This window comes from Apteryx mantelli, chromosome 4 (assembly GCF_036417845.1).
Source record: "Apteryx mantelli isolate bAptMan1 chromosome 4, bAptMan1.hap1, whole genome shotgun sequence".
NCBI lineage: Eukaryota > Metazoa > Chordata > Aves > Apterygiformes > Apterygidae > Apteryx > Apteryx mantelli.
The window spans coordinates 83,903,926-84,048,104 of NC_089981.1; the positions used below are offsets into that span (position 1 = coordinate 83,903,926).

Sequence of the window (144,179 nt, forward strand, 5' to 3'; positions counted from 1 at the left end):
TTTATGCCTGAGAGAGAATGAGGAATTCCTGTCTTAAGTTTATGCATCCAAAAAAATACCTTGTTTAAAAAGCAATAAAGAATAAAATTGTATGTGAGCTGGCTAGTGAAGTGAATAGGCGACATCTGCACATCGCCGCCGTTGGTTGTGCTGTTCATCAGCAATAGCTATTCAGCTTTCTAGAGCCAGGAATAGAAACCAGGGTTCCTTATTCCCAGCAGCCCTTTGCCATCTAGGGCAGAGCAATCCGGCTGGATCCCTCTGGCCATCCCTTCTGCCTGACCCCAAACACCATTCGGCTTTCTGTAATTAGGGTAAAATTAGGGCAAGATCCATAGGGACAGAGGCTGCCAGAGCAGGGCTAGCACAGAGTGCAGAGCTCATCTGTATATTGAGCAGCGCCTCCTTTTCCAGCTGGAAATTGAGTCTGAAGGGAATTGGGGGATTGGATAAACACTTGCTGTCAGTGCACAGGGTGTCCAAAGCTTCCATAGACAGAGGCATAAAACCCAAGTAAATAGGAAAAAACAAAGAGGTGGTTTCTCTAGTGTCACCACCTGCGCAGTACAACTTTGGCTGCCCTAGTAATGGTAATAACAAGGCTACGATGCCGATTGAACACACTAAGACAGAGGAATAAAACATTTAGTTCAAACAGTAGGAGACCTCTAAACAGAGCAAGCTAGTGACCTGCAGTGGAGTCCACCTGGGACACTTCTTACTTTAAGTAAAATACCTGTACATTGCCCATGCGTAGGTAGTTAAGGACTTTGTGTCATGTGTCATTTGGGGTATGGAAGCATCCCGGCACAGTTTTCAGGGGATGAGTCAGGATTTATCTCCCATTAAGTCAGACCAACACCCTCCCCCCTTTTTTTTTCCCCTCTGAGATTGTATGCAATTGCAGTCCAAAGTGAGTTGTAGGACCAGATTAAACCTGTGAAGAGCTTTAATAGGATACATGGGTGGCATTTTCCTTCCTTTTGTCTTCAAAACATGCCTGACTGCCATGCTCAGAGCAGCCTTGTATCTCCTTTGCTAAATGTATTGTGCTCACATCTATTGGAATTAGTATTGTGTCCTCAGTACATCTTCCTGCAATGGGGCATCCAAATTCTGCCCTCAGCATATGGAGCAGGAACGGACCGTCACTCCTGTGGAGCAAAAGTGACACAGGCAAGCTCTGTACACTATAAACATCCGCAACTCCTCTCAAAGCTCAAGGTGAAAATTAAAAATAGCCTGACACTTTTGATGCATTTTTAGCATGTAGTTCTGCTGACATGAGCCATGTGAGTGAAGCCTGAATGAGTCACACATCATCAGCACTCTGCAGCTTCCCAGTGTATGTTTTGGGGGTCCTTGAGGACTTGTCACTGCTCTTTCACTGCCACGTCTGCTGTGAGCCAGGGACCAAATCAGGGACCCTGGAGCAGCAAGATGCAAAGGCGATGTCTGAAGGGATTCAGTTTACCTGTGACTCTTGGGCCAGCATTGAAGACATGAGCAGGAGCGATCTTCTGCAGAAGATCAGACTGCCTGGGCTGTGTCAATAAGTGGACAGTGAAATCCTAAATTTAGTAGTCTTAGCAGCTGCTGATGTTATGATAATGTAAAATAGTATTCCTTTTTAAGAACAAAGTGAATAGATTTGAATCCATCTATTATTGAAAAAGGCAATAAGCAATATACTGTGGCAGTTCTCCTGCAAAGACACCTAACTCATTCATGCATTGCTCCTTGGTCTGGGAGGTTACACAATTCCAACATTCAGCTACTTCCCTGTGGAGTTAAGGTAGCTGGTATGGCTGAAGAAACATGGGGAATTGCCACACGTGACCATGAGGTCTCAGAATACAGCAGAGATGAGGTGGAGGTGCAGAGACATGAGCCCTTGGCCTTCTCCACTTGGCCCAGCTGTTGGGTAGTAATGTAAAGAGAGAAAAAAAAGAAGAAGAAGAAGCTAAAGATCAGCTGTGTTTTATGGATGGACAATTATTGGAGGAAGGAAATGCTCCTTAAATCAGAAGAAAACAAATCATCTCGTTTAGTGTCCTGCAGAATTCATGCTTAAAGATTTCACCTCACTGTGCTCTAGCAAGGTCAAACCCACTCTGTGAGTAATTACCTTGGAAGTAAGTGAGTGTTCTGTGCGTGTCCATATTTGAGAGGGATGGGAAATAGAAGAAGCCTTTTCATTTCTTCCGGGCCTTTGATATATCTGAATTAATATCTCCCTCAATTTGGTATGGTTCTACATTTTCATACAGATCATAATTCATACTTGCTGCCCTTTCCCATAGCAGGTGTAGAAGTATTATGACCAATGAAGTAAGAAGAGGGAGAAGTTACGTGGGGTGCAGCTCATCTTTTTTGACAACTTCTGTGTTTAAAAATAAAGCAATTAGGATAGTGGGATAAAACAGCACTCATAAGTGTTTGCTCAAGCTCTATTCAAGTGTTTGGTTAGACTGCGTCCAAACACCAGTGCACCGATATGAGAGTGATGCTTCTCCTCGTTAGTACAGGGATATTCTTTGATAATAGGGATATTTATTATTCATAATCTGCTGCTGGTTGTTCTCATCATCAACTAAGGGAGACACCATCATGTGCGTTAATTGTTTAGTTCCACAGTGGCTAATGAGTAGTGTGTATATTCCAGACTAACAATTTGCCATAGCTCCATGGGTGAGAGAGTATAAAGCAGTCAGAGACAACATGAACATATTTATAGAAAGCAGAGCTGAGTGACAATAAAAAGGCCCAGACACCTGGATAATTTATTCTGAACTAACAACATGATAGTAAAGGAGGTCCATATTAAAAAGATATGAATATATATATTTTGTATATATATACATATATACATACATACATACATATATACATGTGTGTATATATATGTGTGTGTGTGTGTATATATATATATATATATATACACATACCATTTGGGAACTCAAATAAAGTTCCCAGATTTTTAAAAGTTCCCAGCCTTTAGCTGGTCCCATTGAACACAGTGGAAGGATGTCACTTGTGAAAGATGTGGCCGTTCAGTGTCTGCTTAAAAGCAACCCAGCTTTTTCTTCTGGCACTGGTGATGCACCCCCTTCAAAGAAAATTTCTTGCTAACATACTTTCAGCAAGGCTGTACTTGATTCTTTTGTCCAGCCCTCAGAAAACTGTGGATCTCAGGTGAGCGTTCTCATAGGATTTCTGGCTTATTATTACCACAGCCAGCTGATAACTTCAATAAGATTAAGGTACTATTGAGATTGCTACTCTATAAATGTGTAGTAAGAGAGATCCTCCCCCTGAGGGACACACAACTGAGACAGTAAATGGTCCCCACTGACAGAGCTTCTTCGTGTTTCCCATTTCTCCATCTGTGTCCACCTGTGTCTTCTTAGACTGCAACTGTTTGGGCCCAGACCATCTTGTTTGCACAGCATTCAGCATATAGGATCATAAGTCACTATTGGGACTTCTAGAGCTTAACACTATTCAAATAAGCAGTAATAATAGTACGAGTGCTACAATTAATGGACTGTGTGCTTGTGTGCAAGTGCAGGTGTTTCTATAGACTTAAGAACTGAACACCATACTGGCAGGTTAGTTTTTTAAGAGTGTTTCTCTTTAGAAGCTGTGGCTTGAAAGTCAGGCTTGTCCATTTGACAAAAAACATTTTGAACTTACTTTGAAAACTGCACTTACATAACCTGAGCGGTGTTATGCGGCGGCAGGGGAAGCTCTCCTTGTCTTCTTGTCTTCCCGGCACTCTGTGAGACATTAAACCCGCTGCAGTCCCCGGTGGCGGAGAACAAAGGGGAAGCGGTTGTGTGTCACCTGGATCAACAACGGCAGCTCCCACCCCTGTGCTCTGCCTCCCCCTTTACTGAGCACAGCGGAGTCTCTGAAGAGCCCTTGAAGTTCCCACCTTGCTTTTCAGGAGAATGGCAAGGCTTTCCAGGATGACTTTTCTTTGCAGTACCTCATCCTAATTGTCAGTTAAAGTCTAGATTAGTGGAGATGACTTTCACTGAACCCACAACACGATGATAAAGGACATTAGCCACGCTTGATGGAGAATGACAACCATTGACTGCAAGTAGAAGGATAAATGAATTAGTTGGTTGATTGGTTTCTTTCTTTTTTTTTAACACCCAAGCCAGAATCAATCCTTATAGTGACAAGGTTTAGTGTGCTAAATTTCTTTGGCATTACTAACTCACTTTTTCTTTCCATATCCTTAAAAAAAAAAAAAAGAAGCAGATATAGCTAATGCTGTGTCGCATCCCACGCACTCGAGTTGCTCCTGCAGTCTGTTGCTTTTTCAGATTCACACACATACATTTGCATTTGCAAGCGGCACTATTGCTTTGCAGTAAACACTGCTCTTGCCTCTCTCCTAAGAGGATCCAGATGTCTTTTTCTCAGGATGGTGCATTTATTTTTAGATTTCTCTGTTCATTGCTGTGTACATTGAATGTTCTTCGCTTTTGTGTGTAGACCTTGGTCCTCATCACGGACATTGCATTCTGGGGTGATGACAGTGATGGGGAGTGAAAGATATTTGTCTAATGAAAAACAAGTTTTATTTTTATTCTCCTGATTCCCATAGGTCCCCTCCAGGCAGGTCTATGTTGTGAACACTTTCCCCATACTGCTAACTCTGCCTGAATCAACCACTTGCTTCTTGGTTGCACATGGTATGTACGGGTATTTGCTGGCCTTTGGGAGCTGAATAAGAAAAGGATTTTATTTTTTTCAGTTGTTGAAAAAAAAAAAGAGTAGACCTTCAGCTGAGGTTTTTGTATTGAGGGAAGTAATAATGTAGTTGAAGGGCTCAAACTCCTCCTGTTGGGACAAAAGTGAAGAGCGAATCCCAATCATACAGAAGACAGTGGTGAAGTTCCCATCGCCTGCAATGACCACAATATCATCCTGTGCAGTTTCACAGCAAGGTCAGTGAGATCTGGAAAATGATGCGTTGTTTAGTAAATGCTTTTGCTCTTCCTTCCCCTTCAATCCTATGTTTATGTCGTTATTTTTCATCTGACACCTCATATGTATAAACTTGGCCATTGGAGCTGTTTGTGAGAGTCATAACAGTGATGCAAACATGCTGGCCTAAGGATATGTGTGGCAGAATTGGTAAGGAGAGATAACAAGGAGAGATAATATTTGAGGTAATAACTTTCTAATGGACCAGCTTATATTGGTATCAGTAGGGAAAACAGAAAGTTCTCAGGCAGAGGCTGTTCCTGGTGTTTCCTCCTGTTTGCCCAGGGCATGGCTCTGGCACCGCTGGCAGTCAGAAGGAAGGTCTGCAGCTTTGGGGCACAAACTGCCTGCTGGCTGGGAGAAAGGACCCATTCCTCAGACTCAGCTAAGGCAGAGAACGATCTTTGTAAATAAATAGTTCTGTCATATTCATGGGGAGAAACTTTTTTTTCTCATAGTTTCTCAAATCAGGAGCCTAGTTGGGTTCAGAATGGCTACTGGGAACAGGCTCACAAGCGCTTCCCTTTCCCCTGTTATGCTGTGGTAAAGGAAAGGAGAGGCTCTTTTATCATTCACCAGGTTCCTGGAGAGGCAGCGTTTTGGATACTAAATGTGAGCAAGGAGAGAAGCCCCCACTATGCTGCAAAGCACACGGGTACCTCAGGCCACCTGGGCTTGTCTTGCTCCACCAGCTTTGCCAGGTAGGTAGAAAGCTCAGTGCAGCAGGAGTTATCATATGCTAAAGTCTGGATGGCGCTTAGTGAAATCAGGCCCTAAACTTAAGCAAAGCTCCCAGCGCTGGTTGCAATACTAGTGATAACTGAACAGACCCTTGCCTGTTTTGATGGTCCCCACAGGACCAGATTCTCAGTTTTACGTTCTTCCCCTCCATGTGGCTGTTTCACAAGGAACATGCTTGCTGCAGAAAAGCGTTCCCGACTGTAGATAAAATTTCTCCTGGCTGCATGCAGAATCCAGCAACTGCTATTCTAACAAGAGCTGCCATCTCCAAAGGTGACAGGAAATGTTTGGACTATGTGCCTTTTCCACCACGTCCCCCAGCTGATAGACAGTAGCGGACACAGTATGTAAAGACTGCCTCTGTATTCAATGGAAAAGAGTTTCTTCTTGTTTTCTTGCAGCAGACACCTGAGGCCAAGTCATGGTATGGTATCTGCACTATTTAGGAGAAGTGCATTGATGAGCTGCTGCAGGTGTCTTTAGAAAACTTTGTCCCATCCTCCTAGTCCCTGATCACTGTTTACCTTGTGCTGCAGCTGCTGAGCTGGAGAATGATCTAGGCTGTTGCTGTAGACACAATGAATAAAATATAATTGTTCTTGTGACAGCTCTATGTACAGTGGTGAACAGGCCTCATGCACTTATGTTCCAGGTAGGAAAAAGCAAGTTGAACCTATCAGCTGAAAAGGACAGTGGTCATTTAGCATTTGGCTGAATGGAGCCATAAGTTGGACAGGGAAGGAGAGGTGGTAATTCCTGGTCCCATCACCCAGAGTGACCATTTCATCTCAGTCCTGCTAGGAGAGCTCTGTGGGAACCGTATCTTCTTTAGTCCCATTGGCGTGTGCCTTCATGGAGGTCTGGAGTTATCACAAAACAGTGGAAGGTCTAGCAAACAGTAAAAGAGATAGCATTACAAACGAGCCAGTTAAATGATGGCATTGTGCATAGTCTGATGGTATGCTTGAACAGGTGTATAAAATACATGTTCATGACTGTATCAGCATAATGCCATCTAAATGAGAGACATGGGCAAAGAGAAGTGTGCAGAGCAGGCCAAAAGATGATTGCACAGTGGAGGCTCCCAAGGACATTGATTTTACATGAGACAACCGTAGAAATGGAGAGAGACAGAAAAATATGTTCTCATCACTACATTGTTTAACAACCTACCATGTGAACGTAAATGTCACGCAAAGGCCCCAGCTACACCCCGTGTGCTCCTCGATCCCAGCAGTAACAGGGGGACACGTCCTGTCTCTGTTGTGCTGCTTCCCTTGGCCCTGTCCCCCACCTGGACTCGGTGCCTGTTGCATCGGCTGCCAGACGGTATGCGTGGTTTCTGTAAACCAACAACTTACTGCAACACGAGCTTGGAGCTGGGCAGAGCCTTAATGTCTGATTCCCCACCGGGTTGTTAGTTCACCAGACAGGGAGGTTACTGAGATAACGTGGGCTAGGGTGAAGGTTTATAATAGGATGATTGCCAAAACTACCAAAAATGGTGAGCTGATGTTTTCAGTGCATCGCTTGTGGATGGAGGTGCTGACAGGCAAATACTTTAGTGGATATACTAATCTTCTTCACTAAGTCTTGTCAGCAGTTACTGAGGCAAAGCAGAGAGAGTTAATGTGCTGTGAATGGTCTTCTCTTATGTACCGCACAGAGCACTTATTTGCATGTTTTATTGTAGGGCCAGAGGGTGCAGATGATGAGGACAGGGCTCTGGGGTGGTATAAGCCATGGCAAAGCCGTGCTGGCTTCTACACTTTCCAAGAGGAGCAGTCTGTTTGATGCCTGAAATAACTGACTACAAAACTTACTGTTTCCCCACAACAGTTGCAGAGCACTGAAGCTTCAGAGCTGAGATTTGGAAACCTAAAAACATCTTAGATCCTTTTTTTTTTCTTTAATGGTATTAAGGATTAGCACGCCTGGCTACAGAATAATTTCTCTCAGCTTGAGCTTTTTAGTAGTTAATTACAGTCAGGGATCTTTGGGAAAAGATATCTAAATTGTTGATATTTGCTTACTGGTCCACAAATGTGATCCAGTATGCTGTACCCCAGGGGGTATGAGAAGCTAGTGCACAGTCAGTGAGGAGAGCTCCCACAGCAGCTCAAACAGCTTCTGCAGAGGCTCTTCTTCCCAGCTGAAGGGATTCAGGTACTTCTGTTTCTGAACTGCTTTTCCTTGCTGTGTGTCTCAGGCAAAGCACCTCTGTAAGCCTCTGCATCGCTCCAAAATTGCTCCGACCTGAGGAGTATGAGAAATCTGCTCCATTCAGCACCTGAGTTCAAAACCATCAGGGCTGTTAACACCAGTCTGAGCAATATAACAACCTGCTCCGGCTGGGTCAGCTGGAGCCTTTTAAAGCTGCTGTTTGCTATGAGCTTTGTAAAATCTTTGAATGCTTCGAGATCTGCAGGTGAACTGTGTGATATAGAGGCTCCTTTATTTACTAGTGTCTCCCACCAAAACCATCTTCACAATCAGAGGGAAAATCACTTGCATTCCTTGGCTCAAAGCGGAAATTCAACTAACAGATGAAAACAGAGGATGTGCCCTGGCATTATAGATATCTATAGATACATCTGTCATGGGATAGCTGGGATTTTTCAGCCTGGTATGTACTCTGCTGAGGTGCTGCCTGTCCTTTGGAAGGTACCTTCACTTCTTCCTTCCCCCACCCTCTTGTCTGTGCGAAAAAAGCCCAAAGAGCATCTCTGTCCCTAATACAGACATCACTGAAGGAGCACTTCCAGCTTTATGGGCTTCCCTTCTTATTTTTGCCTTCAGACACCAGCTCAAAGCAGCATGATGAGTGGGTGCTAATTATGGAGAACTGCATCTCGACAACAGAGCCTTAGTGCTGGTGAATACAGAAAAATTGCTCATTAGAGCAGCATGGTATTTAGTCGAATTGGCTTCCCTAGATATTAACATTCTGATGTTAATGCAGACTGGCAGTATAATACTTGAATAAAACTGTCTCAAGATAATATACACAGAAGGGGCTGTACAGATGTGTCCAACCTGTGAAGTCCGCTAGTCATTTCTGCAGGGGCCCCCATGTGCTGTTTCTGCAAAAAGACCCATCCTTGGTTCTCAGTAATTCACATATATAATTTCTCAGTGTTTTTTTAACAAAACATACTTCACAGGACATGGCCTATCATGCATGCAATTTACTTCACTGGGATAAAATGTGCTGCATCTGATTCTTTTCCCAGACATCTGTCTTTGAACCGTGTTGTTTTGCATGGCTTTGCTGAGATGGTAACTGCCTGGTGGCATGGCTATCTGCTTGATGGCTCTTTTCATACAGCTGGGAGCATTAGACCTTGAAGCTCCCCTGGCAATTACATAGCTTGTACCTGTTACACAGGTAGCGCTCATGGTTTGGGTTCACACTGCTTTAAGGAGAAGGTGCCCTTGTCAGGACATGGCTGCCTGGGCTCCTGGGCAGCAGCAGGGGCATCCCATATGCAGACAAAGTATGGCTGGTTGGTGGACAGGAGAGCTTGTGTATCTGCCTAGGTGCCAAGATTTGTGGTCCTGCTGTCCTCTGGCTCTCCTTTGACTTGAACACCAGCTTTTGCTAATTAGCTCAGTTTTATCTGGTTAGCACCTGAATGGCAATGCTTCCTGCAGCTGCCTCTGAGCTTGTTAAGAGCCCAGAGCTGAGGATATACCTGGAGGAGCAGGGGTCTGTGTGTCCTTACCTGTCCTTGCATGGGGAAATGTGTAAGTGTTGTTGTTGCTCTGTTGGTTGATGCAGAAGCTGTATAGTACCTATGTGCTAAATCCTCTCTACTACTGCCTCATTTAATGTGTTTCCTTCCTGTCAGTTTACTACATTATTTTTCTTTTTTTTTTATTCTAGCTGCTTTTTTTTTGTTGTTTTTGCACATAGTTTGCCTTAGGAAATAGAGTGTGTCCTACATCCATGTTTATTTTAAGACTATGATCTGTTGCTTGCTCCCAGCTGGGGATATGGCCAGAAGGAGTAATGATTGCATGGGTTCTACTGTTATAACAGGAAATCCTGGATATTTCTAGGGAGCCTGTAGCCACAGATCTTGTGTGCAAAGGCATGTTTATGACCCAGATCATTGTGCTGTGAGGGATGGGGCTCATCTTGCCTGACTTCAGTGGTTTGAAAGCTGGAGCTCTTGTTTAAGTTAGTTGAATGAGATCCCTCTGCAGGCAGTGGTGAATGAAGCACACTCAGAAAGCAAATTAGTGTGTTTTCAGTATCTGTTTTAGATTGGGAAGAATGTCTTTTTCCTTTGTGTTAATTCTGCTCAGGCTTGCTTGGGTTTGTGGGGAGGCAGTAGATGCTTAAATGACCTTAACTAGACGAGAAATTCTGTCTACTTAATGAAGACCAGTGAAAAAGATCTGGGTTTTATTGCCTTAAATAATTTGGGTTTATTCTCCTCTTCTCCTGCAGAAGCCAAAAGAGCCTGATAGAGTAGTATTGTCCATATATTGCTGAGCACTTACGTTCAGGGCTAGCAAATACTCTTGCTTCAAGATGAAGTGCATCTGCGTGGCTTCCTCACTCCTGATGTTGTGTGGAGCAGGGAGCTGAAGTAAACTCCTCCTTCACAACAGCAGGCAAGGATGTACTTGCTGTACAATCACATTAACCTTTATTATATTATAAGGGTGAGGGGGTTATACTCTCAGCTGGGAATGCTCAAGTTCTCCTGGTCAGTGTAAACTGTTTAATGGTGGTGTTGCATATACATGCTTAAATGTGTATTCAGTAATGGCTGCTGTAAGAACGCAAACATAGCAAATTATTCCTGCTTTTAGTAAAGAAGTACTTGCAGGGCCCTGTTCTTAACTAAGGGAACTCTAACTTTTGTGATCTGTTCAGATTAAAGTAGTTGAGGGCTGGGTGCATTTTCCCTGAAACTAAAACAAACAAACAAAACTTCTGCCTGGCAGAAAATCATGGGGATGAATTTCTGCTGGGTGAAAGCAAAGATGTTTTGGGAGGAAGAACAGTTATAAATGGCTTTCTTGATGTTTTGCATCTTGTGTTTATACCTGTGAGGGACTCTTAGCTTACAGCTGTTGTTACAAGGCAGGGAGCAAGCTCAAATACAGGATCCTTATCCTGACTGATTGCTTCATTGTGTTCCCACATGTGTGGCTTTTTGGGGGGCAATTAGTATTGCCCTATTTTAAGGTGGAACATGGCCCAAAACTGGTTCCAGAAGGTTTGTTGCCCTCAGACACCCCTGAGTACTCTCCTGCCACCCCTTGGGGTATACAACTTCAGGTGATGTACTCTAAGCGCTGCTCTGCTCAATGGCATGGTACTTGTGTTGTCAGCTGTCCCACAGGAAAAGGTGGAAAAGAAGAAGGATCTCTGCCCCCAGATGGGCCAAGAGGAATCCTGGGGCAAGGACTGTGCAGGGGGACACAACTGACCTGCACTGCTTGGCCTCAAGGTCTCTGGCCTTGTTTTATTTAGTGTTATACCCTTGGCGACAGGAGGGACAAGAGGACCTAAATCTGGCTCTCCAGGCCCAACATGGGCAGCTGCTTGACAAGCCAGGCATAAGCTTAAGACATTCCTTAGCCTAAGGGGTGTGTGTGGTTCTTTTTTTTTTTTTTCTTCTTTTCTTCTCCTCCCCTGAAATGCTGCTGTTCTGGTTAAATAGTACTTTGCTTCATGAGAACAGGCTGATGGATTACACTGCCATTGCCGCGGGAGGAATTGCAGTGTGAAAGCACTGCTCGAGCGCAAGGTCTGACAGCCAAGAAATGTCTCCCCTTCCCCCACGCCCTGGTCTGGCTGAGCGGGATGGACAGGCTGAACTCAAGAGTGGAGGTAGCTGGGAGATGGCGCTTGGTGCATTACACTGAGCATCTTCAGCAAGGAAGATACTGAACACAGCAGTATGTAGATAAGAAGTTAATTTTTATGGTAGGGAGGGAATGGCTTCCAGGTTTCTTTGTGTGTGTGTGTGTGGTTGTTTTGTTTTTTCTCCTCTCTTCTTCATTAAAAGAGGATGAGAGCTGCTCAGCAAGTCTCAGCTGTTGGGTGGGAGATCATGCAAGCAGTAAGTGGCACTGCCTTCCCAGGGTATGCATGCACTGCATTACCCCTCAACATGTGCACTGGGCATCGAGTGTGGAGCCTGGTGCCTCGGGTGGTCCCTCTATCCATGCCGACAAGCAGGCCTGCCCTGATGGATTTAAGCCAATGCACTGGGAATAGTGGAGAAGGAATCACACTGGCTTTGGTGAGCTTGTCCTAGAAAGCGACTGCAGAGGACAGAGGTTGGGACAAGTGCTAAGAGTGTGTTTGGAGCAGTAGCAGAAGGAAAGTGATTGGGAGGGGAGGTGGCCAGTATCCATACAGGCACTGTCCTGGGCTGCAACAGGCCTGGCGAAGTAGTTAAGGACAGTAGCACCCTTGTATCCGTATGTCCCGCACGCACCCATTCCTATATTACTAGGCACCATGGCACTCAGTGCTCTGGACTGTCTTCCACAGTGTTCAGTGATTCTTCTTGAGAGGTCCCAGACCAAACACTTGCAAATCTAAACTTCAGCTTTGAGCTCAGAAAGGGAGAAACTTTCTCAGTGAAATAGAATTTTCCATCTGCTTTCATCTAATATTAAAGACCCAGCATAAGAGTTACAGTTTATGCAGTAGTACCAGGGAGTGAACTTTGTATTGATTTTAAAATTAGCCATTTTTAGCTTACTATTTTATTCATCAGAAAATGGCCTTTTGTGCAGAAGGAATGCTGTATATTACTCATTTGCAGTACCACGTTCATTAATTTATTCCTGGCATTGGACTAGTAAAAGCACTTAATTCATTGCCCTGTTTACTCTTTGCCTTCAAGTTGGATGAGTGAGATGTTTTAATCGATAAAAGTGTGGTGGGGGGAGCAAAGCCATTTCCCCAAAGCAGCTGCAGCCCTGCTCTTGTGTTCCTCAGACCTGTCCTCCTTTGGGGTCACCTGTGTCTCTGACCACCTCAGCACAAGCGTGGTTGACCTGGAGGTGCTCAGCTCCCAGGCTGGAAGCTACAGGTCCGAGTTAGGCACCGGGGCTACCAGTTTAGAGGCTGGGAGGATACTGGGAAACCCAGACTTTATTTATTTATTTTTCAGCACTGAAGGCAGCTGACTGGCTTGGCCTGGGGAGGACAGGGTGAGATGGGAATCTCACTCTGCCCCAAGATATCAGCACCATATTCTGGCCTTTAGCAGGGGTTGCATGCAGCCCCCAACCCTGCAGAATGAGTGTGCGAGCCCATGGGCTAGTGACCAGAGGTGAAAAGCACTGGTGCTTCAGGCAGACCTGAGGCAATTTCAGTCCCTGTTCAGATGCTGGTTTATTTGTGTGTTATTATTAAAGATGTATAAAGGTGGTTGGTTTTTTTTTTTGTCATTTTGTTTTGTTTTTTTTTTTTGAGCAGGCAGCAGAGCCCTGCCTCTCTGCTTCCCAGTGAATGGTCTAACTGGCTGGTTACACAATCCTGCTTGTTTTGCCTCAGTTTAAAACATAGAAATACTTGTGTCACATCCTCTGATGGTGGAAACTACAGTTGTACCGTTAACATCAGGACTGAATCTTTGTAGGACGTGTCCTAACTAAAGCGATGAGCACCAAAACATGTAGGGGTTTTTGTCCTACTTTTCCTTATCTGCAAGGAAACGCAGCCTGCTCACTCATCACTCTTTTGGTGCAGGGTGTTCTCCATGACACTTTCCACAAGAATTGCTAGTAGTTATGTTAACACTAACTGGAGGTGGTTCAGGCTCTTCTGTTGGTAAGCGGCAGACATTAATTCAAGGGCATTAGTGATACAAATTTTCTTTGCAAAAGAGCAGCCATTTCAGCAGTAGATGCATATTCCTCCTCTCTTAAAAATTATTATGCTGCTCACAGCCTGTCTGGTTATGGCATCCTGAAAATTAGTTTTCATTTCACTGGTTTGCACTTTAATTGCAGATGCAATTAAAAGGAAAATGTAAACGGAGGACCTGCTGCATCTGAAGAGTGTACTTGCTTTTCTCTGGCAGGAATATAAGCTACACAGATGTGTGGTATTCTAACAAGGCTACCTTTTATAAACATTTCGTGGGCATCATGATACTTCAGAGTTATTTGCTGAGGTCACAGTTATTGCATGGATGTTGAGGTGTGACATCCTAGTTGGACTGATGGTGTTCTTTAATCTCTTCCTTCTTGATGTCAGTTCGGGGAAAAGGCATGTGACAGATGGGATTATTTTAAAGGCTTGAAGAATGCACTACAAAAGGTACAGATGAACCCTGAACCTCCAACAGGCCTCTTGCAAAGAGGCCTGTTAAAGTCTTTTCAATCTGCTCTGGGATCCATTCTAGCTCCACTTATGGTTGGACATACGATGTCTAAAGAAGTGTTGTGAATGGGCCACTGGGAAGGGCCAACAACAGATCACTTAAAAATCTTGTATATGTGAGGGTGCCAAAGGCAAATAAAGTGTATAAGGTTTACTATCACATGGCTTTAATTTTTGCAAGACAACTGTAGTAAAAGTTGCAGTGATCCTCGGCATTCTACTCCAAAGCCCCTGAGAGTCTGTAATGGCTCCCCTGCCTTTTAATGGCCTTTGAATCAGGTTTGCAGTTGTAGGACAGGGCTGACCAAAACCTGGTGCTCCACAGCTATGTTTAAGAAAACACTCTTGCTGCTGTTTTCCCCTATTCCTGGCAGCTGTGAGTGCTGTGACACAACCAGCATGTAGAAGGCTTCCTTAGATCTACTGATGAGAAGGACCGCACAAGAGCTAGGTATTATTATTCTGCCATCACATGTCAGGTTAGTGGGTTATGAAGCCTTTGTTGTAGTGAGGAGCTTGCTGCCTTGGATGCCTGCATGAGCCCGTTCACCTCAACTTTTAAGCTATGACGATGGAGCTTTCCCTTTGGAAGCGATTCTGTTTTAAACCCTCCTGGACTTAGCTCAAGAAACCCCTCTCCGTTGCTGCTGCTTTGTTGCAATGCACTGCAAGAGCAATGCACTAAAATAGTGTTTTAACTTTAAAGCTTGCCTTTGAAGGTCCTCAGCCTGTTCTGGGCATGCTTTCCACCCAGCAAGGATGCTCTCGGCTTGCCCGTGCTGCCTGGTGGCACAGAGGCTGGGGACAAGGCTTGCTTGCAGGAAAGTGGGTTGGAGGCTGTCCCCACTCTGCCTTGCCTGGAGGGCTCTGTGGCTTAGGAAACGGGGATTCAAAGCACCAGGCAGGCCTTGTGCACTTCTGGAGAGACCAGCTGCAGCGCTGAGTTGCTGCTTTCCAAAAATGTGATTCCAATGTTTTTGTATTTTGGAGCATTTGAGCTGTTTGTGTCCAGCCCTATAAAATGCATCACTCTCTGTATTTCTTTAGCTGAAGTGCAGGCTGAGTCAGCTCTCTCTCTCCCTGCTCCCTTCTTTAACTGCCCTTCTCACTAACATTGCCAGTGATTTGGTGACACCTGGAAATGCATTTGCCAATTTAATGTTCTGACAAACCCTGTTACTGGCTGATCGGGGGAGCTCCCACCCTGCACTTAGCAGAGAGAGCAGCATTGATCCGGTGCAGATCTTCCTGAGGCTCAATTAAATGAGCAGTGTGGGGCTGCTTGCAAGTGGCAATTCCTCTCCTCTTGTTCAATAACCTCTGTTGGAAAATTCCCATATAATGAACACAGCCTTTCTGTCTGCCTGTATGCTTCCCAGGTCATCCCGGGGCTGATGTAGCTAGAACACTTCTTTGTACCATTTCTGGGATAACTTCTGTAGGGGAGGAATTAATAGGAGCAAACCATAATCCTATAGGGGATGGAGGTGAGCTGACCAAAAGTCTTAGCTAAACAGAAAAAATTCAGGCTGACTTCACCACATTATCAGTCAGGCCTCAAATAGGTGAATGCCTGGGAAACAGGGATCTCCTTTCTAAAAATCAGTCTAGGTGGAAAGATGCTGCAGAACAGACCTTGAGTCTCCCTGTTTGCTGTAATCATGCAGCTGGGAGTGCAGAGCAGTTTCAACATGCGGGAAATGGCCAGCTCAGACTCAGCGAGATCTAGTTATACTGAACAGGTCCAGTATCGGCTAAATACTATGCGATTTGCCAGCTGAGGGGCAGAGGCAGTGCTGAGCTGGGCTCAGCAGAGATGCCCACCACAGCAGCATCTGCCTCGTGTGTTGGAGACGTGCTGTTAGGTAGCACTGCACAAAACATATCCTCGGTCTGCACAGCAAGCAGAAACTGCAGGGCTTGCTTTGGAGAGTAGTAAAAATAAAAACAATACTCTGATTCTTTTCCTGCGGCTTCTCAAGATACAGCAGACACTGTAATCATAGCAGTTGGCTCTGTTAGAGAAAGAGAGGGCAACCTTGTCAATTGGTTCATCAGAAAGACAAGCAAGTATCTGTCAGGTCTGCTCTAGGGAGAGGAGATGATGCTTTTGAGAGAGAAGCAGGATGTGTTTGCATCTTGCTGTGATTATGGATGGAACAAGAAAATATTGCATTAAGGGAAGGTACTGAACAGTCACTAACTAAAGCTTGAATTCTTTCAGGCGAAAGGAAGAGGAACAGGACTGGCTCAGGAGACTTTTGGAAAAGAGGAATGCTGAATTTGAGCACACTGGAACACAGAAATGTAAATGTAAAGCAAACATGGTGGTATTTAAAGTTACAGCAAGGCAGTGAGTCTACAACCAAATGGAGAGAGTGCTCTGGCAACTCATGGAGGAGGTCACAGGAAAACAGTCTCTGAATTTTTGTAGACAATTCCTAGCTTAGTCTTGTCCTTAATCATACAGAGAAAGAACAGTTGTCTGAAGTTTTGAGCTAGTTCTCGTGTGTTCAGGTCTGAATGGCTATTTCACTGTGCATGGCCAGTTTGCACACCTGGTCATTTAGCAGGCCGGGGAATTTGTATTTGGCTGGCTGCTTCTTTGGGCTTTGTTTTGATGTCATACCTGCACCAAAGGTGCTGCTGGACCCAAAGATCCATGGATGCCTTAGAGCTGGAGGTTAGTAGAAAACACTGTCCCAATGGGCCTGGTGGTATCTGGAGCAAGAGGGTGGTGAAAATGGAAAAAGTGCTCTTATTGAGGCCTGCTTTGCAAAAAAAAATAGCCAGAGGGTTTGAGATAATGTGAGAGCAAGAGAGCTCTTCAGGAGGGCTGGGAATGGGAGGAGGAAAAGACTGGGTAGGTTTGGTAAGGAGTCTGAGAGGAGAGAAAGACCTAAGTTGGAGGTCTTAGCTCTCTTGGAGCTGGATATGGCCTGGTGATCTCGTGTCACAGAGGCTGGTGAAATATCATATCACTGCTCTTCCCATTTGCTCTGATTTAGCAAAACATGGGTGTCTGTCCTGGCTACTCCTGTTCTATCTTAAGCATGCAATTAAGAGCTTTGCAGAGCCCCCAGGACCTGACTCAGAGGCAAGCAAGTTGGTACCGATCAGGTTCACAGAGGAGGAGACTGTAGCCCAAAGACTTGAAGCAACAGTGAAGTAGCCTATGCTTAGGGCTGCAGCCCAGGCCCATCACATCTTCTGGCTAATGAAACACCGAAGGTTTTCTGGGGATCAGACTTAGGGATTCAACTGTCCCAAGTTAAACTATCTTGGTAGGGAAAATGGGCTGAAGTGTTAAAATCCAGGGGTTGTGGTAAAATAAGAATTTTTTTTCCTCTTCTAAGCTTGGAGCAGCATTGCACTGAAGTAATACGCTGTATCCAGGCTGCAGTCTTGCTGTGCTGTGCAGAACGATTCCCCCTGGATCCATGCAGGGCACATCATGCATCTCCAATGATCCCCCAGCCAGGGATTGTATATTGCCCTGCTGTTGAAACAATAAATAAATTTTTTTTTAAGTGCTCTTTGGGCAGTTCCAAGCCAATGTAAATTCCAGGCAAGTCTGGCTAGATTGGATTGGAGACAACCTGGAGGCAGAGGAGAGGATGTCAGGATGCCTTTTCTTGATCTTTCCCAATTTCAGTCCCCCAAACCCACCTGACATGGGCACTGAGCTGTGCTCTGCAGCACCAAGGTGAGGGGAGTGGGCCAGGTAGCATGGTGGTGAGCCCAGGGCTTAGCTGCTGAGCTGAGGCCTGCTTTCCAATCCTCCATGTCCTGGGTTTCTCCTGGATGATGGAGTTATGCTCTGGGAGGTGGGACAGGTAGACTCCTATGGCTGCTTTAGCATGTCCCAAAGTCTGGAACAGAGCAACACAATCTCCACAAGAAAGCTGGCAAGAAACTTGGCCTCCCGCTTGCTGGTTAAGGCAGCGCCCGGGATGGTGGGAGACCTCAGCCAGCTGAGGTCACTGCTGATCGCCTGGAGCTGGCTATGGAGTGGGGGTCTTGTATCGCTGTGATTGGTGAAAAACTGTCCAAGAAGATGATTTTCCCTGATGTGCATTTAACAAAAAATCTGACTGTAAAGGCTACACTGCTCCCCCTTGCCCTCTGGTGCAAAGGGAGGTGGAAACAAGCACTGGGGGTGTCCATAGGTCTTCCCCAGATCTGTGGTGGAGGTGATGCTGGGTGAGGTCCTCTCAGGGTGCCTGCCCCCCTCAAAGCCCAGCAGAGCTGCAGCAGTGCAGATGGTGCTTCTTGCCCAGCATCCAGGAAGGTGTCAATAGCGCTGTGTCTTCGGCAGGAGCAGGTGCTCGGCTGGGGAGGCAGAGCCAGGACACGCAGCCTGGGTGCTGCCTCCATGCCCAAGGAACCTGCTCCCTGGCAGCACCTCCTCTGTGCACCTGGGGAGGTGATGCTGGGGTCTCTGGACCCTTTCCCTGCAAATCAGGCTTGTGGCTTTGCCAGAAATGACATAATTTGTTAGGCAGATTTCTTCATTAAGAATCTTTCTAATCTCAGACATGAGCAATTTGGAAACCCTCCCTGCCCACCCTGAGCACTGAGGGAAGCCAGACTGTATCGCCCAGCTCTGCGGTGTGCTTTGCTTATTTATCATTCATGGCATCATATTTGTTTTATGACAAATGAATTTAATCATGATTTTAACAGTGGAATACCCAGGAAAATACTCAGGACAACCATAGCTGCAGGTACAGAAAACCAAATTTAATTTAGAAAGGATATACAGGAGCAGTCTAAGCAGCTGAAGAATTGAATTAATCTAACAAAAAAACTAAGCTATATATAATTTTTCATGCTGTCACAGTAGCCCCGTGAGACAGAATGGTGCTTAGATTTGGAGTTTAAACTTCTTTTAAGTGTAAAAGAACAAATAGATACTGAACCAAATCATTATCACTGTTGCTGGAAAATGTATTTTAGTATTCAGAATATATATATTTTTCCTCCTCCACTTTGGAGAATGGTGGGGATACAAATTGCAGATCACTTATTAATGCTCTGTTCTGTTGTGGTCTTAATCCCAAACAGATGGGCCATGGTGGTTTGGCTAAAATTCAGCGTGAGCATGCTGACTTGCTCCAAGCTTTCCATTTTAAGTACAGCAATGTGGGGCCTGGGCAAGGGCACCAAGTGTGCTGGTCATCTGGAAACCTGATTCCAGAAATCTTAGAGGCTGAAAGCTAATCACTGTGGCAACTCAGGAAAAGTGTGTGTGTAGGTGTGCATGCACACGCATGCATTTAGATGGGCTGCTCTGGCCAAACAAAATAAAGGTCTGAGTTGTCTACCCATCACTAAACTGTATTTCTCTGTGTGTAGAAATATTGTCAGAAAGTGGCTCAAAGAAGAATTTAGGACAGAAAATAGAGGAAACTTCCCAGAGTGTGGCATTGGGCATTTTAGGCTCTCCACAACATTTTTCAGGGGATGGAGAGCTTTTCTTTGGAGACCAGGGACAGTAATTTGGGCAGTCTAGCGAAATGAGAGCTGCAAGGGAATGATTGCTTCCTATAAATACTTTCAAGGGGCAAAGGCCAATGCTGATACAAGAACTAATGGATATAGGCTGGTGATGAACAAATTTAGGCTGGAGAATTAGAAGGAGGCTTCTAAGCACTAGAGCAGCCACGTCATGGGGCAGTTTTCTAATGAGTGTACGGAGTCAAAAAGCAAGGCAGTGCTTTTTAAGGCAGTGGCTGTTATCCTGCAAGGGGACCCAGGGTGCGCCACGGCGGGAGGGCATGGCTTTACGTAGGGACCCAAATGGGGCCAGCGCTTTCCCTGTTCCCGCTACCCCTCCGAACAGACTGACAGTCCCTTCCTGCGGCGTGGGCAGCTCTGGTCTCTCGCCGAACTTTCCTGAAGGTGAGAGGTTTATTTTTGAGGGCTCAGATACTGGCAAGCAGAAGGAGCCCTCGGCAATTTCGGAAGCTGGCAGAGGGCCTCGTCTGAGACGTCTCAGCCCCTTCTTTAGGTGCAGCAGGCTGGTTTGGAAAGCTGCTGCAGAGACCTCTCCAGCATTTCCAACCCCAAAAGGGTTTTCATCCTGTTGCATATGCCTGCATGGCTTTCTGTGGGATGGATGGCAGAGGGGAAACTGGGTGAGACCATTTCCTATCTAGGGGCATGTGCATATTCTCCACTTTCTGCATGTGCACAATCCATTGCACATGCTAACTTTATTAACAACATCACTGCTGTATTCATGACTTCCATGTTCTGCTGGGTCTCGTTCCAGAGGCCTCAGGGATTGACCAGAATTGGGAAACCTACCAATTTTTTTTAGCAAAAAAACCCTGTGGATTTCTTTCCTTTTTAAAGAACAGTGAAGGGATTTCACAGAACCACAGAAAGGTTGAGGTTGGAAGGGACCTCTGGAGATCATCTAGTCCAACCCCCCTGCTCAAGCAGGGTCACCTAGAGCACATTGCACAGGATTGCATCCAGGCGCGTTTTGAATATCTCCAGAGAAGGAGACTCCACAACCTCTCGGGGCAACCTGTTCCAGTGCTCTGTCACCCTCACAGTGAAAAAGTTTTTCCTCATGTTAAGATGGAAGTGTCTGTGTTTCAGTTTGTGTCCATTTCCTCGCGTCCTGTCGCTGGGCACCACTGAAAAGAGTCTGGTCCCATCCTCTCGACACCCTCCCTTCAGATACTTGTACACGTTGATAAGATCTCCTCTCAGCCTTCTCTTCTCCAAGCTAAACAGGCCCAGCTCTCTCAGCCTTTCCTCATAAGAGAGATGCTCCAGTCCCCTAATCATCTTTGTAGCCCTTTGCTGGACTTGCTCCAGTAGTGCCACATCCCTCTTGTACTGGGGAGCCCAGAACTGGACGCAGTACTCCAGATGGGGCCTCACCAGGGCTGAGTAGAGGGGGAGAATCACCTCCCTCGACCTGCTGGCAACACTCTTCCTGATGCACCCCAGGATACCATTGGCCTTCTTGGCCACAAGGGCACATTGCTGCCTCATGCTTAACTTGGTGTCCACCAGCACTCCCAGGTCCTTCTCAGCAGAGCTGCTCTCCAGCAGGTCAACCCCCAACCTGTACTGGTGCATGGGGTTATTCCTCCCCAGGTGCAGGACCCTGCACTTCCCTTTGTTGAACTTCATGAGGTTCCTCTCTGCCCACCTCTCCAGCCTGTCCAGGTCTCTCTGAATGGCAGCACAGCCCTCCGGTGTATCAGCCACTCCTTCCAGTTTTGTATCGTCAGCAAACTTGCTGAGGGTGCACTCTGTCCCTTCATCCAGGTCATTGATGAATAAGATTTGGGGGTTTTGCATCATTTTAATTGGTATAAACTGTGCAGGCAGTCAGGCTCCAGTGCATGTTACAGATGTTTTCGTGTAAGAATTTTCAGGAGAACACATCGTTATCGGCTCAGTTGCTATAAAACTCAGTCGAGTAAAGTCAGATGGCAGGTGGACAAAGCTTTTTTTTTTTTTTTTAAACTCTTATTTTGAAAGAGAAGCCTCCAGTGTCACCTTACAAAATGTATCAGTCCTACTTCATACATTTCCAGGTGAATACAGCTGCATAATTTAGGTCATCAGTAAAATATAGCAGCCAAAGGGGACGGAGGAAAGTGTGGGTGAATAGGTACTCAAATGGTGTTTGCGTGAGTGTTGCCAAACCTTGTTTCAGTTCTTACATCTCAGGTCGTGGCTCTCACCTGTTGCCTCCCAGAGAGGAGGGTGGTTGCTTCTCAGACCAGGCTAAACACCCTGGACGACAGGGTCAAGCCACATGTGACCCAGCAGGGATATAGGAGGGACAAGGGGCTTTGCATGTCTCCAGTGCTGCTACTGCACGGTCTTGCTGTGTGGAGTTAGAGCAGCCCCAAGGCAGGTTAGGTTATGCCAGACACAAGCAGTGCGGAGGGGAAGAAACTGGAGCTGAACTTGAGTAGTGTCAGTTGCTGCCTGCTGCGTGGCCCTACCCAGGAAGGGATTGGTGGCATATATGAACTTCGGGGTTCCTCCTCCTGTAACTGGGTAAATTGGCCTCAGGTGAGGCTTATGGTGAGGTGCAGAGCAGCTGTGGTTTGCAGGGCATCGGACACAACAGCTTGGCTGAACAACTTGAGCATGGATATGACACCGGCTAAGGTTCAGCCTTAAATCGCCACATTCCTCCCTTAAGCTCATGTCCTCCCTGCCCAGCATTTCACACTGTCATGTGAGCCAGCAAGATCCTAGCCCCACTGGTGAAGGTGGCAGCAGAAGAGCAGCAAGAAAAGGCTCATGTCTCCTGCTTGCCAGCAGGGAGCTTGGCTGGCAGATGTCTGCTCCATCCAAGGTCCTCGCACCTGATGTGGAGCAAAAATAGCATCAGATTGCTGGGTCTGTCACAGGGTATAGTTTAGCGACTGGTGCAAAAGGCACAGAGTGGTGGTGGTGGTACAAGAAGAGGCCCCTGTGGTCCAGGCAGCAGGACCCACCAAACAGCTCGGCCCATGGGCCAAACTGTTGTCCACCTTCATGTCCAAGGAGCTCCTCTGCTCTGGATTGGAAAAGAGCTGCCCTTGCAGGAAGGCAGGTAAAAATGTCCCCAGCAATGCAGTGCTCATGGCCACAGTCTTCATGTTCGCTCCTGAACATCCCCTTGCTCTGGGCTGTGTGCTCGTCTGAGAATAGCTCCTCGCCACAGCTTCCTCCGCAGGAACAGAGTTATTTATTCATAGACGCTGGGCTCACTCTGATAGTCTTACCGTATTTCTGCTAAAAAGGGACTTGCCTTGTGTCTGGGAAGTGCTTGGCCCTTCTTCCAAAATCGAAGCAAGAAAGCATAATAGTGCATTTTTGCTTAAAAATCATGCCTCAGAAATGCATGATAAACATGAATAATGGAAATGTAGATTGAATGTAGCAACCTTTAGACTATGTACAGAGACAAGTATGTGTTTATCCTAGCACTTATAAAACTTATTTTCTTTCCTTTGTTTTCTTCCTCATCTTGTATTATCTTCCTTTTCTTCCCCCTCTACCTTTCTTGTCCTTTGTTCCCCTCACTTTTTTTGCTTCCTCTGCATCACTCTTCTTGCACTTAATTCTCATTCTGCTGCCTCTTTCTCTCTCTTCATAGCAGTGTCCTCCCTTCTCCCCCCCCCCCACTTTCCACCCAGATGTTCTTTCCATCTCTCCCAACACATCTCCCATGTTTTTAGCACTGGGCTCTCTCTTCTGTTCTCCCTTTCTTCTCTCTGTCCCCTTCTGCTTTTTTCCCCTCAGCTGTTTCCTTCTTGTTGTCACAAGCCAAAATCTGTGCAGGGGGTTCTCCCCCAGTGCAACTCCGGGGCAGGGAGGTGCTAGGGAAGGTTTCCGGTGCTTCCTAGTTGCCTGGTATGGACAAGGCCAACAGCTTTGCATGAGGTTAAAAGCTGGCTCGAGAGCTAGCAGAAAGGTGCATGCACTGTTAATTCCCTTGTAGCACATGGGGAAGGTTTTGAGCCTGAGCTATGAACAGCTGAGACTGGGATATCCTCTGGCCAACTGAGCATGTTGCATCTAGGTTGCACATTGCATCAGCATCCCCTGCCTGTGCCCGCACAGGGTGTGAGGGTGCTCTCGGCAAGGAGGTACAGGAGGGGACTCATCGCCAGGAGGGGTGCTCTGCAGGGGCCGTGGTCAGGGTGGACATTGAGAAATTCAAAGACTTGAGTCAGCCAGGTTGCTAGACCAGCCTTTGGTTTTGAAATCAGTGTGGCCTCCTGGGGAGGTGTTTTGTTGAGTCCTGGGTGTGCAGACAGCAATAGCTCGCTGGAATGGCTATTTACACTTCTCTTCTTGGTCAAAATGGGCATAAAATCCTTAAGCCTGTCTGATGCATTTCAGGGGATGAAAACACTAAAATGGAAGAGTCTGTCCATATGTCGTAGGTGTCTTAAAGTGACAGACCTGAATGTTTATTCATGTGAAGGCCCTTTCACACTGTGGAACGGTGTTAAATGGCTTCAGGGTAGGTGAAAATGAAGCCAGTAGCAGTATAAATAACCCCTGTGAACTTCCCATCTCCTTCATGCAGCCTTTCATCCTCAACTTCCCTCATCTTCCCTGTTCCCAGTATTTAAAGGAGAAAACATCAGTTATCAGTCAACTCTGGACTACTCCAGATCAGGCTGGGAGCTGCAGTGCCCTCGGAGAAGCCCTTTTTGTGCCATATCTCTGTGGGCTGGGGTGTGGATGTCTCTGCCGGCCTCATTTGTCAAGGTGTGGGGTTGGAGGAGACACAGCACCCAAACCACGTGAGACTTGGATTAGAAGAGATCAAACACTTTAAAGCTTCCCGTCTGGGGCCAAGTGAAAGGTGGGGTTGGTAAGAACCTGAAAGCTGAAGAAATAGAGCTTAAAACCAAAATCAAAAAGTCGGTTCAGAAGTTTTGTCAGGCTGGGAGTGTCCAGTGCTCCCCTTTTCCCCATCAGTCACCCCAATATCCCTGATGCAATGTGATCTCCATCATGGCGAGAGGAGTGGTGGCATCAGGGGACTGTACACTGCGGCAGAAACCGGTGGAGAGGGGACCCAAGAGGATCAGTATGCAGTGCCCATGCAGACTGCTGCATCATATCTAGTATTTAATTCTGGGACTTGCCATTTTCTAGTGATTGTTTCTAATTTACTGTGGAAAGCCATCACCTAATAGCAGTGTTTAAATGCTGAAACCCAATTTTCCTCCTGGAAAAAGAGTTGTAGTGGAGGAATATGGTGTGACTTGTGTTGTAGAGCAAGGTGCAGTCTGGTTCTTTCCTCTGTCCAGTCCTCTCTGCTCAACCTCAGTCCCTGACTGCCTTAATTTAATTTTTCCTAAGGAATGTGCACTGTCCTAACGTTTAACTTCACATCTTTTGCGGAAAAGAGGATGACAGTTCTTGTTAATTTTACACTAAATGGGAAATGTTCAGAAAGGTCTACTGCAAAAATCATCTCTGCAGGGTCACGCTCTGGATTCTTGAACAGTGGAGGGGAAGGGGGCTCAGATTTTTGTTGCTCTTTGCTTGGTCTAATAAAAATACCCATTATCTGTGTTTAAATTAGGGTGTACTTTTGTTCATTCTCTCTGGTAAATGCGTGAACAAATTGCTGCAGAAGAGCAGCTTTGAGGAGCAGCTGCTTTGAACAAGTAGGGCTGTGAAAAGTGGGGTGCATGTTGCTTTTTGCAGGCCAGAGCTCAGTGTTGTGATCAGCAGTGCTGGGGAGAGATGCAGCCTGGTTAATTGTCCAGGATATGGCTGGGGCTGAGCGAAACAAAGCCCTGCAGGCAAAGATGGCTCTTACCCCCATTGCACGACTCCTTCCAATACATGGGATTTTGGGATAGTGATTTCTAATAATACTCAATATGATGTTACTATAGCAACTATACAATGTGGTGAATAATTTCATGGCTCAGCTCCAAAATACTGGGAGCTAAAATGGCTCCCAGCATGATTTAGGACTGCCTGCAAACTTTGGTCATGCCTGCGCTACGCCAACGCGGTTGGGCTCAGGCAGAGGCTGAAAGACTGCAAGTGTCCTGCCTTGCCTCTGCACGACCCTGCAAGCTGCCGTAAGGGCAGTTGGAGCTTTGCATGGGTGAATAACCTGGGGCTGGTCTTCCATGGGCTCTTCTGCTGATCTGCTTGTCTGGTGGCAGCTGTAAGCCGTCATGGTGGGGAGGATGGTGCAGGCAGGCTGTTGTCGGAGGACACAGGTGCTGGGCATGCTGCCAGACCCACCTCTTCCTCAGCTTGAGGTGAGGTCCATGGCATGGAAACATGTGCTGGAAGCTGGATGAGGGCTCCAATGCATGTGCAAATGATGGTGCCCAAACAGTTTATGGAGGGCAATAGGTAGTCGGAGCACCTGCCTGTGAGCCCATCCTCCAGAGTCGTTTCGGAGCCAGCGGGAAGGAACAGGAGCAATTCTGTCCTCCACAGGGCAAATCCTACTGTCAGGCATTGATGTCCTTCCACTGATGTTGCAGGGAGCTGCAGCCCATCAGGTGCAGTTGCCTGTGCTGGAGCCAGGAAGTGATAAGGTAAATGAGGGCAGCTCTGCAGCAGAGCCCTCTGCAAACGTCACGTTGCGTGTGCTCCCATTAGGGTCCCTGATGCACAGCATTTCCCTTTGATATTCAAAGTGGGTTTGCTGTAACCAAATCTATAACACTTAGCTTCAGGTCAAATTAAATTGATCTGACCTAGAATGATTTTTATTGGTTTGTTTTTTTTTCACTGGGGGAGAAAAATTGTTTAAATTCTGTTTCTGCTCAATTCTGAGCAGAATTCCTTCCCCTTAACTTTCTCTCTCACTGAACTGAGGATTCTCTTATTTGCTCAGTTTTCATCTGGAGTGCTAGTGTACAAGAGGCAGAATTGGGCTATTGACAGTGATGCCAGAAAAAGGTGTTTGGAAAGTCCTCCGAGGGCAGAGCTGCACCTTGTTCCCTGCTAAGGCCTATCTAGATGTGTTGTAAGATGGGGAAAGTACACAGATCACATGCTTTGCTCTCTATTCCACTTACATGCTCTTTTCTGTCAAGAAATATGCCCTAACATCTAGCCTAGCTTTGTCTTTTAACTTCAAGCCCTTGCTTTTTCCCCCTCCCATTTTCTAAGATTGTGACTAACTTCCTCCCTGCATTTATACTGATACCTTGAGAGTATTTATAGACTGATCCTGCTCTCCCCCTCCCCATACAATATAAATTTATCTCCTCTGTGCTTTCCTCCTCCAGAGGGGTCCTAGACATCCTGCTCTCCAGTGCTTGTGTCACCAGCAACTTTTTCTGTAGTTCCTCTGCATCTTTCTGTGCCCTTCATAAATGAGAAAACCAAACCACAAAAAAGCCCCTGTTCCTGGTTCATTTGTGCCAGAGGACAAGCTTTATCCAAATAACGGGGTCTCTTCTCCCTGTTGTGCCCATCTCTGCATGGGACTTCCCCTGTTTGACACTGCAGGGTTGGTCCATGTGCTTTTGCTACTTCTGCTGTCCTCTCCCTGTCTGATCCTGTGCTGGCTCCTACCTTATTTTGTACCCTGCCGGTGCATTTAGTTGTGCTCAATCTAAGTTGTGCACAATCACTGTGCACCCTCTTGCCCTTTAGTGTTTTACCCAAAGGGAATACGCTGCCTCCCTGAGTGTAGAGTCTTCCAGCAATGCATTTACACTGCCCTGGCTGAGCTTTTTAATGTAATGAGTGGTTAGCTGGTATCTGATACTGCACTTGAAGAATTTGCCCCAGAACATCTTAGTGTTAATTCCTTCATTAACATATTGTCTGTTCAACCACTTTCTCATATATACATTGAGTTTATTACCATGGAGGCCTGGATGCCAAAAATACAACAGAAAGCAAAGTATATCACACCCACCACTTTTCTTTTGTTTCTGAACTCCAGGCTTATCGCCAAGAAGGCTATTGATTGGTTATTTATTTTAGCATAACCTAAGGCTTGATCTTTGTCGGTCATTACATGCCTTTCTCCCAAATGCCCTCTAACTTGCTCACTATGGCAGACTCAAAATGGACTTTTCCCAGAGGACACATGACTTAATTTACCCTGGCGTTTTCTGCATCTCCCCTTCTAGCTCTTAAAGCAAAAAAATTACTAACCATATTCACTTTTTTTCTTTAACATTGTTTGGGGATGAATCAGCACTATCTACAGACTTGTCCTGTTCAGAACTACATCTATAGTTGCTTTCTGCTCTTCAGATCAAGCATTCTGCCTGGCAGATCTGGTGGGATGGAAGGAAGGTTCTTTTTTGTGATGATATTTTCAGATTACACCCTGTCACATAGCTTTCTTCCAAAAGTAGTTCATGCTAGAGCCTGGAGCAGGAGAACCACCATGGAGTTCACATATTCATCCTGTGTCCCCAAGTAGGATCACCTTTACTTATTATAGGGTTCAAGAGACCTACTTGTGTAACTTTTCTTTAAAAGCAAAACAAAAACCCTCCAGTAGCAGAGGATCTGAAACCTCCCCAGGCTGAATAGGAAACTGTTTCAGTGCTTTCCTAGCCTTGCTGATCTTTTGCATGTCTAGATGGTAGCAAAGTGGAAGATGCTGATAATGGAAGTAGGGGTGAGATCTCTAGGTGACTGGGGAAAGTCTCATTCCATAAGAAAACTAAAGGTACAAATCCATGGCTTTGCTATCAGCTATCCACACTGATGGGTACTTCTACAGTGGCCAGCGCATCACGGTCCAGACAGTGGACTTTTCCTTGCTCTCTCTTGCCCTTCTTTCAGGAGCTAAACCAATGCAGCTGTTTCAGAGAGAATCAGCGGAAAAACCTCAGAATAAAGGCGTGCGTGTGTGTGTGAAACCAAACACCAACATCCTATTGATGTTGCCAGTCAGCAGTGAGTGCTGACTCCTTTCGTGCTGACTGCAGCAAGCACTCAGTGCATCTCGCTGCTCCATGCTGCCACTGAAAGCGAGGAGGAGGATACTTTTCCGAGTGATGAGACAAATATGAACAATACTCCTTTGTTCAATAGCTTCCAAAATCCCCTTTCTCCCAGGTCATGTTGTATTCAGCCAGAGGCCGGTGAAGGAGATCATGTTTTAGACCTGGGTAGTGAAACAGTATCCAAAGAGAATTTCAAGCTTCATCAAAACCTGTTTTTAGGTGAAAAAGCCAAAAATGAAAAATGCTTTTTGGTCGTGTGGTATTTTTTGTTGTTGCTGTGGGTTTTTTATTTGCTTTCAAATACTTTAAGGTTTGGAGTTTTGGACGCTTTCTTGGTGGGGGGGGGAGGGAATGTCCTTTGAAGGAAAACAAACCTCTCTGAAAAGCTAAGTTTTCATTGCTAAGTTTTCATTGCAACTTCTATTAATAGAAAATTTCCAGCAGGTGCAGTTTAGGGAGTGACATGCAATAGCCACCTCACAAGAACTGCTTGCAATGATGGGGGGGCTGAGAAGGGGTTTCCAAGCTGAACCAAATTACTTATCGAGGACAAAACCACTGCCAGCAACTGCTATTTCAACAGCTTTCTCGTGGGGGGCTAAGGACTGGACTGGGAGATAGCTGTTATTTGCTGTTCTTAGGAGTAACTATGACCCATCGGCAGCCCATGCAGCAGGTTGCTGCTCTGAAGGGCTTCAGCAGCACTGTCACCATATAGCTTAGATGAGGCAGAGGAAGAAAGCAAGGGGAGAGCTCTCCATTCCTCCCTTTTACTCTGGCGTTTGCAGCTACCTGGCTGCCAGCTTTTCCCCAGCAGCAGGGGCTCTGGGGGAGTTGCATGAGGCATCATGATCCAGATAATTATCCCCAGCATTTCCTTTGCAAAAGCCAAACACCAGGCTGTGCCGCTGAATGCACAGAGGAGCACCTGTCGGAGAGGTTGATCCTGGCTCGTGCCTGGTGGTGCTGTCATACTGCTACCCCCCACCTGCTTTAATAATATACATTCCAGCAAAAGGCTGGCTTGAATTTAGCTTTGCTCCACAATGACCTCAAAAGCTTTCCTCAGTGCAACCTATGCTGTTTTTGAAATCCCCAGAAGACAGTGATTTAGCCACCAACTCTGATTATGGGAAGCTGCGTCTCTTTGAAGGCAGCAGAGATTGGGCTTTACCTCTGCTTCCTCCTGCCCTTCTGGAAAGGGGGATCAGACCTGTCTGCCCCATGCAAAGTGAGTGCCGCTATCTCTGCCTGGTACAGCAGAGCTGGGGCAGTAGGGCAGGAGAGGGTCAGAGCCAGGTAGGGTCCCATGTGTCCTTGCTCCTGGAGAGCTTGCTTCATCAGAGTCAGCCTGGCGATGGGGTTGTGCAATAGTCCGGGAGCCTCCACTGCGCTGCCTGCCAGGGGCATGGGCAGCTCTGGCCCACCCATCTCCCTCCCAAGCATCCTGCCCTTGGGGCCCAGGAGCAAGCTAGCCCCAGCCGGGGGAAACACCACCATAAAGAGCCTCCTTGGGCAGGGTGCTTTGGAAATAGTAAAAGCCTTTCAAAGAAGGGGACAGTCCACCTACACGGTGGCCTTTGGAATCTTAATTATGCCTTGGCCTTAAGTGCGGACTTCAAACTTGCCAGGCTGGTCTCCTGGGTGAGCAAATGTTTTTGGCGTCTCCAGGTACTGTAGCAAGAGACAGAGGTGCTTGTGGTTGTGTCGGTTCATCACTGGAGTAGAGCAAAGGGTGGGATAGGTCTCAAAACACCCTTCAAGGAAGTGAGGTGTCTAGGGAGGACTTTTGCTGTCTCTGCTTGGAGTGAACCCTTCTTTTGCAGGGAGAAGAGACATAGTGGCAGGTAAATAAAGAAGGGACCTTGAAGGCAAGGCCATTTATAGCATTAGTTAAATCACATATGGCCCGATTCTCCTTAAGCGTGAGCTGGAGCCAGCAGGTTGATGCTGATTTATGACTGCAGTGGATCTGCCCCATATTCTGCACTACTTTGAGAGGTTTAACTTTTAATATACCTCTGGGAACTTTGTGACTGACTTTCAGATGCCCCCTTGGTGCCCCCACCATCCAGAAATAGAAATAAATCACTTAATGTGCAAGCAAACAACACCAGCGCTTTGGAGTGGGGCCCTGCTGCCTCACCCGCATCGGCAGACCTCCCCAATTCTCTTGTTTTTGAGTTGTGGGGTTTTTGTTTGTTTTTGTTTGCATGTGTGTTTTTCTTTTTTCCTGACACTGCTCCTATATCCTCATTCCTTCTTGCTTTTATACATTCTGGATCATATTTGAAGCTGTACCGTGTTGTTTTTTTTCCCTAATGTTTCTGACCATTGCTACCAATAAAGGTGGTCAGCAGGAGCCAGCGTATGCTGGTCCTCCTCATGCTGGTCATGTTGCGATGGGAAAACGCTGGGGGAGAAAGAGTTAGATGGTGATTTTTGAGTTCGTCTGTGTCAGCCTCGCGCAGCCGTGTCCTCTCTGACCTAGTTCTCCCAGCTTTCCCTTGGGCATTAGATTTGATCCTGATTTGTGGCTGGTAATGTCTTGTCTTCAGACTCTATTTGGTGGCTCCCAGGGCCTCGTACTTCTCTCCCCAGTGACAGTTTTATGCAGATGTAAATCTAGGGTTTTCGCTGGCATCACTCTTCATTTACCCTAGCCCTCAGCTCCTGACAGCCGATTTTCTCCCTGAATTATTGCACCTGACACATCACCGTAGGTGCTATGCATTGTCAAAAAATTAATTTTCCTCTCGAGAGCCCTTGGTGATTTCAGCTGAACTTTGTTGGAGTTGTGGCTCTGCCTCCTTGGAAGATTCATGGTGCTGAGGTGGCTTGGACCCTGGGGATGGGAACCGAGCCAGGGGTGGGAGAAGACCCTTTCATCCTTTTCCTTCTTTTATAACAACTGGATTTCCACGAAATGTTACAGTCAGGTGTAGGTGACACAGAAAACAGCAGTCTCTCCAGATGTTTCGGACCTCACTCAAACGCTCATGTTTTAGCAAAAGCCCCTCTCCGATGTCTGCTTTTATCTCCATGCTGTTAAGTCCTCTCTCCTCGAGCCTGAGCTCCTGGAGGAGCCTGAAAGTATGGGGCTGCGATCCCTCTCCCAGCAGGATGGGGGGCGGGAGAAGTTATCACAGCATCAGAAGCGACCGCTCTGGGCAGCCCTCTCTCTTCCGGGCTGAGTTTGAATCAGGTTTGTCTTACAGCAGGCGCGGGAGGCCGAACGTATCTGTAATTGGGACCCAGCAGTGGTGGGGCTGGACCTGCAAAAGGTGCTCGCGGCAGAGAGGGAGGCTGGGCAGGGGAAGGGGATGCTTCTGCAAGAGAGGGTTAACAACCAAAACCGGCCTGAGTTCAGAGAGCTGCTGGGCTGGGTCATTTTTCCAGCAAACTGGGGATAAAAACAGTGAAAAATGGAGGTTCCTAAATCACACTCCAAATGGGATTTAAATTCTTTGGGCCATGAAAAGCAATGAGATTTGGTCACAAACATCCAGATTTTGAGATGCTTCTGTGGCTAGTGCTCTAAAAGGAGGTGGGTCCTGCTTCAAGTCATCTGAAAAGAGTATCTTAGGTGCTCAGACACTTAGTGCTCAGCATGTTTTTTTCCAGGGACTTGGTAAAGTTTGATCATTCCAGGAAAAACATGAGTATGGTGAAATATGCAGAGAATAATGCATTATTCTCTTATAGGTGGAGTTTAATTAGCCTTAGCAAAGTGCGTTTGATAGCATTTTGGGCAGTACCTTAGCGCCACCAAACCCTGGTGACCAGTACTGTTGTTCCTGGTGATATTATTGCAACCATCTTTTTTATTTCTGAAAGTGCTTTTTTTTTTTTTAATGAAATGATATTTATATAATTTCTATGAAGACCTGCTGCACCTGCACTTCTAGCAAGAACATTTAGTACTCTATATGTATTTTAAATCATTCTTACGCTCCTCTAAAGTTTCTGCTCACAGAGGGGAGCCCTCTTTTTGGTGCTCCTTGTTTTTCATGTTTTCTAAGTACTGGGGAGAGGTGCCATAGACCTTATAGACATTTTAGACATGTAGACCTAGACATTTTACTGCCAGGTCCACTCAGAGCTCCTGAGACTGCTCGTTGAAGTGGAAAGCCTGGAGGGCACGTGCGGGTGGGAACTGCTGAACTGCTTATTGCAGGTTTGCTCTGGGGGAACGGCTGAGCATCCCCTGCCAGGTGCCACGAGCTCTGGTGGCATCCGTGGGAGCTGAGAACATTCAGCGTCACCAGACCACATCCTGCTCCTCTGCAGGTAGTGGAGCACTGTTGCTTGACTTGACTTGTTTTGGGATGAATTCGGGTCCCCCGTGACACTCTGTCTGCAGCGTGAAGCTGGCCCTTGGTGTCTTTGCTGAGAGGTGCTTGCAGGGAGCTGATAGCTGTTCTTGTGCGAGGCCGTGAGGAGGGAAAAAAAATGCTGTTAATAAGCTGCTGGGATGGCGGTACCCGCAGCGCAGTGCGTCCCTGCGCTCCCCAAAGTGGATTTGCTCTAATCTTATTAAAAGCTCATCAGTGTTTCCTACGTGTCTCTCCCGCAGACGGGGCTGCAGCACTCGGCAGCCAAGCCAGGGCCTGATACGTGTCCGCTTGGTTTTCGGAAGAAATTAGAGGTCAGCTAAGGAGGTGGGAGAAACCCCCAGGCAGGGGCTCGGGAAGCCGCATGGAAGGACCGTACTTCTGCGTAACACGATGCTGGAAGAGAGGGTTTAAATTAGCCCCAAAAATGAAGCTCCTGACAGTGCAACAGGCCATGGGTTGGGTCCTGAAAGGAATTGGTCCGCTCCCCTGCCCCCCCCGAACCGCTGTGCTTATTAGGGGGTGGTGACTCCCTCTGCTTAGAGGATGCTCATCCCCTGTGGCCAAGGGTTTCCGGGGCTGAGATCTCAGCGGACCCCCATGTATTTGGCACACAGAGAACCGACAGGGGAGCCCTGGGGAGTCACTCCCCTGAAGTCAATGGAGTAACTGGAATATAAAGAGAATCAAGCTCCCCCCCCACCCTGTCCTTTTGCTCTCCTGCCAGTACAGGAGATGACACCTGCCTCTCTGCACGGCGGCGTTTCCTCTGTGCCGCTGTGCAATCTCGAGGGAAGGACAGGTAACTTGTGCAGCTGGTGCACTGACTCACTCCTGCCCCCAGGAGCAGAGCAAAGAGCTGGCAGTGGCTTTGAGACAGCAGGATGCAGCCTTCTTGGTGCTCCTAGCTCCCCCAGGGCATTCAGGACCTGCGTGAGAGCCAGGGGAAATGATAAGAGAACAGCAGCAGGTATCCTTCCAGTACATCTAGTTTTCTTGCAGCATTTATTGTGCAAATGAATCACAAAATGACTTTCAGAGTACGGACATTAGTGCTTGCGCATGCTGTGCCCTGCAGAGTTACGCAGCTGGGATCAGGAGAGTTTTGGAGAAAAAGAAGTTACTAACCTGTAAACTGGGTTTGCAGATCCTGAGCTAAAACAAAGAGCACCATCTCCTGGCAGCAAGGAATAGCTGGCACTTCTGCCAGGGATGCACGCTCGATAAAGTTTTGCTGCAAGCAGCTTGCTGCTGTGCGTGTCCGACATATAGCATCTGGAGGTAGGAGAGCTCTGGGCTGACATCTGGCTCCAGCTATTGAGAACAGCTAATCGAAGAGAGATGCTGAGAGCTTATTTAACGGTGTCATCCAGCAGCTCAATGATGCCTGCATTTGGCATGGAGACAGATGGGCTTTTAGGAGTCTGGATTTCAGGCTCCATTCGAATCACACAAGTGTGCAGGTACTTCTGAGGTTTGCCCAAGGTCTGAAGTATCTGGGGCTAGAAAGCTCATGGAGAAGGGTCTTGTAAAATCAAGAGTGTAATTCCCAAATGAAACATGCATAGATCCCTAGCAGTACCCCGACCACTTCAAAGTGGTGTGTGATTCAGCATGGGGCTCAGAGATGCCTCTGCCACCTATGCTAACTGCCCTCACCACTGCTGGCAACAGTACCTGCAAAGGAAGTGTGGAAATCTCCAGGGCTTTACTGAGGTTTGAGGTGGGACTGAAACCCAGCAGAGAGGGAGAAACAGCTTGGTCTGAATCTAAGAAGACCAGCTGTGTTTTGAATTTGGAGATAGCCTTGGGACTGCTGGTTCACCTCCATCAGTGGGAGGGGGTTACGGAAAAGTGATAAACATTGGACTGTTGTATAAAAACACGACAGCTGAGAAGATAGTGAGAAGCAATATAGTGTGAGTTAAAAATTAAGGTAACTGGCATAGGAAACTCAAAAAACATGATTGTATAGTTAGTCAAAAGAAAAGGAAAAGCCTTTTTCTTTTTCCTTTTTCCTTTTTTTTAATTTCCTTTTTTAAGGATATGTTAGGAATAGAAAGAAACCAAGGTCAAGTACAGACTTGTTGCTAGTGGCAGATGCTAAAATTGTCAGGTTGGCGAAGAAAAGGCAGAACTGTTTAATAGCTACTTGTGTACTTGCAAGAAAGCAGGAAGATGTATCTGTCTGATAGGGGGTTGTGGATGAGCCATAAAAATGATGGAGTGGCTGGCACGTAAGCCTGCTGGCGTGGGGCTGGGAAATGCAATCTGTGCTGGCTGTCAGAGAGGAGACGGAGGCGTGACTTGCTGCCTGTGTGCAGATGCGTATGCAGGGTCAAGGTCCCTGGGCAAAGGGGACTCTCCTGTGTACTGAGGGATGCAATGGGAGCCTGCAACTGGGAGCTGGAGTTGGACACTGTCAACCTTGAAATGGCTTTCTAGGTGAAAGGGTAATTAAAAAGCTTGGCATGTCACTCAGCTATCTCCTTGAACCTTTAAGGCAGTATTGGGGTATGTTTTTAGAAGACAAGCCTTAGCCTAAGCACCTGTAGGGAAGTCACTGTGTATTCCTCAGCTTTTTGGTGCCTTCTGGAGTCTTGGATCATACCAAAGTTGCTGTGTTGAGAAATGCTCTTCACTTAGTTTTGGCCTCTTTTTATTACCTGAAACATATGGATGACACCTAAAGGTCTGAGGTGCCCCAGGCACTGTGATCTGGGCATCATACGTGTCCTGCAAGACCCTCCCGCATGGCTTGGGGACCATCAGAACAAGACCGGTCCCCTCGCTCGTGGTGCTCCTTGGCTCGTTTTTGCTCCTGGACCACAAATTACCAAAGGCTGGGGACTGCCCCACGAGGACAAGGTGGACCTTGTTGCAGGGAGCCTGCTATTGGTGTGGACAAGGCAGCTACGGCCCAGAGGGGAGGGAGCTGAGAGCATCCTACTCCCTGGAGCTAACGGTGCTGGGAGGCGGGTGAGGGCTCCCAAGCTGCCAGATCCAGGGCAAAAGCAGAGCCAGCTATTTTAAAGACCTACAGGAATTTGCTGGAAGAGGCTTACTTACGCTATTCTGCTTTTCCCCGAAAAGGTCGTCAAAACCTTGGTTCCTCAAGCTGCACCAGAGATCAGTCTGCTTCCAAATGCAGCTCCAGGCTGTAAAAATAGCATTATCTAATTAAAGATTAGTGCCCCCTCTCCTCTTCCGAAAAGTTAATAATTCTGAATGAGTCACTGGCGCATGGTAAATGCTGAACCTCACGCTGCTGGGTTGACAGCTGTTATACAGAACCGAAAGTTTGTGTCCTTCTGTGTCAGTCTGTCTGTGCTATTGAAGGTCATCACAGCTGTATGTGAGACCTCTCTGACAACTAGATCAAGAAAGGCATGTTAACATGGATATTGGTTATTTTGTTCATGTGACTGTAATATGTTAAACACATGGACTATTCTGAGGTAATCAATGAACAAGACTGGACGTACTCTAGTTTGGAAAAAAAAATCAGTTTCATTTAAATTAACTATTTTTCTTATCTATTATCCTCAGCTAATTTTTGGTTTCCTATTCCAGTATGTTGGAACACTTCATCTTTTATTGGTTCAAATTGGACACCAGTTGCCTTTCTTAAATTAAGAGTTGCTCTGTGTGGAACCGATGATTTCTAAAGTATGTCATGTGTCAAATGCTAATTTGCTCTAAATCTAGCTCTGTAGGGAGGATTTTTGGAGCACTTGGTTGCTTATTCTGAGGAGACAAAACAGTCATTTTCAAAAAGAATTTTTTCTTTACGGCTGATGAAAACACATGTAATGTAGTGAGGATCTCAGCTGTGCTCTAAATGATTGAATCAGACCCATTACTCCTTAGCTGTTTGCAGGAAGCGAAATTATTTCCCGAGGGCTCGTGTTACACGAGAGCATGAGTGCCGCTCTCAGGCGGTGAATAGGTTTGCTTTACCTGAATTGGCAGGCAAGCTTTTGGGCACGTTTGAGGAAAATCCAGATAAAACCCTTTGAAACAAGGCTAAATTCAGACCCGATACTGCCATCAATTACCGATGCTATTCAAGGCTTCTCCTTCCCACGGATATTGAACTAAATAAACTTAAAGTCAGACAGCGTACTGCTTAATCGCTAGGCTCTGAATACACCATTCTTCAGCAAAGACCTGCTCGGCTATTATAGGTTTCTCTCTCTTTAATAGCCAGGCTAAAAGCTCATATATTCACACTTCCTAAATAAGAGGCGCTTTTACCGATGGCTTTAAATCATCCCCTGTGGAAATACAGAGCTGCATTAAATCCTAGTAATTAGCCATTTTGAGCTGTCTTCAGTGTTTTTCATTCTGCAGTTGTCTGAGAGTTAGGATCCCTCCATGCCCTGCTGATGTGAAACCTTCTCCCCGCTCACACGTGCGCATACGCGCACCCTCGCGCACCCTGCAACTCTGTCGTCCCCTTTGCAGAACCACTGCCAAAAAAAAAAAAAAAAAAAGTGTGGGAGCAGCAGGGAGCCCATTTTAAATTCAGCTTTTGCATTTGCTAACATCCACTACAATGTTGGTTTTGTATTATTTTAAAAAGTGAGGTAATATTTTTGTCAATGTCTATTTCAGGGTTATTTTCTTTCTGCTGAAAAATCAGAAGGAATAGAGTGATATTTTCCTTGGCTCTCTGAGTAACAGTAGCCGTACTATGAGCTCTCTTGGCTTGCTATAACTTCTATTATGAAGCACCTGACACAAATACATTATAAATCCTTTCACTGCTCTATCGATCAGCATTACTAAGTGCTTCAAATGCATTTGCATCTGACATAAAATATGGGATAAAGCAGAAATGCAAGGTGCAAACAGCACCCATGAATGCCGGTTAGAAGGCATTTTCAATTCCCCCTGGCTATGTTTGTGTTCACTCTTTACTAACAGTCTTGGAATAGTTGCAAAAACTGATGTTTTGCTTGCTGAAAGTGGTGTGATTGTACATTTTTTTTGAATATCCAGAGCAGAAAGTATTGCATGGCAATGTGATCTGAAGCCACTCAAAATCAATGGGATTTTTTCCAGTGAATTCAGTGGGCTTTGGATCAGGCCCAGTGAGCACTAGGGAATCATCTAATGAAAGAACAACCCTGAAACCCCATGATTTAGACAGCCACTCACCCAGCACAAATAGTAAATTACAAACAGCAGATCCTGGCAGCAACAGGCATGAATAGTCTGTAGTCAGCAATTCACAGCCTGAAATATGTTGGCATAAACAATGCATCAGATAATTTCAGCTAACCAACACATTTGTGAAAATCCAAGCCTGCTTATGGATAATTTCCCCCCCCCCCCCAAAAAAAAAGCAAATTCAGCAAGAAAAATAATTGCAAGAAAAATAACCTGCCCATTTTTGGTTTACTGATCATTTAAAAATGCGTCAGCCTAACTCAGCCCTTGTTTCTTTTGTGTTGGTTTTGCTGTGGTTTTCCGTTCTCAAATACCTTTGCCGATGAGACTGAGTCATTTGGAGCAGTGAGGACGAGAGCTGCCTGCAACGAGTTGCAGAGGATCCTATGGCCCTGAGTGAGCAGGCGGTAAAATGGAAGGTGAAATTCAGAGGAGATGAATGTAAAGTTATGTAGATGGGGGGGAACAGTCCCAAGCTCACATACGTGAGAATAGTCTGCAGTGAGATCTATCACTCTGAAACAAGATCTTGGCCTGATAATAAATATTTCTATGGAAACTCTCTGCTAATCTGCTCTTCTGACCACCGCTGAGCAAGGCAAAAACACCCATGAGGGACCTGGTCCTTCTGCCTTTGCACAGGGCTTGGATTTTGCATGCAAAATGCAGCAAGGTTTTGCAGTAAGATAAAGCCTGGGGAACAGTGTTGGGTCACTGGGGGGAAGAAATTGCTTCAGGGCTTACTAAATGAGCTGCAGGCACCTAGTGCACAGAGGGCGGCAGAAAAAAACAGTTGCGCCTGTGTATTTAAAGATGGTGTCATCATGTATGTGCAAGGAGAAAGAAAATAAGTGAATGCCAGCAGCGCAGGAACCTTCATGTGGACGCTTCCCGGCTTCTGGCTTTGCGGCTGCAGCAGCGTCCCATTAACGTTGCTGTGAAATTGGCCTTGTGCTCGATAGCCAAGGACACGGCACACGTTTAGCTGGTGAGGAGCTCCGCGTTCCTTGCAGGACGGAGGCTGGGGAAAGCCGGACCGCCTCGGCGTGGATCAGCTGGTTAACGGGTTACCCCACCTCCGTATGCACCAGCTTCTCTTAACTCAGCCTCGTTCCTCCACGTCCCTCTACCTACAGCCTAGACAGATCTGTCGCTCCACCTCCTGCTCCCTAGTGGGGCGTCTTTTGTTCCCGCTGTCAAAAGCTGCACTTTATATTAGTGCCTCAATTAGAGAGCGCCCGTCGTTTGTAATTCAGTTAGTGACATCCCCAGGAACTTAAAGCATGACAGAGGGAAATAGCAGCAATGTATGAAAATGATGCCTGGGCCGGGGTGAAGATTTAACCGTGCTCAAGCCGGCACACTTTGCAGGAGATGCACATAGGATGTGGCTTTCTGGGCTTTTGGAAATCACTGGATGGGGATGTTTAGTCTCTGCTCTAGTTGTCTCACAAGTTTAGCATCACTATAAAAAGCAAAAATGAAATCTAGAGCTGTGTACCAACTTCCCGTTTCGACTTCTTTCCAGTGGAAATTTTTTCGTAATGACAATTTTACTTTGAGCAAAACTCCCCCATTTTTCTGCATTTAAGAAAATTATTATATTTTCCTCTTTTTTTTTTATGTTTATTTTATGTCATATAAAATGCTTTGCAGTCAGCTTGAATAAGGTTGTCCTGCAGCAATGCTTGTTACCTCCTGAATAGAGAACGTGTTGGAAGAAGGTGGGCAGCTGGGCAGTGATCTCCCCAGCTCAAGAAGCAGGGGAGAGGGGCAAGATGGGCTCTACTGCCCACCTAAGGGTTAACCTGAGCTAGAGGCTCCCTGTATAGGGGAAAAAGACGGACCCAGAAGATGGGGAAGGATGTGGGTCTGAGGGGGCTGGATGAACCAGCGACCCCCTCCCAGGTCTCCCAGTAGGATCCAGTCTAGCTATGGCCGGTCACCATTCTGGAAGATTTAGGCAAGTGCAAGTTTTTGAGCTCTATGCACAGGTACATTTTATAGCAGTTATACCCAGGAAGTCAGAGAAGATGATTTAAAATGGCTCTTTGTGGCCAAAACACTATTAGAAGGCTATGACATCATGCTAGGGTTTTTAGCCCGCAGTAGACCTTTCTTTCTGAAAACAAAGTTTGTGGAGGCCGTGTCGTGTTCTCACTGCATTGCTTATTTTTCCTGTCCACAGGCTGGGTGGTTTTCTAGTGTAGTAACAGTTTTGTGTCCGGCTGGTGTACTTGGCACCGTACTGAAGTCAGCAGCTCAATGCTGCCAAAGAAGGGAGGCCGCCCTGGGTGAGCGGCGCTGCCGGCTTTCCTTGCGTTGGATGTCTGCTGCATCCCTCCGTAGGGAGGAGGCTGCAGAGGTGCATAACCTTTGCGTTTTTTTGGTTTTCCATTTAAATATATCTGCAGACTGAGCTAAAGCCACTGTTGAAAGACTCAGGAGAGCTCTTGGAGATCTCTGAGAGTCAGGCTGGAAGTCTGGGTCACGTGTAAGGTTTGGGAAGGGAGGTGAGAGGTTAGTACAACGTGTTCAGTTTCTTGATGAGGCCTCCTCGTGAACACAGCGGGATTTGGGGAAGTGACTGTTTAGGACAAAAACAGGGCTTCTGGGTGTGAGGGGCACAGGGAAGACTAGCGCTCTGACCCCAAGCATGCGATTAGTTTTTCCCATCAGCCAGAGCTCGAAGTCTGGAATTTGAACATGGAATAAAGCAGAGACTTCTTGGTGTCTGAGCACAGACGTAGTAGATATTTTCATGTTATTTTCCAAAGATGAGGGAGCTCTGTGAATACCAAGCATCTCTATTTTTCCTCAGCAAACATTTTGTGAGCAATTGTTTATTGAACTTTGTTTGACATCATGGTAGATTTGTGCTATTGTGGGTTGCTTTGGCTCTGCTGCATTTTAGAGAAGGTATGAATAAAGTGTAAGTGTTGTTCTCTCTCTCTTTCTCTCTCCCACCCATGTTTTATAGAAAGGAAAACAAAGCACCAACATCTCAAAAACAGCATCTTATGCTGGTGCCTCTGTTTTTTAGGTAGGCAGCCTGCTGGGATAGTTTGAAGTTGTGGAGATTTACGTTGGTGTCTGGCTGGGAACTGAGTTTCCTGCAAATCTGGGCCACAGAAATCGTGTTCAGAAGTGCTGGAGGCTTGTACAAGCCACCAGCCAGGAGCCAGGGCTTCTCAGTGCATTGGGAGATGAATGTCTTTTTGGGCCACTCCCAAAATGAATTACTTGTAATTAGAAATTAGGAAGAGGCAGGGGTCTCTAAGGTGAGGAAGCTGGTACAGCCTCAGCTAGACTGTTGTGTCTTGTTTTGGGCTATACTTTGGGAGAAATATGAGCCAATTGGCAAGAGTCGAGAGGAAAGAAATGACGAATGGGGGGAGCTATAAAAAAAAGCCATTGGGAAGGACTGAGCAAATTGGTGCCTAAAGGAGGGCGGCTCTGATAACTGCCTTCAAATATATAAAAAGGATGTTGTGAAGAGAAAGGGGGATTATCTATTGCCCAGATCGGATAGGACAAACAGTAATGGGCTTAAATAGTGGCACAGATGATTCAGATCAGACACAAGGAAGAATTTGGAGAATAGGGAAAGACACTGGACAGTGACCCCCTAGGCCGGACTGGGAGGGAGGTTGTCGGGTTGCCGGTCTCAGAGATTTTTATGAAAAGAGTGGGTAAACCTCTGTCAGAAATGATCTGGCAGAGCTGATGGCACCCCATGAAGAGGGACAGGCTGGAGGACTGGAGGTCTTTCCCAGCACTGTGATCCCTCAGTTTGCTGAGGGAGCTGCAAGGAATGGTGGCAGGAGTCACTCATGTAGGGTTTCCCATCTCCTAGCAGCTACATGGATTATTATAGCTATTTTAAGATACAGCAGTAGCTGGGAGCCTCATCGGATGGATGTGCCACTATATTGCCCAAACATAGCAGGAGGCAGTCCTAAAGCCTCTGCAAGCAAAAACAGGCCTGGTACATGAATCAAATCACAAATAATGACCCTAAAATGAATGGGGCGTGAGAATGGCTTTGCAGAAAGACCCATATGTGCAGTCGCTTGTCCCTTCACCGCATGATGTTTTTGTCCATTTGCTGTAGGTGGCATGGCCTCGTCGCACCTCTTTGACTACGGCTCCACCACGGCCACAAACGGAGGTGATACCTCCTTCTACACGTCTCTGATTTCGGATGTCCACTACACCACTCCGCGGGACTCCACCTACTTCATGGGCATTTATCAGCAGGAGAACAGCCCCATTCCCTGCTCGGGCAGCACGGAAGGGTTTAATGCACTGGGGCATCCTGTTCAAGATGTGACTGGATTTGAGTCCCGCGGCTTGTTTAGCTCAGATTCAGGAATAGAGATGACTCCTGCAGAATCTACTGAGGTCGATAAAACCTTAGCAGATCCCATGAAAGTAGAAGCTTATAAATACATGGACATGAGTAGATCAGAAGAAATAAAATACCAAGGAAAGCATGACCCAGGCTCAGAAGGCGATAGCCCAGGCCTTATTGATAAGTATTGCGGAGTAACAGCCAAGTCCGACCAAGCTGTTGAACCTCTGAGGATGGCTTTGGAGGGCACAAAGGCAGCCAAAGAGCAAGACCCACTTGAAGATGAAAGATTTGGTGATCAGCATAGTGCGTCCGTGGTGACAGCCCCCGTGAAGATCACACTCACTGAGATAGAAAGCACAGGGGAGCCTGCCAGCAAAGAGACAAGTCCAACTAAACCAGAAACTGGCCTGAAACCGAGCCACGAGGTGGTTCCAACGGTGACCGTGTCAGAGCCAGAGGATGACAGTCCGGGGTCCGTCACGCCACCGTCGTCTGGCACGGGTAAGTTGGCCGTGGCGCTCGGCACCTTCCTTCGCTATTGAGTGCATGAATGTAATCGTAGCCTTGCGCACTGGGAAGTTGCTGTGGGTTTGTGCCTTATGGGGTGGACTGCATAGTGTCTGTGGGGCCGCGAGCTTCAGGTGATGGGTCTCCATGTCCGGGACGTTTGTGATGTCTCATCCACATGGATCTGGTGTCCGGGAAGGGCTCGCGCTGCAGCTGCAATGAGCCCGGTAGGGTTTCTCTCCTCTGCCAAGCCGTTTATTTTTGTGACGCAGCCTTCCCAGGGCAAGCTCATGTCACCTGTCCACGTTTCTGTGTGCACAGCGAGGATGATAGAGATGAGAAACCATGGCAGAAGGCTGCTTGGACTGCTGTTGATGAGGAGGCAAGCACCACGATCCCTCATTTTTGCATTTTCTTACTGTGTGCTTGCTGCAGTGGTTACCTGTTCCCAGTCACCCATATTAGGTACCACTGTCCACCGCTAACATATGGAAGTAATGGGACATTTCTAAAAGAAATAAAGCAGTGTGAAAGGAAGCAGAATTTTGAGACTTGAAATTAAATTTCAATGTGCTGGGTCAAAATCTTGAAATTTTGGAATGAACATTCCCAAGCTGAAATTTGCATTGTTTTGATGATATCCAGAAACATTTAAAAATCAAATGGAATTTCCATGGAATGGCAATTTGGAATTTCAACCCACGCTAGTTCTTACCCTTAAACAAGCACCTGGTTCCTATCCAAAATTGAGTATGCATTTGCACGCCTCTCCAAAAAAGAGATTGAAAGAGTCCCCAGCAGCTGTGAATTCATACTACTTGCATTAGTCAGAATTTTTAGATAATAAATAGGTTTTAAAGAGTCCCGTTTTTCTTCTTTAATTTGACTGGATGATATCACACACTACTTCCAAGTTATTCCATTTTTTATTGATTTATACTTTTTACACCAGAAGGTAATTAAGAACTTCAGGCACTAATTGTTATTTAATCAGTCCTTAATGACTCCAGAAGGCCAGCTTGATGATTCTGGATAACTGTATTTCATAATAACAGGTGAATATTGCGCGGCGGAGGACCAAGGCTGCTGCCTTACCGGGAGGCACTGAGTGCCCCACAGGCTCGCCAGCATGGGAACGGTGCTCTGGGGGCCAAGCCGGTCCCCGGCACGGTCCGAATGGCCCATGGGAGCCCTGTGAGGTCCCACCAGGCCGTGTTGTGGGGCTGGAAAGCCAAAGGAAAAACGCCGGAAAGCTCATGTATTGCGGTAAAGAAAGAAGCAGGTGTCTTCCTTTTAGGGGCTGGCTCTTCCAGCACATTTTCCTGGATTTCCCACCCTTCCTGCATCCAGGGACTCACTGTGCCCAGGCCCTGCTTTTGTAAGTTAAGAAGAAATTAAAACTTGCCCTCACTATTTCTAGCTAGTGACTCAGCAAAGCCATCGCTCCTAGATACTCCTCAAACGTGCTGGCAAAGCCAGCCGGAGCCCACGGTTGCCTTCCCTGCCTGGACCAGGGTGTTTCAGAGCTATTTGCTTTTTAATTAATGGCGATGATCTTTCCGGGGAAGGAAGACGTGGGTTGTTTGTATGCTGCATCAGCGCTGAAAGCTGATGGGTATTTATAGGCTTCCCCCCAGCTGGCAGTAAATATGATGCTCGGCTCCTGGCCACAGAGAACTTTCTTGTCCCCAAGGTGAATGTCATAGCCAAATGTTATAATCTGCCGGCATGGACAGAAACTGGGTGAATTGGAGGAGCAGTGGGTCGCTGCGTGCTGAGGGCTGATGGTCCCGTGTACGGCTGGGAGAGCGCCAGGTTAACTCATCGTAGGTCAGCTCGGAGAGAAAATACTGCCATGCTGCAATGCCGCAGAGCTGCCCAGCTCACGCGTGCTTTCCTGCAGCCCCCGGGAAAGGATGCAAAGGCTCTTGTTTAGCGTGTCTAATTCGAAAGAAACTTCCTGGCATCCTGACAGCAGCGTGTCCCGAAAACCTCAAGCCTGTCTGCTGCTGGGCTGCAGGTTACAGAACGGCTTTCTTGGGCGAGATGGATGCGTTGCCAGACGGCTGTGCTGTCGGAGGAGCTGCAGGCAAATGTGCGCGTTAATGAGATGTGGTCAAGGATTATTGGGGCAAGACTGTGGCGATAGGACCCGTATTGGCAGCCAGGGCCAGGCGCTCACATTGAAACAGCCTTGGGGGGGCTTGTATTTCTTGTCCGTCGCCCAAGAAGATGTGGCGGCTGCCACAGCTTTAGGAATGATGTTGGCAAATTGCACACGGAAAAATACTTTAGGACAGCAAGTAAGGATTAAACATTAAACAAAATTAAACAAAACCTCTGCTCATTTTAAAACACACGGCTAGTTTGCAGTGACTGTATCATTGGTGTAAGTGTTTTGATTATCTTGTATTTTTGCCTGAAGTGGCCTGAGGAAATGGGATGCAGTACGGAGAGTGCAAAAAATAGGAAAGCTCAGGGACAGAAAGGGGTTGGATCCAAGAGGTAAAATGGTTTGGTAGCATTTTATTCTTAACCCAAGTGTAGCAATACCTGAAGGTTGGTCCAACTTGGAGGCTGACTTAGTCCATTATTCAGAGACTTGCAAACACAGGCAGTCAACACGAAATGGGCAAGTGGCCCCCAAAATTTTCTCCCCTAACTTGCCTGATCCTAATTTCACCAGCCGCGTTGTCCCAGCCTTCTCCTTTCTCTTCGTCCTCCCTTTCTCTCCTCTCACTCTGCTGCCTGCTGGACATCACTCAAAAGCAGGCGGCAACCTCCGAGCAGCCAGCCAATATTTGCAAATCTTTGGAGACTTTTAGCTGCTAAACCCCACTGAGCAGGAACAAACTGGGAATTTTCCAAGGTTTTGTTGTTAAACCAGCCCTGGGCATATTTTCACAGTAGCCTGGCAGCTACTTCTTTGCTAAATTTCAAGCCTGTCTTCCAAATCATGGCAGTTTTAGACAGTCCCGGAGTAAATGGCATTCCACATTTTTATAATCAGCAAAAAGGCCTGTTTTTCTAGCCTTATTCTCAGACACAGCTGAGATAAGAGCAAACACAGAATTTACCCTCTCCTGCCACACAAAAAAATAACCAGAGAAAAATTTATGATCTGTAACTTTTCACCCCAAAAGTTAGTTTGACAAAACTTATAGAAACTAAAAGTGGACTGTTGAACTCAGAAGTGTCAGAAACCCATCGGCTCCTACCAGCCCCGTGTTTATCCCCAGAACAGGCACGTGTTTGATGGGCGCAGTTAGATGCCATCACATGTGGCCCAATGCTTGGCAATTTTCCTGGTAAAAAACCCATCGCTGAGCCGCTGAACAGCATCACCTTGTACCTCAGCTTCCCCCTTAGTAAGCGATGCTATTTACCTCTTTTAAGGAAACCTGCTGCTTTGATAAAGTGTGTGAGGAATACGCATGAAAAACACTCTGTAAGGACAAGCTATTATTGTTATTCGTTACAGAGAGGGAGACTTCTGCCTGTTATCGGCTCTGCTAGAGGGATCTGTGCTGGCTTGAAACCCATTGCGTCCGTTGCCTAAGCAGCCCAAAGTTATCATCTTTAATAATGTTTTTTTTTCTTTCTTTTTTTCTTTTTTTCCCTCCCTCTCTTCCCGGCTGGCAGAACCGTCCGGCTCGGAATCGCAAGGCAAAGGCAGCCTGTCGGAGGACGAACTTATCAGCGCCATCAAGGAGGCGAAGAGCTTCTCCTTCGAGGGCTCGGAGGCACCGCGGTCGGCGAGCCTCTCGGCCGACAAGCCCGAGCAGCGGGCGAAGCCCGGGCGCCCCGCCGTGCCCTCGCCCCTCGACAACGAAGCCAGCAGCGCCGAGTCGGGGGACTCGGAGATCGAGCTGGTCTCGGAGGACCCGCTGGCGGCCGAGGAGGCGCTGCACTCCAACTACATGACCTTCAGCCACATCGGGGGCCCCCCGCCGTCGCCCGCCTCCCCCTCCATCCAGTACAGCATCCTGCGGGAGGAGCGCGAGGCCGAGCTCGACAGCGAGCTCATCATCGAGTCGTGCGACGCCTCCTCGGCCTCCGAGGAAAGCCCCAAGAGGGAGCACGACTCCCCGCTGATGAAGCCCCTCATCATGGACATCATCAAGGAAGAGAACGGCTCGCGGGCCGACCCCTCAGACTATGAAGTAAGTAAAACGACGGAGAGCAGGATGAACAGGGAAAACCTGGCGGATTCTGCGTCCTACCTGAAATGCTCTTTTGTCGCACCGAAAGCGAGCGCTGAGCCCCCGACCTCGGCCGTCAGCACCGAGGAGCTGAAGGAGAGAATAACCCTGAAGAAACCCATCGAAGAAACAGTTGTTAACCAAAGCAAAGTGTCTTCCAAGGACTCTGGGAAAAGAAGTCCCTTGGCTTCGCCCCTGCTGCCGTTTTTAAATAAGCAGAAAGGTAAATGCAGCTGTTTCTGTTCCTAAAGAGGGTGTTTTTCTGCAACGGGCAGGGGGAGGTGGAGGGAGGTGTCTGCTTGGGACATGGGAGGTTTAGGTAGTGCAGGAGTGAGCGTCGACGCTTGATGACCAAGCACAAGTCCAGGTGCAAGCAGGGCTTGGATGGCCCCGTCTGGTTTCCAGGTCAGTCCCTCCAGCTGGATGCCACACTTTGCTGTCCTGAGGGTCTTTTTTCCCCACACTGGGCCCGGCCCTGCAGCTCCGCCTGGTAAACCTCTCCCAGCGGTCCATGGAGAGCCGTGCACCAGGTCCGCCGTGGTGGTGTCTGACTGCTGCCTTGAGTAACACAATAGATGCATCATCTCCGACCTTCCCTTCTTGCTCCTTTTTCCCCTTCCCCTTAGACTGAAAAATACCGACAACAATAACCAGGGCTTAATGTGCTCGGACAGGTTTGCAAAAACAAAGGTGCAGGGAGGGCAGAATGGGGGAGAGACTTTGGGTGGCTTCGTCTGTCCGCAGGATGGCAGGAGCAGGGCTTGCGAGAGGGTGTGCACGCCTGCAGCTGTGTAAAACCGGGGCACAGCAACACGGGCACAAGCTTGGTCCTGCAAAGGCTAAAATGTACAGAGACTGCTAGTGAGGTGCAACCTTGCTTTTAGGACCGAGCAGGAACCCCCCAGTATGTGGCTGGCTCAGACACCAGGGATCTGGAGGACAAATAGCTGCAATTCGCAGTTCCTCTCATGAAATATTAGTTGTCTTGCACAGCAAAGCGGTGCAATCGGTGAGCTGGCTCTGCCGCTCCCAGGAACGCGAGGATAACTGTTTTGAGGATGCGTGTAGGAAAAAGAATCATTCAGCGGCAGAAAGGGGTTGGGCTTGGTCGCTCTGGCTGTTTCTGCCGGCTGGCGCAGCTTGAATGAATCACTGTGGAGCCGGCTGAACCCCCCCATCCATAATAATGAGGGTTTTGTGTGCGCTCCCGGGGCTCTGCGGTGCTCGTCCCCGCGCTGCGGGCGGCTGGTGCCCGGCTGCAGGCTGCCCTGGCGGGAAGCACGCAGCAGGCAGCATCTCTCCAAAAACCACTTGCCCAGTTTGGCTCCAGAAGGGGCAAGTGGCTTAGTAAACACCTAGGGAGGAGGGTTAGGCTTTGGGCTGCAATCGTCAGATGTGACTGTTTCAGACGTTAATACATCAGATTTTGGAGGATGGATCCCATGCTATTGCTGCCACCGGACAGCCTGTGCGGAGGCCAGCAGAGACGTGGGAAGCTGAGGCCTCTCTTGCAATTTGGATGAGAGACAAGGGTGCTGTGCATGGTTTTAAAAGTGATTTTTTATTTATTTTATTATTATTATTTTTTTTAAGAACAGTTTGGGCATTTGCAATTTAGTGACCAGCCATTTTTTTGCAAACCGCAGGTAGGCAGATAGAGATGGGGGGAGGTGAACCCCAGCCCTGATTCTCAGAGAGCATCTTTTTCCTCTGCCCATGTTTGACCGCATGATGGCCTGGAGATGCGGCAGAGCCGGTTAAGCGGCACGCTTTTCAAACAGACTTATCCAGCGCTGTGAACCCAGGCATGCAAATCGAGTAAGAAAAACAGCCAGACCTTGAACTAGCACAATGTGCTGAGGAGCAGACCGCAGGATCTGCAGCGCAATAAGATATGTTAATATTAATGCTACTTTGGGGATGATGAATTAATAGCATTAATTGGATGAATAAGAAACATATGATTATTGCTCCTATGTATATTTTCTTGCCTGGGTCTCCGGACTCGCAGCCTTGCACTGCACACGTCTCGGTTCTCTCATGGGCAGAATGGGCCCCAAACATCTCTCTCCTCCTTTCCAAACTCCTCTTTTGCAGGACTGGTCCAGGCCCTGCCCAAACCCTAGAAGCTGCAGGGCTGTTTGAATTTTCAGTAGTTGCAGTCCCCGCTCCTGAGGCATCTTCCCTGCAGTGTTGGCAACATGTCCCGGCTGTCCTCTGCTATGATGCTGCATCCTCTGTGCTCTGCAGGGCAGAGGACTCATGATTCGGTCTTGGATTTGGGGAAAATAGTTGGAGAACATCTCAAGGGCAGCTAAATCTCTACACTGCAGCTTTAAGATTTCAGCTCCCATTGCAATTTTTGCAGGGGGAGACATGTTCTTATCAACAGGCTTTGCTGAAAAATCCCTAACGCTGCCTTGCAAGCCCCCCTTCCAGAGGGGTCTGTTGCCCTCAGAGAGATATCTCCCTTCCAGCCCGTGTGGGCGCCTTTGAACAGCGTAACCCGAGGAGCCAAACATCTTGTTACCGATCGGCTGAACCTGGCACAGCTACGCACAGAGTGAATCCAGCCCTCCTTGAGCATGTTCAGATATTCCAGGCTGGCTTTTGCCTCATTTAATCTCTGTCGTTGCTTAGACTGATGCTAGCAGAGGTTTGTTCTCGTGTGATTGTCAGAGAAAACCCCCATGTGAGTGAGCAAACTCTCTCCCCATGTCCTGGCGAGGATGGACACGCGCCAGCTAATTACTGTTTGGTGGTGCACGGAGAACCGTTTTGGCAGGTGCTTTTTTCCCTCAGGACACTCCGGTGCCCTACCAAAATGCTGCCATCCAAGACTGAAATGTGTAAAAGCACATCCATAAATTACACATCAAACAACTGCCTGCTGAGGTCAGCCAGCCCCTCATGGAATCAGCTTTTTTTTTTTTTTTAACAAAAAAAAGTAGATATCAGTGTTATTCCATTGATTTTTATTTTTTTTGGTAAAGATATTTGAATTTGAGACAAATTTCCATCTTTTCATGCTACCTCCTTGCTGCACGTTACCTCGGTAGTGTTACACCACCACGGCACATCGTTAATAAGACAGAATGACAAAGGATGGTTTTAGCAATATTTGCAGTGTTCTGGTGGGGGCTGACTCCCCTGTCCTCACAGTAATACCCATCCGGAGATGAGGTCGGTGCTAGCCCAGTGTTCCTGGAGATTCATGGGAAGTTTATGGATCAGATGAAGCTGTTTGCTGCGCCTGGCTGAACTTTTGACACCCAGCGTCAGATCGTTCCATGGCCTTTGGCCAGCTAGTAGCCAGGGATATGTAATTTAAACATGGTCACCCGTCAGCTTCATGTGCAAGTGTTAACTATTTCACAGACTGGTAGTGGAATTCCACTGAGAAGTCTTTTACCCCAATCCATGGCATTAAATACACTTTGAGCGGCTCGTTAGAAGGCTTTGCCCTGGGCTGACAAGACGGAATTGATTTTTGAGAGCACGCTCCGTGAAATAACTGGAGAAGCTGCACTGTGTGAAATCACAGCATTCAATCAGATCCTGGGAGCAGCCTTGCTGACCACGTTGATGTCAGCCCATGGCTTACTCCCTCGGAGATCCTTCCGGGGTGTTTGCTAGGCTTTCTGTAATCTCTGTGTCACGCTGTCATGCTATGAAGGTTCGATAGCAACGACCGAGACAGTAATATAATAATAATAAAAAAGATGTTTATTTCCTCACACAAGTTCTTGGATTAGTAACATCCATTAAAATAATGCGATTACTAATTTAGGAAGGATAACACAAAACCATCAGTTACTAATTTAGAAAGGATAACCTGAAACCGTCGATTACTGCGTTATTAATGGGAAGGACTGCTTATCCCTACTTGAAAGCTTTCTTGTTCACTCTCCTAGTGAGAGGGCTCTCAACCTCGAGGAGTTACCTTAACCCAGCGTCCCAGGAAAAGGGGAGGGGGGGGAATACTCACGGTCCAGCCGGAGAGGAGAGGATGATCAGGTCACGTTCCCGTCCCTGCTCAAACTCTCCTAGCTCCCAAGTCTCTTTTAATACGGCTGGGGCTCTGGGCAAACACTGCTTTTGCTGACTTTTGCGAGTTTCACAATCGCAGGACTGTTTGTTTGTCTGCTTGGGAGGACCCTGCTAGCGAGGCAAGACCACAACACCTCCGTATTGCTTCTTCCCTCCCTGGGGGTCCGTGCAGATTCCAGGTGGCAGACCTCTTCAGTCTTGTTAATGCTGCCATTCCGCAGCCTTATACATATCAATCCTTGCGCATATCGGTTGGTAGACGACTTTAGTCCTGTTAAGTCCTCTGTTCAGCAGCTTTGTGCACGTCAGCTCTTGTGCTATCAGTTCTTCTGCATATCAATTGACAAACTTCAGTCCTGTTAACTCTTCACTCGCCCGTCACTCTGTCATTCCCCCGCAAAAAACAACGTGGTGCACAGCAAGTGGATGCCTGGTTGGCGCAGTGATAACTCAAAGTCTCTGCTTAACGTCTGTTGCCATCCAGTGGCAATGATAAAAACGGGCAGTCGCTTCCTACTTCCCATTTTACTTGATGTAACTATCGCGTTTTGAAGGAGTGGAGCTATTCCCGTGCCCTTGACCACTAAGCATCCTTGCTTGCTTTTCTGCAGGATCAGAGAGACCGGATGGCTCGTTGTGACACGTGCTTTGCTTTGGCCAGAGCAGCGCGGTCGCTGCCTGCACGACTGCTACCAATTCCCTTGTCTCCTGTGGGGGTAAGGGGGAAGGCAGGGCTGCAGCAAGACATTTGCTGCTCAGCTGTCATTGTCCCTGCATCTGTCCCTCCATCTCCTCCCAGAGGTGGACACAACCCTTATGCAACAGGGCTCGAGCCCCTCGGGCTGTGGCTCTGCAGGAAGGAGGTTGTCAACTCTGATCCTTTTTTTCTTTCTTTCTTTCTTTTTTTTTTAATTATAAAATTCAACCACATAGAAAGAAGATTAGTGATTCATGTTTTCCAGTAGCTGTAACAAGGAATGTGGATTTTTAGGTGTGTTCTAAAAAAAGCCTGTCTTGCAACAGCTCAGATTTTCACAGACTGTGGATAATAATACAACTATGCCCTCCGCCACCCAGTACGGCCTGCACAGCGCTGTGACCTTGCACAGCTCTGGTGACATCCAGGCAACCACCTGGGCTTGCACATGGGTTAGACATGTAGGAAAGGTCAGAAAAGACCCACTCTCCTAGGGAAGTGCCTCATTTCGCTCTGGGCAGTTTGCAAGGAGCCTGAAGGTAGCCTGGCCCAAGGTGGGCTGGGAAGGTGCGTTTTGACTGAAAACTTTCCCATCTTTGTTGCCATGCCTGGAGGTGGCTCTGTGTTTGGGCCAAGGAGGCCTGGCTTACCCCAGGCTGGTGTCTCCTGGGGGAAGCTTTTCCTGAGACTGGGACATCGCATCCGTTGTTTTGGGAGCACTTGGTAAGGGCCAGACTCGCTCTCCAGCCTCTCCTGCAATGACAATATTAAGAGATCCTTCTGCTTGATCCATTTAGTGAAATATGCAGTAGCATGCTACCTTTCAGATCAAATGTCTGTGACCAGGTTAAAAAAAAAAAAAGATGTGGACGATATAGTTAAGTTTCCAGAAACTCTCCAGTATATATATATGAGCAAACCCTGTTCATTTATAGGACTGGTTTTGCAACCCACTTTGCACTGAGACTTATTATTTTGTTTGCTTCTTGTTTTCATCTCGATTCTTGCAGACCTTCTTCTGTGGTTAGCCAGGCCTATATGCATGAAGCTTGCTGTGGGCATCTCTTGCAGATGCTTGGGCTGAGGAACACTGTGGGGGATGTCTTGAATCTCTCCGTCAGCTATCTGCAGATTCATCTGCAATGTGAAGGAAGAGGATGACAGTGTGGGTCTCTGCTGGAAATGTCGCAGCCCTGAGAATTGTTTGACTAGGCTGGTTGGTTATTTCTGAACCTAGAAGCGCAGCCAGAGTTATGTATACATGTGCGGAAACACTCAGTAGTCTCTGAACCTTCTCCGAGCCCCTCTTCTGCGCTGTCCTAGCAATGGCTTGCAGGGGTAAGTTGGTGGTAAGTTACTGGCCTTGCACAACAGTTCTCCCTCTGTGGTTTCAGAATGACGCTTTTAGTTGCAAAATACTAATGAAAATATAGCTATAGTGTCACTGCTATTATCACTTCAGCAGTAAGTTTTACCTCTAGCATTACCACACTAACTGACTTCTGCCCTACGGGGTGTATCATTGTCCTCTACATTTACCTTCCTTTTTTCTTTATTTTCTGGCAAAATTCAGGGTAGGAAGAGGCAAATCCAGCCCTGGGTCTGTGCAGTTGTGCTGTCAGTCACACGCTAGATGGCACAACCGGCAGTGCCCAGGCTCCAAGCAGGGTTTCCAGCCAGGAAATGCAGTCAAATAAAATTCATCATATAAAATGCCTTATTCTGCAACACAGTCCTACGTCACTCTACTGTGAAGTGTCCTTATTTGTCTGCCCTCTGACAAGTCTTTTTAAGCACTTAGTCTACTTGATATCCCGGAAGAGTATGTCCTTAGTGCATGCTCTTCATGGCCACTCTGGCTCCAACCATGCATGATGGCCATCGAGGCATACGGCCACCCATGTCTATGTGGTAGCCCAGTGTCTCCTAGACTGTGTCACAAGCCAGTCAGGATCACTTCTGGCTTTGGGGTGACACTAGAAGGAGCCCCACGTTCACGAGTACTTTCCCCTCCTCCCCAGTACCTCTTGGGCAGCCCCATGGTGTCTGGAGCTATCACACAGCAATATTCGACATGGACCAGTACAAAGCAGTGTAGGCTTTTTCACTTGAGCCTCTGTACCTACCTCTGCTTGTTGCCATGGAGAAGCTGGTTGAACACGGTTTCACAATGAGATTGTTTTTCAGTAGAGGTCTGGGAGGGGCCTCGGTTATTGTGAATGGTTTTTGTTCGGCATAACGTTGTCTGCATCGCATTAGCATGTCCCTGCTGTCGGAGGAGTCGCTAGTGAGGCGTTTTTCCAAGGGAGAGGGATGCTTGGTAGCATGATTTAGCAATACGAGGCTCATTTCTCGTCTGCGAGCTTTCAACAGGCTGGCTCTGCAATCAGCAGCAAGCCAGGCTGAGATTTAAGCATAAGGTAATGTTAGTTTAATATTTGAGTGCCATCTGCTGTAAGTGCCTCCACACTCCAGCCCATCTGTTTTGCTTGTTTCAGTTTGCTTTTTATAGGGCTCCGGTAGCTCTGCATCCTTTGGAAAGTCCCCGCTTGGAAAAGGTGTGATGGAGAGGGGCTTCCTGCCTGGTATCGGAGCAGGCTGCGCCCCAGTCTGCGCGGGTGCATGGCCCCGCATTTCCTGCAGGCAGCATGTGCACCTCTTGATGCTGTAGAAGGAGCAGGGCAAAGCCTGCCTAGAGAGGTAAAAACATGAATTTGAGCCTAGCTTTGGCACAAAATCTCAGAGTAATTTAGTGAACCTCAGTGTGCTGCTTCTCATAAGGAAGAACTTAGGTCAGAAGGGACCTCTGGAGGACTCTGGTTCAACCCCTTGCTCAAAGCGGTTGTGTCAGGTTGCTCAGAGCTTCATCGAATTGTCCGCCTTCTGGGCAAAGGCAGAGGTTGGTGTGCAGCTGATAGCCAGAGCTTGCGAATCTGAGCGGGTTCCTAGAGGTGCCATGCCGTCTCAGTGCTAGGAGCTGCAGGTGTGCACGCAGAGTTGGGTACAGAGAAGATGCTACGCAACATAGCCTCATAGAGAGCAGGGCTGGCAGGGACTTCGCAAGATCCAGAGAGCTCATCTCCTGGCCCACAGCCAGGATCAGTGATAAATTGTTCTTGACAGATGCTTGTTACTTGTTTGGAAAGGCCTCTGTTGATACCTCCTCCACGAGCTCTCTGGTGTCTATCGAAAATGGTTGTCATTCTTTCTTCAGCCTTCCATACTTCAGGTTGAACAACTCCAGCTCATTCAGCTTTTCCTCTCTGGTCACCCCTTCCAGCCCTCTGAGCCTCCTCGTTGTTCTCTCAGCTCTTTCCACCACAGCTGAAACCCTTCTTGAAGAAAATTGGAGACAGTGCTCATGTGGAGGCTCTCCCCAGACTGACAAAGGGTTACTTACCAGTCCTACAGGTATGATGGGACTTACAGATCCCATTCCAGTAGCGCAATGTCCAGTTCTGTTGCTGTAAGAGGCTTCTCTTCCATTTTGCTTGGAAACATCTGTTCAGACTTTTGCAGCAGGCTGAGCTAACCCATCTTTCCCTACTTTGACTTATTTGACTTTGGGTTAATTTTCTGCATGATGACACACATGGAGAAATTTCTGAAGGGTTGGGAAAGTCCAGTGGAAAAAATGAAGTTGATCATGATAATCTTGCCTGTTTCTAAGGACTTGAATGACTTCCTACTCAGACAGTTGAATGCCAGCAGAAGTGGGCTTGCATGGTAATGCAGAGTGGATGAATCCTGAGAGACTGTTGGTTTTTTTTTCTTTTTAAATGGGGGTTGAGCCTTTTGTCAATCTCTTTCCCAAGAACAATAGGCAAATATTGGGAGAAAGAGATCACAGAGCCATAGCTCACAGCTTTTTCAGGAATCTCCTGGATTTCTCCCCTGAGCCAACATGTCTCTTTCTCCTGTGCTGTCTGACCCCACAGTCCACTTTGGTTCAGAAGTCTCCTCGTTCTCTGCTGTATGCAGGGCCCTTCTCTTGCCTACCTCCTTTAACTTGCACTCCCAGTTGCAAACCTGTGAAACAGCTTAAGTATAGAGGGTCTTAGAGAAAGAAATGACACCTGCATTGCTAAACCACATGCTAGGCCACACCTGGAGCACTGGCAACCAGTCTGTTGGCCAGGCCTGTTTTCTCTTTTCATACCTCTACTTGACTGGCCTGACATGAGGTTGGGGATGAATTTAGGACTCGGGCAGTGGGTAGGAGAGAATGCAGCTAAGACATTCCAGCTTGCTCTTGTCTCCCTGCTCTGATGCTGCTTCTTTGGCTTTGTGCCCTAGTAACCCAAAGTTATGAAAAAAATGGCCAACTGCATAAAAAGTAAAAAGAAAAAAACAACAGTTTTAAATGAAAGTGTGGCATGCAGCAATGCAGCTAGGAGTGAGGGGTGATTTCCTCACTGCAGATAATTTTATATCAGAGATTCACCTTTCCTTGGTATATTCTTGATATTTTGGGAGGTTTTTTATCAATAAAGATTTCTTGAATTCCAGTTACCTTGTGATTTTGCTTTTGCTCCATTCAAAGAGTCTAAAAAGTGACTCTGAACATCTGAAAGGACAGAAGGAGCAAGCTGTGATGACATGGATCCTGCAGACGCATTCAGATGGCCTCATTTCACAGGGTCTTGCTCCTGAGACTTTTGAATGACCAGGACAATATGGTCCCAGATAACTTACTCCAGCTACTATGATTTAAGTTTCCTTATGCCAGCTGAGCTACCCTAGTGATGATTCACAGGCATATTCCTTAGTCTCCGGAGGAGGAAAAGCACCGTCTTTCACTGTGGGCCAAGTAGTCTGAAATGTCTCTGCATTTGCAGTGGGCTATGGCCTGCTTCTCCCATTAACTTTCTGGACAGTTAATGCAGTGCAGCTACCCCATGACAGCTTGTTACTACAGCCAAGCTGTGATCATGGTGGTGGAAATGAGCGCTGGTGCATTTGCGTTGTACATTATTTCTGTTCAGCTCCCCAACAGATCCCTTCTTTCAGGGAGGGAGGAGTGAGTTTGGCACTTTTTCTGCCCTCAGGTGAGACTGTGGTGTCACCCCTCCTTTCTGCAGAGGGGACAAGGAGAAGCTTGTCAGGCACCGGCTTTGGTGTCCTTCCTGGAGTCCTACTCTGGTGGGAACGTAGGAGGAATGAATAAGTAAGGAACAGTCACTTACTGGTGATACTTGGACAGGTACAGAGCAAAGCTAAGAACGGGAAAATTTCTCTCTTCTCCCTGAATGATGGTTTGCATGAGCTCTGAATTTTTATTACCAGGACCTGCCACTCACCAGGAATTATGCAACCATGTTTTGAGTCTTGGTGCATCCAGAGCCAGGTGAGGCAAGCAAGACTCAGGGGAGCTTTTCCCTGTCCCAAAGGGGCACTGACAGTCACAGCTCCTGCCTTTGGTGGCATCTGTGCGAGTATCTGGAGGTCACATCTTGCAGCTTTCCTTGCAACTCTTCCCAAAGCTTCCACTTTTTGCCACTCTCAGGGACAGGACCACGGGCTAGACAGTTGTTGTTTGGCCTCGCTGGACTGTTCTTGTTAGGGTGTGCTGTCTCCATGGGGAGCACTTTTCCCCCAAGGGTATGCTGTCCTGAAGAGTGCCAGAGTCCCCCCATGTGAGAGGAAGGGATCCTCAGGCTCCTTGTAGTCTGTGTGTTTTCTCCCCCTTTTAACGACTCTTTTGCACACACACTGTGTGCAAACCAGATGACAGCTTTTTTTCTCTGCCACTGGCTGGGATCAGTAACTGCCAAGTGCAATGATACCCTCTCCTGATCAACACGATCCACATATTTCAAGGTCATGCTTTGGTATGACCTTCAGAAATGTCTCAGTAAGGCCCAAGCCCTTTGAATCCCAGCCTTTGTTTCCATAGCCTGAACATTTTGAACCGTTTCATCCCTGGCGTCTGTCCCCTCCCCTGATTTTTGGTTGTGCTCATGAAAATTGCTCTCTGCTTGTTGAGTAAGACCAAACTTTTAAAGCATGGGTGTCAAAGCACCTTGAACACTTGCAGTGGCTGGCTCTTCAGAGGTGCTTTTAAAATTCTGTGTACCTTAATGTGGGATGATCATACATCTTCTCTCAGGACTGCCATCAATCCCACTGCCTATGTGTGAGTTAAATACAGCAGCTATAAAAATTTATGGGCCTTATCCTTCCAATTTCATATATCTTCCCTTTAAGAGCAAAGGACTACCTCTGAAGACTCGTCTTAAGTCAGAGCACTCAAACACAAGTATGTAGACATTTCTGATAGATATGACACAGGCTGAAGTTTATAAATGTTTCTGTCAAGATTATATCCTGACTGGTGAAAAATAGAACCGAGATTCTTGTTTGATTATACACAGGAGCCAGATTGTTATGTAAAATGTTTTAAATATCCAAGCCTATTAAGCCATGAAGGGCAATGTCTAAGTCAAGTGCAGCAAGTCAATAGGTATCTGTATACAAACAGAAACCTGCTGAAACAGGCCTAAAGAAGAATGATGTTTCATATGCAAAGGCCCCTCCCTGCTAGCTGGATTGCACAGCTGGCGGGAGGTGGCAAAACTGCCGTGAGCCCAGGGCTTGCCTTGCTCTGCCAGTGCCCTGCAAGCTGAGCGACTGCTGGTGCAGACTTGAGGGAGGAGCGGTGGTGAGGTGCAGGAGCTATGGGGAGCTTGGCTTACTGCAGCTCGAGCAGTTGGGGGAATGAGGGAGACCAGGGTACAAACTGTGGCCGTATCTTACCTGTGGTTGTCCCATCTTGGGGTGCATGAGGGACTAGACAACCTCCTGAGATCCCTTCCAGGACTTCTTTGAGAAATCTCAAAGAGGACCTTATATACTAGCATTCCCCAAGATGTGGTCACCTGCAGAACATCTACAAGGGTGTCATTAGAGACCAGTCCCTGCCCTGTCCCTGAGATCACGGGTGGTTTTGCCAACCCTGGAAACAAGGGTTGCAGGTAGAGGCTTGCAAGCACCAATCCCTTCCTAGGGAAGATGCAAGGAGAGAGCCTCCCTGCTCACCAGTGTTTCCTCTGTTCACACAGAAAAAACAGTTGAAGCAGCTCAGGCATATTTTAGAAACTAAAATCTTGACACAGCACCCATTTTGGTGTGTCTCGGCATCAGTGATCAATGACTCAGCCTTTGTGCAAGGGGATTTTTTTAAGGCCAACTTGCTTTCTTATCATGGCTATGACGCTGACAATCTGGTCTGGAAAAACCAAGTGATGGTTTTTCCAGATGCCTTGACATAGTGATATTTTTCCTAGGTAATCCGGGGAGACCTCAGAGATTTGCTATTGACACAGAAATCTAATACTTTGTTCTTCGGTGGCTGACACAATACACAGTAAGGAGAGATGTTTATTCTGGGAATAGAAACAAGAAAAAAAAATATTGTGTATTAGGAAGGGGCAAAGTTATGCCATCTACAAGACTTTTTTCTAAATGGTGTTAAAGAGCTTTCTCTGTAATAATTCATACTTTTAGCTCTGGAGGTGCTTTGTGAAGTTTATAATACAAATTTGGAGAGGGAAAAATAAAAATAAAACATTTTGGTTTTATTGAAAGAGTTGACAGTTAATGAAATTTTGTTGCAAATGTAGTGTTTTTCAGGGAACTTTTGGACTATTTTGTTTGCCTATTTGCCAGAAATACTGATTCTGAACCACTGGAATGCTCTGTGAGTTGGGAATCACAGGTTTTGACCAGTTTTATCAGTCAATTCAAACAAAGAGTTTGAATCATTTCAGGACAGGTTTAAATTTATGATTAAGGCCTGATGATGTAGAATAAGCCCCCAGTTCTCAATGAGAGGTGAAAGACAAACTTTTGAACATCTCAGCCTGAGTCTTTGTCTGAATAAAGAGGGACTTAAGCCTAATCCTAAATCAGGGTGGCTTTCCCCTCAACTCCTTTGGATATTAGGCAGAATACGGACTTCCTTGAATGATGTTGTTCATCTGGTAGCCTGCATGAGGTTAAGTTAAAGCATTTGCCTGAGCTGCAGTCCTGGAACTGGAGATGTGTGATGGGAGCTCTCCTCCACCGGGAATAACACCTGGAAGTGGGTATTGATTTTACTGATGTTTTTCCTTAGCTTCTGAAACTGCACTGCTGATTGTGACATAATAACAATATTTGCTTTAAAAAGGGATTTTTAAAATTTTCTTTGGGAGGCTGCTGTGCTTATGCAAATCCAGAGCAACACAGAAAATAAGAGGCATGCAATGATCCAACAATTCAAAAGGCTTGTTTTTTCCCCTGAAGAAACAACAGTATCTGGTATTTTTGTCTTTTTGAGTCTTAACCTTATCTTGGTTACTAATTTGTTTTGCTTTATTCTTCTTCAGTTTTTTCTAACTCTCTTAACCTCTACCCAGTTTTGCCCGCTGTTTTCTGCAGAGAGATATCACAGATTTCCTCCATTTTCCCTCCGGCTCTGACGGCAGCTCAGTGGTTATATGGGAACTATAAGAAAGACTAGCAGTGAATGAGGTCATTCTAGTGTTTTGCTTTCACAGCATTTCATTTGTGTGTGAGGAATACAAACAAGTATGGAAAAAAAAATGCTAAAAGAGGCCAAGTTGATTTATCTGGAGCTGAGTGTGAAAGATGGAGTAATAGTTTGGATGGCCACAATCTTTTACTTCCATGGTACATCTGTCAGATGCTAGCCTGGCCATGGTGGGAACATTTGGTGGTGTCAAGGTTGTTTAAATCAGCTCTAGCAATGAAAATTTTGTTTTTGTCATTTTGGTAGTGATGATAAGTTTCTAAAGTGTTACAAGTCTGAGAGACTCCAGCTGAGCATCCCTTATAAAAAACAGGCATACGAAGATCCTCCTGCTTCTGAAATAGGCATTTCTCCATTCAGAAGGCCTGAGTATTCATTTCCTGCATAGAAGACACCAAGGATTAATGTTTTGAAAGCCGTGTTGTGCAACAGTGACTATTTCAAAGGGAGAAACCCTGCCAGTTGTGCTGCCTTAAGTGAAAGGCCTTTTGCTTTCCAAGAAGCCTCATTTAGGACCGATCTTCCTTGCAACTTCAACTTGACTTACAGCTCTGTACACTGAAGGTGCTTTGGTACCACACACAGACCCTTAGCCAATGTGCTTTTATTCGGAGTCAGTGGTCTCTGCCAAAGGTTTCAGCTGGTGCTGGAGTTTGCTGCGCTCCTCAGCTCCCCATATGAGTCTTTTGTAACACGGATCTTCTGTTGCAAGTTTACTCACAGTTCATATGGAAATAATCCACATAATCTGCAGCTCAGTTCATTAGAGTGCAAATTACAATGAGATATGACCTCAGAAGTCCTCTAGAGTGGGTAACTTGAGAGAAACAAGTTACAGGTGATCAAGGAGGCAGCAAGAATACAGATAATCAGTGTTACCTTCACAAAAAGCCCTGTGTTAGAGAGAGAGAAGACTCCTGAGGCAGCAAAATTACCTTCCTGCTGGCTGCTTGTGTGAAGGGTTTGACTTAAGAGTTGGACTGTATGGATTGCCAGGTGAAGTGGGAATCTCGGTAAAGGTTGACCCCTTTCAAACTGGATCCTAAAGAGGAATTTGTCAGTGAAAGAGCTTTTGGTGTTGCTACAGCCTCTATTTAGATAGCTGTGACACACTGGAGCTGCACACTTTGTACAAATGAGCAGAAGGGATTTTTTTCCTGTCTTTGAATAGAAGGTGCAATGACATTGCGGAATTTAAGGGAAAAAACAAATGTAGATTCCCGAGGTTTGATACTACCCACAGCCTGGCTGGTATAAACCTTCTGCCTCAAATGGTGTCAGCTGGGATCCACAATGGTGTAAGATCAAAATCAAGCCTCTGACAACACCAAAGACAATGTTTTCACAGGAACTCATTTAAAAGCAGCATAGGATCTATACTGGCTCACTGAGTGCTGTCAGCAAAGAGGCAGGCATTGTTTAAATGGGGTTTTCTTTTAGAAATATGGACTGTTCCTTACAGAGGCAGGGGGACATTTTTGCATACATCCTAATGAAATGCTGATAACATCCACAAAACAGAGTCTGTATCTGGGCAACCAGCAAGGAACAGGATATGTAAGCTTACAGAAAAGCCAGCGGAGATTAATAGTCAAGATTTCTGAAGGTTACGTTGTGGGCTAATGCACCATTGAAACAAAAGCAGCTGCGCTTCCTTGCTTAGGTCAAGTGCAAGAGCTTTTCCAAAGCATGGAGGTCAGTTCTCGAGGCAAGGGAACAGGCTGTATTCGCTGCTCATCTGAGACACTGGTATTGAAGCTGATGGAGCTTTGCAGCTGCTGAAACAGCAGGCCTGCATACAACTTTAGTCAAGAGCTAAAGGTTTAGTGCTCTGACCAGGGAGTTGTAAAGGGTGGGATTTAATAAAAGCCATGGTAGCAATTCTGCTTTCTGAAATAAGCACACACCTATAGGCTTAATATGCACAAACGGTCGTTGCAGCTGGATATGATGTGCTGACTCTGCTGCCTGGTGCTCTCAGACATGGTAATTGCACGCACAAATTAGGTCAGAAGTTGCGTGTGCAGTAATGTTCGTCATTCCAGAGAAACAACCCCGATTCCTTGCAGGAAAAAGGTCTGAGAAGTGTGATTTCTGGGGGCTGAAGTAAAGATGATTCAGTCTCAGTAATAACACTATTAAGGCTAGCGTACCTACACGTTTTGTCCATGCTAGGCGCCCCAGTCTTCTTGGCACTGCAGGTTGGCAGCAAGGGACAGTGTAACAGTCCAAACCTCCAACCAAAGGGAGAAAGGAGATGATGTTATCCTTGCATTACAGATGGGATGGTGAAACAGATGCACACTCATCTTAAGGCTTATAGCCCCTTTGCCTTGGAAAGTTGGTGAGAGAGGGACTGAGTGAGATTGACTAATTTATTATATGATCAATTCATTGAGTGAGATGAATTGACTTCTGTGAGATAACGCCAGAAATACACGACAGAACTGGGAAATGACTGCCAGGTTTTCTGAATCCGGGTCTGTGAAATTATCCTATATTATTGCCTGGTTATTGATCCTTACATCTTGTAGATCTGTGTAACAAGTAAATGGGTTTCCTTGTCACTCAAAGCAGCAGCAAGCTGGGATGGCAAGGCGACGTGCATTGACCAGAAAGGTCAGCAGTGCACCATTTCTGTGGGTGTTTCCATGTAGCTGTGGCAATGTGCTTTCCATCTATAGCTCCTGCTCCTCGAGCAGGAAGGGGAAGATTATGTTGCAATGAAGATTAAATGGAGAAAAGAACCAAAGAATTGATCCTACTAAGTGCCAAAGCTGCTTTGAAACATGCTTAATGGTGCTGAATTATTCATTGAGTTGGCTGGGCAAACTGACTTTGCAGAAGGCAATAAATGAGAGCGTTGGAAGGTAAATTTTAAATAACGTCAGCCAAATACCCAAGCGACACAGATTTCACAGAGGATCTGGCCCGGGATCCCACTCCTTAAGAGTCCCCCGAGTGCTTCCTGGTGCAAACCCTTCATAAGGGAGAGACCATGGCTCTTCCCAAGGCTGACCATTTTGGCAGACACTCAGGTGCAGCTTTCTGGTGATGCCTGTGGACCCATGATAGCTGTTTGCGATGGGAGACCTTCCCTTTGAAGGGTGGTATTGCAACGAACAGGGCATGGCAAGCAGGCAGCTGTCTGAGGCCAGAGGCATTGATGGGACAACTGAGATACAGTGAGTAGAGTCATGAAGTCTCAAAGATTAGCTCTTGTCAGTCCCATCTCTCTCAACTCCTTTAAAAGTGTCTTGCTTTTTTCTGTTCCTGCACCCCTGCTTCACCCAGTTCATTGCAAGTTTTGCAGTGTGATCCCCCAAGATGTTCCTTCTCCAGGCGAATGGCCCCTTTCCCATACTAATCTGGGCAGAGGTTTGCAGGTCCTCCCCCGTTCTCCCTCCCTGCTGAGAATGAGAGTTAACCACTTCAAATCCCGTAGAAACAGGGGGACATCACGGCGATCATAAAAGCTATCATCAGACTTGTCTACCTTATATTAGTGTACTTTGAGGGAAGGGAGGGAACCAAAGCCTCACGTTCAGTGTGGTTAAGATCTGAACCTGTTCTGGGGACAGTGTGAGCACTGGTATTTGCCTGTGAATCATTCACTGTGCTGCAATTCACAGCAGTAGCTAAGCTGAGTAGCTAGGGTGAGCTGGAGCCATGCAACACATGCTTGATGCTGCATGGGGCATGCTGTAAAGATGAGCTTGGTCCGTGGACTCAGAGGCCTGGCTGTGCTGTGGTTCGAGTCCTGCCTGGGCAGCCAGAACTGTTCCCTGGCACGTCTGTGTCTGCTAAGACTAGAAATGTTGCCTTCAACACCATGCAAATGGCTCTGCTACATGTAACCAAGCTCTGGAGGTATTTTGGGGGAAAATATTCAGAGCACCTGGCTTCAGCTCCCTGTGGTGGTGTTGCTCTGATTTGGAGAAGCTGGCAGCTGAGATTTTCTGCCCCGAGTCAGGATTTATTCAGACAGGGGCTTTGCTTTTGCCCCACAGCCAAGGGTGGAGTTCAGATCTGCAGTTTCTATTCAGGGATTGGAATCAGGCATATACATACACACACATCTTTATGTATAACTTTATGCCTAAGCATTCCCAGTCCATGCACACCCTGCCACTTCTCCTTCTGCCTGCCTCATGCTTGCTCAGTGGAGAGAGTCCCCAGCGCTGCTAAATGGAGGTTTTGCAAAGAAAGCAAGAGGGCTATCACGCAGCAGAAACACAGACAGCAGGAGTTTGTGCCTTTGGCAAAGCCAATATCAGCATATCCAGCTGTGCTCAGCTGCATCCAAATACTGCATCCTCGGCTGCTTTGGGCTCCTGCACCGAGATCGAACCACGTGCAACAGGGCCTGTGGACTGGATTATCATCTCATCCCTCTCAGCGTTGTCTGGGAAAAAGAGGTACGAACTAGGAAGCATGCACAAATGCATCCTAAACACCAGAAGCTTGCATTTTCCCAGGATCAAGTTACGTTCCTTCCGCCCCAAATGTGGGGTTTGTGACTCTGTGAGGACTCCATAATATCTGACGGGTGCCGTATCTTGTCAGTAGACTGGAAGGGTATGAATATTCAGTATCCTTCTTCCATCATTGTTCTCCCTTCCTCAGTGAGAAACCCTAAGAAATGGGTGGAGTCGGTGCCTGTTAGTTTATTGCAGTTAATCCCCACAGAACTGAAAGGATATTTGAAAAATCGAATCACTGAAAAAGATTCTGCCACAGAATTTTATTTTGCTTTGTTTTGATTTTAACAAGATTTAGCTAGGGGAGTTTCAGTCTTTTCAGAAAGGTGAGCATGCAATACGCTCTTATCTTTTACACCTGCAGGATTTCAATTTTGCTGACCGAAGTGACAAATCTGCAAAAAGCTGAGGTACCCCTCTGAGTTCTCCCAGCATATTTCAAACCAGAATAAGAAGAAAGAGGATGTAAATACTTGCTGAAATTCTGTATTCTCGGAGGGCACCAAGGGATCTGCATTTGGATAATCTAAATTACTAGAGAAATCAGGGGAATAGCAGATGACTTTGAAAGACTGAATTGCTAGACATGTTTCTTAACATGCACAAATTGCTCCCTGATTTCACAAGAAAAAACGCTCTATGCTGATTATTGTTTTTAGATATTATTTTAGTTGCAGTGTCTGGAGGCCCAGTCAAGATCAGGATCTTGTGTTAGGTGATACACAAGGACACAGTAAGATTCCTCTCCTTGGAGGGTTTGCAGTATGAGTTTCAGTCTAAGGAGGATTGTTTAATGCATGAGATCAGCAAATTCCACCATTTTGTGTTAGCTGAGGGTCAACCCCAGTTTACCTGTTGCCCACTCCTTTTTTCAGTCGCTCCAACTTCTTGGTTGGGCGCATCTGCTCTTTTCTCAGAAAAACTCCTTTCTGCTTAACTTTCCTCTCCCAGCACCCCAGGGTATAAAACACATCCCCCAAGTGGATAGCCTGCTGCAAGGCTTCCATGGGGCCACAGCTGGCCTTGGGCAACACGTGAGCAGGCTCTTGGGGCGCGCGAACCCCCGGGGCTCCTTGAGATCAATGTCCTGTCAGAGCGTGCCAGGTGGCACCTGCTCCGGGGCAAGCCACAAGTAGGGGAGGGCTTTATGGTCTGCTTGGAGCCCAACAGTATCCATCCCGTCACAAAAAGGAAAGCTGAGAAAACATGTCTGATACTTGCTTTATAAAACAGAAATGCAGAAGTCTGCCCACTTCTCTTGAAAGATGTGGTGACTCTCTCCTCTTCCTCAGGAACTGTTTTGGCCCGTTTCTTAAAGCTAACATGGACAGTGGCCTTCACCTACCCACCTTTACCCTCGCACAGAGTTGCCAAACTGTTTGCTGCACCATGAAACAGGGACTGCCTTTACACCCCCATCAGCCTCATTGGAAGCTGCTACAGTTCCCATTATATTTGCACTCAGCTTTAAATACAGCTCGTGGAGAAGGAGGTGGTCACTTCAGTAGGAGACAAAGCATGGCCAACCCATGCGAGTGTACGATTCCTCCTGCCACTTACTAAAAATGATGCTTCTCCTGTGCGTTAGAGGAACTGAAGACCTTAAAGGCTAGAAGACCAAATGGTCTGCTTTAGTTATTCATCATTAGCACTAGCTATTATTAAGAGCTGCCCTTTTTGGCCAGAAATATTAACTTCTAGCCTGTTTCTTTCTGTGATCACTGCCATCGAACACCCTCTGCCCTCACTGGCCTCTCATTGCCCTGTTGAGCACTCTGTCTTGAAGAAGGCAAGTCTGAAGTTCTCCTCCCCTCCACTCCAGTTTCAACCCATTGCTTTCCCCCAGTAACTCCAGGCCTCCTGGACCTTCTTCAGGCCTTTTCCTTGTGGTAATTCATGCCAAATCAGTTAATGCTTTGCTCCTCATGTTCCTCCTGAACGTGCACTGGGTTTCCCCTTGCTGTACACCGTTGATTTCCCCCCAAGACTGACTCAGCGTGCTGCGTACGGTGCATTCAAGGCAAGAGTTCCCGCCAACAGTGCCAGCACGTCTTACTATCATCCCCATTTCACTCTGAGAGGCACAGGCCTTATTTACTCTTCTCTTTAATAACACAGATGGTTTTAATAGTTCTCTGCGTTCGCCCCCAGTTCTTTCTCCTAGTCTGTAGTCTGTTTAATGCTTTAGTCTAAGTGATGGCTTTGTCACTTAATCTCGTTAAAACTTCTCTTCATTGAACTCCCTGAGCTGCTTATCAGACCGTAAGCCTAATCTACCATTTGTAATTAATTTGTTCTGTGCCTCTTACAATTTGGCATCGTTAGATAATGGCATCATTCTCAAGGTCACTGATATCCAGCACAAGGTAAACACCAAGGGCTCCAATACTACCGTGATAGCCTCCTCCTTCCTCCTCTCTTTGCCACTCAGTTTGATTTTACTGACAGCTTTCTCCTTCTCCCTGAGCCAATTCCTAATGCATTTCAGCTGCTTCCTGCCCAGTGGACTCTGCTATGTGGCTTTGCAAATCAATCTTCTTCACTGGCTAGCAGCAAATGTTTTTCTGATATCCTCCAGACTCACCTGCACTGTTTTTCTGCTTATCTTCTAGTTCATTTGTATTTGGTCCATGGATTTAGGAGCACTGTTCTCTCCTTGCTGAATTGCACATCTGTAAATCTTTAAGAGCCGTGTCCTTGTGGTCTCAGGGTTGGAAAGGGGATACTGAGCCTTTCACCTTCAGGCCATAGGTCTGAGTGGACAATCAATGGCTTGCTCCTCAATGGCATGAGTAGAATTAAGCCACAAATCGCTCCTGTGATTTGATGTCTGCATTAAAAAAAAACAAAAAACAAAAAACAAATCCAGGATCATCACAGCTGGTGGAATGAAGGAGGAAAGCAAGCACTAACTAGAGGAGAAAACCAGCCCAATACTTCCTTGCTCCCTGCAGATCCTTCTGTGATGCTGGCACTCAGCACCACTGGAGCCTGTGCCTCCAGTCCGTGTATAGAGGTATGTTTGCAGGGGTCTGCCCTGTCTGGGTCTGCTGGCTTAAAACCCTTTTTAGCAATAAATTTCACAGGACAGAAAAGGCAAGAATGCTGCCTTTGCTGATATTGCCATTTGCTTGTTGGGATTTTTTGGCATGGAGTTATCTGGGGCCTTTGGGAGCTCTCAGAACAGGACTGGTCCCAGGCGTACACTCATTGCACCTCTGCCCGATCGCCCCATCTGGGCCCTGTCTTTGGCGTCTCCCTGGCAGGGCTCTGCCATTGCCCCCTCGGCATGGACCCCAGGGGCTGCCCACCAAACCCAGCTGCTCCAGTTCTGGCAACTCAGTACTAAACCAGCCCTCTTCAACCCAAGCCGTTGTCTGTTTTACCAGTCAGAAGAAAGCTTCTCGAGAACGGGTTTTTAACACAGCATATATGTATCTGTCTTACCAAAAATCTTGCTTTTACCTAGTGGTAACCTTAAACATTGCAGCGGTTACTGGAGTTTCTGCCTGTTCCCCCATGCAACCACCTCTTCCCTAGAGACAGTGGGAAGTCAAAGCTAAATCCCTTTGTGTTTCCTGATAGATTTATTCTCATCTCATAGATTTTCCTGTTTGGGTGTTGTAGCTGACAAACTCCAGTTGATCTGACCTGTTTTCTCCATCTTTGCTGCTTTGCTCCTGAAAGTCCTCTATTAAACTTAAGTAGTAGATTCACATGGAGTATTGTTAGGTCATGGGTATCGATATTCAATACAGTATTGATCACAGTAGTCAGAAATTCAGCGTTCAGGCAGCTATAATCAACAGCTCCAAATCCATTACACAGAGCTGCATGGAGGATATCTCACAAGCAGTGAAAATTCAAGCTTTTTTCCCTCAATTGGGTCTGCAAATACTTTCCGTAATTGGTAGTTCTTGTGAGTGGACCTAATTCTTTTTTCCCTGGTGTCCTCAAAAGGAAAAACAAAGCTGGTGAGAAATTCTGCTGCCTCTTGGGAGAAGCCAGACTGCTGCAAAACAGGCACGTAGTCTTCTGCTGGGGGGTGGGGGGGGTAAATGCAGAAAGGACATATTGTGTTTGCTTACGTTATTGCCACATGCAGAACAGCCCCACTACCTTGCTGGGCATGAGCGCACGGCGCTTCAGTAGATTTAGCTCCGTAGCTCCAAAACAACTGTGCAGAGCAGCTGCATTCAAATAGTCGAGTGCAACATTTTGGGTAAAAAGCAGCTCTTACCTAAGGATATGCAGTAATTACTCCCAGTGAAATGTACCTGGCTCAGTGGCAAGAAGACATATTTGCAATGGGCTTGCAAACTGTTAGGAATTGCATGTAGCGTTTGAATACAGTTATGCCCAAAGATGCTGTCTAGTAGCAGGGTAACTTTGTGTTTGAGCTGATAGTCCTATACAGACAGTTTCTGCTCAAAGGGCACATTAATAAGACTGACTTCAGGAGACTGACTCCTGAGATCAGAACCAGGTTTGGATCGACAGATAAACCCTCCATTTTCCAACAACGCAAGTCATTATTTCAGTCTGTCTCTGCAACGCACTCCTCCAAAGCATGCTGAAAAAAAATTTTAATCCATTTATATAACTCCCTTTGTGTGCTGCACTGCCATTCTCTCTGCTCACACAATCACTACGCCAATGTGATCAACAAAAGAGCAAAAATCATTTTATTCGAGATACACTCCATTTGCTCTGAGAACAACCCCAAGTTCAGTTTTGTTCAGCTGTGATGCATTTGGTTCCCAGTCCCTAAACCCCACAGTGCAACGCTAAGTATCAGATATCTACCATCAAAAGGGTTTTTTTTTAATTTCAATTTTCTTTTATTTTTAATGATCCATTTGTCTCTTCAGACTCAGGAGCAGGCAGTGAAATCGGCTCTGATTTGCAGCCGCAGGCTGCCCGTCCCTTCCTCTGCTTCCATGGAAACACATGTTGGATGAGGGGAAACCGGGCACAGACTTAAAGCAGATGATTTCCAAAATACGTGCTTCTCCTTGCAAGGGGTCATTTACCTCCCTTTTGCACAAAACATGGGGTGAGGGGGAAATCCCTTTAGGGGACAACTTCTCGAGGTGCCTGGCTGGTGCTGCCTCAGCAGCCGGTGTGGCAACAGCAGCCGTGTCAGACCAGCAAAAGCTTCTCCTCTTTTAGATCACCAGGGCCCTTTTGGTCTTCAGAGTGATGGATTAATGAATGGCAGCACCAGAAAGTGCTCACCCCTTTAATTCCTGGGTTGAAGTCATCTTCCCTGATGGCCATTTTGAGTCTTTCGTTGTCTCCTGAAGCCACTCAGACCAAACTCTGCTTCCTTATCCGTTCCCCTCTTGGTTGCGTGAGTGTTTTGAGGTTCACCGAGTATTTCAAAGTGGTTGAAAGATCGGTGGTAGTAGACAAAAACACTCAGTATTATTCTTCTGGTGACCTAAGGGTTTGCCTTGGCGTGAAGCACCTGCCTGCGTTGCTGGAGTCCGCTTGAGTTGCTATTTCCCAGCTCTCCGACCACCGTGCAGCCATTTGGGGTAGGAGGTGAAGAACCAATGAATTGATCATGAAGCTGCAAGTCATTTTTGGGGAAAGACAGCGCAGGTCTGAGGCAAGACACCAGTCACTGATTCAGTGGTCTCACCCACCTCTGAGAAAAGGCATCCCCCAAGGGACAGTGGTTTGGGGTCCTTCCACCATGACCGGGATGTTTGCTGCCGGGCTGCTGGGAGGGATCTTGCACCATGATGTCACCCGCCTCTCGTTGTCACGTTGGAAAGGTGGCAAGTGATCCATGGCAGCACAGAAAAGAAGCGTTTTCTCATCCTCCACCACTTGCAAAGTGTTCTAGTTTTGAAGGCTGCTTCTGCCAGTGGCAATGTGAGGATAAAATGGGGTGGGAACCTTTTTCAAAACAAAGAAAACCTGCTTTTCCATTTCCAAGGCTGGGAAGCCATCCATCCTTGGCCTTGCAACAAAGCCCTATCTCAGGCATGGAGAGGTAAAAATAAACGTCACTCCACACCATTCTACGGTTCTGCAAGATTCACATTAATCAGACCCTGTCATTAATTATTTAGCTTTGGGGAAATGTGCCGAAGGGCTTCCAAGACGTCAAACATGCAAAGTAATTGCCACATTTACTTGCAGGCTAATTGGGAGGCCAAAATAGACGGCACTGGGTTGAGCAGGGGTGCGAGGGAGGGGACGGGACCAGGGCTACTCTGCCTCCCCGTGCCACCCGGGGCTGCATTTCAGTGTGTGTGCCGCAGCACCGGAGCGGGGCTGGATGCCCCCAGCCCTGCACCCTGCACCCCAGGCTCTGGTTCTCGCTTTGCACCCATTGCTGGAGCACATGGTGACATGCAGCAGTCCTCCCTTTCCCCAAATAAGTAGGTCTCGCCTGCAGGTTTGCAACCTGCGGAAAACAAACACATGCAGAGCATCAGGGCTATATTTATCCGGAACTTAGAAGCTGTGGTTCGTGGGAAACTTTGATCACTTTAAATGTCAGGCAACCTGCAAAAAGGAGGAAAAAAAAAAAAATTAGAAAGCAAGTTCTTTGGAAGAGGTAGTAGGTGTTGTTTCCAGAATGAAGCACACCCTCATCTCTTGTGGCTCCCAGTACTAGACAAGCTAATCTAGAGAGGGCCACAGTCTCTCGGCTTGGAGCTTTCCTGCTGCAGAGTTGGGGACACTCAGAGGCCGAGGTTTTCGAAGCCCAAACCTGCAGCTGCAGGGAGACCAGCAGGTCTCAAAAACCTGCCAGGGATTCAGCAACAGCTTACTAAATCCAACACGTCCTGTGAAAAATGAGGTTCATCCAAAACAATGTATTGCATTTTGCTTTTCTTTTTTTGGATCTGATTGTATTTAAAGAGATTGTGGTTTTCTTGGATTTAAATGTAATCTAAAAATAGTGTCATACCATTATGTTTTCTCTCTGATTCATTTGCAAGACATGAAGTATCTGGCATGTGATATACAAGAGCTTTAGATGGGACTTGGGAATATTGTGGTTTTGTTCCTGGTTTGCTTGGGTGTTTTTATTTCGAATCAGGTATCTGACACAGTTACAAGTACAAAGGGATGTTTGGTGGTACTTGTGCCAGTCAGGAATTTCCAGCAATGCCCCACATACTTGAATGTTTGCAAGGAGTGAAACACATGGGGAAAGTAGTTCAAAAATCCCAGCTGTCCTTTTGCAATGCTTACCCAGTCTTATTTTACTATTTTCTTTGAAATCCCCCAACTTCTGCAAAAGCCCAACCTGTTGCAAGGGAATTCACTATTCATGCAGAAAATGTAGTCTGTTATTCTTCCACCTTGCTCTGTTCATAGGCAGTGCTCTGGGATGAGGGTTATTTCTGTACCCCTGCATATCTGTAGTATTACTCTGAAATTACTGCTACTTCCACCATATCCGTGCACAATTCATTATTGAAGCAGAGTGGCTGAATGTACTGTAATATGAGGAAAGCATCTTCCCTAATTCAGTTTTGCCCAGTGAACTTTCCTGCTGCTTACTAATTGATAAAGATGTGAAAATAATTCAGTTTTAAATATGTATTCAAATTCGCGCTATACCTCATGTTCCACTGAGCGCAATTCTCCTTCTAGAAGACTTGGAGAGCATCAGGGTTAAATATTTTGACATATTTGGGAGCTGAGACTTTCACGGAGTAACAGATACTTTCTTCCTGCTGTATTCCATTTATAGCTGCATTTGGGGACATTCGGTTTGCTCTCCTACAGGAGACGGATGCTCTGCCTAGTCCAATTTCTCACAGTGGTCATGTCTGCTCCTCCACCCTCTTTTCTGAGCAATCGCTCCTTTTATTAGAGTTTTCTTCTTCTGAAAAGGACCCAACCCTTCCTCGTGCCTCTGCGGCACTGGTGGCAGCTGCCAAGGTGACGGTGCGCTTCCCCCACCTCTGCCACACTGGCATAAAGTCACTAATGGCCTTTGAAGGGGAAAATGTTGTTAAGGTGCCCAGAAGGGTGAATGCTGCTTTGGCTGATACTGGTGGGCAGAGAAACCAGCTGAGTGCATTTTCAGTACCAAATTCTGCTATCCTTACTCATAAGATCTTACTCTATGAATTTTTTCCATCATCTTACAGTGCTGCCTAAGATATTACCGCATCCCTCTCTGCAGCTCATATTTTTTAATGAATTCATTGCGACAGGGCTGAGAGGAGAGGAGTCGTCTTCATTTCGCAGTTGGGAAACTGAGTCAGGAAGCTTTTCCCAGATTCACACCCATCCCAGGGCTAGTGACCTGTCTTTCCTTTGTGGGAGCAACCAGGAAAATGGAGCTTTTGGGGTTTCACTGTAACATCATGCAAATCTGAATTCTGTAGTCCTTTTAGTTTGGTCTTCTAAACTCAGAGTAATCTTTTTCATGTATCTTTAATCCTTTGGCCTTCAGAATGGGAAATGAAATCGCCTTTTCTCAGATATTCAGATCCAGGGAACTTCTCTGGGGTCTGCTTTTTCTTTTCCCCCCTTGTCCTCATTTTGCATCCACGTGTATAAAATACCTGGTTGTAGGGGTGACTGGTGGAAGTCCCTAATGGGCTGGTTGCTGGCTGTGGGTTTTCATGGCATGTGTTGCTGATTTGGTGCTGGAGGTTTGTTGGCCTTGCTAAGGGTACCTCCTGGTTGTGCCCTTCCTCTTCCTCGTGCCCCGTGCGAGGGCACGTGCTGGAGGAGGGCTGCCCCCACCGCTCCTGCCATCGCTTGGTTTCTGCATGGCTGTTCTTCCAGGCGTTGTCCTGAAATGCCCCACAAAACCATTTTCCCTGTGCTTTTCCCCAGCAAACGCAATTCTGACCACTTTCCAGGCAACACTTCTGGCACATCGTTTCCTGATCTAATTCTTCCTACCCTAGTGGTCCATAACAAAATTTAAAAAACAGAGCACTGTCTTCCCTGTCCAAAGTGTTTTCCTAGCCTCAGTGTTCACCTTGGCTTTGACAAGAGCCCGGATCATGCTCTCTCTTTGCTTTTCCCCTCCCACAGCCTTGTACTGACGTTCATGTTTTACATACCAGTATTTTAAATGCTTCATTACTGCTTTTGGTTTTTTTTTCCCCTTAGACAATACTAATGCAATTCTCTCTAAGAACTGCTAGCCAGCCTTTTACTACGCGCAGCACCGTTAGCATTGCTACGGGAGACGTCCGAGCTCGCTGCCTCCTCTCCCGCGGTCCTTAGCCCTTCTCCCCGTCGCAGGGATGCCGTCACGCAGGATGGAGACGGCCACCACCCAGCCTGTCTCCCTCCTTCTCTGGCAGCTCGGCCATGTATTTTTCGGCATTAGCCTGCCTTTTAGCTGATGGGGATCTCTGCAGAAAATGTATGAGCGATCCGTTGTTATTTTCTGGGGAAAGCGGCGGTTGCCATGACGATCGTGTGCCGGTCGAGCCGGTGCTTGCACGGCAGCAGTGCCTGCACACCTCCGCCACGGATGAATTCACCCTCCCGGCCCCGTGGCGGGGCAGGGGCAAGGAGACACGGGGGTGTCGAGGCTGAGGGGCTCCAAGAAAGCAACTTGTTTGGGGAACGGGGGCCAGGGGATGGGTCTGGTCTCTGATAGGTTGCTCTGCTCCTTCACCCACCTGCCTGGTTTGGGCCAGTGGGAGGGTTGCTGGGTGCGGGAACCAAGGAGATGGCAGAAACGGGGCAAACCACAGCCCATCCACCAGCCCTGGCATTCCTCTGAGACTCCCAGGCTGCCTAAGAGGCTGGTGGCTGTGCCGCAGAAGAAACCTCAGTCCCCTGAGCTCTGCCTGCAGGCTGTTAGTTTAATTTGCAGTCGCGCTTGCACAGTTTGTCGTCACGTTCGCCCTCGGCCAAAGCATCCCAGCCCCTGAATCAGCACTCAGAGCTCCAAAATTTGGGCCAGATCCCAATAGGGCAGGGAGGGGGGGCTGCCACCGTGAGGCTGGGAGCGCGGCTCGGGGCGTTTCTGTGGACATACCTTCACCAGGGGATGCAGGCAGAGCGGAGCTGCCTTAGCCCAGCACCTGGACACAGAGCAGGACAGTCCAGGCCTGGACTCCAGAGGGGAGATTCCTCTGTTCCCCAGTGTCCCTGTTCAGCACCAGGCAGGGTTTAACCATTTCCAAGGGGAAAGCAATCCCAGTTCTTTACGGTCTTGCTTGATCTCCACTGCTCTAGGAATGACAGCCTTTAACGCTTGCATGCAACATGTATTACAAGAATACAGGAGGCTCCTTTGCTGGCGTGGCTGGATGTTATGCTGGGTGCAGCAGAAATAAAGCCTAAAAGCAGATGGTGCCCCAAATTTAAGTAGACCAAGCAGACCCAGAGACCTAAGAGAGATGATTCCCAAGGTCATGCAGGAGGCCTGTGGCAGACATGAGAACTGAAAATAGATCTCCTGAGGCCCAGCCACACTGTAGTCTCAAGACTGTCTTTCCTTTTGTCTTCCAGTCCATTAAGAAGATCAGTTAATGAAATGGGATTAATAATGCCAGCTGCAATACCAGCAACGCTGTAAGGGAGACAAATTTAGCTGCATAGGCTGAAAAGTGGTAGGCCTGAAACTGGGGGTAGGCTGGCACTGCTTCAATGCAAGTCCTATAAGAGTCTGCTCCGCTGCGGGAACGCTGGGAGTCAGCCAGAGTTTTAGGGTCTCGTGAGCCTCACCAGCCACATCTTAAAGAAGGAATGAAAATGCACCAACTACATCCCCCAGAGGAGAGAAACACCCAATTTTAAGGTTCCCAGCACTTGAATGTAGTCCCACTGGAAAGAATCAAAAGACTTTTCTAGGTCAATGGCAGGAATAGAGCCTTCATTTTTACGATCCTTACAGTTCAAAAATAACATTAAAGAACCAAGAGAAATTATTCACTGCTGAAGAGCCAGGAGCAAATCCAGATTGGTTCTTACCTGCTGTTACCTGCTTTAGTTAATGAGCTCAAATGGGATTGTGGAAGTGCCAAATATCTCTAGGATGGTCAACGAAGAGGATCCTTGTCAGGCTCAGGTTTACTGAGGGACCACGGGTGAGGACTCCCTCCTTAGAGCATCCTTGCTCCGAGTCCTATCTAGCTCGTGCCACACGAAGGCGAAGTGGCCAGCAGGCCCTCATCTGCAATGGGGCTAGATCCCACCAGCGTTCATTTGCAAGAAGAAATGGGTAGCGCTGGCTTCTGCAGGACACACAGGGTAATTGAAAGCTGATGTCCTTCATTCTGCATATCAGAGGCTGAAGAGCTGAAATGGAAAATTGTTTTCTAATAGTAGGACCAGCTTTAGGATTTCCCACAAAATGGCTCATTTAACAGGACTCAAAGGCCTCCTCATTCCCAAGAAGGGAAGCAAGTGTAAAGCACGTTTCACCTGATTCGATTCCTTCACCCACTCGTTTGACTCATATCACATGGTTGTCACCTAAGACTCATGATAAGCTCAGGCTTTGAGCAAAAGTGCGCATGAAAAACACTTCTGCTGAGCAGAAAGTGAAACAGAGGCAGCTGAGCAGAAGCTTAGCAACACATCTCAAAACCCAGTTCTTGTCCCTGTGAACAACCCAAATATTTTGACTGATGATTTAAAAAACCCTCATAAACCCAGGTATTTCAAGACTTCTATAAGAAATTGAAAGGAAGCTGGAACATTATGTGACATGCTGGGATGCGGGGTTTCTTTTGTTACAAGTACTGGATCCAGACTTAAATTGCACCAGTTTAAGACACTATTGTCTTTTTACCAGTTTATTGATTTCTTTTATAGGCTAAAGACCTGAGAAAAAAAGTAATTCATCACCGTCTTACATCTCCGAAGAGAAAGCACCAAAGGCACAGGGCAAGAGACAGCAAGGACAAAGCTGTCTATGTACCACCTAGACTCTGGACAGTGACGGACCTGAAATGGTCTTAAGTGTTTCTCAGGCTGGTCCAGCTCATGGCCGTTTCAGCTGAGCTGCCTCTGAGCAGATCTGCAGCCCAGAAAATGCGTTGTGCAAGAGTCAGCACAAGAGAGCAGGAAGGGACTAGAGCCGAGCCTACTCTGGCCCGTCGCTCAGTTATTGACAGCCTCTTCACTCAAATGTAATTGCTGGCTGCCCTTGGGTTGCAGCACTCCGGCAAAAACTCCCCATCACTCCTTAGAGCTTTGAGACATATTAATGAAACATTTAAAACAGCATCCTCTCTATTTTTGTTGCTAATGCTGAGAACATATTAGCTAGGAACAAAACCCAATGATCGTCCTTTATGTTGTTGTTTGCATAAAGCGCTAAATGTCAGGATCTTGCAGCACCAAGCTGCAGATCTGGCACTGTCCTCAATGTGTCCCACCAAGCGTTGACGTGGAGTGATGCAGAGCTACATTCTGAAGAAAATAATCATTCAGAAGGGTCTTCAAAGTCACTGCACTTAGAGTAGAACTGGCAACTACTTTAGCTCCATCTCTGAACTTCTTAACATTAAATATTCTTTGAATGATTTCTACCTCTGCCCTTCAGCAGGACTATTAAATGACAGCCCTGCAGTTTACGGCAGTGCGTGATCCTTCCTGTGACAGGATGTAGTGGATACTTCTGAGCTCTTCTGGACTGTCAGGTGGATTCAAGTACATTTACTTAAAAAGCCTTAAATGTTGTTACCTCTGACCTCATCCAGAGCTCATCGGCTGGGTCAGGATGAGTTGAAGGCAGCCAGCTAACTTTATTTTAGTGACTCCTTAACCCACACTTCCTACATATATGGATCATTACCTCCAGCAGAACTATTTAACTGGCACGTACTGATGAGCCCACTTGGCATGTGGCTGTGCCATCAACAGCAAACTTTGTGTGACCTCGCTAAAACATCTCAGGATCTGTAATCATTTCAGTAACATCCTATGGCAGAAGGAGGTTTGCCATGGACAGTGCTCTGAAGGGAAGGAAATTCTACTTATTGCTCTTAATCCTGCTTCTGTTCACAATCACAGAAAAATTCTTCTCCAACACTGCAGTATCCTGCTGTTGATGCCAAGGGCTCTGACCTGTGCACATCTCACCCTTTTTGGATCCAGGCAGTGCTACATGTATCTGTGCCTTCCACTCTGGTCACTAAACATGAAGTTGATGGTTCAGGTTTAGCTCTGTAGCAAAGAAATAGTTCCCACCCTCAGTCTATTGACAGCCAGCTGATGAGTCCTAATTCTGGTCCACTTCTTGCTGAACGCATAATCTAAATTCTGGTTGTAGAAAAGCATTTCTTATCAATTACCATTTTAGTTCTGTATCCACATGTTGCTGGCAGGGATTTTGTTAAACTTTTTGTGCAATTCTAAGTAGACACATGTGCAGCTTAAAGCCAGGTGCTGCCTGCGTCCCTTGCCTGGCTCAGCACTGGGAAGATCCACTGGATAAGTTACTGCAGGCTGAAAGATGTTCTTATCCCATTCTAACTTTATAAATAGGTTCATCTCTTAGCTCCAGTTCTGTTCCAGTTCTGACATGAATGTATTGTTCTCATTATCACCAACAAAACCACGGGTTCTAGTTCTCCTGAATTAAAATAGCTCTGAAGGGGTGTGAGGGAATCCAATTATATGGGCCAGATCTGAAGAGACACTTTTTCAAAATGAAGTGTGAATTTAAGCAGGAAAAATGATGATAGGGATTGTTTTGGTAGCCTGCGGAAGTAGGTGGAGACCTGAAGTTTGGCACTAGGAAAATCCCTGCCAGCAATGAAGGAAAGAAGTCATCACCATGGTTCATACACAAATGGGGTATGAAGTGTACATGGACCACTCTTCTGTCCAAGGGAAGTCTTTCATACCTGCCTGAAAAGTGTGGATTACGGTGAGACTGAGCAGAGATTTTTTGTCTTGGCACTGCTGTGTTGCTAGCGGTCTATGCACAACAGCCACGAGTTTCACTGATGCGCTAATTTGGAGGTATCTTTGGTTCTGTCCAGGGACTCTGGGATTTAGCAGCTTCATATGTGTAAAGGCTCTGCTTTATATGCACTGCTTGTAAAATTCCTTGTTTTATGGATTGGTGCTGGGAACCTACCACAGAGCCGTAGTCAGTGTGCAGGGCAAAAAGCAACAATAGGGATATCTTCTGCTTTTGCAAAGTATCTAAACCAATCAGTCTGCATTGAGAAATCACTCCTTGCCAGGTCTCTTCTTCCTTTTTTAATCAAGCCAGGAAGCATGCGAAATCATCAAGACTCATAACATTGTTTGCAGATTGTTTAATCTTACTATACGCAACGACAACTGAAGCCAGTTACGCACCAATTAGTTAATTATTTCCCTGTTAGGGCTGCAGATGGTGGATCTAAGCCTACCTAGACAGAGCAAGTCTTCTGAGGGATTTCAAAAATGGTTTTGAAACACGAACAGTGGCTTTTGGTTTTAGTCATCCCAGCAGAGTTTCCTAGGTAAAGGTTAAGATCTAACTGCAGTGAAGCGTTCCTTAAATTCTGGTTTTCTTCCATGAGATGAGTTATGTGAGGGAAGGATAAGTGACCTACTACTGCCAGGTGGAAGAGATCTCTGTTAACTTAAGCATCAAATACCTTTGTTTTTGGAGCCAAAAAAAGAGAAGAGGTTCAAACTCAGTTCCCCACACTGATGTGTGACTGCCTGTGTCTGTTTCCATAAAATAAAACTAAACTCAATAAAATGTAGCTAAAGGAAAAATATTTAATATGATAACATGATCTAAGAGATTAAATACAGCCGCAGCACTGAGAGCTCCCCAGTTGCGATCGCTGGGCTGACAGTGACTTGGCCGGGTTTGATACACCATATCTCAGGTCACTCTTCAGTGAAATGGGGTGACTTCTCTGGGAGATTTTTTGTGACTGATAAAAAAGCAGAAACTGAAAAGGCAATAGGGTTGCATGAATTTGGGGCATCCTCTTTCCCAGCGCTTGTCAGGTACGTACCCTGCAGACACTGCTTAGTTATGATATCTGTGGGGGATACTTTTAGTAGTTTCTTGATGGGGAAACTGAGGCAGAGAACATGTCTAACTTGAAGGAAGAGAGCTGGTGTAAAAATCCAACCATTAGTGGGCTCCACAATTATTACCGAGAGCGCACACTTTTTCCACAATTCATCCCGTAAACCAGCACTCCTGTACTACCAGTCCTGGTTTGTGCAGCATTTGGCGGCAGTGAGAGGAGGTAGCGTTCATCTCCCACATGTCCAAAGGAGGGTCCTGCTCGCTTGGCCCGGCACCCTGGTGCGGCAGGGCTTTGCGGCGATGGGGCCAGGGGCAGGAGAGCTGTGATTTCCCGGCCGCGTGGGTACTCTGCCATTTCCTTGTGTCTCTGGGATAGTTTGGAAAAAATAGCAAAGCAGGTGTTGCTCTGACAGGACCAGGTCCTGCCCTTGCTTTTCTCCTGGACAGAGGAGCAGGAGAGCCGGGGTGTGGGGAGGGGAAGTAGCCCCTCGTGGGGGGGGGGGGAACAAAACGGAGAAAACACCAGATTTCATCACACTCCCAAGAAATTTCTGGAAGGGGAATAGTCACCGCCATGCAGAAGCAGCGCTCCCTCCCCCTGCCCGACACCCACACCCCGTTGTGTTTGTGTTCCTCCGCCGCCAGGTCGCCTCTTAACCGTTTCGGGGCGGCTGCGCGAGGCTGCGCCGGGCTCTCGGGGCGCATCCCGGGCTCGCATCCCGGGCTCGCATCCCCCCCCCGCTCCCCGGGGCAGAGCACGTCGCCGCGCTGATTTGCTGCAGCGGGGACCGCAGCGCGCCGCCCGCCCGCCCTCCCCCGCCGCAGCCCGCAGCAGAGCGGCGAGGCGGCAGCGCTCCCCGCCCGCCCGCCCGCCCCTGCTCGGCGATGCCCGGCTGCTAGCGCCGTGCCTCCCGCCCCGCGACCGGCAGCTCCTCGCCCCCCGCCGCCATGCAAGCCACTGCCGACTCCACCAAGATGGACTGTCTCTGGAGCAACTGGAAATGCCAGGGTATTATCTCTGTCCCGCTGTTGCATGCCTAGCAGGACTGCATGGGAGAGGAGGCACGGGCAGGATGCGTCCGCTCGTGCGTTGTCCACCTGTGGGCCTTTGCATGCTGTTTTCTCTCCCTCCCCGTGAAGCGTTTGTTTGCGGTGATTTAAGACAAAAGCCCTTGGTTCGGTTCTTTGAGTGTATTCCTCCAGCCGTTTCAGCCTAAAAGCATCCCGGATTGCAGGACCTTGCTTCTCACCTTACCGCTCATTTCCAAAGCATCCACCCTTGCAGCGAGCGGCGCCTTCCCTCCTCCCCGGCCGTCCCTGTTGCTGTGCCGCCGGCATGATTTCATCCCTTTCGGGCTCTAGCAAAGCCGAGCGATTGCGGGTTTGCGCCGGCCGGGGCTCCCGAGGGTCGGAGGCGGCGGTGAGGGGCGCATCCAGCCCACGGACACACCCAGGGCGAGGGCTTAGCCCAGCGCCAACACAAAGAAAGCGCAGCCCCGGCGAGGAGCTGCCGCGGCATCGCCACCCGCTTCGCACTTTGCTAGACAGTCGCCTTTCTTTTTTTTTTTATTTTTGTTTTTTTAAATCCCTTTGCTGCTCTTCGGAGCGCTCCGCCGAGCCGCTCGGTGCGCAGATCCTGCGGCGGCTCGCTCCGCCGCCGGGCAGGAGCGCGTTCTGCGCGGTCCGTGTCGGCGCGGGGTGGGGCTGGCCCCCTTCCCGGGCGCCTCGGACCGCTCTGCAGCCATTTTTAGGCGGCTTCACGCTTCCCAGCAAGCATCCAGCCTTTGTTTTGAGAAAAGGCAGCGCCTGCGACGCTGCTTCGGGAGGCAGATTGCAGGGCGGGGGGGGGGGGGAAGCTGGCGGCACAGCCCCATGTCGGCTTCAGGCGGGCTTGGCTTCATGGTGTGGCTTAATTTTAAGGTGCTTGTTTACTCTGAAGAGGCAGGACGTGATGCGGATGCTCATGGTAGCATCCCTGGGAGAGAGAGTAGAGCATCATCTCGCTAACGGGTCCAGGACGCTTCCAGGGAGAGAGCCTCAGAAACGCTGCTAAACGCAACAGCAGCCAGAAGACCTTCGCAGAGTGATTTTTGGGGAGAGGGAGGCAGGGAGAGACCCTTCGGACAGACGCGGTTGTCTGCAGGGAGCTTGCGATTTTTGCAGTCTGAATTCTGCACCCAATTGCAGAGGGTTTTCTCATGAAGATGAGTCGCTGGGAAGTAAACAGAGGCACCTGTTAAATGCCAGCCTCCTGCAGCTCGGGCTTTGCATGCCGTAATCGGGGGCCAGGGTTTTCTGTAGGATCGTGTGATTCTTTAAGCTGGCGTGGGAGAGCCACGAGTAAAGTTCAGGGTGTCTTTTCATCCGAGCTTTGCACGTAAACTTCCATGTTAGGTGGGGTTTTGTTTGTTTGTTCATTTTGTTTTTCTGGTGACCAAAAAGGCTAAATAGTCTGCTGATTCTTGTAAAATCATGAATTTGCTGAGTCAGGTTGTTGAGCCTGCCTGTATTTAGAGGCTGACTAAGTCTTCTCCGTTTTTATCAGAGAAAGCTATATTTATTCATAAATTAAAAACAAAAGGACAACAAAGGGCATGCTGCTATTATTTAATTAATAATTAATAGTAATAGTAAGCTTTCTCTCCTTCTGTGCTCCCCTTTTTGAAACCAAGAGGTAGATTTGCTGAAAATTGAATGACACAATGTGCCCCATGCTGATCTGAAGAAAAAAAAATCAGAAAAATCAGCGCAGCTGCAATAAAGCACTTGCCTCACTTCCACATCATTTGCATATCTTTTTCTTTTTCTTGGGTGGTGCTTTATGCTTTCAAAATGATCCTGCAGAAAACACAGAATAGTCATGGAATATTATTACTCCCTGAAAAATTCTTTGATCAATCCCAGATAAAATGGGAAGGAATTTAAAATTTAGAAGAATAAAGATTGGTTTTCATTGATTCTTTTAATATCTATTATTCATGCAGTCTCTGTGTCAACCCAGAATATCAGCTTTGTGAAAACCTGAAGCTGTATAAATTTGTCAACTTCATTAATTATCAGTGGAATCATTGATTCCTTTCTAGAAACTCTTAATATGGCTGTGAACATAAGAAATGCAGACACAGACCTCAGTAAATATTGAAAGTAATTGAAATGGTGGAAATACAGTGTTGAGGTTAACATAACTTTTAATGAATAGACAGCCAAGCCTCAGCTAACTAAATCTCTGGTTTGTCCTTACAGTATTTCTGATTGGTGTAAAACTGGGTAGGGATCCTGAGAAGCTGCAGGGACACTGGGTGGAGCTTTGGCTTTGCCCAGCTAAACCTACGTAGCGTTACTTTCTTTGCAATGAAGCAATCTATGCTGTTATGTACCATTTAAAAACACTGCTGTGTGTGTTTTACCTACACGTCCTGCAAGTATAGCGTGGTTAGGTTGATGATAGATTATGATACCACCCCTTAGGGAGAACGGGAGAGTAATTCCCCCCTGCTGGGCATATGCTCCATTCAAAATATTATCATAGGAGGCTTTGGGGAATTGCAAGCAATCTCCATGCTCAAGTCAGCTTTCGCAGTGGACATGATGCACTGAAGTAGGCTGGAGCAGAGCCATGCTTTATGCATGGCGGTACAGAGGAACGCACCCGATGGGCCTGCTGGTTGAGGTGGGCCTCCCTATAACAACGTACAGCCAGCACCGGCAGCATGATGGGTCTCCCCGAAGGGAACTGCAGGATACGGAGCACCCTCAGGCTTGGATGGCTGGACCAGGTCTTGGTGCCATCCACGGGGACTCAGCTCGGCTCGCAGGACTTGCCACCATGCGGCTTGCTGGACGGTAACTAGTTAGGGAGGTCTTGGCACCCCAGCTCACTGGTACTACTTAACATCAGCTCTTCTGCACGCCGGCTCCTGGGTGTCCATGAGTGATGCAGTCCTTCCTGCAACTTCACCTTCCTACAAGACTTCTTAAGAAAGAAAATTTGAGCAATGCCAAGAACAAGGCCTGTGAATTGTTCACAGAAATGACCCTAAATATTATCCACATTATAATTATAATTTAATGTGGGAAAGGACTGCAGATTTCATCAACTCCACCTGGCTTACATAACTCCACTGGAAAAGTGTTATCGTGTAGTGTTTTTGGTGGCAGCTGTATCCAGAGATCCAGCTTTCTAGCTTGATTAATGTATCAACTGGTTTCTAAAGGGTGCTGAGAAACTATAGCAATGATTCCCTCATGGAAGTGTTCCCCACTTTAAGATGGATGGAGATGTTCAATGGCAAAAATATGGATGTGTGCTACTAATGTGTAGTCTTATTGACAATTCATAAGTCCATCTAATTATAGCTGTTATCATGAAAGTATGATTTCAGTCAGTCAGTACCTTCAGTACTGAAAATAATGTGGATTGAGCTGGGATCAAATTGTCTAGCTTCAAATGAGCTCTCCCTCTCTGTCCCAGCAGTTGGATCTTGTGTTGGACTTTGGTAGACCTAAAATCTTGGAAAAAAGTCATCATCTGATGTAACTGTTTTAGCTAACATTTCCACAAAACTACACTTAAACTTATGGAGAATTAGTACTTCAGCTAGAATGGCACTTTGATGTCAACACATTCGTTCTTCTGTCTCAGCTTCATGCTACTGCCATTATCATGGTGTTACTAGAAAAGGAGGGATGGCCCTGTCCTGCTCCCAAGCCTGGACAAAACTGGCAGCTTACATTAGAAATATCGCCTTCAGCAAGACAGCTTTGCATGGAGCAGGTTTGTGTGTATTAGCAAAATTCGTAGAGTGAAAGATGCAGCGATGGTTGCCAATAGGTGCCCTCATGCAGGGCTGCTGCACAGCCCCTCCTGGAGCTCTCACCCGAAGGGCTGGATTTCGGCAGTAACAACATGGATATGTCTGAGCTGAAACCTTTCCATTTGCATAGGCAGTGTCCCAAAAGGAGGAGGAAGATGATGCCTTTCAAAACACCCAATTTAAACCAGTCTTCAGATGACTCCCTCAATGGGGAAAATGAAGTCAAATTTCCCTTGGATTGTCCCATGTCAGGCTAAATTCAGGGCTCAAATTTGCTGTTTTTTTCTAATAATTTCTAGTCACATTAATCATAAACTAGGAGGTAACTCAAATGATTTTTTTATAAATGTCTGTAAGATTAATAACCTTTCTTTGTTCTAGAATGATTGATTTTTACTTAATAAATAAATACTAGAGCCAAGAACTTAGACTGCACTAATAAAAGACAGTAGAAGCAAAGACACTCATCATTCAGAGCACACATTTCCAGGTGTCCTTTAGTACCTCCAGGGCTCTAAATGATGCTTTCCTATTATCACTGAGATGTTTCTCAAAATGCCAAGTGATTCAATCAAACACATTGCCATGGATGGCAATAGGGTGCAAGATCAAGAGCTCAAATTTAGGGACAAACTCTCTTACATTGTTGGACTGTCACCATCCCAAAAAACACCCTGGCCTAGGCGGTATCAAAAAATCAGTGAGATTTTAATAGCTCTGCCAAAATGTGCTCTGTATGCTTGCTCTGTTGTATCTGAAAGTAAATCTTTTTTTTTTTCTTTTACAAATAGATAGACAATATTCTTTCATTGCCAGAACAAGGAGAAAATTCCTCTAAAGTGAGATTGTTTTAAGATGTTACCTGATGAGTAATTTAAACTCTTGCAAGAGGATGATGATGGGCCAATAGCTGAAAGCAACATTGGAGGGGTCCTTTTGCTTTCGTCAGGTCCCTGGGAAGTTTAATTCTGAGTTTGGTGGGACTGCTTTAGCACTGAAAGGGATGCTCTTCCCATGTCATATTGAATTCTCACAACTAAGGTGGGTCTGAGCCATTAATTTTGAAAATCTCCAGTTTTTTTAAAAGTTTGGATAGAGTTAGGAAGGGTGTGGGCCTGTTATTTTGATCAGGAGCATCTCAGGACGATCTTAACATTTCCATAGCATCATGGGCATTCAGGGACTGCGCTCGGGGACTCTGTTTGGTCTCCTTCTTTTTCACCCTGTTCAGAGAAGAGCAATAATGCCCTTCATGGAAACTGGCAAAGGCAGGTAGTGATACGTTTAATGAGCAAATGGGGTGTGGAGGAGGCTTTCTCCTGCTTATTTGTTAAGTTCTGGTCTTGCAGCCTTTCATGTGAGGGGAAAAAAAACCCAAAAAAACGAACTCACAATAGACTTGTGCGTGGAGCAGCTGCAGGACTGATTTTTATTGTCAGCCCTGTTGTGCTTTCTTCTGTCTACCCAAGCCTGCTCTAGTGCCTCACCTAAGGCAATCCTTTTATTTTTATTTATTTTTTTATTTTTTTAAATGATCAATATGGGGACCATTGATAGGAATAAGGATCTTGGGGATCTTGGAGACAGGAGAAGGGTATGATCTAGAGGGCATCCCAAATCAAGACTTTCTCCAGGTGCTTTGTATCAGCATACTGTGTGGTGTCCAGAGCTGCAGCATTACCCTGTGTGAAACCATGCCTCTCTGAAACATCTGCATAAGGGGTGATATTCATTGATGTGAGAGTTTGCCTTTCTTTTGTCTTGGTAACACGAGTTACTGAGATCACAGACTAAGCCAGGCACCGAAAACTGTTGCTCTGAAAGAGATTTTAAGCCATCTGGCTTGCCCAAAGTCCCTGGTCCTATCCCTGCTCTGGGTCACCTTGCACCAAGGTTTGGGGAGCAAAGGGTTGAGTCTTGGGGCAGATGGATGGTAAAGTTATAAAGCTGGACCAAGGACAGGTTGCTCATGGACAGTGTGTGCATAAGAGGACGAAAGATGGAGAGCTTCCACAAGGCTGGAGATGAAGGATAAGGAGGGATTTCTCATAAAATAGTACAGATATTATGTCTCAGCTCTGCTCTTTATTGCAGCAGTCTCCTGAAAGCACCAGACTGCTCATTAAAAGTTGTATCCGTCTGTATTACATTTGAGTCAGATCCCTTGAGGGCAAGGGAGCAACCACCACATTGGATCCTCCACTGGAGAGAAGAGAGAAAGCCTAGTCCTGCAGCCTGGGGCGAAAGCTTCCTACGGGAAGGATTCGCTGGCAATACAATACCTGCACATCAGTAAAACTGCATTTTACTCTCCCTGCATGATGTGGCAAGCCCATTACCTTGTCCTTTTGCCCAGGTAGATGTGGAGGATCTGTACCTGGGCCTCATAATGCAACAGGCAAAATGGTGAATTCATTGAAATTGGTGGGAGAAATACCATTGACTTCATGGGGAACATGCTTTCATCTCTCTTCTCTGATCCTGATAACACACATGCATGTGTGTATGTATATATCCCCACCCTCACAAAGACATATATTTATGCAGATGTGTTGCTTTCATTGTATACTTCCACCTTTTTTATTAATGTATGATGAGAAAGCCAAGAGGTACATCTAGGTCTGTTTGATTATATGCTTTGCTGTAGCACTGAGGTGTCCAGCTTCAGTAAGAAGTAGAGTTAGAGGCTTTCATGAGCTTCCTCAAACCCTAAACTGAAATTTCTTTGAGTGTGAATGGTATTTACTGCTATTCAAAGACTCATCTCTAGTAGTAATATTTGTTGTCAAACATTTGTTGTGACAAATGCTATAAACTAACAAGACTGTCCTCATTAAATTAGATTTCCTGAGCTTTTCACTGCCAGGAGGCCTGAGAAATGAATCATGGAGTTTGCATATCATGTTAAAGGCTATGTATAGACACTCTTTTCTCATTTCTCATTAACAATACTATTACATAGGGAATGAAGCTGTACAAACCTATTGATTTTATCTCCTAGGGAGTCCCAATGGGACCTCCATTGTGGGGAGGGCAGTTTGATCACGTCCAAGGCTGTTATCGGTATGCTGAACAGAGTGTAACCTTTTATTTGATCCTCAAGGCTCATGGGCTACATTTGAAAGCTGGGTGCAAGGTTTTTGCACACAGTTTTTGTTCTGAATCCCATGGTAAATGCTTCCCTCCTGCATGTTTATTTCTCAGACAGTTTTGTGCAGTAGAGGAAAAACTTGCAAAGGCAGAAGGAGAAGAAAGAGCAGAGATCTTCAGGGGAAGGGTGGGAGAAGCTATGGAAGATGTGAAGTAAGATGTCCAGTCTGTGCACAGTTGATCTTCATTAATTTTCATCTTAAAATGCTCACTTTCAGACAGGGAATGGAAAGATCCCCTCCTTCTCTCAAAACAGTATTTTTCAAAGAATAATCATGCGGGAGTCTGAAGGTGGGAGGACATTTTAGCTACAAGTCAGTTCGGTTTCCCTATTCTCCCTCTGGGATCTCCTTCCAGGGTGAGACAGAGCCCAGAAGACTTGGGCTGCAGCTGACCCACACTGTGGTGCTTCTGGGGACCCCCTAAACTGCTGGAGCCCAGTCCCCTGGGTTTCCACAGGGGCCCTGAGAACCATTCATTCAGGAGCATCACTCCTTAATCCACCTCGGCTGTTTCAAGCCTTTCACGCCTTGCATCCAGCACTGCCCTTCCCAGGTCTGTCTTCTGGCTTTTCTGATGCCAAATATCCAGGAGCAGAAATATTTTCGGCCAAAAGGCATGACATGAGCCAGAAGATCTTTCAGGCACTGTACTCAAGAGCTGTTCCTTGCTGACACAAACATTGCATGCTGCTGCTATTATTTATTTTTCAGTGATTACTCTTAATTTGCACCACAAGCACTGGTATTTATCTGCTACTCATATCAATGGATGCTCACTTGTATTACCGGGTATAAAGGAGAGTTTACCTTTGTGGATCGTTAATGTAGGACTTGGCACAGAATGGAGAATGCAGATTAGTTTAATGAGATGAGATGACACTATAAATTGTAGCTGAGACAGTAACTGACACCCTTCAAAGCTTTTTCTTTCAAATTCAAGGCTACTTGAGCAACATTTTACAAGTTATGCAGTCTTGTTAAAAAAAAATATGGACAGGTGATACTTTCAAGTAAATAGCTCATCAGATGTGCTTCTCCAGAATAACTCTTCAAAGAAAGTTACAGTTTGCAGCATTGCTGTCTTAGTGATTGCTGGCAGGTCCCCCTTAATAAATACAAGCAGCTTTGAGTCTGAGGTTGTTCTGGCCAAAACTGGAGTCCTTTTATACCTTCACAAACAAACCAGGGCTCTGGTGCATTGTACTAGAATGAGTGCAAACCGACCAAAGGAAAGACTCTGACACCCTCCTTGCAGGAGGTTAAAAGGAGATCATGGAAAGCTACAGCTGAACAACTTGTGCATGTTAATGGACATGGTCAGGATTTTAGAGCTGGGATTTTCAAAAGAGAAGTAAGGTACCCAAATCCCAGTGAAACTGAGTCCGCTTTCAATGCCTGTCATGCTAAAGCCTGCTTGCAAATCCTAGCTGCAAACCTGAGGTGCTCTAAAGCTTGGCGTTTTGTCTGTTTAAAATATATCCTGCTTAGCCAGGCAGATTGACCTGCTGTCAAATTGCATGCACATCACATATCAATAGCCTCACATGGCACCAGCCTCTTGCTTCATGCATATTCAGTGTGTGTTTTTCAGAATCATGCCATTGTAGTTGGGGCTGGGCGGTCACGCACGCACACACACACACACATGCACACAACACACACCCCGTCTGCAACACACTCGGGGCTGCAGGACCCTCACCTACACCAGGACCTTTTATACTTTCTCTATGGGGGAATTTTTTGCTGAGGACTGGCCAGAGAATCTAATTGCTCTGGTGTTAATTTTTGCTGGGAAGGATCCCCTCTCCTTCTCTCTAATTTAACTAGGGGACTTTGTACCCACGTTAGAGCCAAACTCGAAGCCTTTCTCAGTATGGGGCCAGCGTGCGTTGGCAAGTGGCTCTGCAGGGTGCGTGCAAAGATGTGCAGCTCCAACACAGCTCCAGGCCCTGCCATGCTTGCAATTATGTGTCCCCATGTGCTGAGATGCCAGTTAGAGCCTGGGTGACCGACTCCGTGGTGGATGCAAGAGGGGGCATAGGCATTTACAGGCAACTATTCTTCACCAAAGACACAAGCCACCATCTGGATTTTGTAGCCTGTTGAAGGGCAGTAAACCCATTGGGCCAGCAAGTGTTTGAGGGAGTTGTTTGCTGTCTAAATCAGTTTTATATCACAGAATCACAGAATTATATGAGTACAGAATGCGACTGAACTCAAAACAGCCATGTGAACATGGCTGATAGCCTCATCTTTCATTTTTGTTTCCCTTCAGGATAAAAAAGGGGGTGTGGAGGGGGTTGATGAAGCTGCTACTTGGTTCGCCTAATGAGGAACAAAATTCTTCATTGCTCTGCCCCTGCTATCTATGTATAATACCAAGTGCTGGTGTGGCAGGTACTTCGCTCTGGTATAAGCAGTTGGAGGAGGAGATGGTAGCCCGAGGAAGAAGGCAAAGGATCCCAGCCAGGGCTGCCTACTGCATCTGTGGCCAGGTTGCTGCCCATGGGACCCCTGTAATTCTCAGCTGTGTTAATGAGGTTATCTGAGGTCTCCACTGCAGCGTGGCTTGGTGCAAGCAGTCCTGGAGCTGGCTGGTGCATTCATACCCCTTCCTGCTTCCCCTTGCCCTCCCACACTGGAGTCGTAGCCATGGGGAACGGCTTCTCCCTGCGGTTAGAGCTGGGTTTGTGCTGTCAGACAGGGTGTCCAGGACCAGGCAGCGCTCCAGGTCCCTGCTCTTCATGCTCTTTCCACCGAGCTCTGAGGCCCGGTGGGTGACACTGGGCGGGAGACAGGCAGGATGGAGACTGTGTAGAGGTGGGCCCGTGGCCCTGAGCCCCACTCAGACTTGCTGCTGGGCAGTCTTTGGATGTTCAAGGCTGGCCCCAGAGGAGATCACACCATACCCTCTGCTCACCTTAAAGGGAGATTTTGTTTATTTAAGGAAACAGAGGACAAACATAAAGTAAAAAGCCTTTGGAGTGACTGAAAATGTAGCTGAAGGAACAAGCGTATCTCTGACAGACAGGTGTTTTAAGCAGTGTTTAAGTTCCAGGGGAAATGATACAGCTCAAATCTCTGAGGCCTGTTGACGCAAAAAATGCTTGATTCAGTGCAGCCTGTGGACTGTAGCTAGACCCCACCATACTCCACCTTTTTCTAGCTCCGGGCTCCTGGTCAGGGAGATGCAGCAGGGGCAGGAGGGCTTGCATTGAGGCACTCAGCTTTCATCCCAGTTTGCTTCCTTTACCCTCTCCCCTTCTCTGTGCAAAGAGCCATCAGGTTCACCTCCCTTCTGCACTGCCTCTTGCAAGGTGGTTTGGCTCACCACCTTGTCCCTAAGGCAGAGGAGGAATGGTTGCAGGAGCAGCAAATCCTGCTGGCACTGCTGGACTCCCCAGCCCTACGGCAGCTCTGCATGCCTGCAAAGGAGGAGGCGGACTTGGTTCCTGCCCCCGAATATCCTAACAGACCCACTGCAGCCCGTGGGTGGGCAGTTTGTGTCCCTAGGTTGGACCTGGGCACCAGGACACATGCATAAAAATCTTTAAGCCCCTATCTGCCTCCTCTGTGTTGTCTGTGGTGAGATTTTCCAAGTAGCAGTTGGCACATAATTTTTCCGTGAACATGGGAATGTTTGCGTCAGGTCTCAAAGCCACAGGATACCTCTCACCTCGGTCTTACTTGGCTGGCAAAGGGAGCCAGCTGTCTTTTCATCTCCTCTGTCACGCGTACGCATATCCCTAGAACTGTGTCATCTGGCCTCTGTCCATCTTGCTCTGAGTTGTGGCAAGTCTTTCTTTAACTGATATGGCTTAGTAAGTATTCCAGTAATTTCATGGCAGAAAGGCGCAGCTTTCAGAATATACACGTACCCAGACAAGGTCTGTGTTGAGTCACTCAGCATCCTTCTCATTGAGGAGAAAGAGAAAATGCACTCTAGCAAATCTGTGTGAGAATACAGCCCATTTCCAGCCTGTGGAAATATGAGGCAGAAGATCCTAGAAAGAAAGAGAGAGGACTTATTTACTCATTTTGGGTCTTCAGTTGCTATAAACTCAGGGAACTCCACTGAAATGGGCTTTCTTATTTTTGACTCAGATCTCATCTGTTTGTCTCTCTACTGCCTACATCCTAATGTTTTCCCTTGACGCATGGCCTTTTTGTTTCATCAGCAGATACGTTCCATGTGGAGCATCCTGAGCTAGCTCATCTGTGCTCATTTCATTTATTGTGAATGTATTGTGAGACATGAAATATAAGTATCTCCAAGAAGTGAGATTTGCCTCAATTTCCAGTAGTGTCCTCAGATAAAGGAATTTTTAAGTATAAAAAATGATCAGGCTTTGAATAATATCACTTGTTCAAATGCACCCTGGTGAAAGCACATAGGTTGCAAAATTTTCAGTGCATTCACTGAAGAAAAGAGTATGGCAAATGGTAAAAACCATTCACTTGTGCTCTGGATGCCACTTTGTACAGACAGTTTGTGAATCCCACACTCCAACCCTGCAACACTACAAGCAATCTGTTGAACACTGGCTGCCTGCTAACTTCCCCAATGCAGGGTCATACTCTGGCTATGTCCTAATGGCATTTTGGAGCATTCCTCAATCCATGCCCTTTGGTTTCTGCAGGAAGGAAACCTGGGCATATAGCTAGAAACACACTCTGTCCTGCTTTCTGATTTGCATAGTCACCACCCGGGACCCCAGCACGTGCCACTGAGCTCCCTTGTCCCGTGACTTGGATGTGGTCCATGCATCTGTTCATGTGTGCTCCTGATCCAGTGCTGAATGCTTACACTTAGAAATATGAAAGAGTGATTATATCTTGTATATTGATGGAGGATATAATAGGATGTGAATGTTGCACAAAGGGACTAGAACTCAGTAATACAATAGCATTTTTTGCACTCAAGTGCGCCACTTTGAAAAGTAATGCTAATATGTGTGATAGTAATGAGTAATAGCTCATTGACTCAAGATAAACATGCAGTGGTGACTCACACTTCTTGGGAGATTAGCTGATAAGAGCTACTATGACAGATTAATTTTGTTTGTTTTTGTATTTGTGAATTTTCTTTGGACAGATTGCAGTTTTCCTGAATTGCTCTTTGTTCAGAATGATTTGACAAGCTGCATCTATGAAAAATGTTTGGCTGGTGTTGTGTTCAAGCTGTTCATGGAGACTTGTTCAGTGAACAGTGTGAAATTAGAGCTGTTTTGTTTAGATTGTCATAAGTGTGGTTCCTGGCTGGAGGAAGAGTCCTCTTAGAAATAGGTTACGGATGTAAGTAAACTAAATTCACCTTTGTGGACTGGATATTCAGCAATCATTTCTTAAAATTTTGCTTTTATGGTGATTTCTCCTATCAGTAAGATTGTGTGCTAGAGTAGTCAGGACAAAGTATACTGACTGGGTGAAAAGTACTGTCAAAATGAACTTGTTTACAAATGTAAAAACATATTTGCTGAAAATGCTTTTCCAAATTTGCCTTGTTTTAATTAACATCTCTCATGTATCTACACAGGGAAAGTTATCTAAGATGCAGAAAGATTTTTAAATATTTCTGAAATGTTCAAATTTCAATGTGAGAGTTAGCAAAAGGGATTCTTTTGCATCTTAAGGTCACATCTGTAAAATGATTTCCTACCTACATAACCATTAAGCAGTAAAAAAAGCAGGTGTTTTTTTCTCTCTCAGAACTTCAAAAATAACAAAATTATATTGTCAAAACTTATAGTGGGATACGGGCTTATTGTGCCTAACTCCAAACTTTCTCAGTTATCAACAACCAAAACTTGAAAATATTTTGATCCAGAACTGGAAAATATTTGGAAATTTGGATTCGTGACAAAAATAAATCCAAAATTTTAATGTAAAGCAGAAACTTTTCCTATTTGGAGAGTAAATAAATGCAAGTTAGGGTGAAAACTTCCATGAAACCCTAAGAACAAAACAAAGCCCAGTGTGCGGTTGCCTTGCTGCTGCAGGAAACCCACCATGCTGCGTCTCGGGGATATTCATCCATCTTCTCAAACAGTGTAGAGGGAGCTGATGAGACATAATACGCATGAAATGCAAGGATTTCACGCAGGTCATCAATCTTGGTCTTCTTAGTGTATCTCTGAAGTCACTTCATTCTTGGCAAAGTAAAATCCTCTTTCGGCTGGTATGAGAGGTAGCATTACTCCTCCCCTTGCTTTCCTCCAGAGGACCCTGTGCATCTCAGTGGCCACAGAGGCCAGCCTCAACACTGATCCTGCTCCCATGTTTAACATCTCGGTCTTCTCTCCCCAGCTATCGATCTGTTGTACTGGCGTGACATCAAGCAGACAGGGATAGTGTTTGGGAGCCTCCTGCTGCTGCTCTTCTCCCTGACCCAGTTCAGCGTCGTCAGCGTCGTGGCCTACCTGGCCCTCGCCGGTCTCTCGGCCACCATCAGCTTCAGAATCTACAAATCGGTCCTACAGGCTGTGCAGAAGACGGATGAGGGCCATCCTTTCAAGTGAGTGCTTTGCAGACATGGCCAGGCACTGTTTCTCTTGCAAAGGATTAATTCTTAGTGACAATTCAGGTTTCTCTTGCTGCTGTTTTTATACCAGATACAATTCAGTTTTTGCTCAAAACAAGGAAAATAATTTTTTTTCCTATTGTCCAGTGTCTCAAGAGCCCTAAGATCACATTGGTTCAGATTCTGGGGAAAAAAAACACAAAAGCAATCATCCTTTAATACATAAGAAATTTTTGTGTGAAAGTCAAAAGATCCAGAAAATTATGAGCAAATAGAAGAAAGGAGTTTCATTAGAGCTAATGACAATACAGTATCTCTGCAAGTAGGAGGAATATTGTTTCTGGGCACACTCCACTGGGCACAGAGGGAACTTACTTATATCTTTTCTCCAGCACTGCTAGGCTGTGATGTGACAATACATCATCTTGGGTGATGGTAGCTCTCCCCATTCCCTGCAGGGTCCTGGCTGTTTGCTCCAGGAGAGCAGCGATCCTTTCTCCTCTGCTGTGCCAATGAGTCTGTGAACCAGGTCAGGGAACTGCTCTGGTTTACACACACAGTCCTGAAAAAAGGTCCTGTTGGGTTGCTGTTCTTTCTTCTCAACGTGGGTCAGTTCTGTGATCCGACTCACAACATGGGCATGTTGCCCAGAAGGCAGTGCAGGGTGCGCAGAGAGATGGAGAAGCAAGAAGTGGGGCTAGAAGGCCTTAGGCCAGCATCACTGCTGGAGGCGACATGGGGCCAGAAAACAACATTAGTTCCTCCAGAGGTTGCCAGCTGGAGGGGATGTCCCCTTCTGTCACAGCAGTGTTGCACAGAAGTTTGTGGGGAAAATATCCTGGTTAGGATTTCACCCCCTTTTATGTGGAGTAAAGAGAGAGAGCTCAACAAGATGGGAGTCTGCATGGGGACGAGGCAAACTGGCCCAGCTTAGCCCATGATCGCCCAGGAAGATGGGTCGGTGCAAGGTGGAGATAGTATGTGCTGGTGGCTCTGTGCCTGCACTTGGAGGAACATATTGCTCCAGCTGTGAAGAAATGAGATCTGGGGAGGAGGGAGTGACAGGGAGAAAGGCACAAGCATGAACAGCAGGTGAACCTGCCTGCGTTTGAAACTGAACCTGTGTTTTTGGCAGAGCCTACTTGGAGATGGAAATGAATCTTTCACAGGACCAGATTCAGAAATACACAGACTGCCTCCAGCTATACGTCAACAGCACAGTCAAAGAGCTGAGGAGACTCTTTCTCGTTCAGGACCTCGTGGATTCCTTAAAAGTAGGATTGCTTTAGACACTTTTAACCCCTCTCTAGAGGAGCTAATTTAGATTTCAAAGTACTGGTTCTCTTGTTGACAGTATCCTTGTAAAATCTAGCTGTGAGCAGCTACAAAGTATAAAAGCTGCTCTCTTTTTTGATTTTTAAGCTATTTGCTCTCCATACATTAGAGGTTTGGCAATCTGCACTTGAATTTAGTGATCTGTAATGCAGGAGTTTTGAAAGTTTCAGGACTAGCTTAGCTCCACTGAAATTCTTGAAGCACCTCTGAGTTATGCTCTCTATGGCCTTGCCACAAAATGGTGTGTTGACCTTCCTCCCTCTGTTAATCTGGACTCCTTTTAATGGTGGCATTTGCTGGTATGGAGGAATGTCCTCTTTCCCTTCCTTCTGTGATGGTTATTTATTTTCAGCCTTGCACCAAAGTAGATGTTCTTCAGTGCAAAGATCATTAAGAGAGCCCACATGGCTCAGGTTCCTAAATTACTAAAGGTATTTTGAAAATGTATCCATCTCCCAGCCCTAAGGAATTATTAGTCTCTGGGATTATCACAGTGGGTGTGATTAGCAGTGTGGGGTGACCTGGTGACCCCTACCTTCATCAAAATTGGATGCTGAAATCTGCCTATTCCATGCTCAATGCAGATTCCTAAATATATGCAATTGAGCCATGGATATACATGAAAGCTCAGCAAGGAAGATGAGAAGCAGTAAACTGCAGAAGAGTAAATGGGGTTATACTCCCAGAAAAAAGTACCAGTGATTACTTTTTGCTTTTCATATCCCTGAAAAGCTTGCAGAATATTCAATTTTCCTTTTCTGCATTGATTTTTAAAGCATTACAGTCACCTGAAGGTAGAAGTCCTTAGTTCCTAATGTACCTTATTTAACAAGTCCCCTTACACTTTAAAAAGGTGCCATTACATTAGCTAGTTAAGTGAACTCCTTTCTTCTTATGCTGACAATGGAAGTGATATAATGATCCATCTTTAATTTAGTTTGCAGTACTAATGTGGCTGCTGACTTACGTGGGAGCCCTCTTCAATGGCCTGACTCTTCTGATAATGGGTAAAAATCATCATTTATTTTAAAATCTATTTTTAACTTTAACTCCCTGGCAATTTCTACTCAGACAAAACAGCCAATACTTAGTGTGCCTTCCTCACAGCTAAACCATTAACATTTATTTCTCTTTGCAGTTAGTATTCATTACTCCCATTCCATTGTCCATCCTGCTAGAACCAATTTGTTTTTTATGGGGTTGCAGCTACTAGGTCCAGAGGAATGGGAAATTCCATATTTGGGAGGCCTGAGCAACGTTCGTTTTTAATACAAAGATCCCTGGTGGATCAGCTGACCAAGTGGCATGACATGTGTTTGTCACTATTCGAAGTAGGTTTCATCTCTGGAGGAATCTGATGAGCAGGAATATAACAGTGTGCTCTTTTTCTCCTCAGCTGTGGTGTCTATGTTTACTCTACCTGTTGTATATGACAAGTACCAGGTAAGTCCAGCAGCAGGGTGATGAGAGATGTGTCAGCTGGGTGCTTGGGTGGTTCTGCCTTGTTGACTCCCAATTGACTTTCTCTCCTTGTGTTCTTTGCAGGCACAGATTGATCAATACTTGGGACTTGTGCGGACCCACATAAACACTGTTGTGGCAAAGTGAGTTCAGCAGCGACTTGACCAAAAATCTTGCTGTGAGATTCCTGTGCATTGGGGGTGGCTAAGAGCTGGGTGGTCCTGGAGACAATCTGCCCTGTGAATGACGTCTTCCCCTGCATGAGGGCAGGTCTCTGGAGGGACGCAGTCCTTCTCAGATGAGTGTAGACTGAGGCTGAGCTGTGGCTCTGCATCCTTCTCTCCCCTCTCCTCCCCTTTGGGGGACCTGTGGACAGAGCAGTCCTATCAGGGGCTGATGTCCATACTTTTACCTGACCACACAGACCAAACAGAAGGTCTTAACTCCCTTCATCACTGATCACCACAAGCCTGGCTTTTCATATTCAGGGACTCTACCCAGTAGAGTTAATAATAATAATGTTAATAAGCAAAGTGGGAATTAGAAAAAGCAAATACCTATAAGCACCATGACCTCAAGGGTGTCAAACCATCATGGAATGGACAGAACATCTGAATGAGATTTTTGAGGCAGTCTGCTCCAGTTCCTAAAGTACTGCCTGTATCAAAAGCTTCTGTGGGATTCACAAGGGCATAGTGACATCTAAGTATAATTCACAACACTTGAGAATTGCTGAAGCGGGATGGCTGGACTGAAAGGTAGGTCCGTACACCTCAGCAATTTGTATTCACGGCTTTGCAAAAGTTGACCGAACAACAGGTATCCAATGGAGGGCTGCAAGTTGGTGAGGAACAGAGAGCAAGCAACCCACAAGGTGATGCTGAGGAAAATGGGCTTGTTTAGCCTGACAACGAGGAGGCTAAGGGGCGATCTTTCAGCAGCCTACAAGTTGTTGAAGGGAAGTTAGAAAGATGATGGAACCAAACTCTTCTCAGCAGTGGCAGATGTTATAACAAGGAGCAACAACATAAGTTCAGCTTAGGAGGTTCAGTTTGGACATTAGGAGAAACTTTTTCTCTAGGAGATTAGTACAGTGCTGGAGCAGGCTGCCCAGGGAAGTGCCAGAACTTCCATCCTTGGAGGTTTTCAAGACACAGTAAGACAAAGCCGCAGCTGACCTGATCTAGTGTTGGTGATAGTCCTGCTTCAAGAAGGAGGTTAGGCTGAAGACCTCCAGGGATCATTTTCAGCCAACATTTCTATGATTCTGTGAACCCGTAGCCTTGGGCAGGACTGAAAGTCTGTACAGAAAATTCTGTGTTTAACTGTCATTCCTGGATAGAGAATAGGCCACAGAAGGATAACAAAGCAGGGAGGAAATCACTGAGCATATCACATGGTTGCAGGAACTGCCAAGAACCAGGCCATTTACAAGTAGCGTAGGAGTGGGTATCACCCTTTTTTCAGATTAGACTCTAGTTCACTTCTCGCCAAAACACACTGAAAGCAAGCTGGAACAAAGATTACCCTGGCTAAGACTGCATGTGGGGATGCACTGGAATGGAATAACTGCCTGACCATATAATTTTTTTTTTTTTTCCCCTTTGCTTCTAGGATTCAGGCTAAAATCCCAGGTGCTAAGAGAAAGGCGGAGTAAAGCAGACATCAAGAACATCAACAACTACAGTAGTGAATAATGGGGGAATCTGGAGTGAAACATCTCTGTTCTTACACCTTACTGCAAATTTATTGTTCTTTTTTTTTTCCTCAACACCATAATCTTAGAAACATAAAACTTGGAAGCAGTGCTTTTCCCCTGCTGCTTCTGCACTTAGAATATTTGCAATCACTTGTGTCAAGCACTAAAGTATAGTAAAGAGAAAAGTGTACTAGATGTGTTTTTTTGTGTTGCTTATAAAGTGCATGATGGTGAGAGCCTAAATAATATTGACCCCTTTTATTTTATTTTTTTAGTGTTTTTCCTTCTTCTATTGGCATCGCTTCTATAACTTTTAATGTTACATGTGGCTAGGGGCTTTCCTGCTTAGCGCACTGATGCAATAGTTAAAATTGCTTCTACGTCACTGGGTTGCTGGTTGGATTCATCTTTATTAACTATATAGAATTGTAGACTGATGTTTTAGTGTTTTCCAGCACAAATGAAATAAACAGTAATCAGTACTTATAGTAATCAGTTTTGTATAACTCAAAAAAATGAAAACAAAACCCAGTACTTTTGTCGTAAGGGATTGACAGGCTAATTTACATGTATGGTAACTGGAAAGTTCCAGCTTGTTAAATTTATTACAATTTGTATTACATTCTCTGTAGTTCCTAATGGACTTAATTATGGACTCTGAATATTTGCACTTATGTACTTGATACCGAATGCAGAAATAAATGTTACTAAATGTAAAAAGTTCTCCCTCTTGTTGCCACTGGGATTCTTTTAGCATTGCAAACTGGACACTGGACAAGGTGTAAAATGAAACATGGAAGATTAGTTTCTCTCTCTCTCTCTCTCTCTCTCTCCTCTTGTGATCCACGCACACCTTGCATTACGAAATGGTGCAGTCCAACAAGATTTTCCGTAGTACATAGCTTGTCTATCAATTGCACATCTTGATGAGGAAAGATGGAAATAAAAGAAAGTTCTTAGCGCTGTAGTTTGTTTATTGTGTTGGTGTTTCTTAGTGTATTACAGGAACATGAAGTAATTGTCTCTTCCCCTATTTGCATGTTGTGCAAATCATAAGTAACCCCTCATGAGAGGGGTCAGCACAACACAAAGAACTTCAGTTTCCTTGTGTTCACATTACTGTTATCCAAATCATTCTTTGAAATGTGTTTTAAGCTGTGGGATCAATACTGAACCCAGAGGCTGGGAACTAAAATAAACATTTGCTTTCATTCAAAGGTGATTCACAAGGGTGTTTTAATGTCAACATTTGGGGTTTGAGAATGATCAGACTAAGAGAAATGACAGTCAAACATCTATCTAAATTGCTTCAAAACGAAGAACTGGTTATCTGACAAATGATTTGTCTATTTGTGAAATATATCTATTTGCTGTGGAAAATCTTGATTTTTTTTTGTATAAAATTATGAACATCAAAACATTTTCAGCCAAACTGCTTTTAGTTTTTCCTCTTTTTCTAACACAAAAGTGATATTTTTATGCCAAATATTTTTTCCACAAAGAACTAGATCCTTAAACATTTATCTAAAATTTTTGAATTGATTTTTTTTCCTTATATTTATTCATTTAATTCACCTTCATCACAGTTATATATGGACATACTGACCATCTATCATAGATCAGGCTGCAGTTTTGTTTGCCTGTGTACAAATGTACAACACAAATGGTATGAGAAGTAGGTAGAGACACTGGTAAGGCTTTGGGCTAGTTAATCCTTGTGATGAGTCTCAGTTACCCTTTTTTTCATTTAAGATATATATTTAAATATTCTTAATATTCTTGTTTGGTCTCATTGAAAAATACTAGAATGTCTTTTAAATGTCACCTGCATCTAGATACAAACATCTTTTGTCAATCGACAACTGAATGCTTCAAGGTGACGTGTTGCTTTTGATCAAACTGAATATGTTTGTTTTAACATGTATAGTTGGCAGCCAGGAGTTAAAGTACACCACCACCCATCTGCTGTTTTAACTGCCTTATGGACTTTTCTACTAGTGCATTCAAATGGCTAGTCTATCTCCCGTATCTCCTGTGTAGACCATACGAGCGTCCTGGAGAATAAAGATTGGCCTTCAACACTCTTATTACTTACAAGATTAGCTGGTGGGCCCAACAGCTTAATTTGGAAAATAAGTACATTTAATGTCCCATCCCACTATCTCATAAATATATTTCCCCCCAGTTCCATCTATGCAGTTATACAAGCCTCCAACAATGCTGAACCTTAAGCAGGATTTAAAGGCTTCATCTCCTAAATATTCTGAAATAAAACAAAATAAAACAAAATCTCCTGGCAGAATCTGAATATTCTAAAGAGGCTAAACCAAGAGAGACACTCCCATTCTCCCTGTGTTCTCCAGCTTTATCCTCTCCAAAATCCAGAGCCTTCAACTCCAGGCTCCCCTCACCCTGACTGCAGCCCACAAACCCACCTCTCCAACATATGTCTTTACTTCCCTGCTTCTCATTCCTCACACTGCCTTTCCAAACCAGCACCCAAGCTTCCTTGCAGCCACTGGGCCTTTGCATATATTTGACAGTAATAGCTGGCAAATGGGCAAGTCCTGCTGAGCAGCTGGCATGGGTCAATGTGCTGGGTGGAACCAGCTGGGTGGTCCTGCTGAGATGCAGGAGAAGCAGAGGACCTCAGCCAGGGCTTGGATCACTTGTGCTGTTTGCCAGCACTGCCTGTGATGAGCACTGTCACCTTCCTGGGATCCCAGCAGGACTTTCCATGCCACCTTTGACCAGGGGAGCTTGAAAAAAGCCTTCATGCCAGTGACTTCTGTAAGCCTTGTTTACAAATCTCTGCTAACTAATGGCCTGGTGCTGCCATACAGCTCACAACCACAGATCGCCTGTGCACACAGGCAGGGAAAGTCTGCGACACCCTTGGTGCTCCCCAGCAGGTCTCATTCATAGAGCAGCATTGCAGGAAGGGGTTACGCTTATGCCTTTTTTTTGGTTTTCAGACAAGTAGAAGAATAATCTGGTAGGAAAAACAATGACACTGAGCTACATTTATTAATTTTTTTTTTGAATGAATACCTTTATATGGCTGAAGATACTTAGCACAATGACTCAAATTCTGGAGCTGAGCTGTGCACTGAGGTACGCAGGCTGCAAGGCCCTTTTGTTTGATCTTCATTTGCATTCAAAGTGAAGAGCAGCCATGGACAAGCTTGACTGGCAAAAGCTGCACACTTGCCAGGGTTTCTAGGCAGAGAAAACCTGAGAAGCAGCTCAGACTGCCTGGGCAAAATGTGTGTGTCTGTGTGTGGCATGGGGATGATCAAACACCATAAAATATTTGCAGTCCTCTCAAAAATGCTTCAAAATGTTCCTCACTGAGGGAACCTGGATATCACACCATGTCACTAGTGCTCCAGGAAACAGGTTGTCCCCTGAGTTCAAAGGCTGCTTTAATAAGAAGTGGAAGCGCATGGATCTTTTGAAGACCCCTCTATTGAAATGAGGCTGTTCAGGTGGTTGCAGTTAGGTGTGTGCTAAGTGCCTTACCCAAGCAGTGTCTCCCTCACTCTGTCTCTGGGCAGGTTGAGTTACTTCTGCTGATACCCCCTATATGAAGAGGCAGCTCAGAGATTTTAAAGGTGGATGTCTCAGGTGTGAGGCTTGTCTAGATGCAAGGGATAGGCCTGGGCCAAGCCTTTACGTGGCTGGCCAATGTAAGGACAAGAGCTGTGTTTAGACTTGCTCAATACAGTATTGCTGTTTCAGAGATTTGAAATCAGGAGTGGAGTGCTGTGGGGAGAATGATATTGATAGAAGATATCATCAGAACATCTATACTTACAGGGTATGGATTTTCTTAGGCTTTATGGCTTTAAAATATGTTCTGCATCTTTTCACCTGTGCCTTCCATAAGCATTATAAGCCTGCTCCTCAACTGCTGCTTACTACAGAGAGGTTTGTTAGTTACAGAAGAGCTCTGTCAGTGCTTTATGTCACTTGAATATCTTGGCTAAGTATCTTGAAATGAATGCTCCATGGGTTGTTTGACATGAAATGTGAATAGTCTGTAATGTCTTTGGTTTTGATTCCCTGCTTCTTAGTGCCTTAGCAATATTCTAGGCTTCTACCAGCATATGTACTTACCTCTGAGCTGTTACCGATCTCTTTTATGCTTTTTCTGCTCTTTAATATTAATCTAGTGAGAGTAGGATCATAAAATACATTCGTGTCAGGAAAGCCCTGGAATTTGGAGGAGATAAGAATGATAGACTATTCTGCAAGCAGCTAATCCAGTTAAAGAGAGACTGTCTTCCTCCCCATGAGGAAGCTTTTGCCATCTCCCTGCACATCTTCAGATGGCAGCTGGCTCCCATCCCTCTCCTGGTGGGTTGCAAGCTGGCTCGCTCCAAGTTTACCAGCCTTTCCTTTGCCATATGATCCCAATGAAATATGTGGCAAGCCCATGTTTGCCCAGCGTGACTTGCAGCTACCAAGTGCTCTGTATTTCCTCCTGGCTCTTCTTAATATTTTCTTTTCTCAAGCACAGAAAAAAGTGCTCCATCAGTGAACTTGCCTGCGAGCTTCCTGGGAAGCAGGGAGTCAGTGGAGCTGAGGCTGCTGGCATGAAAGAGCCTGGTAAAATTGCCTGGCATGTGCAGCTGCTGTGGGACAAATGATATTTGGATACAGGTGAGAGATGTTCCCTGAGAAAAGAATCAATAGCCATCATGCCTGAAAAAAGGAGGGGGAACGTTTCTAGTTATTTCTGCCAGGCTTTTTTGCTGCTCAGTCTCTTCACATGAGAGGGTGGGTGAACTCTGCCCTCTGCCAGGATAGCGGAAAGACTTGTGCTCTGGCAAGCTCTAGTTGACTGGGACGTGTCCCGTCTCTGCATGGCCCATGCTCTCTTCTTCCCTTTCTTTCCTGCTCTGCCTCAGCTGAAGAGCTGCTGAAAATAAAGGGATGGGAAAGGACTGCAGAAAGAGTCTAATCTAAGAAAGCCATAGGACAAAGTAGCCCTGTCCCTGACATGCTTTCATTGCCTTTAGCTCCTGTCTGCCCCTGAACTTGCAAGTCAGACTCATTTCTCATGTTCACTGAATATCAAAGTGATTTACCCTCAAGGTTGCAATTTATGCCTCCTTATGGCTCTTTTTAAGCTGCAGAATAATTCAGTCCAGTGAAGCTAATTGGCATTCACAGTAAGACCCCTCTGCATACATTTCCCTTTATGAGGGAGCTGTAAAGAGGGTATTGGTTATGTTTTCCATCTCTGATTTAGCCAAAGTGATGTAAAGTAGCCCAGACCAGTCCAGAAATGTCTAAAATGTTTTATAGGCGTGACTAAAAATGAAAAAAGGGACAAGTAACATCCAGATAGTGGGGTGGCTTGAATAGCAGATGTCTTTACACAAAATATTCTTCACTTGCCAAATTAGACATGAGACCTAATTTCATTCCTCCTAATTCCACAGATGCTGCTTGGAGAAAGCACCATGCACACAATTATTAGCCTGTTATGCTGAGTGAAAAAGTATTGCCTCCAGCACAGCAAAAACGTAATTACTGAATGGTTACCAGCAGAACATCAGCTTCACTTGTCAGTTATCAGCAAATTTGCAGCACTTAATTAGGAAGAGGTGGGGCTGTAACTCTCTCAGAAGAACTCATTTGAGGAGGCATCTTTTCTATCTCCTCTAGGCAGAAACTTTAAAGGCCTGCAAACCTCCCCCCTTTAAATCTAGAGAGTTTACAACCTTTTCCAGTTGAAATATTGAGCTGTGATGAACTAAGAAAAGCAAACAAGCAAAAAAGGACACTTCAACTTTTCACATGTCAGCTTAAAAGAAAACTGAGGACTATAAACATACTGATACAACTAGTGTCACTTTTTGAACTTTCAGATATAAGCTTAAATTTTTCTTCAGACATTAGATTGTAACCAAGAATCTCTCTCATTTGCAAGTGGTTTATCCTGCCCACTTTCCCAGCAGCAATCACAAGTCTATGACTCACATACTATACCAATAGCGCAAATTAAAAGTAAAACATTGTTTCTGCTGTCGCTTAGCCAAAGGTACTCCTACACCTCTCCAGTCACAAGAAACTTGAGTGAATCTCTCTTTCTCTTCAGTGAAATTCTGTGGACTTTGTTACATGGGTCAAACTATGGTATCATAACCCAAGTTTTCCAAAAGATATCAAAGAAGGTATTATATCTGGAGTCTTTGATAGGGTGTTACAAGAAACATTATGAGTGAAATGGATAAAATGGTGATTCAAAAGCAGATGGTAATTGACAGTATTAAAAGGAAAGTTCAGTAGTGAAGCTTCCCAAGCATTGGCCGTATTTCATCTTCTCATTAATAAAATGACAATACATGCCCCAGATGCAGAAGATGCTAGTTAGCTAAAGATATGAAGTTGTAAAGTAGTGGAAAAGCAGGGGACAATTGGGATGCCATATGGAAAGAGTAGGATAAGCTTGAAGCCTGTGAGCAATAAAAATTGGATGATATTTTGCATCACAAATGCAAGGATATGTCCTTGACTGATAACAGAAAATTCTGTTGTTGGCTAGAAGGTCACTGAATAGAAACAAGTATTGAGGAGAAAAACCTGAGTGTCCTGGTTGAATACAGGATGATGGTCCTCGCTGGTGCAGAGAAATGCTTTTGATATTCAGGGGAATGTAGGGCCCATCACATGAAATGTGTCTAGAAGAGTCTGGCTTTATTAATCTAGCAAAATGAAGGCCAGGAAAGGAAATAATTGCTTGTCACAAGTACACTGGAGGTAAACACAAGGAAGGCTGAAAGCTGTTTAAGCTAGCTTAGTGCTGACACAGGACAACATTACCATGAATATATTGGATTTAGCACTTAGGAGGTGGTTCCTATGCATTACAGCCGTGACATTGCAGAATGGCCACCTGGTCAGAGCAGTGGGACAAAAAGTTTTGAATAAGTTTTGAGATAGAGCTCAGTAGCTTTCTGAAAAGGATTGTATGATATGGGAGCTGTAGCAGATATGGTGTGAACTGAACAACCCCGGAGGTGCCTTCCCTCTGTGCTTTCAGAGATCCTTTCTCGTCTTGGACTCTGTCAGTCATATTCAGCTCCCTGGCTGCCCTTCTACACTAACCCAATGTGCTTCACCTTCCCTCACAGAGGCCGACAACCCTGCTTCTTCCTTCTCCTCTCCTTCATTTGCATTCAAAGCCCTAGGTTTCTAGAGGAAAAAGTCACTCCCAGCTTTGTGCAGCTGGCAGGAGATGCAGGAGTACCTCTGTCAGCAAATAACAGAAAAGCATATATGTAAAACACCCAGCTGAAGAAGTAACTAAGAAAGCAAAACACTTTCAAAACAGAGGTAGTCCTTTCTTAATGGTGTGAGCTGTAGCACTGACACCCCACCTTCCCCTGTCTCTTCAGACATGCTTTCTTCCATTCTGCTTTTCACTCTGTCCTTCCATCTTCTTGTGTAGCTTTTCAGCTGGTGTAAATTAGTACAGATCTTTTGAAATAAAAAGAAAAACATAATACTCAGGGTCTTGCTCTGTTATCTTTCTCCTCAGATAATTCTTCAGCACTGCTCAGTATCTTCTCTTAGGCCCTCTATGGCTGTAAAATATTTGTGACTAATAAACAGTATATCCACTTTGGATATCATCTTGTATAATATAGGAAGAAGACTAGAGTATTGGTCAGTAGGCATTTGGCCTCAGCAAGGCCAAGACTTCACTCTTGAGTAACCTCCCAAGTCTTATGGCATGGATCGTGCAATAGTTTGATATTCTAACTTGTTCAGCAAGTCAGTGGAGGCATAATGGATTGCTATTAATGTTTTAAACTTATATGTGACCTTGATGAATGTGTGTGCACTCCAATTTTGATATGTGTGCTACAGCTAGATGTGGAAGTATTCTTAGAGCCTTGGAAATCGTAATGACAATGTTGTAGACCACATTACAATGCAATACTTGCAATATACTTATAACAGCTGCCTTGTGCAATGCAATTACAATACTTGTCTTTGAGTGTCTATTTCCATATTGTTTCATTTTGGAAGAGATGGGCGTGTTCTAGTTCTTTTTTATGTGATAAGAAATGTTGTTTCACTTGGATATGCATGGGTTAATGCAAACCTACTATAAAATTTTCTTTTTGTTCATCACCTGCATTTAACAGGTCCCTTAAGTAATCTGTCATCATTCATGCATGTCTCTAGCTGAGCATACTACAAACATTACCTTTAGAAAAAATCAGTGCTAATTGAGATTATAATTCACGGCCAGTTAAAGGTCCTTTAATCATTATTTCTTACAAAGTGTGAACCATTACTTAATCTTCCGTATAGAGAGCTAAAAAACAATGCACAAAGAGACAAAGATCCTGAAGCACGACCAAGTGATAAAAATAGGGTCAAAGTTAAGACTGTATACAGAAATGTAAGTGTACAATTGACTGTTTTTAAATATTTTGGAAAACAATTACATTCCATGCTTTTGGTTTGGAAATTAAAATTTATTAATGGTCAGGAAAATTAACACTGGCTCCCACATAAGAGCTATGAACAAGCGCTGTGAATCAGAGTCATTCAAGGTAAGAAACAGCTCTCATACAATGCCAGTTGCCTTGTTGTTGGAATAAGCAGATGGTGATTCCCCATGTGGCTCTTTTGGTGCTAAAAGTGATGTTGCAAGAGATGATTGCAGGGAGCCACACACATTTTTTTCCCAGCAGTTATTGCACTAGCGCATTAACCATCAGACAGTGTCTGTGTTTGTTTAGCAGTAGGAAGATATCCCAGATGCTCATCTGATAGGACGAATGGATCTACTGAAGTCAGAGCAGCTCTCTCAAGATCATATGAACTCTAAGCTTGGACCATTCTCTTTGGGGAAAAAACGATTGACCTTGTCATTGATTATTAGCTACCAATCTTTGAGATCCCAAGAAAGGTTTTCCAGGCTCAACAGGGATATCCAGGCACCAGTGAGGCCAGCATTAGACTTGTGACAAAATTTTAAAGGCTTTTCAACTCTTGCAGATGAAGATGAGGCTTCATGTCTCCTCTTGTTTCCTGGGGGTTAGGAAGATGTTATAATGACAGTCTGTTCAGTGTCTCCGAGTATGAATCCTGTTTGATGTGACATGTTGTTGTGGGCAGGGAAAACAGAAACCACATTAGAATACATTTGGGTTGAGATGAATATGTTAATACAAATGACTGCAAAAAAAGCAAGTTTTCTCCTGCATAAATAAATGGAAGGAAAAATCTACTGAATTCCCTTCTTATTAGCTTTTACTCTCTGATAAACTTGCCAGGAAGCAGATCGTTTTTGACAGATGTAAATTTTCATTCATGTTGAACATGTATTATCTTTATTTATGTTCAGGCTGTGACTTGTACTGAAAGGAATGAGGAGCAGATCCTCCTAGACAACATTACAAGAGCTGCCAGGACATTAAGCCTGAGTAAACAGGGATAAACTGAAGCTGCACTGCCCAATTGCTCTCACCATTAGGCTGGGCAGGGATTTGACTGTCCCCCTTTGCTGATCAATGTGCTAGCAGTAATTTATTTCTGATACAGGCCAGCAATAAATTCCTAGAAGTATGGAGCTGGAGATCAGCAATTGTGTCTCAAAGTATCGCTGAGTTTAAATGTCCTGCTGCTGTTTTAAAGCCATTCTAGTTTATGACCTATCTTTTGCTCATATGTGGGCACTTTGTATGTCTATATCACATTCATCAACCTCATTTTTGACAAGAGTTTGAAAGTAACATCTGCAGATAAGGTCATGGTGGAATTGCACAGGCAGTGTGACTGCAGTTGAAAAGGCCTATCTCTAGAAGAGAAGATAGCCCTGCACATGATCTTCTCTGTAAAAGCCACTAGAAATTTTTGGGACATCTCCCTAATTTGCTGTTAAGTGTTAAAGAGCTTGAAGTTTCTTGCAGCTCTGTGGGAGTGTTTTAAGTTCTGCAGAAGCCTTGTCTTGAAAATATGTTTGAAAAAAAGTTACTATTTCACAACAGAAGTCTTGATTTTAGGCTATTTTTGCAGAAAATGGTTATATTTCATTAGGAAACATGAAAATAACTATTATTTTTCCCATTAAAATCTAAAAATTCCTCTGAGATATTTTGCCAGGCTATTTGTATTACCACAGCAGTGGGGCCATAATTTGGGGGGGAAAAATCCAAGAAGAATGGGTAAGTTACTGCCTAGAAATGCTTAAGACAGAATTGCTTGAAGAGGAAACCACCTCTAGTTTTTCCTCAAGTATAATTTCCAGCTGAGGGACTAAATTCACAGAGAGAACTGAGAACTTGCCCCCAGTGCCTTGGTATCATAGAAATCAGTCTGTTTGTTTGCCCCAGAGATGCCTGAATTTCCACTAGTGGTCAGGCACAAAACTACCTATGCTCTGGAAGCACTAAGTTTATTGAAGCCTGACTCCTTCTGAAGACCTAAAATGATTTTCAGAAAAATGATCCTTCCCATCTTCTGACCAAAAGCCTCATCTTGTAGCACAACTACCAGATTGGTCTTGTGCAAAGAACAGATGACTTTGTTGTTGTTGTTTTAGATGAATTTATGGACATGTCTTCTACTAGCTCAGGGGTTACTATGTTCACCCAGATGCTGTTATTCTGCCTGCAGTGAAATGATGATATGAATACAGCAATTTTATGCCATAATTGAGACCAGTGAAACTGGAGGCACTTTGCATAGTCAGACTACAGAAGAGTGTTGGTGGAAGTGTGCCAGTTGCAAGGACGCTGGTGGCACATATCTCCTGCCAGCTTCAGGAGGAGGTAAGGACCCCTCTTAGGACCAGGCTTTGTGCGAGTACCCAGTATATAGGGTTAACAGCAGATTATTTATTACGTGGCAGTTCTTGGCATAGTTCAATTTTGAAAGCAATTTGTCAGCGTGCTGGAGGTGAGAGATGGCTCCACCTCTGCTGATCGTCCCTTGCTGAGCCATAAATTGAGACCGACTGGGAACAAAGAAGGTCTCCAGCAACAGCTTGGCAGGGTGGTAGCAGCCATAAATATGTAGGAAAGAAAGGGGCTGTTTCATAACAAGCTGGTTATCTCCAGAGTAAAATTTCACTACTTGCTACTACACTTTTTCTGGATAATCATAAAGAAGTGATGCTATCCTGCTATTTGTCTCTATAAACCTAGTCCACACAGAAATAATCAAGTGGTACCTGATATTCCTCCATACAATGGTGTGATTCGGTATTTCATCTCAAATTTTGAAGAGAGGGTATTTTTTATTAGAGGCCGTTTTCAATGTGATAAGGCAAGTACAGACAACTTCATTAAAAAAAAAACTTTTTAGCTATTCTATACCCACAGAAAAGCTTCAAAATGTGGCTCAAACGTAGCCTGAAGGCTCGGAAAAGCAAACAAAGAATCTAAGCTTTATTATTAATGTTTTTAAACCTTGTACGTTTTGAGAGGTTGGGACGACAGCATACTCTCCAAGGCCAGGAATTATCGAGTTTAACTGCTAGGACCTAAAAATACTGTATGTATTATATTTTCTGAGAATGCCATGTAATGTGTGGACCAAGACTTTCTTAGGTTTATTGCATCATTTGAATCCGAGTTTGACTCAATTTAGTGTCTGTGGGAGAGGAAGGCCTCAAACTATCAATCAGCATGCGGCTCGCGACACTGATGAGAATTTCTGATCGAAAAAGTGACTTCAACCGGCCCGAAAAAACGACTTGGGCGAGTAATGTCAGCGCCCAAACAACAGCCCAAAGCAGAGCGGGGCTCTTTAGCCTCGTTAATCTGTAATCAGGGCCCGGGTGGCACCCCGCGAGGTCTGCGCGTGAGGGGGACGCGCTCTGTCCCTGTCCCTGGGGTCCCTCTGTCCCTCTGCCAGCCCCAGGGTGGGGTGGGCCACCCCGCCCTGCCCGCCAGGCCAGGTTGCCATGGCAACGGCGAGGCCTGCACAGGCCGCCATAGCAACGGTGAGGCCTGCACAGGCCGCCATGGCGGTGTCGCGGGCTGCCCTCGGCCGCCTGCAGGGCCTGGGTAGGTGCTTGGGGGGCCGGGGTGTGGGGAGGCTCCCAGTGGGGCTGGCTGCCCCGGCACTGGGAGCACTGGTCTCCCTGGGGACGGTACAGTGCACCGAGCGAGGCTCCAGGGAGCCGCCGCCCTGGCATTTTACATATATTTTATACTGTGGGCACAGGTGGGACCCAGGTTTTGTAGGGGAAACGGGTATTGCTTGGTCTTAAACATCACTGGCCTTTTTAAATATCCTCCTAATGTCATCCCCGTGGGCTGTCTCTCCCTGTTTGACCCTGGAGCACAGGTAGCGTGGAAATCATAAAACCCTAAGGACGGAGTCATGGCAAAGGATGGCGGGGAGGGACCGTGCGTGGGCAGCCTATTTCTAAATGAGGTGGCTGCCATGATTATTAATGCATTTTCTTCTGCCTTTTTGGTTTTATTATCACGTCTGTGGCCATCTGGTTCCTCTGTGGGACTCCCAAGACTTTTTGGCAAGCACCTATGTGAAGATGTCTAGGGTTTTTCCTCTTCAAGCCTTTTTGCTACATCTTATTTCTGAAAATGCTGTTTAAAAAAAAAAGACTTTTCATGAACAGCTGCAGTTTCTATGTGGGTACAAACCTCTTCACTACAAATAGTGCTGACATTCTGGGGCAGAAATCACCAGAAATCTTCACCCAGAAATCTGGTGGCACATTAAGAAAGCAGGTGGTCTTTGCCCGGTGGCCAGGCACTGTGGCAGCTGGTGCGAGACCGATGCCCGTGGTGCCCTCGGCCTCCGAAGTGAGCACGTGGCATGGTATCTGAAGGGAGAAGGAAATTTTAAATGTGCTCAAAGCACAGATTCATTCCTTGCAGGTTTTGAGAGGTTAGAAGCCCTTGAATTATCTTGAATGTTAATTTTTTTCCTGGGCTGCATCAAACAAGAACCTGCTTATGGAGCTCTTGGGCTCTCTCGGAAGATAAATGTGACCTATGGAGTCACATTTATCACAGTGTCTCTTTTAAGAAATACAGCCTGCTTTCAGGGTAGCAGAATGGATTACGGAGACACAAAATTGGAACAATTCAGCAATCAGCAATCTGGTGCAAAGGCCTTCATGAAAGAGATGAAGCAATGACTAAGAGCAGATGAATTTGCTTTAGAAGGAAAGCTTAATCATCATGCAAGAGAAGGATTGCTTTAAGTGTAAGCAAGGAAATTGAGCTAAGAATAATAAAATTAGCCAGAGGAAAAGCAACAAATAAAATAAACATCAGGAGACAAATTTCAAACAAGCTTCTTCTGGCTGTAGAATACTCCTCTTTGAGAAGTAGGCTGAGGTGTGCATTAAGGCTGAACAGTCTCTAGGGATGGATTCTGGGCTGGGGGGCATGTTGCGTTTAGGTTATCATTTCAAATTTTTCCATTTCAGAACATTCAAGACTTTCCGTTGCTGTCAAATCTGGTTTACGGTAATGGAAAGTTATTCTTGTCTAACAAAACTGCTTTCTTATAAATTGCCAGTATTGGGCACAGTCTGTGGTTATAGAAAAATACTCACTTCTGGAAGCCTCAGCTGTCAGACTAAGGGCTATATGGAGCTAGAATCTGAGCTTCCCTGTTACCTTTGAGATATGTTGCAGGGCATTATCCCAACAGGTTGGTATTAAAGGCTGTACAAATATAGTGTTCCTTAAAGATTTTTTAATCTAGAGGTCAGAAAAAGGCATACATAGATGAGACAAGTGGCATGGGGCGACATAAGCTGTAGCAGGAGATCTAATGTGATGTGCAGATACATAGCCAGTAAATGTCTGTGGTTTCAGTACTCTGCCCTCCTGGCCTCTGTCAGGCTGCAGTTCATCATGTGCCCTAAGGAACTGGGGATTTTGAGGAGGGATTTCGGGTGGGGCATGCCAGTGACTCTATAGTTTTCAAGGATGTGGTATGCAAGTAACGCTCTGCTGTGTGGAGGGGATAAACTGTGACTGATGCTGTTTTGGGGCCAGAAGTTTGTGCTTGTGGCACTGAAAGAGAGATGCCAGGAGATGGAATGCAAGTGGATAATTGACATTTTTTTTGCATAAGTCACATGACTTTTATGCTATTTTTAAAAGGCTTAAAGGTTTGATTAGGAGAAGAATTTTGGCAGTGAGGGGGGTGGGAAAAAAAGGTTGAATTTTGGAGCAGCACATAGGAAAAAATGGTAAGGCTTTTGAAAGAGGTCACTTTTGCAGTGAAAAATTATTTTTGGGAAACCTATACTTCACTGAGGTTTAGTTTACATTTGGCATTTAGTTTTGGCTTAGTAATGGGCAAAGTAGGAAATTGAAAAAATGAGAATGCTTTATCTCAATTTTTTTCTGAAGGAGATGTTTCATCTAGGAAATACAGATTTTGAGAGAGCAAGTGAAAGTGCAAAAGAGGAGAGAAAAATAAATAAAAAATCAAGAGGGGGGGTCTGGAAGAGACTGAAGACCTAAAGAACTGGCAAAAAGACTTGACAAGCAGAACTGAAGTTAGATTTTAACATCGATTTTTATTTATGCACAATATGCCCTAAATGTGTTTCTGAGGAAAATAACTCACAGTTCTGTTAAGTTGAAAGTGGTAAAAAAGGTATGATTTCAGACTTCACTTTGAAGTAATTGCCTAGAATTACTATGAATTGGTGAAGATGCGGCAAATTCTGCCCTGACTTACACCCACTGTAATGTTTGCTATGTAAATGGGTTTGTTTTCTGACATCTCTCCCACTGGGAGCCATTATTTTGTTGAAAATGCCATATTGATAGATTATCATCATCAAGCTTGAAGATGGGCACGCTAGCGGTAGTGGCTGCACCTGGCCTTCATTCCCACTAACTCAGGATTAAGATCCTAGTGAAGTGAGACAGTTTCTAGTTTTCAGACGGGTTCATAGGTCAAATTAAAGACAAAGCTCTCATCTCAGATGGCTGAGTGTGTTGTCTTCACTAGAGATTCACTTATGCTTGGATTAAGAATTTACTTTTTTTCCTTTAAGGATTTAGCCCCTGTTACAAAGACGGTGTATAAAAAAATGTCATGCCACTGTAATGGGTACAATAATCTTTTGGCAGAATTCAAATCCCTGCAATTATTATTGCAGCTGAAGCTAAATTAAATTTAACATTACAAAGAGTAGTTTCAGTTGTAACATAAATCTCACTTCAGGCTTTGATGCATCCGGTTTAGTATTTTTGGTTGGAAAGAGCCATAATGAAGCCATAACTGCTTGGCAAAATTCTAAAGATTAACTACACCCTATTTAAAGGGAAATTATTTTGATCCACAGCTTTTACTTTATTTTAATAACTTCTACAAACTTCTCTCAATGACTGCTTTAAAAGATCATTTCTGCAGAATTTACATTATAACCATTTTGTGATCGAACATTTTATCAGGGCCTCTGGACCTCATACACCACTTATGCCTCTGCCTTTTCTGTGCAGCAGGAGGAGAAGGAGGAGGAGGAGGAGGAGGAGTGTGAAAGACGCTGACCTAGTTTAGAATGTGGCAGAACAGATTTAGCAAATAATTTAAAAACAAATCCTTCTCTTTCAGAATAACTCTTGCAGAACAATGGAGCAATATTTGAATCTTAAAAAATTGTAATTTTACTGTATTTTTCATTCAGAAAAACAGCTGAAAAATGAAGACTATGTATTCAGTGGGGAAACTGTGCAGCATCTTGAAGATACTATTGCTGCTATTAAGAAATTGGTAATAAAATCTAATATTTAGTTTTAAATATAAGGACAAGAGTTACTTGGTAACCATGCAATTATTATTTTACAGTTGTAACATTAGAAGTTTTCTCTTGTGCAAGATACGCTCTTTCTTAAGAGAGAGGCAGTTCCAGGTGAAGTTGGTGGATGCTTGCATACTCTTTGCTGCCTGCAGAAGTTTGGCTGTAGTAGAACAAGCCAACCTGACTGGGATAAATCATGCAGCTGATCCAGGCCTCACCGCTCCTGCTGTGGGACCAATGTTTTAATCTGGGAAGAGCAGGTGTCATTTTCCCTAGGGGCTAGTGAAATTTGAGGAGGGCCCAAACTTCTGTTGAAGTCAGGAGGGGAAGGATCTTGTGCTCAGCGGAGTAAACTGGGACTCAGGATTGAAGTTCTGTTCCCACCTCTATCACATCTTCATGGTTTGCTTTTGAGCAAGAGACATAAGGCCCAGATCTACCATGAATGAGTAGGAGCATCACGAAAATCCCCAGAAGGCAGAGGTCAACGTGTGTAGAGCTCTTCACATCGTCAGGGCCTTAATGCCATCTGCGCAAGGGAGAAAAATAATGCCTCCCTCCCAGGGATATTGCGAGGCTATATCCACTAATGTTACTGGGTTCAGCAGATGGTAGAGAGTAGCAGATAGGCGGTTTGCCCTGTGAGTCAGTGCAATGTTTTGGGGGTTTTTTTTTGAACAGTTTGGCTTTCCTGCATTGTGTGTGGTAATAGATCTTACAGCAGTCATCACCTGAGGGTGGCTGTTCATATGTAACCAACTTTTCTTGTAAGACCTCAGAGGTCATTAAAGCCAGAATGGCTTCAAGCAGAATGTATTTTTAAAAGTATCTCCTTGGTGTATTTGTCTAGATAAATGTAAATCTTTTAAAACTCTCTGTTCTCCTTCACTACTCTTCTAAATCATCTATTTCAGACCAGCTCTGCATTAACCTCTCAGATGAGTGTTTTATATAACATGCTGAAATCAGAAAGCTGTTTTCTTTTTCACTGCTTCAGTTAATTGAGGATGTAGTTCATATGAAATTAAAACCTTTTAGTCTTACACGTTTATTTTACACTGCTAAATATTTCATCTTCCCAAGGAAAGGAGAGTGGTTTATGTGCATGCATATAGAATTTGCTCTCCAGAGAGTGACTTTTTTTTCACAGTGTCTCAGCTAGTGATTGTAGTTGCTAGCAAAACTAAAGGAGAAAGATAGGATTGAGTTTATGCATAAGCCATGTCAGTAAATACCAATGTCAACATCCATTTAAACAGTGATTTATTTTCTCAGACATCACGGGGCTGTATCAACCCACCTGCACTTCTCAGTCACACAAATTTAGGGATTCAGTTGTTTAAGGGCTCCTTCTGCAATCGCTTCAGTCTGTTCTCTCTTGCTCCACCATCACTCTAAAAGTGACCCTTCTCACACCAGAAAGCAAGAGCCAGGTGACAGCGTGTCTCAAAGCCAGCTAGGGTCCTTTCTCTTCAGTATAGCTTCAGGCCATGGGGGAAGGAGAATGACACCTTTCATCCTCAACAGCAAAAGGTGACAGCTAATAACTTCCCTGCCAGCACAATTTTTTGTAGCAGAGATGTGGGGAACAGCTTCCTGAAGATTGGCACCTGTCGGAAGCCAAGAGTTACTGGAGCTACATGGTTTTGGGGCAGCTAACTGTAGAACAAATTGTTATCTGAAGAGGGAAAGAAAGGAGGAAAGAGAGCAAATATTGAGCAAGGGGGATGAAGTGTCTAGGGGTGGAAAACATTCGGTGTCAGCTAGGTAAAAAAAGAGGCAAAATAATGTTGGGGTTTTTTTTAAAGAAAAAAGTGCTTTTTCATCTTTTATTGTATTAGTTAGTTCTGACTTCCACTGTGGGTATTTGTGTATTTGTTAATTGTCAGGAAGAAATTAGAAGACATACCCTTGAACGCCTAGAAGAGGAGACCATAGAAAACAGCAATCTTCGCGTCAGAATGCAGAATTTTCCAGGAGTGATTATTGCAGAGATGACAGGTAGTACTGACTTAACCAGCTCTGAAAATAGAAGAGAACTGAATTTGATAGGTACTTAAACAAGTTGAAGAAGTGTTCTATAGCATAAATCTTACTGATAAAGGTGAATCACTTTCAATAACCCATTAATGAAAGAAGATGGGTGTTCATTGACGTGTGATACCATAAGGGAATATTCTCTCACAGAATAATATAAATGAGAGCTACCTTCACTGAAGACCATGCACAAGCACCAGATGAATGACTGGAGAACTGCAGCGTTGAGTTCCAGTCTCAGCTGTGCCACAGCCTTTCTGTGACACTTGAGACAGAGCACTTCAGCACTGCATGCTGCAAGTTTCCTCTTTGTAAAATAGGGTTAATAACACTTATCTGATGTGAGATTACTTTTGGGTGGGCTTCATCTGACCAAATGCTAATCTACTGACTTTTACAGCCAGTGAAGAGAAAGGCACTTTTAGGCATGGTTCATCTGACCCTAGAGTAGATGTTTAAAATAAGGCAGAGGCATCATGAGCTTAAAGTGTCTCTTTCTCTCCACCGGCTATGAAGGGAGGCTAAAGGATTAGCTCAGATGTAGGCATCTAAATGAAACCAAGCTTTGAGCTCTACAGAGCTCTATGGAGAAAAATTCTCTTTTTTTTTTTTTTGCAGGTAAGACTTCACTTTAAAGTGCCCTAGGCATATTCTGCTGCCTCCCCTCAGCTTGCACAGGTGACCATGTAGCCGCAAAGCAAAGTGATCAGGGAGCTGATCTAGATGAGTAACACTAGAATTTCTTCTTTCTGGGAGGAGCAAGGAAATCGGTTTTATTTATCTGGATAACCATGCGGTTGCATGATTTTTAGTGGTGGCACAGGGGAAGGGATGGGAACATGGGGCAGAGTGGCCAGGGGGAACAGGTGTGCTCCTTTTGGAGGACTACAGAGTCAGATCAGCTCCAGGCTCATCATGAAGCCTGAGTTTCTTGGGTTTTTCCACCTATATTCTGTGTCTGTTGATTACTTTTTTATAGTGAGTTTCCTCCCTCACCTTCTCTCTGCCTATACCATGTGGTTGCTATGCAGTTAGTGGGTTGTTTATACTGGCTGCTGCTGTTCTGCACTGCCTGAGTGTTTTTGTGGGGGTGGCTGTACACTAATGTGACTGTTGGCTCAGAAGCTGAAAAGATGCTGTAGTACAACGCCCCTGCACAGAGGAGCTTTAGCCACAGTGCCCCTCCATGCCGTTTCTTTGGTTTCACACGGCAGTGGCTCTTCAGGGAGAAATGCTATCGAATTTCAAGCAAGGTGATGCTGTTCTATCTCCCTGGCTACCAGAGCTGACTGGGCAGAGGGTTTTTCAGAAAAAGAAGTGCTTTTTTATGTGTGATGGGAATTTCCTGGATGTATAGCATGAAAAAGAGATTGTTTGGTGAGAGTACTGCAGGCTTCTCCTCACCAGCAAATGCAGATGACTCAGGAAAAATGTGATAAGACTAAACCATTAAAATAACTTGTGTGATTTGGGGAATGTTATTTAGATAGTCCCTTAGAGTCACAGCTATCCCTTACCAGGTGACACTGTCTATGGCAGTGAAGTAAAGATTACAGATCAGTCCCTTTATGCATTGTCTCATATATGCCGTTTTATAGCTAAGAGGCCTCTGCATGTTTTGCTTTTTTTTTTTTTTTTTTTTTAGCTCTTGTTACTGCTGCACGTGAATCTAGTGCTGCTCAGATAGACCAGTTGCAGTCTGGCTTGAAAAGCATTGCTCATGAAATTGCATTACTGGATGAGAAGCAAGCTCTTTGTGAAAAACAGAATGCTGCACTGTGGTATGTATTCATTTGAATAAGGAAAATCATGCTGGCAAGATGATTAGAGAGAAATGAAGTGTTACCAAAACATGGTGAATAGCGCTTGTCCCTCAACCCTGCAGCTAGCCACAAATGTTCCTAGGCAACTCTTTGCTGCAGCAGCAAGTCTGATTTTTAAGATCTTGTTTCCTGAAAAGTGGAGACTGCCTGCTGCTGCCAGCCCCCTGTGGCATTGATAAGCTAGTTTACAGAAAACTGGCTGCAGATTTGCTTCTCGCAGCGGTGGGGAGAATCTTCTCTTTTAACAATTAAAGTTAAGGAACAACTACAAAGATCATGGTTTTCAGTAAAACAAAACAAAACATAACTTTGAAAGAAGGTCTGATTCAGGGAATCCTTGTCAGCAACTGAGGTAGAGATCCATCTTCCTGTTCAAGGAGTTATCCCAAGAGGATACAGAGACTTGGGAGATATTTGTTTCCTCCCTGCCAGATTTCATGTTACTGTCAACTTTTACCATGCTGCTAGAGCTGTTCAAAAATAAATCACACTGCATTTTCTTGGGGGGAGCCTGCTTTCTTCATTCTTCTGGTGCTTGAAAGCAGCACTTCCATGATAATGAAACTTGCAGAAAATAATCATACCAGAAGAAGCAAAGCTTAGAAAAGGTTATGATGTAAAAAACTGAAAGCTCTTCCATTGGAATACAAGCTCTTAGATGGCCTTAATCACAGGTACTGGCACATATTGTGCTTATAGTACATATAGTGCTAGAGTAGACTGAATTGTTAACGTATGGATAGGCAACTATTCATTTCCATGAACATTTGAACCAAGTCTTTGATCTGAATGATCAGTAGGAAATATCATTTGCTTCTGTTATTTATTTTTTTCCAGCGAGGAACAAGAACGCTTGCGGACACAGTATGAAGGAAGTGTAGACTTGCTGAATGAAAGGATGGCAAAGAAAGTTAACACAAATGTACTCTTAAATGATACTTATGATAAAACAAGAGACACAGAAAGAGAAATAATCAGGGCAAAGGCAGCATTAAAAGAATTGAAAGAAAAAATAGCAGAAAAAATGAATAAACTTGGGAAAGAAAAAGAAGATTGTGACAGAAAGGTAGAACTTTTGAAATGTACTTCACAGTTGATCAAATATTTATATAGAACCATAAAATGAAATGACCTTTGAAATTACGCTGAATGTTATGTTTAGCTTTCTCATATGGAGCTAACTTTTGCCTCCATAGCGGCAAAACAAAAAAGTGACCTTTTTTGCCATTGGGTGCACAGATGCACAAACTGTTTTGACTTCTGTATACATATGTTCAGGTGATGGGGATGGTGTATATATATATATACACACACACAAATGCACACAAACACATCAGAATTTTGTGGTACATGAAATTTGTTTTCTAGAGCCCTTCTCAGAATGTCATTTGTAAGTATTTGTGCTTACTACTGGCTGTGGGACAAATAATACATCACAGGCTGGGATTTCAAGCCCTCCAGACACACTGCTTAAAATAAAAACACCTATATTTTCTAGAAAGTGCCGAGATTGGGTTTTGCTGTTTTTTATACTTTGCCTTACTTTCAGTTCTGTATATTTGATATACTTTCTTAAAGATAACATAAAAATAGATTAATAGATTAAAAGAAAACTTCCTAGTAGAAAATACTTTTCTGCAGAACAGAATTGTAACTGTTCTTAGGATGGTATAATCAAGTCCCTACACTGGAATAAAATCACATGAAATTTTGCCTGCTCAGATCCTAATTTGCATATTATGTTAATCACTTATTGTTTTGCTTTCATATAAAATTTGTTCAATTGGTACATAGCTGTGGCTTTTGCAGAAAATTATTTTCTTCCAGTATACATTTTGTGCTCATCTAATTTTGGAAGGCTCCAGAAACTGCTATGTTTGAATATATGTTTTTAAACTATACACAGTACATTGCTCATGATGAATTAATTGTATTATTTGTAATGTAGGAGAGAGAAATGAAGAAAATCCTTGATACTCAGGAGGCAAAAACTTCAGAGAAAAAGGATGAATTTGAAACCTTGAATATAAAATTATTGAACATAGAGCATTTAATAACTTTGAATTCAACGGTAAGTTATTAGCAAAATAGTTCTTATTTCAATGTTACTGCAGAGATCAAAATTTAATTTCATAATTGATCAGGGTGAGGGGAATTTAGAGATAAGTGGGGGCTCTGACTTTTAAGAAAAAAAATAAGCTTACATGATGTCTAATTGACTAACATTATTGAGTTAATTACTCGGTTATAAAGTCACTGTCAAAAATAGAAGGTCTATATAGAATATTTTTACCAGCATAACAAAATTACTGGCTACTCTGTGCTGGTGAATTCATTTATAAAGACATGCTTATAGAGAACACAAAAAAAGTCAGTGAGAGGATGACTTGGGCCCCAGTGCTGCACATGGCTCTGGTGGAGCTATTTGGAGGACTAGCTGAAAAAATGAAATGACAGTCAACAGATACTCGGTGGATACAACATGGAGAGGAAAGATATTCATAGCAGTTCAAGGGTGATATAAGGGGGAGAAATAGGAAGAAATTTAGGAAAGAGAAGATTTTGCTCAAATATCAAGGGAGAGTTTGTATTGGAAGACCGTTCTAGAAACTGAAGTAAGCAGGGAACTCGTGGAAATTTGTTACACTCAACTTTCTGGGAATGCACTCTCCAGTGTAAGTCAGTCCATGCTGGTGGACATGACAATTTTTAGGAAGCTCAATATCTGGAAAGTCAAAGCTAATAGGGCTAAAATACAGCCAGGCTTTCTCTGTCTGCTGTCTACTTAATATTGGCTACCAGTTCAACCCTGCCTGCTCCAAAAGGATTTTTCCCTTTTTGCAGGGATAGGTTCTCTGAGAAGAGTATGGAAAGAACTGTGTCTTTGTCTTTCCTTTTACAATTTCCTGCAGAGTTAACTCAAACTATGTGCATTCACTTTAACATCTGCTGAGTTACCTCAGCACTGCTGAAAGCAACCATATTGCAAAACTAATACTTGCATTGAGCCAAATTGAGATGCAAACCATCATTTTCTGCCCTGGACTCGCCAGCTTCTGTTAGAAGCACTGCTGCCTTTCAAGTAAAAGTCCTTTCTGTCTGAATGAGTATCAGGTTAGTAAAAACTCCAGAATTGTACCTGAGTTAACTCTGCAGTGAAGAAAAGGCCTTAAAGGACAGTATTTATAGGTCATATTTTTTTAATTTCTTTTCATTACCACCCTGGATTGATTTTTTTAAAACCCTTTCAGTGATTAAATACAATAAAAACAGCCTTGACCACTATTTCCTCAACATTCTTTCTTTGCAAATTGTCAGTAATTTTGACTGTGAAATCTCAGAGTAGTTAAAAAATAGTACAGGAGAATCTCATGAAGATGTTATACAATCTTTAAAAAAGTAAAAAGACTACTTGCAGTAAAGGGATTATTTGTCTGCTCTTTTGGAAATTCCATATATTATGACAGTCTGTTTTATTTTTAATAGGCTATATTTAATGAAGAGGCTCTTATAGCAAAACAGAAAGAAACAAGTAAGCAATTGGAAAAAAAACTGGAATTAAAAAAAACGAACATGTTGGAACTCTTAAAAAAGAAGTAAGAATTATCAGATTCTTTCATCTTTTTGCTAAACCTGCATCAGCATATTCTGGAGAAGTTTACACCAATATTTATGAAGAACCAGTCAAATTCTATAAAGTATGTGAACTATTTAATACTATGAGAAAACTAACAGATCCAAGTGATCCCCATATAAATGGGAGCCTTCTTTTGGCTTCAGTGGCCATACAGCAAAATTTGGGGGATAGCTGGGGCTGATCTGAATTTGCTATTAGGGAAGAAATATTCACAAACAGTGCCTTTTGGAGCAGAGTCATACTCCATTATTCTAACAGTATGTATGGTGGGAAAGTCAAGTCATTCCTCCCTGCACACAGTGTCATCTTTCTGTCAGCTGGAAAAACTATCCTTTCTATGGCACAGAGACTACTTCTTCTGTATGTTCCCTGAGGTGCACAGCATCACAGACAATGTGAATAAGCAAAATAACCTAGGGGATCATTCTGTGGGCTTGTCTGTATTACACCAGTGGAGGATGAGGTAGAGATCCTCAAGCTAGTGCCATCCAAGCTAGATCCATAGCCGCTTCTCTTCTGGCTCAGCAGTAGACCTTCTGAAGGGTTATATGAGTGAGGTGATGGAAAAGAAAAACAAGGAAATCTTCCTAGTGATTCAAACATTTTGTTTGAACCCACTTCCCTTTACAAGCTGAGCAAAGAACCCTTTGACAAAGAAGAAAATACGAATCCTTGGAAACTTGGATAAAATGAACTTATTGCTCTGAACTCGGTTTTAACTACTATTTTTCTTGATGGCAGACCTAAGCCATTAACATCTTCATGAAATGAATGTCGTCATTAATTAACGATGCAATTATTGTAAAAAATGAGCAGCAGCCCAGCATCTGGCCATGGCCTTTGATCCTGTAGGCAGTTATAAACTGCTTTATAAGCTTCTATAAATCTTTACTCTCTTGAGTATTGACTTAATTCGTGCTAGGAATATTTGTGCTAGGGAAGTTGACCACGCCTGTGTTTCGAGGGTTCAAATAGTTGTGAGCTGGTGAATGAACTTGGACCTGTGGGCTATGGTGAATTTCATAGTCTATCTTAGTGGAAGAAAATCATTGTCTTTCTGTTCTTTTAGTAACATATTTTTATAGATCCTCAATGTTGTGAGTGTCTTTATTTCTTTTAGAGTGTTTGACCATCAGAACTCACTCTAGTATTTGGCGAAACAGATGAGTTAGGCAGCTGAGTTAAAGAAAGATTCTGGGCAATGTATTCTTTCCTTCACAATGTTTGGCATATGCTTCCAAAGCCCAGTCAGTGTGAATTTCTCTTTCTATATCTGTTTGTTATGAAACTACTAGGTTGCTGGGGCTTTTTCCTACTCTTTTGAAATCCTCTCCTACTCTGTATAAGATTTCTTTCTTCAAATACTTCTCCAGATAGGCTCTTACTTAGACAAGGGAAGTGAGTATCCCTTGTATTGACTGCATCCTATAAAGCATCCAAATATATTATGTCTATCAGAAGCAAGAAGGATAAATATATGCTCAGACTTTCCCATTTTACCCAGAAGATTGGTCACTGGTAGGACTTATGTACTTAAAGGCCTGTCTATTTGCTCCTTGTGTGCTTTTTGTATCAGTTTGCTTATACTAAATATTATAACTCTCCACAAGCTCTCCTCTCTTCCTTTGCTTGTATTTTCAGACCATCCTTGCAATAGAAACACTACTAGTTCTGTACGTCCTTCTCTTCTTTGCAGGTTTTTTTCTATCAGATATGTCAGAGGGAAGAAATGAATAAGGATATCTGAATGGCATAGAGATCAAATGCTTGCAGAAATTCACATAGCTTATGTTCATATGAGAGGCCTGTGAATAAAAATGCATAATAGTTAATAACTTTTTGTTAATATCCTCCTAAATATGTCTAAATTGGCTTTGTTTAACAGAGATCAGCTTGATTCTGAGTTACTGATTTTAAAATCAAAAATTGCCCAAGAAAAAGAGGATTTGAATAAGGAACTTGAAAAGGTAAGAAACAGATTTTTATTCTGGCTCAGAGGTTTTACTAATCCTTGTCTTGCTGAAACACTTACTGAGAGCAAGCCTGCACAAAATGTGACACATGAGGTGCTTTGGGCACTTCGATTTGCCTGTATCTCTGTGCTTGGAGGGAGCAAAAGAGGTACAAACATTTGTGGAGCATGTGGCCTCTACTTCTTACTCATGCTCTGAAAGTAGTGCCAAGATTTGCTCTTCAGCTGAGACCATGGGGTGGTGTTGAGACTTACAGGGCACTTAGAGGTGGGGTGGATTTGAGGATTTGATCTTGTAAACTAGGTTACAAGGGAATAGGGGGTAATGAGAGTAGGATGTTGATTTGAGAGGGAGTGTACATACAGTAAGAAAATGAGGGAGATAGAGGTATGTAGGAGGATTGTGGGGGAGGCTTGTTAACAAGGATGAGGTTGTGATCCTGGTTTGGAAAGCTGTGTGCAGTTTTTACAGCCATTTTTGCTGATTTGATCTGTATCTCATTATTATTAACATTGCATGTGTGGAAAAGCTAACTAATGATGGCACTCCATCAGCTGAATTTGGGAAGAAAGGCCCACTGCCTGAGATTGTTGTTGTTATGCAGACTACACATGGGCGTAATCTGGGGGTGGCCTCCAACTTAAATTCATAAACTCTCCTCCAAAGGTGCACAGATCAAACAAGGTGGTGGTCCATTTAAAAACTCTGCCATACTGCCACTGGGCAGCACGAGGTGGGGGCTATGTTCTCCCCATCCCATGCCTACCTTGCCTGCACTTCTATTACACTCTCACCATCACAAGCCAGGACCCAAATCATCTCCTTCCCACCTTCTTTCTCTCTTCTGGCTACCTGCCCCTACCTCCTCCAGCCAGGACATGATTCCTACTGCCCCCCCACTTTGATATTGCGTGCCCATCTTCCCAGTGCTCCTTCAATCCCAGGGCTTCCCCATTCCCACTTTCTCGCTGTTTGTAGTCCACACAGTGGAGGTAGGAGTCACTGCCTTGAGCTGAAGCAAGGTATTTTGTGTCAGTGGCTTCTTTGACTCCCAGGCATACTGCTGTCCAGAACGCACCTCTTTCATGTTTGAAACATCGTGCAAACAGTTATTTGCAAACAGCTAAAAACACAAGAATAGCTGTAAGAGGTTAGACTAAAAGTCTGTCTCGTTGATCACTATTGGAGACAAGATAGTCAACAGTAGATGACCAAGGAAGTGGTTATAAGCCAAGCATATAATGATACTTCCTCATAAGAGCACTGCATGCTCCATTAATTTGTGGCATCTTTGTATTTAATAGCTCTGGATGGACTTTCTTCCTTTACCCTATCTAATCGTTCTTCAGGGCTGCGTGGGGAACTCACAATATCCTGTGGCGCAGCATTCCCCAGCTTAGCTTCATGTTGTTTGAAGTGGATGTTTTTGTTGAACCACCTCATGCTAATTTCATTTGGCATCCTATCCTTCTCATACTGGAAAGACACTTAATAGCTTTTCCCTGATTGCTGTCTCCATGTTGCTCATGACTACAGAGAACTTTATAAAGTTTTCACTTTTCCTGACTAAGAGTCCTAGTCTCTAATTTTTCCATTCTGTGCCATCCTTGCCACCTTTTTTCATACCTGCTACATACATTCTGGAAAAAGTGATTTAAATTAACTTGTAGCAACAGCAACTTCATCTGCTGTGGCTACATTGCTGGTTTAAAGCTAACTTGGGTATCTGCACAGGGCCTGCAAGCTACCTTTCCACTCCAGTGAGTGCTCCTATTCTGGGAGCAGCATACCGCTTGCAGGCTGTTCTTGAGTGGTTGGTTTGAATGGGGCCATGGAAACAAAGATCCAGAGAAGAGATCTCGATGTGACATTCACATATGTTAATTATGTGTTGTGAATCTTGGTTCATTGTAAAGTTCTGTAAGATTTTCTGATGAAAGGCAATATAGCAACATAAAATATTATTATGAGGTAAAGCAGAAACAGAAAGAATAATCAGCTAACATCAGTGCTGCTTACTTCTAGATTACAGAAGGTCTACATAATGTTGAATGCCTAAATAAAAAACTTAAATTAGAAAATAAAGGTGCACGCCAAAAGTACCAGCAATTAGAGGAAGAAGAACAACGCTGGGCTGTAAAAAGGGATAGGACTGTGGCAAAGTAGGTTTTATTGTCAGATTTTTGGATACAGATTTTTAAAGTTTGTGGGTTTATGACTAAGGCTTTTCTTGCTAAATGGTGAGATCATGTTTCTGCCTGACTAAGGATCTAACATATATTTTTTTCTTCTTGTAGATTGGGGAAATTATCTGTTTTGCTAGATGAAAATCTTGAACTTTTGACAAATCGTATGGTGGAGGAGAAAAGCCTGGAGGAGGAAATTGAATATCTTGAAGATAACCTACTGTATGTAATCTTTTCATTTTGACAACAGTAAATTATCTCAGTACAGTTTACTCAGGAGCTCAGCTGGTTTGCGAGATTCTGAAATGTAACATTCAATAGGGAATTTAAGTGGATTTGTAAGCCATACTAGCATGCTGGTATGAAACTTCCTGCAACAAAAAGGTTAGCTGGCAGTTACCATAATTCAATCTGCAGTTTCTTATCATGAAGCAAAAGGAACATGCAAATAATGAAGGGTATTGAGACAATACCAAACATAAAATTTGACAAACAGCAGTTGTGACGGTTAACTCCATGCTATGGTACCACATCTTGGATCGAGCCATGACCCGTTTACAGTGGTATCTGGGGGCACAGAAGTGACCCTGAAGAAGAAATCTTTGGCTTGTGTGGTCTAAGCAAAGTAGACTTCCTGTGCCCTATCCATTGGGGTATGGCTAGGAGGAGCATGGCCAAAGCTTCACAGCTCTCTGTTAGCCTGTAGTTTGTGGAAGAGCTTCTGGGATTTAGGTGCCATAGGTGAGGGCAGGTCTATGTGTACCAGCCCCTCATATCCTGCATGAGACCCAGTTTGTCTGTCTGCTAGCGAATCAGGACGGCAAGACTGAATGTTGTCCACTGATAATTAAATTCTCCTGTGTAAGAAGGGTAATCTCAACAAAGGGGAGAGCTTTTATTTTTCTCCTGCCTAGTAGTGGGCGTGAGCTTTCATCCTTTGCAAGACAGAGTGAAAAAGTTCAGCCAATTAATCTCATGTCCCCCAAATCTAGCAGAGGCAAACATTTGCATGCAGTCTGTATTTTAACTGCCACCATTTGTCCTGGGTTCTGTGCAACTTTTTGATAGTGTGGCACTGGAGGGGCTATGCTACTAGGATCTTCCTGTTATCTCTCTAAATCCTCCTGAGGAATGTTTCCTTAATATGGAATTGTCCTACTTCTGGATATAATTATAGATAAAGAGTAAAAAAATAATTGCTCACCTCCCTTTTTATATTGAATATGAAAACATACAATACGTCCATTCTGCTCTGCTGGAAATAAAGTACATCTCTATCTTGATAGGAGCAGTGTTTTCATTTTACCTGACAAAGGAGATATTGTTGCCATGTAAATGTGGGATGACAGAAATGAAGAATATTAGGTAGCCATATACAGCTAAAGAGGATGAGAACTTGTAGTGAAGTTGTGCAACGAAGTCTACAGCATAAAACTAAATTAACAAGACACTGAGGTGAAATAATTGTTGCACAGTATCTTGACACTAATTGGATATCTACACTAATGGTAGTAAAGGAAAGGGTTGTAAGAATTTCTCCCGGAGTCCCCTTAATTTCAAACTTTTAAACTAGACTTCACAGAACTGTGGAAATACATTGCAGTTCTGAACTTTCAGAAAGACTGATTGAAAAATCACCTTCCCCTCGTCCCCCACCCCATACTTTCTTAATGTTTTATTGTATGTTTGTATATAACAATATAGTTCTGTGAATTTTTGCTGGCCTCATGTGAAAGAACATCCCTAGGGATCAAGCCCAAAATCGTTTAATTTCAGTGTACGTCACACAGATCTCCCAGTCACCTATTTTAACAGTGCCACCAAATCTGAAATCAAAGATCTCTTGTTAATTTCTGTTGTCTTTAAAAGTAATATGCAGTGTGTTCAGAATTTCACCACTCACATTACAAGACTGACTGATTTTTATATGAGCAATTTCTAATCAAGTCTATCAGGTTCCATTTAGCAAGGGGAATCTCCAGCTGGTTAGGAAGAGTCTTAAAAATTCCAAGTGGAGACACCCACCAATCAGAGAACAGTGAACATAATTTTGGAAACTGTGGAATAGAAGAAATATAATTTTTCAGACAAAGTTTTGCAGCCATTATTTGGGACACATTCAACTACTTTTAAAATTTCTGGGAGTGCTGGCTTGATACTTGTTTTTGCACAAAGTTTTGCACTTGGAGCAACAATACCTTTGGGAGAAAGCCCCATAACCACCTCTTTGTAAGTCTTTATGGGGTTTGGAGTGGCTACTTTCTCCCACCTTCGCGCCTTGAAGGAGTGAGAATCACCAGCAGCAGTATTTCCTGAGAACATTTTCCCTGTCATTCGGACATACAGAAACAGGTTATAGATGTTTCGCATTACCAACCTTTTTATTTTATTGAACTCCCCTAGCATGCGTTGAATCCATATAAATTTTATTGAATCCATATAAATCCATTCTAATATTTACCATACATAATACGCTAGAAGATATATACTAACAAATTCCAACTGATTTGTCCATCTGGTTAGAAGTTCTATTTCTGTGAATATTCTTTTGTAATACTTACTACTAATAGACTAGTGTACTCATTTATTCCTGAAACATCTGTTCTTGTGTTTTGGATTTGTTTACTGTTGCTGGCTTGAAAAAAAACTCCTAACTTTGTCTTAGTTCCTAATGATAGCCTCTTAATTTTAAACTGATGTTTCCGACCTGAGAAACAAAAGGTGTAACAGGCAGCTGTGGCTGAACAGCGTAGTATGTATATGTTTTTGAGATGTGACCCTTAGGTACCGTATTGCCTCTCTCCACCTAGTGGAAATGTTGAGCATGTTGGTTGGTGAGAAGGAAGTTGTGAAAAACTAAACTAAAAAATCAACATGAAGTAAATGTTCTGTAAACCTTCAGCACTGTTTCTGAAAATTTCTCTTTTCCCCCCTGCAGAAAGATGAAGGAGAGCTATGAAAAAGAACTGAAATCCCTAGAGGAAGATTTAAAGTCAGAGAGTGTGATGAGGTAGTATTAACTAGAATGTCTGCATTGTAGCTTTAAAAATAAAGCAGCAAACTAATGAATTATTGCACCTTGTTGCTGCTATTTTATAAGAGATATAAAACCAAGGCCTCACTATGTAAATATTCATAGTACAATGGCAATAAGAGCCCATCGCCTCAAATACTCCCATGGTTTCATTTGAATAATATTGCTGTAATGCCAAGCGGTGACAATCACTGAACTTACCATGTAGGCTGCTCTTTATCATCATGATATTAAATATTGTCCTTAATCTTATATGCTCTTTGGGCTTATAAAAGGCACTTAAGTTAGAAGATTATGTACCCTAAGATTCCCCTGTGCTCAGTACAGAGACAGTTTTAAAGGGCGATTCAGAGTTTCTATGTCTTGAAATGCACACTAGAGCTACACACCTCCTCCTAGATTTTGAGGAGCTGAGACTCCTATCTGAACCATTTTGATTGTAGGCCTGAAGTTATGGGAGATGTGTTTGAATCTTCCAGTCTCCTAAATTAGGCTTGCTGTGCCTCTGAAAATGCTATGCATCTCCCTTGAATGTTTCTTTCCCAATTTCAGCTTATTTTTCTGCTTATGTATCTATCACTAGAGCAATGCTTCAGTGGAAGATACTGCACTTAACAAAACAGAGAAACCTCTTTCTCTCAGTGGAGGAGAAAAGAAACAAAGAAGTGAATGAAAGAATAGAGGCTGGTAAAAAGCGGCATGCTGAACTAATTCTGGAGGTATGTTAAGCAGCAGGGATTATAACCCATGACATTCAGTGTTACACTGCATTCATGCTGTTATACTAATCGGAGTAAACTGGTGTCAAAGTAACTAACCTCCAAGGCCAGTTCACTGAAAGATAATAATCATGTTATCAGATCTAATGATTTGACCTTAACTCCTATTAATAATTTTAAAGAAAATATGTTTTAAATGCAAATTGCTCTCATTTTGCTTTGATCATTTATTTCTGAGTAGTCCAAGTAGACACTATGTATTACAGAAATCACTGACCTTCTTCATTTTGTTTTCCATAATGAGATTGAAGACTTAGAGAAAGAACTTTTGCAGTCTGAAAACCAAGTCAAAGCCCTGAGTGAAGAAGTAAATAAGAGGGAAACTGACTACAGGAATTATAAGGAGGATTTTACTAACAAAATAAAATGTCTGGAGGTAAGTTTTGTTGTTCTTTTTATTGGCTTTGAAAAGGTCTCTGGTGGATGAGTTGGCAGTGTTTGCTGCATCTCAGTAAAGGTATGCTCATTGGGATCTGCAAAGGCAGTATGACCCATCTGTTGGTAATTGTTTCAGATAAATTCTCTACTTTTCAGTTTCATTGGGTTTCATGTTAGTTGTTTCTTTCTTTTTATGCTGGTAAGCACTTAGGCTGAGACCCTCAGATTATTAAGCCACTGGAATCAGTACACACCAACGTATGTATTTCTTTGCATATGGCCCTATACATCAACAGAATGCCATGCAGTAAAAGTTTCTCAGAAGGGATGTCTCCCATTTTAAAATAAAAATACGTGCAAGACCAGATTCAGTCCTGACATGCATGCAGTTCAGCTTTGTTGTGAGCTTCCCAATGTGTAATTTGTTAATGTAGAATTTGTTCCAACATTTTGGGGTAAACAGCTCAACATTCATGGAAATATGACAGCCTGTTTTCAGACACTGATCAAAGTCTGCTCGAAATTATTGGTGTAGTAAATCTATTAGAGTGACTGGTTGTGTGCAAGACAGAACCCAAGGCTGCTTATTGTCTGTGTTCTTTAAAACACTGATGAGCTTTCTTTCCCAAAGAAAGTAGGACACTGAAATGCTGAATATGAGCTATGTGGAGCTTTCAGAAATTTCAAGCACTTCTCCGATCTTCAGTATATAGCATATGCTCTGTCCCCAGGGATCTGTCTCGACTGTCTGACTCTCAGTCAACAGTTTGAACTAGGATAAATCAGATGTCAGGAGTGTAGGAAATATCCTCTTTGTGTATCTGACCTTAGAGAGGTAGATTTACAAAAGCCTTGGGGACCTTTCTCATTTTGCTGGCAGCAGAGGGTGTGCTCCTATATCACACAGCACAGTTATGGTCATGTAGCTGCTGAGGACTCCCTACAGATCAAGGCTGAGCCTGTCCCTGCTAAATAAACATTTGTGCTGGATTCATTCTCCTGCTCTTTCTGGCAGTTGAGCTGTGCCGCCTATAGAAAAGACATGCTAGATATACCTTTACTCTTACTCTGATGTCTTTTTTTTTTTTTTTTTTTAACGTAACCCACTCTAAAAGTGTTTTTCTCTCATATAATACGGTGCTGATGAAAATGTTATCAGATGGTTGTCTTTTCATTGGTAGCCTGGACAGAACCAGGTTGAAGTAATTATAACTGTTTGTTTTCCTTCAGTGGCGCACACTGATATTTGCTCCATTTTTAAATGTTTTCCTTCTTTGCTTTCATTTCCTACCATTTTGATGAAACAATTGTAGCTGCTTTGTTTTCTTCTCCGTTTTTCATTTGGCACTTTTAGCATTTTCTTGTACTTGCCATCCACTGTCTCATCTGTAAAATGATTCTGTCTGATTCTGCTCTCATGGCACTGGTCTGTACAGGGGGAATAAATTCCCACATGAGTAATACCAGATCCTATGTTCAGGTTCCTTCGGCTCTCTCCGGAGTATCATGATGATGCATGATATCAAAGAACTACATAGAAGTGAGCCTCAAACTACCTTCCTTTCACTGCCTTCTTCACATATGTGTGTCTGCCAGTGGTGCCATCTCCACTTCATCTGTTTTCCTCCGTATTTTCAGCTTTTTTTTTTTTCTTTTCACCCTTCCTTCTGCTACAGTCCATATAAAATATTGTGAGCATATCCAAACATATGCACTTTGTGGTTTTCTGATGTTGCTAGTCTTTGATTACAGGCATGGGTATGAGTAACCTGACTTCAGAGTCTCACAGGGAACAAAAATGTATAGTACGGCATTTGACATCAATGGCATGTAAAAAAGTGAGTTTAGGGTCCTGGTGTTCACATACTGTCCCAGTTTCATTTTTCCTATGGCTTTATTTTCTGGGTATCCTTTTTTCTCTCTTTTAACATAGTTCTCAAAGTCTCCCAGCCTATATAGGTTGTTCCTGTTGTGCTCAAAATCATGTTTATGGGCAAGGGAAAGACGCCATATATATATATAAGTAAAGCCAAGAATTCATTGTTAGTATAATGAAAATCTTAACAATCTAACTGAAGAATCACCATTAGTCTAGATTTAATTATTACAGAAAAACAAGTAATAATGTAGTCACAGTACTCATGTACAGAAAAGTTGCAATACTAGTAATAATACAATTAAAATTGTAACACAAACACTTCTTAGTTTCTATCCCTTTCCCTGGTGTTAGCTCATCCTTCCCCTGCTCCTCAGGGTCCTAAGGTTGGTGGCTTTGCTCTGGTGTTGGCAGAAGGGGGTGGCGGGGGTACAGCAAGCTGTCAGCATCTGGAGTCCTTTGTGGGGAGGAATATGATGTTCAAGTTGATGGTTTCTTCTTTCTGCCCCCAGGATCCACTTGGGGTCATTTTTACATGTTTACTAACATGCATTTACACCTTTCTCTTTCTTCATTGGTCTGCAGCTCCGAGTTACATCCAAATTTTACATATATGGTGCCTTTTAAGTATGCTAGATGCTGTTTCTTTGTTTTCTTTTTTGCCCCTAAAACTAGTTTTAGCCAGCTCTAGGTCTGCATTTTTTTAGTGAGTTGGTTATAGGCATGGGGTCTCCAGTGCCAGTCCTGTGCCCCATCTCTTATCATCCCACGCCTGTACTCCTCTATGCTGCATCCTGTCTCCATTTCTCAAGGCCTCTGCTATCATACTAGGTCAGTATTTCTCTACACTACATCATTGTGTTAGGGTCAGAAATATCTTATTCTACACAGAATAACTGCTTGTTACTGCTATCTATAGAAAACTATGGTTGTACCACGCAAAGATAAATAAAAGTAACACAAATCAGCTATAGTTACCCGATCAATTAGAAATTGCTGTCACAGCTAAACCAAGTGATACAAAGCTATACGCAGGTCAAGAAAATTTCAGACAGAGCAGGCCTGACAAGCCTCAATCCTGAGGCCTTGCAAACTCAGTACAAATCTTACAGCTTGTTACTAGTAATGGCAATACCATATTACAGGGCTACATGGGTTCTCACCTTCCTTGTTTTTACCTATTGCAACAAAAGAGAAAAAGATCTAATTTTCCACTGGAAAGTCATTTAACTCCTGACTTGTGTTCCTTTTGCCATAACAGCTTGAGATTCCACTGTGCTGAGAGATGCATGTACATAGAATTAAACATGTTTTGCTTTAAAACCAAAGGTCAGATTTTTAAAGCTAAGGAATGAGACAGAGAAGGATTAAATTGTACAGATTTGTAATGGTATTTAGGTGATGATCTGCTTAGTCTTTAAGACCTAATAGTTCTTCTCCCCTGTTTTGATGTAACACGGTGCAAATATTCCCAGACTGTTAAGTCTGTGCAGCCCTGTCACAGGGGGACGTACAGCTCAGATCCAGGAGCCATGTAGTTACATTTATATTAAAGAAATATCAGTATGATGAAAAAAACAGCCTAAGGCTGGGCATTAATGGACAAAATGAGACATGTCAAGCCACAGAATGAAATGAATATAGAAAAGGGAATGTGGAATAACAGGAAAGCACTCCATACTGGTGGTGAGAAGAAGAAATTTTTAAATTTGTTTTGCTTCACTGATGGGTCAGCAGAATCAAATGGCTGATCTAAATAGTGTTGCTTCAGAAAGGTAACAGCTCAGGCTAGGATAGGGAAGGAACAAGTTAGCAAACAAACCTAGAGAGCTTAGAGGTTTTCAGGTCATCTGGGTCTGACAAAATTCACCTTCAGGTAGTTTAATAGCTGAAGCCATTTCAGAGGTATTCATGATTATTTTTAAGTACACGTAAAGACTAGGCGAAGCCCAAATCAACTTCATTTCCTAGAATAGCCATACTGGGTAAGACACAAGGTTGGTCCTTCCAGGGTCCTGTCTTCAGCAATGATCAGTAGTGCTGCTTAGAGAAGAAATATAAGAATGGTCAAATATAGAATGATCCTTCTTCTGCACAGTCTCCCTGACAAATGAAATGTCATGAATTTCCTTGGCTGGACATGGTATCTGCATTTTTAGGTTAATAGCTTTTAATGGAATTTTATGATATGTTGAATCTTCAATGAAATATTTTTCTGTTGCTTATTGTTTCTTTTAATTCATGTATACATTTATCCTCCATAACAACCTACAGCAGTGAGTTCCATAATTTATTTAATAAGAACAAAAATTTTCTTTTGTTTTAAACCTAGTGTCTCAAAAGTTTATTGGCATCTCACAGTTCTTGTATTCTAAGAAGCAGTGAATAGCTGTTGTCTTCTTATCTTCTCCACCCCTTTTACCCTTCTCCATTCATGATTTTACATACATTTATTGTATGTCCCTACAGTTGTCTCTTTTGCAGGCTGAAGAATCCTCAGTACAAGAACAGTTGGAAAATCATCCTAGATAATGGTTTACTGCCAAAATAGAATAATGAACCCAGTTGGTTTGAGGGGGTCTGTTCTCAGACTGGAACTAATCTGTATTTTCCTTAATAACTCGGAGGATAGGATAGAGAGAATGTTTATCGTATGTGCAGATGGCAAACAATATAGGACTGGGAGCACCCTCTGGAGGACAGAACTAGAATTCAGAATTATTTTAGCAAATTGGAGAAGTAAGTTGAAAAAAAAAAGGGGGGGGGCATAAAAAATACAAATCTGTGTGCTTAGGTAGAAACAGTTGTCTGTACAAATCCAGCATGCAGGGGGGCTTTAAGCCTCGCAGTGGTGACTAGGACTAAAGCTGCCAAGTTGAACAATGATATGTAGTGGTAAAAAAGGCAACTATCAAACCAGTCTGTGTGAAGAGGTATATAGCATGTCAAGACATGTGAAGTAAGTTTTCTACTCTATCCAATTTTGGCAAGATACAACTGGTGTACAGTGTCTGGTTTTGATCCCTCATTTAAAGAAGGATGTAGATTATTTGGAGAGCTGAAATGAGCTCAGTAAAAATGATCAGAAGAAAAGTTGAAGAAATGTGTAGCTTTTCCATTTAAAATAGAGCAATCTAAGAGAAGACATGGTCGTAACCTCCAAATATATAAAAGATATATAGCAAAATGATAAAATTTTCTCCTTGTCCGCTTGAGATGAGACAAATAACAGGGAACAGAGTAGATTTAACTTAAGAAGTTCACCCTTAAGAAAACATTGACCACACAGATAGTAAAAATAGTAAAACCCTGGAATCAATTGTCTGAGAAATGATATCTCTATTGCTAGGGTTTTTAAGGATAGATCAAACATCCGTCATGGGTACTTAGGTCTAATTGATCTTGCTGTAGAGCAGAGGGATGGACTAAGATGACCTCTTGGGATCACTTCCAGTCTTATTTTCTATGTTTTTTCATCTGCACACATTGAATTATTTATGCATTAAATGCTGCTTAGATAGATTGTTGATTGATTAACATTTATTTTCATTAAAGAATGACTTCAAAACTGCAACTGAGAATCTGCATCAAAAAGAACAAGAATTAAACATAAGCAGACTAACCTTGGAAGAAACCCAGAGAGAATTAGAACAGAAGCATACAAAATATGAAGAACTCAGGAAATCATTTTTAAGTAAGTATTATGTAGCTCTTCTGTGGAGTGGGACTTTCTCTTGCTTTTCAGAAAGCATTTTTACCATAGTCCTTTCTCTGTGGTTCAGGTGAGCAGTGAAGCAAGCAGAAACTGAGCTCTTTGAAACAATTGGAATCTGTAGACATGGCCGTAATATAAATTGGAAGTATTTAAAAACAATGCCAGACATGCTAAACAGATCACTTACCAACAGAACCCAGTTTTCCTTATAACAGCTTAACTTTAATGTTCAGCCATTACACTGTCTAAAAATCTTTTCCCTGCTTTTTAGAAAGGAAAGATGAAGAAATGAAAGCCAAAAGAGCCATTGAGCAGTCAATCAAGACTACTGGGAAGCTCAAGGAGGAAATGGTAACTGCTTGAAACTTAGCTTAAACTTTTCTGTGAAGTTCCCACCATCAGCTTTATCCCCTCCCAGTAAAGAATAGGCACCCATTGAGACTGGGGGTGACAGGCTGGGGCTTGGGACATACCTTCCTCTCTGTTCTTGTGCTTCTGTGACCTCATGTTTGGTTCCACAGTTGCTTCATGTAGGGGGTTTCCATCTGGGCATGCTTCATAGCTCAGCTCAGCCTGTGGCCCAGCATTTGTAGCAAGCTGCCCTTATGCTTGATTTTGCATCCCTCAGGCATGTGAGCAGGCCGAAAAGAAGCTAGGGTTTACTCAGGTGAAAGAAGGCCCCTTGTGAACCTGCTCCCATTCAGATGCTTGCTACTGCTGGGGCAGGAGATTCTGCTGCTTCAGTAATTCACATCTGAAAAACCTTTCTGTATCCTTGCCTCTTTATCTGTCTTCCTTAGTTCTGACTTCAGGCATTTCAATCAGCGCCAATGTGAGAAGAAAGAAAACTGTATAGCTGTGGGGGTAGATGCAATGGTTCAAAAAGTCTTAGGCATGGTGGATCTACTGTTCCCCAGCCGGACAGTCCCTACAGAACTGGCACAGTGAGTCTGCCTGTCCACCCCACTCAGACCTGCTGCAGCTGGTGAGCCTGAGCACAGCAACCACAGTGCACGTGAGACCTGCTGTGCCCATGCTGGCCATTTTTGCAGTGCGCACACAAAACAGTCTCAGCATGTACCGTGGCCGTTTGTCTAGGTGTGCTGCGCCTCAGGCAGCCTGGCCAGAGCTGGCTCCAGCTGGGCTGTACATTCTAGGCACACAATCTGATTCCTTCTGCTTTTCGTTTCTCTGCCAGAACAAAACTTCTAGGTAGCAAAGGTGTTTATTTGCATCTTCTGGTGTTAATGGGAAGGATTAAAGGTATTTAGTTACTGAGAAGTCCATAACTGCTTTGTATGAAAGATACCAAATAAACTACATGAAGATGAACTCTGTTGTGGTGCAGATCAGATTGCAGGACTCATGCCCGAGTGGTCTGATACTTAGGCGAATCTCTCTGGTGACTGCTCCACAGAAGCCATATCAGCACAGAAACTGTCTCTGGTTCAGAGAAAGGGGACCTGTTTCTCCAACCCAGCAGTACAGTGCAAAAACAGTTGTGTACAGCCAGACATTCAGTGACAGAAATGTGATATTTCTGCCATTGGGGTGGCTCTGTGGTAGGGATGTCACTTCATGTCAAAGCTGATTCCTTTCTTTTGGACGGTGAGCAATTGCTCCCCTTCTCTGTATCACTTTATTCTCATTGGTAAGAGGGTTTAGATACCTGTCTCAGGTGGCCCTTTGAAATTTTTAGATGAAGGGTACCACATAGTAAAAACCCTTTTCAGTTTGTTCAGTTAGAGTACAAAAATCCTATACAGAGTTAAGATCAGTTAGCACTAAAGGGTTTGTTTACAGCTGGAGCTGAGGAATCAATTGCGGATCAAGCGTGACACTGCGTTAGGCCAATTGAAAAATCATACAGAGAGTATGAAGTGGCTGGAAAGAGACATCTACGAGATCAACAGAAAACTCGACATTGTGAACAATGAGAACTGCAGATTAAAATTAGTGAGTATATTGAGGGCTGACAGCGTTCCTTCTCAGTATGAAGACCCTGTTCTAGTGCTGCTTTTTTACTGCATTTTTTTCCAAAAGTGTGGTGTTGATAGCTGTTGTGCTGCCTGCCAGAAGGCCCATACCCAACTAAGTGATGGGATGTAGCTTCCCAAGTGAGGTAGATGCTGAACTCTTGCCCTCAGAACAGTGTACAGCTAAACACGAACAGGCACTCAGAGAGGCTGGGGGACCTCCATCTTTGGAGATGTTAAAAACTCGACTGTTTAAGGGTCTGAGCAACCTGATCTAATGTCAAAGTTGGCTCTGCTTTGAGTAGTGGGATGACCTCTTAGTGTCCTTTCCAACCTAAATTATTCTGTGATTATATGATATTTTTATCATGATAGGAGAAACACTGTAAATCAGAGAGGGTTAATCAAGTATAAGAGCCTCTTCAGCACCCACTCAACAAATAGGTCCTCTGGTCAGCCACTCTCAGCAAAATGGCAGGGAAGCAATCCTGTTGACTTCTGGTGAGTGGAGAAACCTCTGTCTTTTCCCTGGTGCATCCAGCTCTGGTCTCAAGCAATACAGTTTTGGGGCACTTCCATCCTGTCTAAGCACTCAGGTGCTGAATCCTCACTGCAAACCACTGGGCTTAGATACCAAAGTTCCTACTTCACTTTTGAAAATGGGATTTAAGCTGCCAGGTTATCTGTATGCCTTTGGAAATATTCTGTATAACTTTGGGGCCCTTGGCTATCAGGCTAGTGGAACTTCTTTCTCCATAAAACACACAAGGAAAGTTTGTAAAAGCAGTGTCATTGCCAATTGGTGTCAGGCTGCTGTTCAGAACTGGACCCTACGTGGGCTAGCATTGAAGATGCTGGGTAGCAGCTGCTCTGTGGCTCTATCTGATTATATCCTCATGGAAACAAAGGCTTCCATCAGAAAGGAAACCCTTGTTTACAGTACAAATATTCCTCCCCTTATGCACGGTTCACTAACAGGCCTGAGAAGCTCTGGGTTGGATTTTTTTTTTTTTCGATGCCCATATTGCACCAGGAAATGCTGTTTATTGTATCTGACCTGGGCCGCCTAGCACATCTTAGCCCATCCTGGGTGTAGCTCAGGGGACAGCACAAGCCAACGATTAGTTCAATTGCCCCACTGTGGATGAGTCCATCCTCTCATGGGGAAGAGAGTGGGGAAGAGTTTTACTACGTGGGCATGACGTGGGCCGTTCCACTTGCTCTGTGTGCCCTGACCTATTTTATTTGGTGGTATAGACATAGCTAGCATATGTTTATTTTGGCAACTGTTAAAATTTGTTCAACAAGATCAAATGGATGCTGTTGTCAAAAGAAAGCAAGTCCTGAGGAATACATTAACCTTGTATATCTGTAAGTTAAAAAAAAAAAAAAAAAGTTTCTTCTTTCTGGTCTCTTTAAAAACTGTGAAACTGTTTAGAAACTATTTAGAAACATTAAAAACTGTGACAAGTATTTGGCTGTAATTATTTTTTCACAGTGCAATGCACAGATAAAAGAAGATATTTTTGCAATGAATTTTGAAGCAGAAAACCACAAGTCAGCAACAGCCAAAATCCTGAATGACCTAGCAGTGCTTCATGGTAACATGTTAATAAATATTTCAAAACAAAAAGTGATTTTTTTTAAGAATATCTTTGAGTCCTTATGTCTTCTTTGCAGAGCTTCCTACCATGTTTTAACTTTTGACTCTGTTGTAGATCTTCTTCTGAAGGGATGGTCAGAGGACAACTCTATTCAAAAGGTGAATTTCAGTTTTGTATGCTACTACTTTGCATAAATTCTTTTCTTATCATGTCAAAAACAGAATTTCATCCTACAAATAAGGCGCTACACTTTTTGAAATCATACAGGGAAAAAGTATTAAACTTGTGTTTTCTAGCTGCTGTATGCCAGCATCAGGTAGTTAATGAAAAGCTTCCAGCAGAGCTGCAGGTTTGGTGGCCAGGCAAGCTATGGAAAAACAAGATAAACAAAAGAAGTGTCGTAATATTTTATGAGTTTTTTATTTTTAAGAAAAAAGAAATTCTACTTTGTCTCATTACAGGAATTTTTGGAGAATGAGCGGGAAATACTAAAAGCAGTGACAGCTCTAATAACAAAAATTCAGCAACGAGAGAAAAAGATCAGTGATATTAATAGCAGGCTACAAAATAAATTGGAAGGACTCGATTCTCTATTTGAAAAAACATCCAGAGTGGCTCACTGTAAGATACACCGAACCTATTCTTTTCCTTTTCTGCTCTTTCTTTTTTTTAAACCCCATTGGACTTCTGTTGAATATGTTCATTTTAGCAGCTTGTTAGGAAATAGTAGTACAGCTGTGTCATACCAGATCACCCTATTTGCAGATCTAGACTTAGAGTCACAGTGGAAAAGCTGATGCATTTATTAGCAGAATTAGGCATGCCTTATAACACAATCTGAATATTATTATCTTTAATTTCCACTTCCTTGAGATTTGTGACAATGACAGTGAGGGGGCTATAGAAAATACTCTGTCACTGATCTTTGCAGAATTATACATTAGCTTTTCCACAAAGGATAAATAAAACTAACAAACCCTTGGTCCTGCAGTTGTTGTTGCATGGTTATCACTGTAGGACTACATGGTTAATTAATATTTATGGTGTCTAGAATTTTACACATGGGCAATTTGTACTGCTGTTTCAATTTAAATCAACAATATTTTATACTGCTGTCTTGGAGGGTGATAGGACACAGGGGCCCTAGGCTCATACAAGCAAAATCACTTGCTTCAGGTCCTCTTTTTAACTCAAATCCTGCAGACTTTGGCTTTCATTGTTAGTTCAGAGAGTTCTTATCTGTAATGAGTCACAGGTTTGGTCTTTGTGTGGCTACGGGCTTGTTACAGATTCTGTCTTTTAATCATGTTGTAAAGTTGAAGGGCTACGGCATTCAGGCTGCTTTGAAATCCTTGGGTCTGGGTAATGTGCCAGGAAGCTAGGGAGAGGGGTGAGGAAGGGCATCTCCCTGGAAGGAAGCCAGGGAGAGGCGAGGCATGGTGAAGAGACTCAGTGCCAGTATTATTTTTGGTGTGAAACGTACAGGGCAAGCTTCTAGATAAGGAGCCTACACAAAAATATTGCTTGGTCATTCAAAAATATGTGTATTTATTTAGTTACATCTGCCTAACACTCTGTGATTGTCACTGTGTTTTTTTATGCTAGTGAGAGCAAGTGATGAAGAGTTTATTAATTTGTATTTTACATTCCAGATTCGGCTGAAGGCTAAAACACTGGCGCCCAGAAGGAAAGGTAAACGTTTGGTTATGCCATGCATGGCCCATACAGTTCTCTGAGTTCCTGTAAGCTCTGCTTTTAATAGACTCCCTGATTCTTGGACATTTAAAATTAATATTATTCTACACCTAGCAATAGATGTACTCTTCACTAAAGCTAATTTTTGCTTGAGATTTGTTGTTGCTTTTCTTTTTAAAAACAATGTATAGCCTAATTTTTAAACCTGGTCCACATTGTCCATACAGAATGCACATAAAAGTGTACAGACATCATTACTGTACATTTGCGAATGGCTTTTTCTGCATGCTGCTGCATTAGCTGCTCACTTATCCACTGCACATGTACTAATGTGGCCACTGTGCACAGATATAGGCACAAAACTGTGCTTAGGACATTTTAAAGAAAAATGTGCCTATGAAACTGTCAGTTACTGGAAATTGGTATTTTAATATGTGAATTTAAGACTGTATTTTTAGAACTGTCCTCTAGACTCATGTGCCTGCAAATTACATTTTGTATGTAGCAGTATAGACAGAATTTGTTTGATTTCCTTAAGGAGATCAATTACTTCCTTAATCCCTAAATAAAACCTTGTTTCTGCATGCAAGATTTATTTTGTTTGTGCACTATTTTTAGCAGCAGTGAACCTGTCTGTTAACTGGCATTCCAGCGAACAAAGGAAACATATCACATTTAACAAAATTAAACCCTCTATTGAGAAAGGCTCTTAGCTGTTGAACAGAGGACAGCGACACCTCGAGGTAGACCAGCTGAGAGAACACCCAAACCAACCTCTCCACAAGCTGCCTGCAGGCGCTGTCCCTTTTCACTGTACCTTTACTTTGAAGTGCGGTTGTCCATAGCAATATGGAGAGATGATGATACAATATGAAATTTTCAGGAATATAAAGAAACTTTAGGAGAGTAGTAGAGAAGTGATGATGACATCTCCTGTAGGAGATAAAGCCTCTCCTAGTTCTTGTTTGGGTTTTTTTAATCTGTGCTATTTTTTGTCTACATTGGGTTTAGATTACCCTCAAGGCTGCCCACATTGTCTAGATCTGCTACTATAGTCATTCTGGCTGTTTATAGCATTCCAATAGCGATATTGTGTAAAGATCTGCGATTGGGATAGCATTTATGCCAAAGATGCAGTTATTCCTCTCCTTCCTCAGCTGCTAAATTCCACCCCTGTATGACCACAGCTGCTGTTGTATTATGGCTGCTGCTGTGGCCACACATCAGACTGGTCCAGCTGAAAAAAATCAAACCGCAAAAGTTGTACACTTTTGGCACCACTAACAAACTGACCAAGCTGGCATGAAGCTTTCCCACAGCAAGAGGTAGCTAAGGTGACATTGCTGAAAGAGGTAGACAGGGCTATATCCATATATAATTACTAAATACTTCACAGGCTTTATTTATATATATACATATAAATATAAATAATCTTACATACTTCACCTGCAGCAAGTGGTTTGCTGACAGAAGTTTTAGGATCATACTAAAGTTTTTCTCTTCCCCTAGGTGGAAAGCTGTAGTCAGGGTATAAGAAAATGACTTTAGTGGGAAAGGATGCTACTAATCAATCAGGAGGAAGTCTCCATACCTGAATCAAGTACATAGAGTATAAAATATACTTTAGAGAACTTCACAATGTATTTCCTCTCCTTCCCAGCAAAGAGTGGTGAAGGGGAGGTGAGAAGAAGCTTGAGAGTTTTTTTTTTTTTTTCTTTTTAGTCAAAATGAAATATTTGAACTTCCTTTCCCTTCTTGGTCTCAGGAGGACAATAGTTCCACATGGTAGGTGAAAGAAGCTAGAAAATCTCATGAGAGAACAAAGTTCTGTTATTGTTTTATTCAAACAACATCTAAAATACTGTATTAGGAAATAAACATATACAAGCAAAAAAAAGTGTACTAGAATGTGTCACAAGCTTTTATACAGATTCACAGTGATAAATAGATACAAAGACATTCCCTTTGATCTGTTTAAGCTATTTATGAAGAATAAAAAGTGCAGCTTTTTCATATTCCATAAACTCACTCAGAGATGTTTCACCTTGAAGTCTTGTACACAAATAACTTCTTTTAAAACAGAAGTTTTCAAATGCATAACAAGCACTAAATTTGCTTAATCCAGACAAATAGGACAGCATTGTTGGCACAGGATCTTTAATGTCCATTTCCACCTTCCGAGAGTATGCGTGATGGCTCAGTATACTTTGCAGTCAGCAAGTAGAAGAGGGCAGGAGCAGGTACCAACGCCAGCAATGGGAGGTCCTGCTCAAGCTTATCCAGTTTGGAAATGGAAATGATTCCGTAGGCATGAAGTAACCAGTGGCTGAAGAGGACAACAAGCCTTTTCTTCCTGACAAGAAGATCCTTGAAAGACTTGCAAAATAAACACAGAATCCCGTTAGCATTCAGCCTGTTACCAAGCATCTGATGTTTAAAAGAAGCTGCAGGTAGTGTACAGAGACACTGCATGAAGCCTGAGTCTGAGCCTTTCCAGTACATAATACAATTTCTCAGCATACCACAAGAGAAAAGTCTTGCAGGAGCTTCCTCCAGCTCATAAAGGAAGAGATTTAAATACAGAATACACTGCTGAGAAAATGCAAGAGACAAAGCCTCTACTCATTTAAGTATTTTTATATTATGAGTTTTAACAGGAAAAACATGTTTACCTACCTCCACTTCAGAAGCAGACATGTACACAGCCAGTGTAACCAAAGATAACACCAGTATGATATATGGAAAGGCATAATCTAGAGGCAAACATTGAACATTTTAGAAGGAAAAAGAATGTATGATCTCTGCTGAAAAATATCATTGTTCCACATATAACCAAGGCTGCGAAGTAAACTAAGCTACTGTAGCCC

The 144,179-nt window shown here is 44.5% G+C and overlaps 2 protein-coding genes across 2 annotated transcripts in view; one reads left to right on the forward strand and one right to left on the reverse strand.

Moving 5' to 3' along the window:
- The first annotated feature begins 42,228 nt into the window (after positions 1-42,228).
- RTN1 (reticulon 1) lies at positions 42,229-99,544 on the forward strand. The gene is made up of 8 exons (XM_013955660.2): positions 42,229-42,921; positions 46,570-47,352; positions 94,113-94,320; positions 95,462-95,600; positions 96,599-96,668; positions 97,058-97,104; positions 97,207-97,265; positions 98,737-99,544. The coding sequence occupies exons 1-8, from the start codon at positions 42,306-42,308 to the stop codon at positions 98,777-98,779; spliced, it is 1,965 nt and encodes a 654-aa protein (XP_013811114.2). The 5' UTR covers positions 42,229-42,305; the 3' UTR covers positions 98,780-99,544.
- A 43,593-nt stretch (positions 99,545-143,137) lies between these two features.
- Positions 143,138-144,179, reverse strand: part of JKAMP (JNK1/MAPK8 associated membrane protein) — a 4,917-nt gene continuing 3,875 nt past the window's right edge. Inside the window, exons 6-7 of the mRNA XM_067295100.1 lie at positions 143,989-144,065; positions 143,138-143,688 (exon numbers count right to left, since the gene is read on the reverse strand). Of these exons, the coding sequence (XP_067151201.1) occupies positions 143,470-143,688; positions 143,989-144,065 (296 nt within the window). The 3' untranslated portion in view covers positions 143,138-143,469. The remainder of the gene's footprint in view (positions 143,689-143,988; positions 144,066-144,179) is intronic.

What these genes read in the sequence shown, in the direction of transcription:
- RTN1 (XM_013955660.2), top strand. Translation starts at nt 42,306, where the DNA reads ATGGGCATTTATCAGCAGGAGAACAGCCCCATTCCCTGCTCGGGCAGC. An exon ending in GATGAGGGCCATCCTTTCAA is followed by an intron (nt 94,321 to 95,461) that starts GTGAGTGCTTTG and finishes TGTTTTTGGCAG; the next exon opens with AGCCTACTTGGAGATGGAAA. An exon ending in CCTGACTCTTCTGATAATGG is followed by an intron (nt 96,669 to 97,057) that starts GTAAAAATCATC and finishes TTTTCTCCTCAG; the next exon opens with CTGTGGTGTCTATGTTTACT.